Source organism: Pempheris klunzingeri, chromosome 17 (genome assembly GCF_042242105.1).
Source record: "Pempheris klunzingeri isolate RE-2024b chromosome 17, fPemKlu1.hap1, whole genome shotgun sequence".
In the NCBI taxonomy this organism is placed as follows: Eukaryota; Metazoa; Chordata; class Actinopteri; order Acropomatiformes; family Pempheridae; genus Pempheris; species Pempheris klunzingeri.
In genome coordinates this window covers 22,057,569-22,191,920 of record NC_092028.1, presented here as the reverse complement: position 1 = coordinate 22,191,920, position 134,352 = coordinate 22,057,569, and the positions used below count along the sequence as shown (strand labels likewise).

At 45.5% G+C, this 134,352-nt stretch overlaps 10 protein-coding genes across 11 annotated transcripts; 8 read left to right on the top strand and 2 right to left on the bottom strand.

Annotated features, from left to right (window-relative positions):
* Nucleotides 1–7,180: 7,180 nt before the first annotated feature.
* LOC139217065 (neurogenic differentiation factor 2-like) lies at nt 7,181–10,926 on the bottom strand. The gene is made up of 2 exons (XM_070848342.1): nt 10,823–10,926; nt 7,181–8,259 (listed from the first exon to the last, which is right to left on the bottom strand). The coding sequence occupies exon 2, from the start codon at nt 8,252–8,254 to the stop codon at nt 7,181–7,183; it is 1,074 nt and encodes a 357-aa protein (XP_070704443.1). The 5' UTR covers nt 8,255–8,259; nt 10,823–10,926.
* Nucleotides 10,927–20,778: 9,852 nt separating this feature from the next.
* Nucleotides 20,779–37,267, top strand: ppp1r1b (protein phosphatase 1, regulatory (inhibitor) subunit 1B). Its single transcript, XM_070848532.1, has 5 exons — nt 20,779–21,158; nt 32,781–32,870; nt 33,770–33,845; nt 35,202–35,339; nt 37,083–37,267. The coding sequence occupies exons 1-5, from the start codon at nt 21,045–21,047 to the stop codon at nt 37,265–37,267; spliced, it is 603 nt and encodes a 200-aa protein (XP_070704633.1). The 5' UTR covers nt 20,779–21,044.
* A 4,257-nt stretch (nt 37,268–41,524) lies between these two features.
* On the top strand, nt 41,525–50,153 carry stard3 (StAR related lipid transfer domain containing 3). Its single transcript, XM_070848667.1, has 15 exons — nt 41,525–41,562; nt 42,862–43,103; nt 43,192–43,269; nt 43,484–43,561; nt 43,677–43,730; nt 43,889–44,006; nt 44,095–44,196; nt 44,343–44,398; nt 44,491–44,583; nt 45,159–45,221; nt 46,798–46,893; nt 46,976–47,055; nt 47,188–47,292; nt 47,417–47,510; nt 48,477–50,153. The coding sequence occupies exons 2-15, from the start codon at nt 42,891–42,893 to the stop codon at nt 48,597–48,599; spliced, it is 1,353 nt and encodes a 450-aa protein (XP_070704768.1). The 5' UTR covers nt 41,525–41,562; nt 42,862–42,890; the 3' UTR covers nt 48,600–50,153.
* Nucleotides 50,154–51,316: 1,163 nt separating this feature from the next.
* Nucleotides 51,317–53,480, top strand: mreg (melanoregulin). The gene is made up of 5 exons (XM_070848514.1): nt 51,317–51,421; nt 51,656–51,818; nt 52,070–52,160; nt 52,246–52,409; nt 53,001–53,480. The coding sequence occupies exons 1-5, from the start codon at nt 51,324–51,326 to the stop codon at nt 53,226–53,228; spliced, it is 744 nt and encodes a 247-aa protein (XP_070704615.1). The 5' UTR covers nt 51,317–51,323; the 3' UTR covers nt 53,229–53,480.
* A 3,047-nt stretch (nt 53,481–56,527) lies between these two features.
* tcap (titin-cap (telethonin)) lies at nt 56,528–58,326 on the top strand. The gene is made up of 2 exons (XM_070847139.1): nt 56,528–56,807; nt 56,996–58,326. Exons 1-2 carry the CDS (start codon nt 56,656–56,658, stop codon nt 57,384–57,386), a joined length of 543 nt encoding a protein of 180 aa, XP_070703240.1. The 5' UTR covers nt 56,528–56,655; the 3' UTR covers nt 57,387–58,326.
* An 18,587-nt stretch (nt 58,327–76,913) lies between these two features.
* rprml (reprimo-like) lies at nt 76,914–77,249 on the bottom strand. The gene has a single exon (XM_070848660.1). It carries the CDS (start codon nt 77,247–77,249, stop codon nt 76,914–76,916), a length of 336 nt encoding a protein of 111 aa, XP_070704761.1.
* Nucleotides 77,250–83,439: 6,190 nt separating this feature from the next.
* On the top strand, nt 83,440–93,729 carry itgb3a (integrin beta 3a). Its single transcript, XM_070847673.1, has 15 exons — nt 83,440–83,712; nt 84,580–84,665; nt 84,991–85,195; nt 86,095–86,347; nt 86,496–86,658; nt 86,779–86,940; nt 87,059–87,154; nt 87,391–87,480; nt 87,570–87,704; nt 87,786–88,215; nt 91,379–91,601; nt 92,427–92,527; nt 92,750–92,869; nt 93,172–93,338; nt 93,489–93,729. The coding sequence occupies exons 1-15, from the start codon at nt 83,646–83,648 to the stop codon at nt 93,552–93,554; spliced, it is 2,364 nt and encodes a 787-aa protein (XP_070703774.1). The 5' UTR covers nt 83,440–83,645; the 3' UTR covers nt 93,555–93,729.
* A 3,646-nt stretch (nt 93,730–97,375) lies between these two features.
* On the top strand, nt 97,376–100,618 carry mettl2a (methyltransferase 2A, methylcytidine). The gene is made up of 9 exons (XM_070847927.1): nt 97,376–97,518; nt 98,091–98,179; nt 98,471–98,697; nt 99,201–99,250; nt 99,340–99,400; nt 99,502–99,641; nt 99,751–99,857; nt 100,019–100,084; nt 100,181–100,618. Exons 1-9 carry the CDS (start codon nt 97,376–97,378, stop codon nt 100,321–100,323), a joined length of 1,026 nt encoding a protein of 341 aa, XP_070704028.1. The 3' UTR covers nt 100,324–100,618.
* Nucleotides 100,619–101,477: 859 nt separating this feature from the next.
* On the top strand, nt 101,478–112,003 carry tlk2 (tousled-like kinase 2). Of its 2 annotated transcripts, XM_070847285.1 has the most exons (21): nt 101,478–101,560; nt 102,726–102,808; nt 104,343–104,420; nt 104,518–104,587; nt 104,670–104,713; nt 104,876–104,974; nt 105,508–105,609; nt 105,801–105,893; nt 106,094–106,204; nt 106,339–106,475; nt 106,944–107,096; nt 107,200–107,266; nt 107,377–107,474; nt 107,578–107,659; nt 108,147–108,238; nt 108,343–108,432; nt 108,570–108,739; nt 108,849–108,987; nt 110,034–110,145; nt 110,503–110,610; nt 110,749–112,003. In XM_070847285.1, the coding sequence occupies exons 2-21, from the start codon at nt 102,728–102,730 to the stop codon at nt 110,920–110,922; spliced, it is 2,100 nt and encodes a 699-aa protein (XP_070703386.1). In that variant the 5' UTR covers nt 101,478–101,560; nt 102,726–102,727; the 3' UTR covers nt 110,923–112,003. The 2 variants fall into 2 exon arrangements, with proteins under 2 accessions (XP_070703386.1, XP_070703387.1); XM_070847286.1 differs by lacking the exon at nt 104,876–104,974.
* Nucleotides 112,004–114,055: 2,052 nt separating this feature from the next.
* On the top strand, nt 114,056–134,016 carry mrc2 (mannose receptor, C-type 2). The gene is made up of 29 exons (XM_070847284.1): nt 114,056–114,182; nt 119,128–119,532; nt 120,968–121,141; nt 121,251–121,415; nt 122,035–122,148; nt 122,419–122,562; nt 122,668–122,859; nt 123,528–123,682; nt 123,813–123,917; nt 126,458–126,573; nt 126,648–126,796; nt 128,358–128,575; nt 128,834–128,976; nt 129,058–129,154; nt 129,247–129,376; nt 129,602–129,634; nt 129,764–129,930; nt 130,135–130,303; nt 130,391–130,533; nt 130,656–130,764; nt 130,910–131,076; nt 131,162–131,270; nt 131,358–131,596; nt 131,698–131,860; nt 131,979–132,128; nt 132,293–132,406; nt 132,904–133,083; nt 133,392–133,415; nt 133,512–134,016. The coding sequence occupies exons 1-29, from the start codon at nt 114,056–114,058 to the stop codon at nt 133,730–133,732; spliced, it is 4,422 nt and encodes a 1,473-aa protein (XP_070703385.1). The 3' UTR covers nt 133,733–134,016.
* The last annotated feature ends 336 nt before the right edge of the window (nt 134,017–134,352 follow it).

Here is a 134,352-nt window from a genome sequence, read left to right as displayed (position 1 = left end):
CCTTCTCTGTCTCTCTGTCTGCTAGTCTGACAGCAGGCTAACACTGTGGTCATTTTACAGACTATTTTCATGAGGTCGTCCCATTCACTTTGCAGAAGCAGCCTGTCATCCCACAATCCCCCGCGGCATCATCAGAACCCATTTTGGTACTGCGAGGAAAGGATGGGCATAAGTGTGTATTAGAGTGTGTGTGTGTGTGTGTGTGTGTGTGTGTGTGTGTGTGTGTGTCCATCCCCCTTGTCACTCCCGCTCTTTTTCCCACTGAGTGTGTGCCAGCTCTCTGTGTTTGCTGGCTGACAGGACCGAAGGAGAGACGATTGTTCTCTGCGTACCCAGAGACCCTTCCCTGCCAAGTCTGGGATGAAATCCTTTCTATAGCGCTAACTCCTCACAGTCGGGCATCTCACAGTAAAACACACACCATTAGTGCTCTGGGTGGGAGGGTGATACCACGCTAGAAGTCAGTCACACACACACACAAAGGTCTGTTTTACACCAACACTGCAGAGAGAATCTCTTTCAGCAAGTCAAGAAGTCGTCATTTAGACTTCATTTTTCTGTCTGTGCACCGATCGTGTCGGCACATCCTCCTTTTGTAACGTTCCTGTTGGTGATTATTTCAACATCGACATGATTCAAGATGATTATTCTATGGTATCAGTCCAAATCTATCACAATACCTTTTGAACTGTTTCCAGTTTCCATCTAGACACAAAAATCACCTTCATTTTTGAACCTGTCATCAACAATGAGCGTCAGTCAGTTCTTCACCAGCAGCAGGTGCATGGAAATAATTTCTGTCAGGAAATTCTTGAGGACAAACCAAACAACCATCTTTGTTCAAGGTCAAGTTTTGATGTCTTTGTCCGTAAAAACATGGAGATTACAGACGTCCATCCTGATGCACCAAACACATTCAGGTCTTCATCAGGAAGAGAAAGACTCCAGTGGTTTGTTCTGGTCTGAGTCTGAAGTACAGAGTCCCTGCTTTAAGTTTTGGGGGGGGGGGCAGAGCAGGTCAGCCTTGAGATGGCAGGGGAGGCGGGCAGCTCGAGATTAAAGGTGACTGAGAGGAGGCGAGATGAAGGGATGAAGGAGAAGGGAGAGATGAAAGGCAGAGGGGAGAGGTGCGGAGGTCGTCCGGGGGGTGATCAGTGAGCTGGATGCGATGCCATCTGACAGGTCCAGCTGGGAGACTGCCCGCCCCCCAGCGCTGCAAACTGGTCAATATGGAGGCCAATTACTGCTGCCCATGTGACCAGGGCATCATCCAACCCTATCATAACACACGCGCACGCACACACGCCATCTGTGCAGACCAGCAACGACCCCCCCGCTCCGCCCCCCCCCCCCCCTCTCTGATCCAGTTGTGTCCCCGTGCACGCTCCTACTTAACCTCCTAAACAGGGGCCAGCCACGCCCCGCCCCACCGCCGGACCCTCCGGAGCAACCCGGGCCTCCTGCGGAGGACGGAGAGCTGCCGGACGGGTCAAGAAGACTTTCAGCACTCAGACCCTCTGAGCCCCCCCCCGCACCCACCAACATCTGGCACCACCCAAACCCCGACAAAACCTATCTGGCCACCCGCCAAAGGCCTCAAACCTACCTGGCGCTCACCCGGATCTCCACCTCTGTCTTTCCACCCCCCCTACCCGGTTCCTCCCTGCCCCCTTTACCCCCCAGCCTCCTCCCCACTTCCTCCTCCTCCTCCTCCTCCTCCTGAAGCCCCCGTTCCTCCCTTGGCAGGACCTCCAGCGGTAGCACGCTCTCACTTTAGCTTCTGCCTCGTCTTCTGCCCCACTGCCCCGCTGCCTCGCGCCCCATTGTGTGATAACAAACAGATGTTGTGGAATTTCCTCTGCGCGCGCTGCCAGTGCGGGGGCCCTGGCAGCGCGCGCACGGTCTGGCAGAGAGGTCGGCCGAAGTCTGCACGAGTGTTTCCTCAGTGCACGTGCACCGTGTGTGTGTGTGTGTGTGTGTGTGTGTGTGTGTGCAGGTGACAGAGAAGGTAACAATGCACCAACTGCAATTTTTGTGGACATGAATAATGCAAATGTGTGTGTGTGTGTGTGTGTGTGTGTGTTTTAAAATCAAATCTGTGTCCATCTCTACTGCCCCATGATTTGTTTTTTAATCATTGACAGATTGGAAATGCTCACAATCTCCTGACCGGATTACCCCCCCCCCCCCCTAGCTGACTTTATTCCCACATATTTTTTACCCATATCATGATCTCATATCTGCATGTTGCAAAAACACTCTGTTATTATTTTAGCTAGACGTTAATTGGAGTTCACACCATAGTACTTGTGACATTTTGATAATCGCACTATTGACTGTTATGTCGGACAAACACTCTTGATTTTTTTTTTCCCTCCCAAGTTGAGTGAGAAAAAGAGTGGGCATGAACATGATAATTTAAACAGCGAGATTCATTCACTCACTTTCATCCTGACTGGAGCGCAGAGTGTCACTGGAAGTTTTTTTTTTTTCTTCTTCTTCTTCTTCTTCTTCAAACACCGGTCAGAGTTTGATTTGCACAATTAGAGCAAATAAAGCATCAAAGGACGCATTTTCAAAAATAGAAATAAGTAGAAAGTTTGCAGAAACCAACTGATTAACTTAACAGCCCTTCTGATGTTTCAGCAAACACCTGAGAGCTCCTCCAGCTTTGGTTTTATCTCATTTTATCTTTATAGGAGAAAGGTGGAAAAGTAAAGTTTTTAATTTTGCTGATATGAAACTCACACACACACACACACACACACACACACACACGGTGTGTATCCCCCCACAACACACACACACACACACTTAGTGTCCATGCAGAGGCCTACTAAAGGTAACACACAGCATTTAATCCTTATTATTATTCTTCAATAGAGACATTTTACAAACTGTTTTAGTAACAACCGAATTAAACTTAATCAAATGTGTGTGTGTGTGTGTGTGTGTGTGTGTGTGTGTGTGTGTGTGTGTTTGAGCACCATTAGTCTGATTTTGCTACCAAATGTAAAGCCTGGATGCAAGGCAGCCTTCTTTCAGTGCATGAGCTCATGTACAACATGACATTAGAGGGAAATATGCATATTCATGTGCCAACTCTTCACAGAAATGCCTTACTGTTGTGTATCCGTGTGTGTGTGTGTGTGTATGTGTGTGTGTGTGTGTGTGTGTCGAAGGGTTACTCAGGATGAGCGCTCTCGTTTTTAAACGTCCTGGATAATGAACAGATGCTGCAAAAATTAGGAAAGAAACATCGACTCCTCCCAGCAGTGCCACTTTGGCCCGGTGAACTGGCACACTGGCGCACACACTGGGTTGTCCTCTCCGGAGCTCCTGGTGCTGCTGCTGGGGAACATTAAGGGACTTGGCACGGCTCTCCTCCGCCAGCCTGCCAGCCCTTCTCTCCCTCTCACTCTCTCCGGACTGTGGAGGAAGAGGAGGTGGTGGTGGGGGTGGTGGTGTTGGGGGGTCGGGGAGTATTTTGATAGATGCCCTCTCCCACTGCTCGCTGGCTCCTGCAGAAATGCATGCAACTTCCTTCCCTTTGCTGATGAAGCCAAAAAGAATGTGGAGGCCTAAAACTAGGTAGAAAAGTGCACCACCAGTCTTTAGCTAGTCCAGAGCTCCAGTGGCCAGTTTGAGCCTGAACTGCGGGTCCGTGGGTTCGATTCCCACCCGGGACTCTGTCACTGAATCCAAAGAGAGCGTGCTGTATGTGATTCACTGTAGTGGTTCACATGGAGCCTGAAGGACTCAGGCTTTTTAATTAGAAATAAAAAATACACCACTGTGGCTAAATCAGAATTTTTCCCTTAATAAGAATTATTAAACACATTTCACGCACTTTTCCATCCAACGTCCACGACACGTCTGGACTGAGACATTTTGTTTAAATGATGTTTTGATGATATTGTTGCATCACTGACTCTTTTTCCTAAAGCGCAGCGAACCCAGTTTGCAGCAGCATGAACCCACAAGTGTGTGACTGTGGACCCTGCGACCACAATTTCGATTTTTTTTTGCATTAAAAATCGAAGATGTCCTCAAAAAGTAAGTTCATCTTTTAATCTTTTACAAATTGTTTTCTTAAATACTATATTTCCATCGTTATTAAATATCCCTGCAGCAGTAAAACGTGCTCATCTGATGCTTAAATGTTCCCATTATTTATATTTGTTCCATCTTTTGCTCTGAATGTCTGTAAATGCTGCTGATTTTTTTTCTTTTATTACCTGAAACTAATCCAATAATTAAACTATTTTCTATGAGGGTCTCACACACAGGAAATTACTTTTTTCCTAAATATGACAAAGTCCCTCTTGAACCTTTAAAACCTGCTGTGGACAAAGTTAAAATTATTTAGAAAATTGCTCAGAAAAACGCCCCTCGTGTGTTTTTAATTGTGTTTTATTTCCTAGATGATAAGAAAAAAAAAGTGGTTTTAGTTTTATTCTAAATAAAACAGGAAATAATCTGATATATGATTCAGATTATTATATATTACATGTGCAACAATCACATAAAAATGATCAGATACTGCAGGTATCGACACTGATATTAATATTAATATTGGTCACCATCACCCGCCACCCAAAGTGTGTGTGTGTCCTTACAGCAGAGAGCACCCAGGACATTTTGGGGAACATATGGGTCCCGGGGCAGCGCTCCAAACCCAGCCGGGGTGGCAACTGTGTGTGTGTGTGTGTGTGTGTGTGTGTGTGTGTGTGGTCACCATAAAAAGAAAAAATCATATTAAAGATTTCTATATTTAAGAAATATTAAAATTAGTGTGATTTTATATGATGATGATTCCAAATAAATCCAAGTTTAAAATGTGCGACTTGAACATGAGATGTTTACAGTTGCAGGAGGTTCAACCAGAAGAGAGGATGAACTTCATAATTCATATGTGATGTTTGATGCATTATCCAAAGATGGAAATCAAAGTTGGACAGTTTTAAGATAACGAATATTGGTATTTTCTCAGTGGCGATGGAGCTGCTTCATTCTTTTATATACAGAATTAAATAGATTTCCCAACAGTCAGGCCTTTTAGAGTTAAACTATCACAGCAGTGATCCCGGGAATATATGAGGCATCGAAAAAAATCAAAATAAACACTGAATGTGTGTTTCTAAAATTTTCATGCATTGATTTGTCTTTGGTTTGGTTTTTTTCTTTTAGTCATTCAGGTGTGAAAGCAGCAGACCTGCAGCACCAGAGTGTTCTGTTGTAACAGAATCTAAAATAATCTCCTAGAATAGGTTTATCAGCCTCTAAATCATCACCATCACCCATTAATTCTCCTGGTGTTATCTTATTGCCTGAAACAGCTTTAGATTATTTAGATTTTTTGCCAGATTTGGAGCCCAACCCGGCTGAAGCAGACGGCAGCAGCAGGACCTGAAGCCATTTTCCTCCTCACGTCTCGTTTTAGGAGAGCACGAGGCAGACCTCCTTTATTGTCCGGGTGACCTTGAATGCATCACTTAACCAGTCAGTTAGTTAACTGTGTTCGTTAACTCTGCAGCCCCTCACTCTAAATCTGCAGTTTAAACCCCCCCACTCATCTTTTTTAAAGACTGGTTGGTAAATGTGAGCTGGCTGCCAAGTAAAGATGACGCACTGGCACCAGTTTACTTACTGGGGACAGATGACAGCACTGGCCTCCCCCTCCTGTCCCAGTTTCCCAGGGTGAAGGCCCTCAGGCTCCGGGAGCCACTCCTGCAGGTTGTGGCACCAGGAGCCTCATGGTTTCCACTGACAGATTAATGTCTGCTGCTCAGCGTTTTCATATTATGTTTTAAATAATTCCAATATCCTCCAAACACACCTGTCCGAGTCAATTAAACTCAACGATTAAACGAATTATTAATTAATCTGAGTTATGTTCGTGTTGTGTGTTAGGATACCAGATGCTGTTCGATAGGTGGAGATTAGAAAAAAGAAAACAAAATGCACATTACTCATTTATTGTCATTTTATTTTACCACACAGTTGGTTGAATACAAAGTTGAAACACTTGAATTTTATGAAAAAATGCTCAGCAACACATGGGGATCCCTTCATTTTCATAGACTATTAACATTAATTACAAAAAACAACACAATAAATACGTGCAATAATAATAATTAATAATAATAATAATAAGCTATTGAACATAGCATTGCAAATCAATACGAAAATATCGAACCAAAATTGAAATTGAAATCAAAGTACAGGTGCAATGGCTCAATTAGAAGCATACAGGTAGTAAGAATAAATAAGAGCAGGAACAGAAAATGAGAAAAATGTCTGATTTCATTGTATTTCGATGATTGTTTTGGAAGTAAACCCTTTTTGGCCACCAAGCCACAGTCAGTGTGTGTGTGTGTGTGTGAGTGTGTGTGAGAGTGTGTGTGTGTGTGAGTGTGTGTGTGTGTGTGTGTGTGTGTCTTTCTGGGCCTCGCTGCTTCGCTCTGTGGTCTCGTTGGGTTTTGCATAGATGCGACACGATTGATTTGTGCTGGAGAACCGATTCTTCTCCAACAGCCCGAGCTAACACACATAAACATCTATATTTATATATTCTTAACGTTTCTCTCTGCATTTCTTTTCCATTTCACCGTTTCCAAATGACACGACCTTCCCAAATCCCGCACGCACAGGTGGGGTAAATGTGATTTGCATTAGCTTGTTCACTGATTTTATTTCTAATTTCACATTATTAGAAAATCACCGCCAATGTCGAGGTGCAGCTGAGCTGTAGCCAGTGATGTAGTGGTAAATAAGTAGGGAAACCTTTACCTCCAGTCATCAAAACGCAAACAGCCACCGACACAAACACAAGTCACACTTAGAAAAAACATGAATATTTTTGAACTCCCCCTCATCACCTTAAGTGCTGATAAGATTTGCTCCTCAAATTTCCCTTTAGAGCCCGAAAAAGTGGATAAATTCTGCTGCGCACAGTGAAGCTGTGGTCAGGTGGATCACCCCCCCCCCCACCACCACCACCACCACCACACTACACCTCTGACTACAGCAGAGAACAGAATAAATAAGACGGAATAAATTAAAGGAAAACACGAATGACAACGAGTGAAACACTTCTCCAGGCTGCCTAAGTCCTGGAGGGTGAGTGTGCCGTGGAGAGATTGTTGATTGCAAGGGGACGCACGGTAGGCTTCCGGTTTTAATTGTGAAAAAACGCGTTGAGTTCGTCATAGACGGGGGCCCGTTCGTGGTGTAAGTGCATGTCGTGGTAAGGCAGGACGTTTTCAGAGTGAATGCCGCTCCGGGCCCCCGAGGAGCTGAACACCAGGTTGTGGGACCCGGTGGGTCTGGAGCCAGGCAGGCCGGAGTAATGCATAGAGTAGTGGTACCCCTTCTCGTTGTCGGGAGAAGCAGAGCCTTGGTGCTTCAGGGAAAAGTTGCCATTGATGCACAGGGGCGGGCTGACGGGCCCCTCGTACTCGGGGCTGTTGTACTCCGGGGAGCCGCTCCCCCCGTAAAGAGAGTCGTAAGCAGAGCAGTAGCCGTGCGTCCGCAGAGGGTGCGAGGAGTTCGAGCCCGACTGGCAGTGGGGGCTGGAGAGACGCGCGCACGGGTAGGGGTAGGAGTGCATGGAGAAGGAGCCGGAGCCGTACCTCCCCCCGTCCTGACACTGCTGCTCGGTCAGGAAGTTGCGGGAGTTGAGCTGCAGGCATCCCGCCACCAGGTTGGTCGTGGGCTGGGAGAGTCCCTTGCACAGCGTCTGGACGTAGGCCACGAGGTCAGGCCTCTTCCCGGAGCGCAGTATCTCCGACAGGGCCCAGATATAGTTCTTGGCCAGCCGCAGCGTCTCGATTTTGGACAGTTTTTGCGTTTTGGAGTAGCAGGGCACCACTTTACGCAGATTGTCGAGCGCAGAGTTCAGGTCGTGCATGCGGGTCCGCTCCCGTGCGTTGGCCTTTACCCGCCGCAGCTTTGAGCGCTCGACCCGGGCCTGGGTCATCTTGCGCTTCTTGGGCCCCCTTTTCTTGGGCCTGTCCCCTCCCGTCCCCTCTCCGTCGTCCTCTTCCTCCACCTCGTCGTCTTCGTCGTCTTCCCCGGCGTGCTCGGAGTGAGTCCGGCTGCCCGCCCCCAGCTCGGACGTCTCCATGTCGTCCTGCGTGTCCTGGTCCTCTTCCTTGATCTCGCCGTCCTCCTCGTCGCTGTCCTCCGCCCAGCCGGAGTATTTCTGCACATCGGGGAGCAGCGAGGGGTCACTGAAAAGCCTCGTCAACATTGTGGCTCTGGAGAGGAGAGAAAAGCAAAGAGTGAGGCCTCCAAAGCAGAGAAACACTTCAGCTCCACAAACACAACCCGCTGACTGAAGACACACTGACACGAAGCTTCTCGGTGTAAAATATACTGAGTCCTGATTTTAGCTTAAAGGAAAAATAAAGTACATTTCTAGTAAATAAAAAAAGACAGAGATGAGCTCCTAAAGCTCTGCGCTGGGCTCCAGCCAGACGGGTCCACGTTTAATTCCCTGCTGTCAGCCGTGTGCCCTGTCGCGTCCTCTCGCAGCGGGTCCCAGCGGCAGGGGCCACATTACAGGTCCCATGGGGGCCCCCACTTTCACTCCTCCTGACGCCCATATACACTCCTGGCTGCATTCCAGCACTATTCATCCACACCGTACACCTCTCCTCAGAGGAGGCGAGAGGGGATTTCATTTAATTGCTGGACTGTAGCTCCGTTTAAAGTCACGCTGATTATTAAATTAAAGCTTACACACATTTTTTTTTTTTGGCTAAAAGCTGAAAAAAAAAGAAGCTTTGAGAGCAATTTTAATATCACGGCCTTTAAACCAGAACCAAGAGGGAAGATGGCCAACAATTATGGTCTATTAAACTTTTATTTATCTCAGCTAGCCTTAATAATAATAATGCTGCTGATACCACGAACACTTTAAATAATAATAATAATAATAATAACAATAATAATAATAATAATGTTGAATAAAATCCAGAAACATATTTAGAAAAATCCTTGTATTCACTGCTAGAACGAACTACTAGTATTAACTAATTAACGACTAACTATCAAGCAATTATCCTGATTAATAATCTAAAATAACAGATTAATTGATCAGCCTACCACTTGATTAGTGACTGCAGTCCCATCCCAGAGAAAAGGGCCACAGAGAGACGAGGTGATCTCTGACAGCTTCAATAAGCCTCCATTGGCTCTCTCCCTAACATGTTTCACTTCCCATCTATTATTATAGTGCAGGCTTGCAGCCCATGCTAAGGTGGGCTGTGATGGTTGGTTAATTATCTCGGGGGGTGTGCCAGGGGCAAAATCTAGTTTTTAAATCTCAGGCTCAGGAGGTTTGCTCAATTAGAAGAAGAAAAAAAAAAAAAAACCCCAACACAACAACGTTTAATTAACAGACCATGCAGCTTACACGAAATAGATTTCACACATAATTCAGTATGCACGAGTGCGTGATTTCAAAGCACTTTTTAGTTCACAGATGGAAATGCCTTGTATCCTTTTAGCCCTCGTTAAATATAAAAACCACAGTCTTGCAGCCCCCTAAAGCTCCGCTGGAACACGGCGGCTTGTTGAGGACACAAGTGGACAAACAGACGTGAATCAGGCTGCTCTGTCACTGTCGATGGCGCCGTCCCACCCTTTCGTTTGCTCCGAGGCTGAACGTGAAAATCATCGACAACATCACCAATAAATCTCCCATTAGGCTCGAGGACGTCCTTCGCGCAGATATCAAAATCTTCCACACACATTCTCCTCTTTCACGCTCATTGTCTTTTGTCTCTGTGATTCAAACATCCAGTTGCAGGAATCTCTTAATCGAATTAGTGTCCGATATGATCTATTTGGAGCCGCCGTGAGGGAGGGAGGGAGGGAGGGGGGGTGAGGGTCCTCGGGACTGCTCCGGGGAAACGACCCCGAGAGGAGCGGGATCTGGACCGGGAGAGTCTCGCACTGTGGAGCCCGGTGTTTGATCTTAGCTCTTATAATCCAGGTAGATTTGGATGTCAAAAGTTGAAGGGCACGTAGAGGGAGAGCGGGGGGGAGAGAGGGGAGAAGATGTGTGCAGGCGGAAATCTAATAAAGCCACAAACACTGAAACGCCTTGATTTGTGCATTTATGGTATTTTTTTTTTTTTTTTTTTGTTGGGATGGATTTCAAAGTGCGCCAGATTGACAGGCTGCACGCCACGGATCGATAGGTGCATGGCAGAGCAACAGAGAAGGTGACCATACATTAGATTAACGTGGATCAATGGCAGTAGATTAGCTCTTTATCCTCCACACTGAAGCCGTAAAGGTGACAGAAAACACAGCCTGCATCTCTTCATCTGTTTATTACATTAATGTCCTCCTCCATTTTGGAGGGGCACCTCAGCACCCTGCATTTTTTTTTTTTTTTTTTTCTTGCTTCTGTTTTTGTTTATGCTCCAACTTACCTCGTCTCGAGCTCTTCGCAGGGGATGGGACGGAAAAACAAAACCCACGCGCTAGAGTTTCAGACCATCTTCAGGGACCGCAGGAGTGAGCGAACCAACGCTCCCCGTCAGTGGACAGGTGCAGGCAGCGCGCGGATCTCTTCCACTGGCGCTGATGAGTTGTTTAGGGGTGCTCCTCTCCTCTCCTCTCCTCTCCTCAGCGCGCGCGCTCGAATAACCGGAGCCTGTGAGCGAACGTGCGTCTTGGCGCGTCTGTGCGTAAATGTATGTGTGAGTGACTGAGTAAGTGAGCGTGTACGTGTGTGTGTGTGTGTGTGTGTGTCTGTGTGTGTGAGTGCGCGTGTGGCAACCGTGAGCTACCGGGACGGGGTTACATACCAGCTAAGGCTGTGATGCCAGCGCCCATATGGCTGGCACGTCACCGGCAAGAGCCATCACATGAGAGCCCGGTGATTGACATGCGCCCGCATTCGGAGAGATTTGCCCGCGGGGGAAGAGAGACAGAGAGGGAGAGAGAGAGAGAGAGAGAGAAGGAGGAGGAGGAGGTAGGAGGAGGAGGAGGAGGAGGAGGGCTCCGCCATCTGTCACCGCGCTAGAGCTCACACAGCCAGAAAAAAGGAGGAAAAACAGAAGAGAGAGAGAAAGAAAATAAAATGGTGGAACAACAAAACTCATCATTGTTGACCTGCGCTGCTGCTTCAAGGGATGTAGGCTATTTTGTTTTTTTTTTTAAATCAAACCTGAGAATTTCCCCCATGCACTTGCCAAACTAACCAGCCAATGTTTTATACAATTTAGAGCAGAGCTGCACAGATCCGATCCCAGCAGTCACCATTACAGTGACAGTAGAGCAGGTAACTGTGCAACCAAGTATGATAAGGTCACGTAATATGTTGACTCCCACTAGGAATGTCACACTGATCACTCCTCAGGGCGCCCAGGAGCTCTCTAAGCTATAATACTGCAGTGTTAATGCATCAAGAGGCAATACAGTAAATAAGCAATGACCCCATCTCATGTAAATTCTGCTTTAAAATCGTATCCACACAAGCAATTAATCCGTTAACCTCTTCAAGGCCCTATTGTCACCCAGCCTACAGGATAACACAATAATACTGCATGGAGCCCATTACAGAATTACATCAATTAACTCTCCATCTAATGAAAGGTGGGTACACTGGGTTTAGTTGCAGGGTTTAGCCTCCATCACATCTCCGGTTCAGCAGCAGGGTGGGGGTAGGGGGATGGGGCTGCATTATAAGTGCATTAAGGCCGTGGAACAGAAGGCATATTGTTTATTTATTTACCTAATTGGATCAAATTATGCTTCAATGTATTCAGAGGAATGACAACCAAAACCAATTGTGATTTGTTCTGACTCTTGTGGGCAGAACCCACGTGCAGATGACCCACTTACCAAATCTGCAAATGAGTCAGATTAAAAGGTATAATATTACATAGGCCTCTGCTGCATACATGGTGTGTGTGTGTGTGTGTGTGTGTGTGTGTGTGTGTGAGGGGGGGGGGCAGTGCTCATGTGGTTAAGTGTGAAGATCAAATGTTTACTGGTATCTGTGTCTGAATGTGTGAGGTTTGCCAGAGCTGCTGCTGCTGGTGTCTCCAGCCTGCGTTGCTGAGTGAGGGGCGCCTGCAGGGGCGAGCATCAGAGAGGTAGAGACGTATAGACACAGTGAGAGGAAGGGTGAGAGAGAGAGAGAGAGAGAGAGAGAGGGAGTGAGACCCAGGTGTGGGGGCCCACTAGGGATGTATGAAAAATGAGGAGGAAGGGGGGGGGGTAGCTGTAGATGACAGAGAATTGGTGCTGGTAGGAGCTGGCAGAGATGCCCAAGATTTAGGAGAAGGCATGTTGGCACATCGGCGGCATAGATGCAGAAATTCCTCGCCACCAGCATCCTGCTCCCTTCGGTGTGTCTGCTTCACGGCATTGTGTCCATCCCAGATCTGAGATGTCTCTATTTAGCAGACATTAGTGGAGTTAATGTGGGAGAAATGAGCTCTATGACCACCAAGTCCAACTTGGCACAAAGACACCCACCGGACTGAGGGAGCAGGGACCTGGAGGCTGGGAAATAGCTGATAGCCGCTCATCATGTCCTTGGGCCTGGATCACCCCTACATCTCCTCCGTAGTCACAACTGAGCGAGTGCTTGGGGGGTTGTGGGGTCATCCCTGGGGTCACCAGTAGTGTGGCAGCTGTGGCTAGGGAGCCGTGATGCCGCACATTCACTAATGTGTCTCATCCCTTATGGGATGAGGGGATGGTAACCTGGCACTACCCCAAACCATGGTGGGGTGATTGTGTTTGTGTGTGTGTGTGTGTGTGTGTGTGTGTGGAGGGGGAGGAGTGGGGCATCGAGCTCCGCCGCCAAATCGGTGCCCTATCCTACCTCAGCTGCAGTGAGGAAGGGGGAGATGCAAAGGCTGCGGCCATGGGGAGGGCGGGCTGATGCTTCTCAACAAGTACCAAACAACCTTCAGGTCACCTTGCCAAAATAAATGCTAAATGTCAACAGTGTGGCTTTAGCCAGCGCCGGGCTGCAGGCGACTCCAATCAGGGAGGCTTTGATCTGATATTGAACCGCCAGAGGAGAGCTTGTTTGGAATTATGATATTTTCGGATGACTTTGCATCCTGTTTGCATGCGGATTAGTCTTAAGTAGGGGCCACCTGCTGTGCTTCTTCATAGGCTAAATGTATGTAATCAAAATGCTAAATTGGAGCCCTTTCCCTTTAAGATATCAGATTCTCCATCACTCTTTTTCCTCTATGGTCAAATGACCAATAGCCTTTCAAAGTCATCAAGCCACTCCTCCCTACCTTTGTCATCTCCCCCCTCCCTCCCTTCTTTACTCACTGTCAGACATGTGAGGTGATGACCTGCACTTCACTTGTCTTTCTGGAAGAAGTGCAAACTTCTGCTGGCACAAATATGAAATACAGCACACATACAAATAACACCCACACACACCCACACACACACACACACACACACACACACACACACACACACACACACACCCTCCCTCCCCCACCAGACTCCCGGACCCCATCTGCACTCTCCTCTCTCCAGCCCCCTAATTGCATATGCACAAATGCAAATGCCTATTAATTAATTACTTGACTAATTAGTGCAGTGGTATTTTAGAGCGATAAATCAAGTGGAGATGGGGCCGAGGACGGCGGGGTAGGAGGAGGGCTGTGCGGAGCATCGACAATGAACCCACAGCAGAGGGAGTGCTCCTATTGTAGCAGTCCTGTGTGTGTGCTGTGAGGAGGATGTGCACACTGGAGCTTCTGAAGTGAAGCACCGTTTAGAAAATGCTGAAGAGCCCGAAGAGGTGAGTACTCTCTGACTGAGGGAGTGAGAGAGGTGGAGAAATTTAGGTTGCATACGAGATATGACCTCTGCTCCGCCAACTGTGTTGCTTCCTGGCATGTGGCCAAGCTCGGATGCGCGTTGCACCTATTTTCACAAAGGAGGAAGCAGCAGCTACACTCTAGGACTGCTCCTACTGATGCATATTTATACTGATATTGTAAACCTTGTACAATAGTTCAATGAGCATAACAGTTGGCATCGTTTACGCAGTGATACTGATGTGATAATTGTGGCATCTGTGATTGGGAGGTGAATAATTCTGGCAACCGTGGTAAGTTGTGTATCTGTCTTCATGTGTGTGTGTGTGTGTGTGCGCCTGTAGGTGTGCCAGGCCCCCACCATAGGTACCCATGGAGATCTCCGGACTGAAATATTCATTCTTGTTTGCTCGCCCAGACAGTGTGGTCCTAATTGCAGCATCAGAAAGCTCCACCTCTCCCTCTCGTCTGGCTTGGCTGCAGTGGAGACAAACCTCATCTGGGAGCAGGATGCCTGAGCAAGTGTGTGTGTGTGTGTGTGTGTGTCGTCCGTCCTCCTTTCGAGGGAATGGAAGTGGGGTTGGTAGATTTGTGCTTGGCTTGCTCCTCTCTCACTTTCCCACTCATTCACAAACACGATGCACAAAAGCACATTTTCAAGGAGCGTTCATGGCGTCAGTCTGTCAAATTCATTCATTTAATTCGCCGGCGTGTCGCATCTTCCATCTATCTCAGCCTGCCTTCGTGCCTCATTCACTCTGCTCGTGTTGGAGTTGGACTGACTATTGATCTCTCTGTCAACATGTCTGTCTGTCTGTCTGTCTGTCTGTCTGTCTGTCGATCTGTCGGTCCGCAGGGTGTGTGTGAAGCTCTGGAGTTTTTCATCAGTTCCTGTGCCAACCCAACCCGTGCCTGGCCAAGCTGAACCATCTTGTGGGATTTTTGGCTTTTAATTATAGTAAGAGAGGATTAATTATGGCAGTGGAAACAAGGGGCCATGCATTATTGATGCTATGAGTGAAGGGCTGGAGGGGGTAGAGGGTGCTAATTAAATCACTGCCCTACTGCCACGTCCTCCTCTGTCTCTGCCTCCACCATGTCTTCCACCTGCTACATCTCCAGCACCCCACTCCACTTTACTCCTCACACACCCACCCACACACATCTATACATTGTTAACCACACAAACACTCAAGCCTGTCTTTGTTATTCAGCCTGCTGTGCATTCTTTACCCAGGTCTTCCTCACTGAAGGCTTCAAATCAGAGTTTCAGAATCATCAAACCCTCCTTAACTTTTCAGGAATCTCACGTCCGGTCATTGTTTCGGCCGCCTTCTTAGGTCTCGGTCTCGTGTGAGTCTGTGTGTCCTCGTGGTGTCTTGGTTTTCCTGCCGCTACATCCCTCTGATAGTGATTGGTACATGTATTCCACGTCCCTCAGCGGTGACGCATTTTAAATTTGCTTTCATCCTAAATGAGCACCTCAGTTTCAATTTCAACCCCCCACTTGGAAGGCTCCCTCCAGTCAACTTTAGCAGCCAAATGTAACAGAACGCTGCCATCTACTGGAGTGTATCTATAATCATAAATAAGTGTGTCATCTCTTCCCCTCAGCCATCCATCAGGTGTAAACTCAGTGTTCGTACACTTCCTCTTGTTTCTGAGTCGACAGAAACTCTTTTTGACATTTAACTTACCAACATATGTTTTAGAAAAATTACCTAACACCAAGCTGTAAATGTTTTCTTGTGCCCTAAAGAATAAAAACAGGAGCTGTAAAGTTATTTCCCCCCCTTACTGTGAGACCAGAGGAGCAATGAAGTGATTTACTATACGCAGGAGAGAGACACCAAACAGACCACACAAGTCTCTTTTATATCTTAACGATTTGTCACATTCCCACATCTGTGAAACCTTTAAACAGAGCAGTTATACATATTCTCTTTGAGCGTCTTCAACTGGATCCCAACGAGGTCCTCCGGTGGTCTGGTGCACCCCAGTTTGGAAACCACATCTTTTTTCAACCTTCCACGTTGATTCTAAACTACTGTACACTTTGTATTTGCTGCTTTATTGTCTGAGGACGTTTTTTCCTGACGCCCTATCCTAGATAGTCTCTTCTCTCCTCGCTCCTGTGATTCTCTCTCTAAATTATCAGGGGTTGTGTCCCAACTCATTCCAGATGGATTTTGGTTCCCTGGCATCTGACTTTGCAGTGATGACATGCTGAGGAGGTAATCCCCTCTCTGTCCATCTGTTTTTCTGTCATATTTTCATGTTCTGTGCACCATTTTGGGCCTCATCCTCCACAGAGGGGACATAGTGGTTGAGGAAACCCTCCTTCAATCCAGTAACCAGGCTTTTAAAGTCAGACATCCACTTTACCTTTATAGTACTGGCTTACAAAGTTATTCATTATCTGTTTAAATCAAAGACAAGAAAGAGCCGGAGAACAAATAAAAACAGGAAGACCAACAAAATATGATGAGATTTAAGGAACTCACAACATTTCTGTGGTTGTGTCTGACCTTTGACCTCTGGATGGGAGGAAATGTGAACAAAATGATCAATAAAACAGACACAGGCCTGAACGGTAATAACACCAGCAGGGCAGCAGATGGAGCACACGCATCCTTCATCTCCAGCACAGTGCAAGACAAACACAGCTGGTCAGTGGGACCAGGCGGAGCGGCTCTCCCAGGTGTCTGTGGACACGACTGCTTATTGTGTGATGGTATGTTATATAAACGGATGGAGGAGGGATGAGTGACGAGCCGAGCGAGGCGCCGACTGACAGGCTGCGACTCTCTGTGCCCCTCAACAGAATTACCAGGACACCTGGTATGACGGTACAAAGCCTCTCTGTGATCCTGATTAATGGAATATCTCACCTTTTACACTGATGTTTGTCCCTGAAATCCCCTGTGAAGGTATCAGCTTATTACCGCCAGAGCACCTGGCAGGTACAGAGAATTAGCATGAAAGAGAGGGGTTTGGGAGTGGACTATAATAATGATTTAGTCGGTTGTTCCTTTTGTTTTTTAGCCATAATGCACTCAGAGGACATACCCAGAATGCATTTGGTCTTTATAGCAGGTTGGGTATCATCTGTAGGGGGTCTGAGGGGGCCTGCGAATTACTTTCATAACAGGGAGGTATTTGTTACCTCTCGCTCCAGTGACTGTCACATGGTACAAGATGCCCCGTTTAGGAGTAGATAGAATTACACACTTTTTCTAATCTGTCTTTGGAGCTGGCTTGGAGTAACCCCTTAGTGTGTGTGCGTGTGTGTGTGTGTGTACAGTGCACATGTCACACATTTTGTACAGCATGTCCCTGCCTAAGTTATTATCATGCGTGGTGTTGTCGGGCTGCGAGTGTGATCTGACTACCGGAGGTTTTTCCGCTGGTTGTGCCAGCAGAGTGAATTAATGACACGTCTGAATCAAAATACATAAACACAGTGACAAACGGTAAAAATAGAGGAGGACACATGAGCCTACACTGTAGAGCGAGAGACATATCAGACTTAATAAACAGTGCACACTGATGCAGAACCTCCCAGAGACACTGCAGAGAGGAGAGCAGGTGCTACATAACAATACATAAGTGATCAAATCAGAGCAAATCAATGAAAGGATCGGGACAATGAAACATCAGAATCAGCTGAGGCACTCACAGAAATAAAATGGTGAGGGTAAACATGTTGTTCTTTGAGCCGTTTTTGTTTTTTTTGTTCAAACATTTATGCACAAATGAGTTCATGTGCTGAAGAATGTCCATGTGGTTTCCAATTAGAGCAATTTGCTCGACTTGTCAGTGTGTCAGCAGTGTGGAGTAATTTTGTTAATATGACAGACGGCCTGAGGATTTTTACAATGCGCTGCTGCTCTGACACTTCTGCGTTTGTACATTTGAAAGCTTACCTGACAACGTGTCTCTCCAGTAATCCATACAGCAGAGGGGGTGAAACATTTCATACGCTTTCATTCTTCAGTGCTGTGATATAGTGATGTGATGCGTTTGCCTCCTCTATATTAAAAAGAGCCAAACAGATTCACATTTTAATCTAATGTAACCCCAGCTGACCTTGTAGAGCTGTGAATGATGAGCTGACAGGGCAGAGCAACCCCCCAGGAGTAAATATTGTTGGATTTACCCAAGAACAGAATGTATCATCAGAATTTGAAAAAAAAATCTGATTTACAGCTGCCCTAAATCTGATTTTCTGGTGCTCTAATCCAGCCAGTATGTATTTAGTAAAATGCAGTGAATGGTTATTGTCATTAACTGTGTAATGTCTCTCTGTAAATATTCCACCAGTCCTTTTTTCATATTCATCAGACTTTAACTATGTTCTTGCACACAGACTACAAGTTATCTTTGTCTCTGAGGTTTACGCTCCACGTTAGCAGCCTCCGTTCTGATCAGTTCTAACTGGGTCACTCATCTGATTTTCAGGTTCTTCCTTGATTTATCTTCTTTTCTAACTGAAGATCTTAGTGTTTATTTGCAGTTACTCTCCTCACTAAATCCGTAAACCAAAGGCTTAAAGGCACTTTGATTTCTTTTGGAGATTAAATGACTCGTCTTTTACTGGAGTCTCGGATCACAGCTGATCGTCCTATTTAGGTTTACTGTGCCAGCCTTGCACTTGCTTGTTTAGTCTGTGTTTGACTGTTTTCTTGTTCTATCCAGCTCTATCTTGGCTTGTCCTCACAGGTTGGGTTGCACAGCGAGCTTTTTTGATACAAACAAAGTTGAATAGAAAAGAAAAAGTAGAAAACGAACCATCTAAACATGGAAATGTCCTCACACAGAGGGATGTACTGGTCAGCGTATATGCCAATGAAACATATGTGGAAAAAGAGATGTGATAGATAGCACAAATGATTACTTTAAAGAGTTTTAAGAGATAATTGTAAGCTTGACACATGCTGGAAATTGTGTGAAACTTCTCACCTTGTTGTAGAAGGACACTCTGACATCACTGTTACAGGTGCACCACAGTGCGCTTCTCACCGCAGCCATCCGTGATGCTGGGTTCAGTTTTAGCATCACAGACATGATGTTTGCAGCTGCAGCCAGCTGTGTGCTCTGTTATTGGATTTCTTTACGATTGCTGCCAATAATCCCTTGTTTTTAGCCCACTGCCACAGCAGCAAGTTGTGAAAAAGCAGGATGTTTCCCTGTAATCCTTTATGAACCATTTCTTTAATGTTTTTCTAATGGGTGTAGCTGGAAAACAACGTTTAGAGCCTAAACATCTAAAAATCTTCAAACTATTCCTGTTGCAGATTCTCAGTGACTGTGGGGAGACCAGAGACCAAAGGGGGGGCTCTTCAGCATTTTGTCTTGCTGACATTAACGACCACAAAGCTGACCTGACACCAGCTAATCAGCTGTTTCCCATGATGATAATTAGAGCTCTGTATGTGTATTAGCCTTAAATCTTACTTGTTTAGATGGAGAACAAAGACACTGGGCTGCGCCTGTGTTTGCTCAATCCACATGGTTCCATCAAGACCCTATGATTCATTATAAAGGCTGAGCATCACTCTCTGATTGGCCAGGCTTTAAAAAAAAAACTTTTCAGTTTAATAGTTCATTATTTGACAATTACTCAATCACGAGTTTAATTAAATGCTGGAATTCTGCGGCTTGAAGTGAGCCTATTACACATTCCTCATGAAATATTGTGCAATTCTTGCCCAAGTTATGCAACCATGAAATGGCAGCGGGTGACTTAAAAAGGTTAAACTTCCCCCGAAATATTCAGCAACAACTTAGACATTCTGCATTTTGTCTAGCTTGTGCAGCAACCTTTCAGATTCCATGTGCATGAAGAGATGCAGTAATGAGTTGGCACCTGCATGCATGTGGAGGTGGTGCTTTGCTTCAGACAGGAGTGGCTCTGTGGCAGATTCAAACACCCAAACAAACCCTTTACAAAGCAAACCCCCGCCCCCCTCGTCCACCCACACACGGACACAGTGAATAAATAACGTGCTGGCGTGTTCAGCTTGCAGGACAAACTCTGTAGACAACATTTGCACTCCCAGGGCGCCGTATACACCTTGACCCTCCTCTGTGTTCTGCCCACCAAGCCCCTGCAGCCGCCTCAGTTCCTCCTCCACCTCCTCTTCCTCAGCCAATGCCAAAGCTCAACTCTGCCCAGAGGCCAAATCCACTTCTCTTCACTGTCCAAATCCCTCTGCCATGTGAGTGAAATAACAGCTAGGCCCTGAAAATAGCACTGGATCTGCCCTTCTTACTCTATTCCCTTTACGTCGATGATCTGCCTCCTCTCTCCTTCTCCCTCTACATCCACCATCTTTAGTCTGTATTGTTCATTCAAAGATCCTGATGGGATCCGGGGTAGGACTTCTACATGCTGTTTGCTGGTTAAAAACATTTTAATGGGGTTTGTGTCAGTTATTGAAGAAGACAAACGGACAGCCTGAGCATTTCACTGCACGGGGCGTTCATTGAAAATCACTGGCCGTAGCGTCACGTATAACACCACCCAGCCTAATAAATGTGGTGATGCCAGAGGCCTGGGTTTAGCTGCTGGACCCCCCCCTCCCTTACATACTCCATGCATCTCTCTGCTTGTTTATCCCTCCATGCTCTCCCTGCTCCCTCCCTCTCTCGGCATAAATCTCTCATTCACAAATAGAGGCCAAAAGAGGCTCAGCTGATGTGATGAGATTATTATTTTTTTTCTGATTACAAATCAACCTCAGCTTAGATAGATAGAAAAAACATAGCCGCTCCCCCTCCACCCAGTTACATCCTCTCTTCCCTCCTCCCCCGTTTGCTCTGGCTCCTCCCCTCTCTCCTAATATCTCCACCCTCTTTTGGACCTCGGCGCCTCCCCGTCACCCTCTACCCACCCACCTCTCTCCCTCACAGCCACATCTGAGGACTTGCCTCTTTCACTCCACAGTTGCACAGGTTGTGAGGGAGGGGAGAAAAGAGTGGAAGTGAATATCAGCAACAGCTGCTGAGGGAAAGAGGACAGGAGGTGAAAAAAGAGTGAGTCTGTTCAGTTTATCTTTCTCTAAGAGAAGAAAGGGAGCCGGGGTGTGAAGGAGTGAGGCAGGAGAGAGAAGATAAGACTTCAGGAGTGGGACTACCCAGCAGTGGTAGGTTATAGTGATCTTTGGCTGCGACCCCTCCTTCCCACTGGGAGTCAGACCCCCAGGATCCAGAGCCATGGAGCCCTCCGTGTCGACCGAGGTCGAGGGGGAGCCCAAGGAGAGGAAGAAGATCCAGTTTGCTGTGCCGGCCTCTGCGCCCACCAACTTAGACCCCCGGCAAGTGGAGATGGTGAGCAGCCGCTGGACAGATTCTTCTCTGACCCAATTCAGTTTTAGCTTTAGCTGAATTTAGCTGTTTCTGTGTTTGATTTAAATGTGCTGAAAAAGTGTTTCACAGCTGAATTTGTCTTGACTAACTGCCTCTCTGTCACCCAAGGGAGGGGCAGCGTTGTTTAATGTAGCTGTGAAGTGCTGAACCCTTACTGGCCACTTCAGGACATCTTCACTCCGCATTGCCTTTTTCTCTCTGCTTTGTTTAATTTTGACAAGTTCCTCATGCAGCGCTGGGTTAGCTCAGTCTGAGGCGTTTGAGAAATTATGATGACATTTCCCTCTCTCTGTTTCCTTGTGAGATTGGTGCCTCGCTGTCTCTCCTCATCTGGACCTGCTCAGTGTGACACTGACATGAAAGTTATTATCTTGCACATGAAGCCAGTTCCCCCTTTTGTAACTCAGCCACAAACCCCTGACATTTTGCTGGTCACGTAGCTGCACTGTTAATAATTGCATTTTTTTCGCTGCTTGTCACTCTCTCTGCATGTGAGTGCACTCTGTCATCTGAACTTTTGCTGGTAAACTCCTTCTGTCTTGCTTTGCCACAGAAGCGTCTTATGGCTGACTCAGCGTGGCCTGTGCCGTTCTGCGAAATGCTCATTTTTGACAGGGCAACTGTGATCTTTCTTTTTTGGCTCAAACGCTGGTGGCTCTTATTTTAGAGCAGGGGAAAGTGGGCCAAAGCAGGAACCGTTTTGGTGCCGAGGTAGATCGAGGCCAATGGCTCATCTCTCCAGAGAGCGCGAGGACTGAAGATGGGGCGGGACAGCGAGACGGAGATGTGCTATATGAAGGAAAGCGGAGGGAGAAACACACACAACCTAATCTCTGGGTTCACCTGTCTGGGGTCAGCTCCCTCTGTGACTGTCCTTGTTTCACAGCTTGCATAAAAGAGGCTTTTAATGAACTACAGTGACCTGCAATCATGCTCCATCTAGCCCCTGACCCATCCTCATACTCTCTCATAACAACTTTAGAGATATTTCTTGTCACAAAACCCGTTGCCTCACCTCATGGTCACATCTGAAACACTAAATACTGAATTATTGACTAAATGAGTTGCTAAAATGAAAATGTTTTGCAACACTTCAAGAGACTCACACATGCACTTGCTGTTGTCCTCCCCCTCTTATCTTCTCTGTCTCTTACGCCTCGTCACCACACTGATCCCAATCATCTCTTCCAAGAAACCACAGGATATCAATCTACCATATGTGAGCAGCTCCTCCTTTAAAATAAATTCTCTCTTCCGTCTGTTTTGGGGAGGACCTTATTGCTCAATCACCTTATGGTCAAACAGTGATGAACTATATTTAGGCTTGTTGGTTGGCTCTTCTCCAGCAGGCTGGCCTTGGCCTTTACCTTCAGATAGGTTCTGTGTGCTAAAGCTTCTGTGTCAGCTTTGTGCTTCTCTTTATTCAAACATCTATGCCGTTTGGATGTGTTAAGAGTATAAAAAGTGTAAATCCTTCAGTTAGATCCTCTGTTTTGAAGAATTGGTTGTTTGCACGTGTGTGTGTGTGTGTGTGTGTGTGTGTGTGTGTGTGTGTGTGTGTACAGGTAGCTGGACAAAGTAACAAAGGCTGTGACGGGGAGTGTAGGAAGCCAAAGGGCGTTCAGGGGAGGATGTGTTTGTGTGTTTAAAAGCAGATAGCATCTCTCCCGGCTGATGGGAGTCTCCAGGGATGTGTGGGTGGCTTGTTTCATTCCCTCCTCTCCCACAGTAATTATTGTCGCCCAGAAGTCCGTCTTTGCTAATGAGTTGCAATGACTGGACCATTCTTCCAAACTTGTTGCACAACGGGTAACTCCTTACTGTTCTTTCTGGTGGCATTTAACCACAAAACCGCTATCGACTGAACCGCCCGGGCTTTGTTACTATGGAGACGGGCTGCACAACCATGTTGCCCAAAGCTCCCCCACAGCTGCAACGAAAAGGTCAACTTTAATGGACAGCTCTGTCCGTCTGATAGGTTGTTTACATCGGTGCTGGTACTTGTTTGTTGATATCTCTGTGTGAATGCTCCTTGATGGGTTGGGCTTTAATGTGAGAGACGCTTCCATACCTCCCACTCAGAGAAATATTGCACATTGTGAGAGAAAACAGCAGCTATTTATTCATGCCTCAAAGGTGTGAAATAATCCAACTGGACATTTCTCACCTGTGTGTGTGAATGTTTACTCTGAAGAAATATATATTCTACTTCAGCGTCTGCAAGGTCCACCATAAAAAGTGATTAATGCCCTTTCTGATTTACCTCCTGCACGTTGTCCTGGTTTAAGTTTTGAGACATTCGTTGTTTGCATTATCTCCAGTACATTTAAGGAAAAAAAAGAACATCTCTGTCAATTAACAATGTCCAGGTCCAGAGCTGAACTGAAAACTGTCCTCCAAGTGAAGATACCAGAATACATCACTGAGTAATCTCTTCCAGTTAAAGCTCTTCTTAAGCCCTCAAGTGAGCAGACCATCATTTTTTAAGAACACATTTGTCATCATAATATTTCCTGTCTTGTTTTCCAGCGCCGCCCCTGAATATATCTGCCGTAATGTTCAGCCTCCCCTCGAATCTCCCTGAAATCCTCCTAGAATAAAACTTTTTTAAGATGATTATTCTTCACATTGGGAGATCATGAGTTGTCTGTAACAACACAGAGAAAGCACATGGCTGTGTTTACCATCTCTGCACCCCACCACCCTCCACACACACCCACACACACACCAATCCTTCGTGCTTTGCAAATGATGTAGGGTAATGTGCATAATGGACAGAGATTAGGGTCACGGTGCAGACACTGCATCCCTGATTCCCTCCAAGTTTGCCTCCCTGTGGACTCAACAAGCAGACATCTCTCCACATTTCTCCCCTCTCGTCTCAACCTGATCTGGTCAGCTCATGTTGATGCTTTGAATTGACAGGAATACAAAATGAAAAGGAATATCACATCTATATATCTCTATATTACGGGGTTATGGTGGGTATGATTCAGGTTCCCCTGCCCTGCCCACTCTCCTCACCCTGTGGTTCAACCTCCCTCACCCCCAGTCCTCCCGGTCATCCTCCACAGTCCAGTCTCTGGGTTAAACGTCAAACAGCGACCTTTGATGCAGTGTGTGTTTGTGGGTAAACATTAGCGGTCTGGGGGACTGTCAACATGCGCTCCCAGAAAGAACATCTTGTTGAATGGCACAAATCATGCTGGGACTGGGCGAGAGGGTGCAGTGATCTTTCCTTTGCATGTGAACAGTCGGGAATGTCACTTTGGTTGTGTGACTCAGTTTGCCCCATGACACGATCTGTTGGTTTTATGAAAATTCGTTTTTACGATCCTTTCTAAGTTGCTTGCCCGAAGCAGTGTTTGTAGTGGCAAAAACTAATTTGGAAAGAAATTATTTAAAAAAATAAAAGACATGAAGTGCCTTGCTGGAAGCCACAGATTGTAATTATAGTTTGGCTGCAATCAATGGGTCTCTGTCTTGCGTAGGTTGTGAATTTGTTTGTTCCTCCCAGTTTTTGACAGTCCAGGCGTTTTGATGAGCTAATGACTCCACAGTAACATTTTCATGGAGTCTATCTGTCCACAGCAGCTTAGCACAAACTTTCCTTTCCTACTTTGTTGTGGCACAAAACCCTGTTTATTCCATTTAATAACGTATATTTTATTCTGAAAGTCAAGTTTAAATGAACAATCGACCATCCTCTATTGGCTCCTGTGCTCACGGATGTGTGTAATGTGTAAACAGTTAAAAAACATAAATATTGAGCATGGGTAGAGTGATTTGTCACCTGATGACACTGTACACAGTGAGCTGAAAATGTGCCATAATGTCCCCTGCACAGATATGCACACACGCGGTACTGGAGCTGATGGAGGACCTGATGATGTGCCCTCTTTCACTTTCACGTTGTGGTCAACACATTCTCTGTTGTCAGTTGGCGTCACTATCACCGTCACTCACTTGTCACTTCAGGGATCATTGTTAATCAAACCAAGTCAGGCTGCCATCAGAGAAACTGCCCCCCCGATGTGCATCCATTCATCTCTGGCTGCACATCCACAAATGTTGTTTTCCATCTGTGACACTGCAGAGAAATCACGCTGCATCTGAAGCACTTCATCTTTTAACCCTGGTTATAGCAGCGACAGCAGCAATCATATCTGTGATGAGGAGGAGGAGAGGGAGAGGATTAGAAAAGCAGCAGGGAGAGAAATGGGGTCGGGGAATAAGGGCTGGACAGGATCTGGAGCTGACTTGTCACCAAATGTCGTCCGACATCACTTGTTGTTGCCACTGTGTCAGTACTTGAACCCTGAACTGCACCATTGAGCTGCCTTCCTCCCTCCTGACTTCACTGTGAGGGTCAGGAGCCGGAGTCCCCTCCACGTCGGGGTGAGCGCTGAGGCATGCTTCCCAACAAATGGGATTGATCACGATCCTCGTTTCGTCAACACAGAGAGGATGTGGCATGATGGTATTGCTGCTGTGCCTGTTGTAATCTCTGGTGAAGATTTTCACCGCAGCAATGTTTATCTTCCAGTAACTTAATGAGCTTGCACTGGGGCGCACCAGGTCATTTTTTAACATGGAGTGGCCCCAAGCAGAAACAAGGCACAGATATCACAGTACCAAATGGTCTTCCTGACACACAAAACTAATATTTATTTAATATTTAATTTAATTTTGATGCTAACAAATCCTCGTCACAATCCTCAGTGATATTGGTATTTTACACTCAGGCGAGTTTATACATGCCTTTTGCATCTAAGCAATGACCTGTAAGCTGCATAGCAACCATCAACAGAACCCTTTTTTCATTCATCACCTGTGGGTGCATATGACGTTGCAGATGAGTAACTATAGCTACTCTGTCCTTTGTTTGTACTTGCCTGTTGACCTCTTGAATTGGTCTTTGTCAGCAGCACAATGTGAAGCCACTGAATTTGAGTGCACGTACAAGAAAACCACAATAATCCTGGTGTTTGCAGGCTGTTAGCCGTGCCATCGTCTCTGTGAAAGCTTTGATTGGCACCTCCCCTGTTGTTGCCTCGCCCTGACTGAGCTTCGGCCTGGCAGGTGGCTTCCTGTCACTCATCAGCCACTGGCGCTGTGATAGTAAACCTTTCCTCCAACAGTCTCTGGAACAACAGGCCAAACAGCTACCAGCAGCTAATTACGTAAATGCTGGGGGGTACTGTGTGAGGAGAAGGGGGTGGGTTGTCTGAGTATGATATCATTCTGCCAGTGGGTGCAGTGTAATTACATTTCCTATTTTGGGGTCATTGGAGAGCCCCTCCAGATGCTATCTCCAGCCCATCTGTTTATTCAGTTAGCCACTGGTGGGGCCAAGGGTCACCGCAAAAGTGTTATGTGAGTGTTGGGAAGCAACATGCAGCAGCCTCTCAGACTTATGGGAATTCAATGATGCAGTTCATTTGAATAGGGATGAGGGCACCGTGCCTATCTGACAGACCTTGGTCCTCGCTGAGCTGCAGTTGGAGTTGTAATTTGCGTAGCCACGTCCTTGACCCTCTTTGAAACAGCTGGAAACTCGACGAGCGGGTGTAACTCAATGAAGCCTCTTTCAGGCTGCCTGGCAGCACCGTCTGCTAGTGATGACGGGGTGTTACCTCTGTGTTAGCTCTTTTGTCACTTGATAGTTCTGATCACTGGCCGTTGGTGGTGTACGCAAAGGGAAACCGTTTGCCAGGAAGCGGCAGGATGGCCTGGTATTTAGATTTAGCTTTAATCCAACAGCCAATTCTTTGACAAAACACGACACCTTTATCTTTAGCATTTGTGTCCTTTGTCTTCGCTAAACACACTTGATTTACCAATTAACCACCACATGTTGGACTCTTGTGTTATTAGCAAAAACACATGTATGTTTTAGAGTCAATCTATTCTTGCAGTGGTCAAACCTGTGAGGTTGATTTGAATTTTGCTCCACTAGTTAAAATTAGACTCACAAAACATATTCAACAAAGAAAACACGTTTTACTTGTCTGAAATGTATCTGCACCAACATACAAACTCTCAGCTCATACTGAGCGCGATCATTTCTACCTTATTGTGCTATTGAATTCGTTGCTAGATTGCACTTAGGACACCACATGGGGTTCTGCCACTTATTTTTGAAAGGCTGACTGGGGGGCCTCAGACAAAAAAAACATCAACTTTGTTTAATTGAGTTGCTCTTCAGAGTTTAAACCGGCTAAAGCTCACGACAGCATGTAGCCCGGGAACGCAACTGCAGCAGAGGACCTCTCGCCCAGATGAGTGGCCTTCAGTAGACGTACAAAGACAGAAAAACTGAGATAGTTAGTGAAGATGATAGTTACCATCTTCACTGGGAGCAGCAGAGCCAAACCTCCGAAAGATCACTCAGAGGGGAAACAGACACAAGACCTATTTTATTTGCATCGCATTGCAAATTATATAATACAAATACACAAGTGCTTATTTCTGAGTGATTTGGTGGCATGTGCCTGTGGGCTGATGCCATCACTTCAAATCAATCTTGTATAAATCCATATCAGTGCATGCGGAGCTGGGTTAGCTGAGCCATGAGGGAGAGAGAGCGAGAGTCAGAAAAGCTTCATATAGACTGAGTGATGCTCCATCCTCTGTCAGAGGGGGCCGACACACACTGCTCACCACGATGGCCCGATGTAATGCAGTGTTATTGGACGAGAGAGATGTAAGCTCACAGGGAAGCAGATCTGAGGTGTGTTTCTCTCTGAGTTGTCTTTGTGTTGAGGCCAGATCTGCACAGCTGACTCCCCTCGAGATGCCTGACTGTCAGTGCTGGTGCGGGGCAGAGTTTTAGAGCCTTTCAGTCTCATCCCACAGAGTCCTCAGAGACACCAACGATCTAGTTTATGCTGTCCTATTGCTGCTGCTTTTTATAGGCTCGGCCGCGAGAGCAGCAGCTTAGAGGACAGGCTCTGGGGAGCAGACCCATATCAGCCGATCTGCACCCAGGCTGCTGCGCAACACTGTGCTGAGCCAACACACGCATACCTGTGCACATATACACACCTGCAAAGTCAACATTTACCAGTGACTCCCCACACAGCACAGCGTGAGGTACTGGAGTCATTTCTTAGAGTCATTCCTGGCTAATTTGCCTCTAATGACTCCTATAAAGATGCGTCTGGTTTGTATTTCTCACGTCTCGAAACATACCTCCAAAGGGCTTTGTGGAGGTTTAAAGAAATCATCAATGAATCACTGAACGTTACACATATAAAAGCACGATCCTTTCAATAAATCCCTCTCACGCTTCTTCTTCTATCTGTCACACAATGCAGAGTCAGCGCATACTAACTCATCAGCTTTAGATGAATTCATCCATCTCCTTTCTGTATCACGATTCATCAGCCAGTGTTTTTACTGAGACCAAAGCTCAGCGTGAAACCTATTGAGGTGCGGCTGCCTCTCAGGGAAGCCTGCAGGCATACACCTGTGGAGCTGCTGAAAGGCCACCGCACCAGCCTGCTCAGAGCCCCTCAGTGTTAGTCCACAACAGCTCCACTGATCTTAGTACAAAAACAGTGGCTGCCAGCGGAGGAGAGGGTTTGGGAGATTGGGGGCAGGGGGGTTTAGAGAAGTAGAGGTGGGCGGGGTGGAGGGATAAAGCGTAGCAGGAGTAATCTCACACACTGTGCCCCAGTGTTGGCGTAAATGAGGAAGTCACATACATATTATGTAACTCGGGGAGAGTGGGGTGGTTTTAAGGCTGGAAAATTACTAGAGTTACTATGTGTGTTTATGTCATCTGGCTTTGCCAATGTCATACTGAGGCACAGCGGCACAGCCAGCAGCATCACCTCCATCCTCCACTCTGTGCGTGCAAATGTGCATTAAAGAGAGAAAGATGCATTCACATCCATGGTTTCATTGTTTTAGTGCCAGTTCATTTTCTGTGCAGCCTGTTTAACAGTTTACCAGAGAGGTGGACTGTTGTGGTTCCTGGTTTAGGAGGCTGGTATTTCACAAGACCACCATGATGGTTATTTAACGGCATCAGGACAGTCATCTACACACACACACACACACACACACACACTCAGCATGTGAGACCATGTTCAGGTGAATAGATCATCAGATTATGCTTCTCAGTGACCTCAATTATCCCACACAATCATTTTACCTTCCATTTATCTCACTGTTGCTATTTTTACCTCCATCTGAATAAATGAAACTGGACTTTTAATCTTTTCCTGTTTTCATTCTGCAGCTGTCTCTTTCACCTTATTAGAAAAGAAAAGCATTGACCACTTTCATGTTTCTGCTTTTCTTTCTCTCTCATGTGAGCAGGGACCCAAACTTTACCATCACTTCACATGTACAGGGCCAAACCTCAAACAACTGAAGTGACAGTGAACACAGAAGTGTGACAGATGTTTTGTAGTAAATTATTATTAAAAATGGGGAAGTGACATTTTGTAGGCCATGAATCTGAAGATTATTATCGTAATTGTATTATTATAGAGTTTATGAAATGTAACTTCTTCTTTGTTCTGACCAGCAGTCCAAAACTATATATTCAAATTACATAGAGAAAAGGGGAAGATACAACAATGACCAACTTACTGATTAATTTACAAATTCTTTGAGGTGTAAAGTTAATGTAGACGTGTGAGAACTCAACCAGACTGTCATACCTTCCTCACCATAATGCAGAGTCGAGTGGTTTTCCCAGATTAATGGTGTTAATGCCACACGACTCGGGCATAGGCTCGGTCATGGCAGCATCTGGTGTCTGCTCTCTCTTGTGGGGCTCTATGTGAGCCTCCTCGGGCAGCCCTGCAAGGCTGGTAGCAGGTGTCAGGGAGGCAGAGGCAGCAGGGTTCACAGCAGCGTGGAGCCCCAGGCCTCCACACCTCGCCAGGGGGAGAGGTGGGGGAGACAGAGGGGGGTCAAAGGACGCCGCGTGGATGCTCCCTGCCGATAAAGACAGGAGGAGAGGAAAGCAAAGGACGAGACGGCAAACAAACAGATAATAATATGACTTCAGTGATGTTGGAGAAGGGGAGAGAGGAGAGGATAACATCAGTCTGAAGGAATGAATGATGGATAATATGGAAGTAAACGGGACAGAGGAAGCAGAGGATCAAGTGAGATGGATATGAAAGATGAATAAGAGAGAGAGAGACAGATAGTGTGAGAGATCCAGAGGAGACAGGAAAGCTGCTGGAAGTTGCGTGATGAGATTAAAATGTGTGTCCGGTGTCATAAATAAGGGTGAAATCCACGCTCGATTACTCTGTGTTGTCGTGTTTGACAGCAGCAGCTTTCCACCACACGGCCCGGCAAGCCTCTGCTTTGGCAACATGTGCCTCGCTGCGATGACGCACTCCTCGCTTAACAAGACGGCGGAGAACCGAACACAAACACATCTCTCCTTATGGAGCAGGTTTACGCAAAATAGAGCCTGGCTACTTAACTCTCTTCCTGTGATGTGATGTGGTGCCGTAAACAGCCGTGCCAAGGTTCATGCCATGGCCAAGGTTGGCTTTCTCCACAGAGGACACTTTTCAGTGGGCCACCATGTTTGTCTGACCTGCCAAGTCAACCCAGCTGCAGTGCTTTTATTCTCTGTGCACTTCGTTTAATCCAACATTTTTCCAAAAGGTCATTTTACAGCTATTAATCCTGCAGAACTGTGGGGAAGTAAGTCAAAGTATTGAGCTCTGCATGTGATCTTTCTCTGTGAAGCAAAGGCCCCTCGCTCTCTGTTTCAGGGCTTTCAGCAAGATTATTGTCCACAGCTCGTCTTTTTAGGATCAAACTAACAGGTGACTTGTAAAATGTGCCTTTTCATTTCTGTCAGTTACAATGGAGTCCACTTATTCCTGGTTTTCACTGTGGAAAAATGCAGTGTTGGAAAAAGCTTTACTGTGAAAATACACCACTAGCAGTAAAAGTGCTGCATTCAAAACCTTATAGAGGTAAAAGTCAGTGTTTAACTATTATGTAAGATGTTTTTGGATTAATTCTAGTGCTGCATTAATTTGTATGATGTTATTTTAACTGCTTTATATACAGCAATGCATCATGGTCTATAAAATCCTCATGGTTTCTGTCCTGTGAGAACCATGCATCTCTAAAACGTCTCTCAAAGTTTTCACGAGTTCAGAAATACAGCCGTGTTTCCAGTATTTTCCAGCTAATCCAGGAGGGGGGATGTGTGTGGGGGGGTGTTAAATAGTTTATTTAGCTTAAGAAGTAGGAGACTTTTTCTAAATCCAAACAGAACACTAAATCCTCCAGTTTATCACAAACATTCACATCAAAATCGCCAAATTTGGAGACACATGGACAGGAAGGGTGTGAAAAACTGTGACCCGTGCATTTTGTTTACTTGTTGAGGAAAGTAGTGGTTTAGTGGAGCAGAAGATAAAGTTATATAAAATAGACTACTTCAGTAAAGTAACATCTTTTACTGAAGTGCACAGTACAAGTACTTAGTTACTTTCCACCCACAGACACCTCTCAAACCTCTCCTGCAGCATAATCAGCTTCTCTGCTGCAAACCTGTTTAGGTTGGCAACTAACAATTGTTTTCACTAATTAATGCGCAGATTATTTTTCTGATTCATCAGCATGTCAGAAAACAATCATCAAATGCCCACCAGTATTCCCAAAGCCTGGTCCAAGGGTCCAAAACACATTTCAAACTTAGACTTTAAATACGTCTAATCCAGAGCTCATGCACAACACAGTGACACAACAGGTTAGTGAGCTGTGAGGAAAAAGAGTTTTGGTGGAGTTTGACTTTTAAAAGGACTAAACTGAGTATCAGTATCAACAGTGTTGTTGTCGAACTGTAAGAGCTCAGTCCAGTAGAGAGAGCTGGACGGCCACAGCCGGATATTTGTCCCCATAAGAACAGAGAGCTCACTGTTTACGGTGACTTCTACTGGAGGTGAGGTGCAGACCTGCAGCCTGTCTGGCCGCCTGCTCTCAGACCGACAGCGACCTGGCTTGAGCCCGCAGGGAACAGCGTGTGAGGCTGAAGAGGTCCGTGGAGGGGAGTGTCTGGACTGAGAGCTGCAGCTCATTTAGTCTAAAATCCTCTTTTCCATGGTTCCTCTGTTTGTGAGGGTGTGTATGACCGGTCATGGTGCTCTCAGGTGATCAAACACACTCATTAGAAGAGCTCATTCAGTTCAAATAAATCCTCTGTCAAAAGCTTTAACACGTCCTAAATGCTGCATAGTTTGAATGTTGAGCAGCAGCCATCAGCTGGGCCTCTGTTCCCTGTGTCTGTCTGTGAAACGTCTGTTGCATAATGAGTCTTCTGCTGCTCTACTGACCTGCTCTGCTCTGACCTGACCAGTATTGAGCGCTGAAATTTGCTGTTGGCTGTCGACCCATCAGCCAACTGGGCAGCAGCACTAATGAAGTTAGCGAGGCCACAGCTCGTCCTTCACCACCATCAACTGTCAACATTTTCCATCTGATTGATACGGCTTCCTGCTGAGCATTATTAATAATACAGTGCTGGCCAGCTTCATTATTCATTTATTTATAGCCGTGCTTTATGTGTGTGTGTGTGTTCGATTATAGATCCGACGCAGGAGGCCCACACCTGCCACGCTGTTTAGAGTAGCCGACCAATCATCTCCTGAGGATGATCAGTCCACCCATCAGGTAAAGGTGAAGTCAAAACACTTTTCTTTAATACTTGTCTGTGTGTTCTCATCCGTCCTCCTCCACTCTCTCCACCCTGTCCCCAAGAACACTGTTAAATAACGTAATGATGCGTTCTGTGTGCCTCGTAAATATCAGCTCCCGGCTGGTGTTTACTTGGTCACGTTAAAACTTTTCACTCCTGCTGGATCCTCCAGTGTGTCCATCGTCTGTTGTGTGGTCCACCAGTGTTCAAAACCAAAGACTTTAAGACATTTTAAATGTTCTGAGCGTGAAGGTTCATTCTTGACCTTAGAAATAGCAGTTTGACAAAAACAAATGTGTCCACTGAGAAAAGTAAGTAAACCCAAATGTTTAGTCACAGTTTAAACTCCCAGTGTGTCAAAAGATTAAACATGACACACTGCAAACACAAAACTCTCTCTCACATAGTGACGACACCATATAACTAAATCTGAGTAACACATACAGAACGTTCTCAGTTGATTTAAAGGTGCTGATTTAAAGGAAAAACATGTTTTCTTGGGGTTTGAATAATGTCTAATGTCTGTTATATAACGTCCACATCACTTTTTTCCATTGAGTGTATAATGTGGTATATCAATCATGTTGTCTTCCTCTGTGCAGCTTCGGAGCAAAGAGAAATTTCATTTTGAATATAACTAAAAATTGCTTAAAGGTTTTGCATATTGTTGGACACTTTCTTCTCACCTTCGACCAGAAATGTGCACCTACAAGCAGGATATCATGACATCATAAATCATTTAGAGCCAATCAGGGTCCAGTTTGGATTTTAGTCATGATATTTTCAATCCCAGCAGAATTTTTTTATGTCTTAAACCACGACTGGAGACAAATGCATGAGGAAAAAAAAGGGGGTAACGTTCCTCTCTGTTTGTTTGCAGTGGGTCGTAGGAGAGAACGGAGTGCTCAAACCAAAACGTGTCAATCCAAACGTGTACCAGCCTCCATCACTCAAAGGTAGGTGTGAGCACTTCTACAGGTGGAGGTTGTGTGTCGTGATTCATCCTTGTGTTTAAGTCCTTTTTGTTCTACCGGGCTTCGCTGCAGTCAATTTCCTCCTTGCTTTCCATGCTTCATGATAGCAGACAAGGAAAAAAATGCATGTGACAGATGGGTAGATATGCATTAAAAGCCTTTATTTCTTTTTTATCCTGTGCATGTGCATGTATGATATGCACAGGCGTGTTTCTGTGTGCTTCTGATCTTATCACCACACTACAACAGGGTCTGTAGATTTGTTTGTGATGGAATTAGAGAAAGAGAGAAAGAGAGAGATTAAAGTGTGACAGCTGTGAGACACTGAGTGTGAGTCTAGGAAAGTCTGGATCATCCAGGATTACAGTCAGCTGTGGCACACACACACACACACACACACACACACACACAGACATGAACACACACATATAGGCAAGATAGACACACATACATAAACACAGACACGTACTTTTGTATCTTTATGCATGTGGCTTCTTGTGTCGCATGTGGTTGTTAAAGGAGCAGAAGTCGACCTTTCAGAGCCTGACAGCAGAGCTGGAACCCTTAATGGGGATTTCTGGGAGCGTGTTGCATGTCGAGCGATGATATAATGAGCCAGGAAGCCTCGGTGCTGCATCAGAAATCTGCCCTTCATCAGCTCAGACGCAGAGAGTCAAAGAGAGAGCTACCTCGGAATAATTTCTAATTGCATAACCTACCTCAGACCAGAATAAGTGACCTGCCTCACTGCCGCAACAGTGTGAGAGAGAGAGAGGGAGAGAGAGAGGGAGAGAGAGAGGGAGGGAGGGAGGCCAAGGTGACCAGAGGAAGTGAGAGGGGAGGTTGATGTAACATCACAAAAGAGAGGAGAGAGAAGAGGGTGAGTCAGCACTGCAAAACGAGAGCTCCGTGGAGGGAGGGAGGGAGGGAGGGCGGGCAGTCGAGGAAAGACGAGGGTACAAACAAACAGATGGGACAACAGGGTGAGAGGAAGCACGAAAAACAACAGCAGAGGCTCTACTGTAAAAAGCAGTGTGGGATACTGTGTTGCCTGCCTGTCTGCCTGCCTGTCTGCCTGCCTGCCTGTCTGTCTGTCTGCCTGCCTGTCTGTCAGTGCACGTGCTTGATTGGCTTCCTGCCTAACTGGCATGTATAAAAAAAAAAAAACCCTGCAAGGCCTGATAACAACTGACAGTGATGAAGCGTGGTAAAACCAAAACAACATATCCCTCTATCCCCGTGTCCGTGTGTCCGTGTGTCCGTGTGTCCGTGTGGTCGTGTGTCCGTGTGTCCGTGTGGTCGTCTCCCCGTGTTTGTGTTGTGTTCACCTGTGTGTAGCTGTGCAGAAGATGGCTGAAGCACATATGCAGCACCTAGGTGTCTACCCCCCTTTGGAAGACCCTTGTGAGGGGGAGGAAGATGAGGACCACTGGCAGGGAGAGGAGGGAGAGGACACGTCTCCCGCCAAAGCTGCTGGTGAGAGGGAGGCTCTGGGATCATAACGGCAGCAGAAACCACACTTTGACACAGAGCCGCTGGCACCGAGCCACTTTAAGAAACACATTTCCTGCACATACAAGATCTTGAAAATAAAGGAAGTGGCTATACTATTGAAAATGAACATCAGTTTATCAGAAGTGATGCAGAAGACATCCAGACTGGCCACATTTGCAGTGTACGAGTATCTAAAGGTGTATTTTTCCTTCAGGTTTGTGTGAACGGTCCAGTTTTCAGTTCTTCCTTTGTCTTTATCCTCATTGATCCCACATTTCCTCACTTAAGTTGAGATCTCAGGACAAATTACTCTCAAATTCCAAGAAGTTATCATTGATAGTCGTCCTTAAAAAGTGAGAAGAACTTGTTTTACAGACCCAAGATAGAACCTTAAACCTGAATGTGCTCAGTCAAAGCTTCTGTCTTATTATTGTTTGGCTGTTCCCAGGGTTAATGTTTCCATTTAGGAAGATGTGTTACATTACTTGGTTTCCCCCTGACCGTCACCTGAGAAACTCTCTGCCGAACTAGAAACTTTATCATCTCATGTGAAGCAGCAACAAGTCTCAGTTCCCAGATGTTTAATAAAGAAAGTAAAGACAAAACAAGAAAAGTCGGCACCGACAGATAAAAGATGGAGAAATGACAGCAGCAGTCTGTATGGCGACGCTTTTTATTCACAGCTCGACCATTTCTGCTCTTTGGAACAAATGTGGTTTAAACCTGGAGAACACAAAGATCCTGTTTGTTCCCAGCAGAGCGGAGCTGTCTGCTGCAGTTTAAAAGCTCCTCAGGTGAAGCTCTGTGCACCGAGAGACCGCCTCAGTGTCATATTAGCTCTTTGTTTCTCGCCCCAAATCTGTCAGAGGGTACTGCTGCACCGAGCAGAGGCCGGGACCGACACCTAGAGTCCGCCAGCCAGCCGGGGGGGGAGGCCAGACAGGATTAATAAGCACAGAGAGCAGGCTGTCTGAGCTGATCCCGCTCCGTGTTCTACTCTGCTTCAACTCTTCTTCTATTATTTTAGTCTCCCTTATTATTTTGTCTTATGCTGCGAAATTATTGGTTTTTAATCTCCATTATGTCAAATGAGAACAGAGGCATTTCATTCAGAATTATTGCTCTGTCGGCCCGGATGACCGGCTCTCTCTATAAATCCCTTTGTGAAACACAAAGTACCCGAGCAGGATGTTAAAAGAGCCCGACTGGGTCCTTTGGAGGATAAACGCTTCAAGAATAAGCTCAGTCTCCTTCTCGGCCTCATCCAGCGTGATTCTGGAGGAGGTTTCAAACACAAAATTCACCTAAAGTCACCTGAAATATTACTTTTTTACATTTCTCTATAATGTGTGTGTGAATCAGTCTGCTTCTTAATAAGAAACAATAAGAAGAAATATGTTTTCTGAGTGTTAAATAACCTTTGTCTTCAAGAACAGAGAGAAAATCTGTCATTTAAGGCTGCAACTAATGATTATTTTCAGTTATTCTGCCAATTGTTGTCTCTAATTAAGCGATTAATCAGTGATTAGTGTCAGTGTCTGACCCCTAGTCCAGACCTGAAAGATGCAAATTTACAGATTCGACAGGCGGCCGAGCGATCAATCGTTTAAATCGACTACTTGTTTCGACGTCACGTCACGTTAGTCCAAACCAGACGAGTCATGAAATCTAAAGCTGGTGTCTGATTTGTTTCTGCTTCGTCTGACTTTGGTGTTTTCTCTCCAGATCACCACGAGAAGGCGACCGCTGAGCACTCAGACAAGCTCTCCAGCGTGAGAGAGACGGCCAAGCAGATCCAAGCAGCACAGGAGGAGGAAGAGGAGGAGGTGGAGGAGGAGGAGGAGGAGGAGAAGGAGGAAGGGGCCAAAACTGAGAAAACAACAGAGGAGAACAGTCGGGGGAGTAACTAAGAGAGTGAGGGAGGGAGAGGGAGAGAGGGAGAGAGGGGGGCAAACATTTGGAGGGAAGGATTCTGGAGAATGAAGGTGTTTTGTGAAAATGGTTAAAATCTGAGGAGGAGGAGGAGGAAGAGGAAGAATTGTGTTTGCTGTTTAGTGGATGTGTGGAGGCTGAATGAGGAGGTTCTTCTGAACCAGCTCACCTCTGAGGGGTGAGGTGGAGGAGAGAGAGGACAGAGGGGGGAGTCTGTGTGTTAGGAGTCGGCCTTTATGAGCAGGTGAGGAGGGATGTACTGAGGGAGCAGACTGCAGACGCCACTCTGGCCCTAATGTCCCTTTGTTTATAATGAGAGTGGGGGGGGGGCAAGGTCGACATGACCAAATACCCTGTAAGACCAGTCCTCCCTCTACCTTTAAGCTTCTGCACACAGCGAAATGTTCCTTTAAAGAGGGTAACAACCACCACAGTAGTTACACACAGCTAAACTTTCTAGGGCACATTTTTAACGCTGCCTCTCAAAGCGACCCTTTGAAACGCACTTGAAAGTCTTTGTGTGTTAAATGTCCCACTTTGTTTGGACGCCTCCATCACAGTCCTGCTCTGCAGCCCTGCGATCAAACGTGCATGTACTGTCATCTAGAGGTGGACGGAAGGAACCACAGCTTTAAAGTGATGCTCCAACCCAACAGCAGCTACTTAAAGTTAAAATCCTTCATGTTTTCCAAGCATTTAATCCACTTTTATTGGTATTTATAGTCGATATTATCCATTCAGTGTTTTCACCTTCTGTAATCCTGCCCCTGTACAGTAGCTTTCATTGTTAGTGGCGGAGTCCGCCATTCCAGTTGCCTTCCTAAGCATGAGGGATTCATGGGAGACGATGCGTCTTGTGATCCAGGATCACTGTTTTTAGTTTCCTTTCACTCCCTCACACCCAGTCAGAGCTGTGCTAAGTTACCAAACGCCACCAAAACTAAAGGTTAGTGCGAGTATTTTTAAACCTGCGTCCTGTATTTACATATTGATTATAGGGTCCAGGGCCAAATGATTGGTAGGTGCAAGAATTTTTGCCATTGGTCCAGTAGATCACCTCAACCAGCAGCCTGATCAAAGTAGGTCCACTAAAAGTGTTTGTTTTAGCCACTGACACACACCAGACTCCATTCACAAAAATAGTGATTTTACACACGAGTTGTTTTTCTACTGTTGCTTCAATTAATTAGATTGTTTACATCATTGTGTGACTTCAGTGTTTTAAAGGGTTAGTTTGGATCCAACACAATATCTGTGTAGCACACAATAACACAAACAAACTAACCGATTGAAGCAGCAGTAGACCAGCAACTCCTGTGTCCTGTGAGGTAAAATAACTAGTTTTGTGAATGGAGTCTGGTGTGTGTGCAGAGAGCGATATAACGGCTGTTTGTGGTTAAACCAAAAGGATCTTCCAGGTCTCTCTCTGTAGGGATCCCAAAGCTTAGTAATAAGTCTATCCAGAGCCAGTGAGTCTGTAATGAAGGATAGAAATATTTGGTGTGGAGCATCACTTTATGTTCAGCTCAACAATAAGCACCAAAATGTCTGTTTATAACTGTGTTAAATCCACGAGCAGCTGCCTGTGTGTGTGTGTGTGTGTGTGTGTGTGTGTGTGAGGTCACCTCCTACCTTCATATCTGATGATTCTTCAAATTAATCTCTAAGGAGCGAAGCTACCTCTGATTTGTTTGGACTACAGCTCCCAACCATCTAAACTGACATCATGATGAGGAATCTAAAGAGATTTTAAATCTGTTCCATCACTGGTGATCTGTTTGGGATCTCTCAGTGCTCCCAGATTCCCCTTTTTGTATGTTAACTCTTTTCTATCATCATCTTTGTAATCGTTCACTCATCATTTCTACGCCGTGGATCTGTTTTTCTAATCGAACGCCTGCTGTTTGAGTAGCTCAGCTCCTGTTGACTGACATCTGAGCTGAAAGGTCAAACGTTCTGTCGTCTTTCTACCACCAATATTCACGTAGTCTCTCTTCTCTGTTTCTAAATGTTATTAGTCAGCGTCTGTCTGGTTTCATGTGCAGCTGAAGGCTGAGGGTTCCCAGCGGTGCCTCAGGAGGAGCTCATCTGTACATACAAACTGTGTGAAGCTGTTTTAACCTCTGACCTGCCCAAACTGAGGGATGTCTGGATGAGCAGGTCGTGTGTGTTGAGGCTCTGCGGCCGACGGCGTCCTCCCCCCTCGGCTCTCCGTCCACCTCCCCTCCCTCCCTCCCTCCCTCCCTCCCTCCCCCCGGGTCAGAAGAAGAACAACCATGGAAAGACATGTACGAACTCTTTATGCTTATTCTGTCTTTATTTTTATTTTATTTTATTTTTTTTCCATTCTCTTGTTTCTCAATGTGATGTGGTTGTTTTAAAGTGAGCAACAATATGATATCAAAATAAACAGTTTTTCCTTTTCTCCTTTAAGCTGATCTGTACGTTTTGTGTGTGTGTGTGTGTGTGTGTGTGTGTGTGTGTGTGTGTAACTTAACATTTAGAAGAAAGTAGTTTATAAAGAAGAATGATTCATAAAATTATCAGTTTTATCACTTGGTTTTTATCTTAATTCTATTTTCATGTAAAATTAGAAAAAAATAAAGTACCTTCTTATTTTAACAGATGTAGATACTGAGGAATATATAATTATATAATATTTTCACCACCAAAATATTCTTCTTCTTCCTTTATCACTGCAGAAATACAGACATTATTACTTTCTGTTAAATAAACTGGATCCCTGTTAAAGTTTGTGCTCTTTTAAAAACTTAAAATCAGCTAAAAAGGTTAAATTGCTCTGATGTGACACAAGCCAAACTTATTTCTAAATAATTTGCTCAGAAATAATAAGCTGGTGTTTTAAAGTGACCTTCATGTTTTTCACACAGATGTTTAAACTGTTGTTTATGACTTTAAGATAGTGAATGTATTTTTAATGCTAATAGCTCAGAGAAAAAGTGACTAACAAACAGATAAAGGTGTTATTATCACATAAAATTAACATCTTTATTCAGTTATATTTGACCTTTATGACTAAATCACTTTTAGAGTGCATGTGCAGGACTTTTTAAATGTCATGTTCTGTTTTCTAACGAAACCGGAAGTACAAAGCTGGTGACTCTCTTGCAATTTTTTGACTTTTGAGCTGACGATGTTGTGTATTGATGATTGATCGATGAGGCACATCAGTCCTAAAACGATGTCAGTGTTTTGAGAAGACTTTTCTGCTCCGAGCTTAACATTTATTTCCCTGTAAAATGGCGCTTTTGTACATTTTCTGACAAGTTTGAAAGCTTTATTTTGAAGGTCTGCACCGGAAATCACATGTGAGGCTGACTTTTTTGTACAGTCTATGGAGTTACTATGACCGCACTGCTCTCTGGTGGTCACAATGAGGAACTGCAACACAATACATTTAACAAGTTCACGTTAAAACGGAAATATTGATACTTCCAGGACGTATCTGATCGATAATCTCCTCACAGTAACGTTATTCTAGCGGATCTCTACAGGCTAGCTGATGCTAAATGAATTAGCAGCCAGTTTTCACAGCAGGAGCTTTTCTGCCCTCTGGTGGCCACATCGAGTGACTACACCCAATTAGCATCAAGCTAGAAATAATAACGATATACAACTTCCGGTTATAACTTCAAAAATAAAACGTACAACCGATGTGATGCAGTTATGCCTTGTGTCCACTAGAGGGCAGTGTGTTCCTATAATTTACATTTAAACGTCAAAATGCTTCTAAAATGTTTTCTTTATTCGAGTAACTACAGGTAAATAATAATAATGATAATAATATTGATAATAATAGTATAATGTGATAATGATAAAAATTTTAACATTAAATTCATCACACAGACTGTCAAATAATTTAAAGAAACACCAAATGAACTAATGAGCATGATAAGAGACCCACTGATTTAATCAATAATTTTGAGGGGAACTTCGTGTGTCGTTCTGATTATTTCTCCTCAGCTTCTTCAGTTTTCCTCAGGTAAACTGTGATCTTTGCTTCAGTCTGAGATTGTGCTGAGTCAGACATGAAAGAATAAAATACTTTATGGTTATTTTTCTAAACTGTCCGGTATAATAAGTTTAAAATAAATCTTCTGAATTGGGTGCTGAGGGCAGAAGTGAAAGCCGTCACGTGATTTGTCGGCAGGCGTGTTGGCGTGAGGCGGGGAAGCATCTCGCCGCGGTATTTACTCTTTGAACGGTCAGCCCGGAAGTGCTGTCAGGCTGTGCGGATGGTGCCGTAAACACAGTGAGTTTGATGCTTTACATTTGGGTTTTTCCACAATAATTGAATGCGGGGTTGGCTTTACTTTATTGCGTCTTGGCGTTGCTTCCCGCTGCTGTTCACATGGCGTGTTTGTAGGGGTTTTCTTGGTGGTGTAACAGCTACGGAGGTAAAGTTAGCCGGCATATGCTAACCGAGGTAGCTAACACCAGCAGCTAGCTTGCTAGCTTGTCTCCTTTCGGTTGGTGTTTGTTTACAAGAGTTTGTCTATAAGACCGTGACAGCGATTGTTTTCTGTCTGGTGTGATTCCTAACCCCGGTAGTTAGCCTGCTAGCTCCCCTCACACATACTGAAGTGTTTTTTTAACCAGAAGTAAGGAGCGGAGGAACCATCGGGTCCTTAAACACTGAAACATCAATTAAATCCGAGTTTTAAAGATGTTTTCAGAGATGTCTTCTCCAAACACTGAAGGATGGAACATTAGCATTAAGTTTATTGTCTTCCAATAGTTCAAAACACGTGTGAAAGTCACCGAGCATCGATTCTGAGGTCCAATGATCAAACCTTTAGAAACAGACTCTCCTCCTGTTGACAGCAGTCTCATAAAAGATGGACTTTAATAAAGGTAAATCAGTTTTTCTAGGAGTGGAGACTCTGAGTCCTGAAAACACCAAAACACACCAGCAGCCACAGTCAGTGGAGCTGAAGCATCTTCAGCTCAACAACAACAGTCTTCATGTACAGAGACAATAAAGCTGAGAATAACCCCCCTGGGATCAGCTGTTCTGTCCAGAGGAGGGATGCAAACCAGAAAACAAACCTTACATCAAAAAAAAGCACCAACATGTTAGAACTGAACATTATAATATTAGAATAATAGAAATGTTTTTGTCTCTTAAAGCCAGAGAAGTGGCCTGCAGGGAGGTGAAGACAGTCATGAGACTGCATGCAGAGCAGAGAGAGTCGTCACGGATATTTTTCCTCCTCTTGGTTTCACTGCTGGTTTTATTTTATTTGTTCTGTGCAAACACACACACACACACACACACACACACACACACACACACACACAGTTTGTGTGTTTCAGGAAACACTGAGGGACATTTTTCATTTCCCGTTATCTCATTAACAAACAGCTTGTTAACAGAATAACGGAGGGACTGACCGGCAGCTCCTCTCTAGTACAACATGGTTTCTTCTCTTTGTCGATCTCAGATCTTCAGAATATGAATGCTCATTGTTTGTAGCTCACCACATCGCTCGTGGAAAAAGCATAAACTGCTTTCATACTTGACTTTTGATGGTTCTTGCCTCCCCTGTAGCAGAGGGAGTCTCCTGTCTCACTGCAGGAATGCCGGGTGGAGACTACGGGGAGTTCGGGGGCAGCCTCCCCGCCATCGCCTCCTTGAACGCCTCCTACTCCACGTCGCTGTCGCTCCCTTCGCCGTACATGTTCGTGCCTCCTGCAGAGCGGACGACCATCTCCGACGTCCGGCGCACCTTCTGCCTCTTCGTCACATTCGACCTGCTCTTCATCTCCCTTCTGTGGATCATTGAGCTCAACGTGAGTGTCCAGCTGGAGGGGTGACGCTTCGGAGACGTGGTTTTTAAATTTCTGGCCACAGTCTGATGTGGACTCTGTTCTCCTGCAGATCTCCAGCACCATCTGGAACAGCTTAGAGGCCGAGGTCGTCCGTTATAACTTCAGGTCTTCGTTCTTTGACATCTTTGTAAGTGTGTTAATCATTTGAGCTCTGACCTCTCGGTGACCTCTCAGTCAGCAGGTACTCTCTCATTAAACCTCATAGTTCACACTTCCCTTTAGACCAGGATGACGTTGTTATTAAGTCTGATTCACAGAGTCACACGTCAGCGTTTATTGACACACGAGAGGAGAAAACATGATAACAGCAGACTTCAGGGCATCTTTCTTCTCTGTCTCAGCTCCTCGCAGTGTTTCGCTTCCTGTGTCTGCAAACGGGTTACGCTGTTTTTCGGTTGAAGCACTGGTGGGTTATCGCGGTAAGAGAGCTCAGTCACAGTCACACACACACACACACACACACACACACACACACACACACACACACACACACTCTGATGTGGAACACAAATCTAAATCCTACTTCCTCTTCAGGTTACCACTCTGGTTACCAGCGTCTTCCTCGTTGTAAAGGTCATCATATCTAATGTGAGTGCCCCCCCGTGACTGTTTAATACTAACTTCTTCATCTGGGACGCTTCTGCAGCTCTGACTTTTTTTATTCCATTCTGGGAAAGTAGACACCAGCTCTGTTATGGAGGTTGGAGTAGCTCCAGGTTCAGGATGTGCTTTCTGTCCATGCACAGCTCCTGTCCCAGAATGCTTTTGGCTACGTGCTGCCCATCACGTCATTCGTGGTGGCCTGGCTGGAGACGTGGTTCCTCGACTTTAAAGTGCTCACTCAGGAGGCTGACGATGAGCGAGGTGAGAGACGCATTGCTGAGGAGTCCGAACATGAGTCGACGAGAGTCTCTTTTTTCTTTTTTGAACCGTTTTCCTCCTTTGAACGCAGCCTACCTGGCAGCGGTGAACGCAGCCTGTGAACGAGCCCCCATGATCTACCCCCGGGCCGTGTCAGACGGACAGTTCTACTCTCCGCCTGAATCCATTGCAGGTGATGTCTGCTTGTCACTATACGTCTGTTCTTGTCTAATCTGCCTCAGTGTGGGCGCCTTAGTGTATTAATGCTCTCCAGTATGTTCATACATTCTTCATTTTGACCAAAACGTCGGGTTTTGAGCTGTGAACTCGTGCGTGCAGGCTCTGAAGAGGACCTGGATGAGGAGGGTCTCGGACGCAGAGCCGTCACTGCACAGGTAGTCACGTCAGTCCGAGGCGTTTGTTCTGTCTGCTCTGCTCCTCATCTGGTCCTGACGATGATTCTGTCCTCCTCTCGCCCTCCTTCCAGGAGAAGGAGTATGTCAGACAGGGGCGTGAGGCCATGTCAGTGGTGGAACAGATCCTCTCCCAGGAGGACAACTGGAAGTTTGAAAAGAACAATGTGAGTGTTGTTGTTGTTTTTATCAGCTTGCACGTTAAACTACTGAGTGTTAAAACTATAACTTACAGCCACATGTCACATGTTTGGTATGTAGTTAATTAAATGCTTTGTTCAGAGTTAATGAGGAGACAGAAGATCCAGTGAGATTTTCATTAGACTGCAGCAGGATGGGTTCATTTGATTTGTAGTAAAACTAATTTTGGGTGTGCAGGAGCTTTTCCATGACGTCCGTCCGTCTGAACACGACGTCTTGGGCTCAAACGTCCACTTGGACTCAAGGATGAACTGATTTTTGGTGTTTTGACTTAAGATCACACACTAATTATGTCAGACTTCAAAATGAACGTCTAATAGGAAGAAGTGATGAAGCAGAGACTGTTTATGTCCCCAAAGGACTGTTAGACTAAAACCATACTTCACATTTGGTTGGAAACTGAACTGGTGACACTGAGGTGACTCATGTGTTACCATGCCAACAGTAGTTCAGAGCTCAGGTGGATGTTACTTGAATATTCCTTCACACTGTGATAAAAGTGGAAGCACGGCGGTACTGACGGTGTTTTGCTTGGTGTCAGGACATGGGAGACTCCGTCTACACTCTGGAGATTCCCTTCCACGGAAAAACGTTCATTCTCAAGGTACAGCAACCCTTTGTGTATTCACTGTGAAACCAGAACACGTGCTTTGGTAGTGATCCACAGGAATCACACTCACATCCATAATACTGTGTTTATTCATCATGTTTAAACGTGTCACCTGGTCGTCGACGTTTCAGCCACTTTACACGAACATTTCCAGACTAGTAAACTAATAATAAATCAGCATTAACGTTAACAAATTGGCACAGATTTCACTCTGTACTACATTATTAGAGCTGTAACAGTGAAGTGTGGCGCCGGCTGTATATCAGCGCAGCTTTCACACTCTGCCAGAACCGAATTAACACACGTGTGTGTTTGGAACAACCTCCAAAGGACGTAGTAATAAAATAATGGAGACTAATGGGCTGTTAAATTAAATCGGATATTAAAGAGACTTCCTGTGCTGCTCCGTTAGCTTTAGAAAAAACTGGAGTCACGGTGAGAAGTTAGGTTCTGTTAGGTTCTGCTGTGCTGATTAGTTGTTCTGCAGGTTTTTTCCTTCTCTGGTAGGAACCTTAACAAACATTATAAAAACTACACTTTTCTTGAATGAGTCCTCCTTCAGCCTCTCACCTGTTCTTATAACTGACACAACGACACTCAACTATTCTTTTCTGTAACACAATGAGCGTAACAGCGGCCCAAACTCTGCTGGTTCTTTGAAAGACGATACAGACTCAGATGCAGGAACACAGATTATTAAAGGTCTCCTGTGGAGTTTCGATAAAAAAACAGTAGTTATATTCATATTTTCAGTGTTTAAACTATGACTTCTGTGCATCCAGGTCCAAAGTGACAACATGGAGGTAAAATCACATTATGAAATAAAAGTTTAATGAGCAGAACTTTGAAATGAAATGTCCTATATTAAAGTAAAAGACATTAATAGTGTTATATAATAATGACCCATGTGTTAATTAGAGGACGTAGTTTAACTCTGAGACCTGGTAGTCTCACTTTGCCGTTTCTGCATGAAATAGGCCAACTTACAGTGTTACAGTGTTACAGTAAGAGAGATGCAGTTTGAGTAAAACACAGAGTTACGCAAGTCAGGAATGCAGCTTACTGTTACCATTAGTGTGAAAACTGTTTTCCCAGCACACACACACTTGTCCAGTACGTTCTGTGATGCAGAAGAAATGGTTTTTAAATGCTTGTTACGGCTTTAATCAGGCGTTTTGAATTTCCAAAGCACCGGCTGGACCGTGCAGCTGTGAGATCACGTGAACGTCCGAGAAAGTACAAGAAAGCCGACACCTCTGGTTTGATTTGTTTCCAGCTCTGTCAGACATGATGAAAGTGTGACCTGATTCTGGGTGTAAACTTTTGTAATGAGGGAATTTTTCCTGCCGTGTCGTTTTCAGGCTTTTTCACTTCCTCATATATGTTTGTCAAATTTCCCATTTTTTGATTTCTCACTGGTCTCTGTCCTGTGCATGCAGTACTGGATTTTACAGCCTTACCATAATGGCAAGTACATTTCTTGTAGCTGTGACTCAAAGCTGTTGACATATCTGTGTTTTATGTGTGTGTGTGTGTGTGTGTGTGTGTGTGTGTGTGTGTGTGTGTGCAGGCCTTTATGCAGTGTCCAGCCGAGCTCGTGTATCAGGAGGTGATTCTTCAGCCGGAGAAGATGGTCCAGTGGAACAAAACTGTTTCCGCCTGCCAGGTTAAAATCTCTTTCTTTCTTTTCTTCCATTCTTTAGTCGTGTTGTGCTGAAGTGTAACGAAGCTCTCTGCCGTCTCCACAGATTCTCCAGAGGGTTGACGACAACACTCTCGTATCATATGACGTCTCCTCTGGAGCAGCAGGGGGAGTCGTGTCTGCGAGGTAGAGCGTACAGCACACTTCAATACTTCTTATCTCTTTTATTTTCCTTTCCGTTTTCTCTCTCATTATCTCGTTCTCCTGCCGGTCTGAAATACAGTAAATTGATCGACTGATTGATTTTTCCTCCTGTAGGGACTTTGTTAATGTTCGGCGGGTGGAGCGTAAACGAGACTGCTACCTGTCTGCTGGCATGGCAACCGACCACGACGCCAAACCCCCGAGCGGTCGCTACGTCAGGTGAGACCGTCCCTCCGGCCGGGCGGCTTGTCTCTGCACCAGTACATTAGGACATTGCATCGATTTGATAAAAGCGTAGAGTTCTCATCTAACTTTTTAAAACTTTGTGTCACTTCTTCCTCAGGGGAGAGAACGGTCCAGGAGGGTTTGTGGTCCTCAAATCCAGCAGTAACCCGTCCGTCTGCACCTTCATCTGGATCCTCAACACGGACCTGAAGGTGACGAGACACCGCTGAGAGTAGAAACGATGTGGGCTTTAAACAGGACTTATTCTGTGATCATACTAGAGTCTATTAACAGAAATAACAAGTATAAACATTTGAATTGAGACAAAGAACATTTTGAAATATGAAGAATATCTGAGATGGTAGAATTTTATCTAAATAGCATGTTTCAAAAAAGTGTTTTGCAAAAGCATAGAAGGTCAGAAGAACAAGAAAGAAACAAGAAACCAACAAACAACAACAGTTAAAGTTAGCGGAGCATTAAAGGCCTTATTGAGGAGGAGGAGGAGGAGGAGGAGGAGGAGGAGGAGGAGGAGGAGGAGGAGGAGGACTTAAGAGTAGCGACATAAGAACCAGAGTGATGTGAGGGAGTCACACTGCAGAGTGAAACCAGGTAGCAGCATCTCAGCTTAGGCAGGTGTTGAAGAGCATCACAGTCATCCAGGCAGGAGGACACAAAGGCTGGGGAGCCGTCTTCAGCTGCTAAGAGGATAACTGTGGCCTTATTTTGCTCCTCAGGTGGAATTAGACTTCAAATGTTCATCAAAAAGATTTTTGGAAGATTTTTCAGTTTGTCAGCAACGTGCAGAACACCAGAACTTCAGGTTCACTGTGATTTAAATGAAGAAAAATCCATGTGAGACACTCAGTTATCATTCTCAGACAGATATTTGGACAGGATGACTAAGTTTTTACTGCTGCGTGTCACATTTTGACACATCAGGACCCCTGAAGGGGAGTCTGAGGAGGTGTTAAGGCACAGCAGTGCTTTGAGCTAAATGCTAACATGTTAATGCGGTCACGATGACAAAGCTGATCAACAGACGCTCACATGGCGGAAAATGAAACATGCATGTGGAAATAAGCAAAAATGCATTAAAGAAAATGTATTACAGGTGAGCAAAAGAGTGTGATATGAAAGCAGAACACTATTAACAGTCCTCTTCTGTGTGCCTTCAGGGCCGGCTGCCCCGCTACCTCATCCACCAGAGTCTGGCCGCCACCATGTTTGAATTCATGGCCCATTTACGCCAACGTATCACTGAGCTGCGGCCGTCTCTCCGCTCCCACCACCACGTTTAAAACCAGGAGAGACGTCTAACTGTGCCACATAGGTGAATCCCCAACAAAAAAAAAAAAAAGGGGGGCGTTGCAGCACTCTTGTGATGCTGAAAGGACGTGCGACTGTAACTGAGAAGGCAGCTCTTCTCAGCGTAGCAGACGGGACGACACATTAACCAGACTTCAGTCGCAGGAGAAGAGGAAGCGTGATCACAAACGTCTTTTTATGTGGACCTGTCGTTGATTTGCCGTGTCCTTCACCGTGCAGCGAGAACTGTTTCCTCAGCCTGCCGAGTGATCTTGTGGCAGCGTGGACATGATGAGGATGAGGATAAGAAGTGATTCTCACATCTGTCTCACTGGTGCGATGACATGAAGCAGATGTCTCTCTGAGCCTGATCTTCCTGCACGTATTGTTACCCTGCTTTTGCTGCTTTTTAACTTCCACTGCAGTAAATATCTTAAATATGTTTCTCTGGTGCACTCACCCTAAAACAACTCCACATTTTACTGCCATATTTTCAACAAACACTTCATTTGAAAAGCTGTTTCCACACAGTGTATCCCCCCCCCCCCACCACTGATCACCACTAGAGGGCGACACCACTGATCTGCATGGTGAAGCACGGTGGGTTTACATCCTCTCCCTTTCCAGGGTGCAAAAATCTATCAGCTAACAGTTAATCAACTCCTCCTCAAAGTTTTTAGTGCTGCTTTTGTTTTTGCACGTTTGGGGTCAAACAGGAGGCCGTCAGTCTGTCGGCTGAGACTGATGAAGATGATGCTCTTAAATTAGGATGCTGTACGCTTACTAAACATATCTTTTTGTGCCAGTAACCTCAAGTGGCCTTTTGGTAAAATAGCTGAACTCGTGATTCGTTCTCGGACATTATTACTGTACTGATGTGATTTTCATTGGCCTCCCCGGCGCGTGTCACTGACTGACTAACATCATGGAGCATTATGTTGTTTTTAATCATTTAGAAATGTCAATTCTAGCTTGTCAAGTTTTAGTTTTGTTTCTGGACCTCAGTGTTATGATGCTCCTCAGAAACACGGTGATTTATCTGGCAGAAGGCTGAGGTCTCAAATTACTGTGAAGCTGAACCAAAGACAGCGACTTGTTCTTCCTTGTGCTTTTCAATCACAAGGCGATCAACGAGGCACCAAACTAGTTAGCTGAACTGTTCACACTTGGAACAGTTGGATCATGTTTATGGGGGTGACTGATGTGGTCATTCACCACATCAGACTCACAACGGGGCCTCCTGACCGTAAGGCGTTTTAAGGCGCTGCTCAGGATGGATTTTAGAGGGAATTAAAGATATCAACAATTTGGTGCCTTTATCACAGTAACATTACATATCAGCCTTTTGCTTTGCATTTATTTTACAAATCAACATTTAATACTTTCAGCAGAGGTGTAGTGAATGCATATGAAGTACTTTGTGTAATGATAGTTTCTGAATGTACGCGTCTGTAGATCTTGTTCATTTAAAGCCATCACAGAAATACTGACCAACAGTTTTTGAGTCTTAACCAGTGTCTTATGTCTAATAAAATATATGAACTTGTCACAGTGTTCCAGCTTCAAAAACTCATTTAACTCAAAGACAAAACCAGTTAATATAATATAAACCTCCTGTTTGTATGTGTGTGGATCAGTCTGCTAATGATCCATGTAATCTTCTATCCACTGTGACTGCATTGCTGCAGCTGATACTAAATGACTCATGACAATTAAATCAGTTACAGCGGTATTTCATTACATCCTGGGGATGTTTATGTTGTGAACCTTTGTCCCACGTGACACAGGTCACAGTTGTAAAGCTACAAAAAAAGGCCCCAACTGAATTAGGCTGGCTTGTGGAGGCCGAGCCCCCCCCACCTCCCCCCCACCAACATCGTGGTTAACGTTATATCATAGCATCACATTGTTCACAGAGCTTCTTCTTCATATGTAAAAAGATTCATATTTAAACAGGTTTATACAGATTTGTGGCTGCATTAAGATAAACTAATGCTTAAATCAATACAGCCGTGGTAGATCGGATCCAGAACGTGTAATCAGACCTACTGTGTCGGAGGGATGTGTTGTCCCCAGGGCAAAACACAATGGTAAGGCCAAGACATGGAGCAGCTCACATGATTGTGCTGTGACTGTCTTCTGAGGCTATGGGTGTATGAATGTGTGTGTTTTTCCTTTTTTTTTTTTTTGAATTGATGAGAGGGAGCGCGTCTCACTGCTCTCATTATCCTCCATGTAAGGCTGAGGAGAAGCACCAGTCCTTGGGCTGCGATCTGCCTGAGCTTCTCTGCCCGGACAGGCTCTGGAGGACGAACCTCTGCTGGATGTGGAGCCGCTGTGGGATCCCAAAAGATGGGAAGCTGAAGATGAGGTGAGTTTTGGGATCAGTGACGTTTGTTTTGTAGCTTTTTATTTATTTATTTATTTTTTTAAGCTCTTTGTGATAATTGTGAGGCTGAAACATGATGACTGGGACTCTGACAGCTGCCTTTTCTCACTTTACCAATCTGTTGTTGTTCTTTTAAGGAATCTCTTCAGAGCATCTACAGGAACAGCATTGTGGAGTTGAAGCAAACCAACTGAGTTCATACAGATCAGACCAGAGCCACTGAGGAACCAAGGAAATTATTCTGTTCTTCAGAGAACTGAAACACAGCTTCCGTCTGGATTATCTGCCACTTTTAACCACCACTACCCACTGACTCTGTTCCTAACAGATGGGTTCGGCCTTTAATAGGTTCTGCATGCAGTTCTGCTGCTGCTGCTGCTGTGGTGCTGATGATGACGATGACGATGAAAAGCAGCCTTTAGTACCGTGAGTAGACATTAGCCAGGCTAGAACCAGGAAAGTTCTTCACGACATACACCACTTTAACACCCCAGTAATGCTGTTATCATCCACATATCAGTCCCACTCGGTGCCTAGAGGAGAACATTATCCACTGAAAATGTCTTGTAGTGTCGGATTGAGTGTTCGTGTGATTGTGTGTTCGTGTGATTGTGTGTTCGGTCCCGGTGTGAACGTGCTCACTCTGCTCTGACCACACAGTCAGGATCCATTAGAGTATATTAACCGTGAAGTCCAGAAGCGTCGTGATGAGGAGACCAACCTGTGGAGCGAGCCGGGAGACCCCAGCCACTCGGAGAGGGATGACGACCGAGTCCTTTACAGCCTGCTGCAGGCCAGGACCAAGACCCGCATGGGATCCACGGTATGTGAGGGAGTCTCGAGGCCTCGTTCTGTCCTGTTACCCAGTGGCAAAGACCTGCAGGCATGAAAAGAGCTGGAATGTTTCAGAGGCAAATGACAGAAAACATTACTGATGAATGTTTATGATCAGTTAGTGACTCAGCAGGACACTGGTGAAACTATCCAGTTCCAAGAGAATAACCCAGCAGGGAGAAATCCCCCCCCAGGCTGAAAGAAGATGCTTCTTAACAGTGTTGTCCTTTCCCTGTTCAGGGCTATCGGCGTCTGAGTGTTGACATTGAGGCCATGAGAGACACCCGTCGAGAAGTCAGAGAAAAATGGAAGACAATCCTGGAGAACTTAGGTAATGGTGCTGGACAGAGGAGACGTGGGACATGTCGTCACCTCTTCCAGCAGAGTAACCTGAAGTGTTCTGCCGTCTTTTGTAGGTTTCATGGCGGAGGCAGACTCGCTGCTGACAGTGTCTGCTGGATGCTCACAAGACCGCATGCGTAACGCCCCGGCAGCACGCGCCATGCTTCACATGCTCCATACTGAGACCTCTGTCTTCTCCTCCAGAGAGCCCCCGCCAGAAAGATATCTATTCATCCTGGTGAGAGCAGGGCTAATGTACTTCACACGCACACTAATCCCTCCAGTGAGTGCGTCCCTGCTGTTTAGGCTTAGAAAAACACCCTTGGGTGGTGTGGGACGTGTCACTCGTCCTTATCTGAACCGTTTTCCCTCCATGCTGTGCTCCACGACGACGGCTACTTTCCTTAAACCTTTTCTTTTGTCAAGCACGTCAAAGTTCAGAATCAAAAACCCACTGCTGGCAGACACTTGGATCTATAAGTAGTCCTCTGTAGATGTTTGGAGCTGCAAATGCTAAAAGTTTAGGGTGAATGTGTGGGACAGAACATTGGTTTAGGGTGTAGGGTTACAGTAAAGGCCGTCTACATCCTGAGGGTGCAGGAACGGGTCAAATAATATAAAGCTCCTCAAAATATAAAGAAATCATCATTTAAATATGAAAAAAGATGCCGGTTATGGTTAGGGTTGATATGATTCTGATCATCGTTGTGTTTTTAGTTCTGATTTTCAATTGGTGAAAATCAAAGTAAATGTAGATTCTTCCACTGGTTCAGATCACAGACACTTTAACACTCATGTTCTGACAGTGACCACTCTTTCTTCTTCATAGGATCGCCTCCTGTACCTAGACATAGCTGAAGATTTCATGGCAAAGGCGAAGCGCTTCTATCCTCCCAGAGATGACTCCGACGAGGAGCCGACGGGCCTCGGCATCAATCTGCCGCTGCTGCTGGCGAGGGCCATGAACGGAGCGGGCAACGAGGAGGAGGACGAGGACGAGGAGGAGGATGAGGAGGAGAGCGGGAGAGAAGATGGAAACTTGAGCGACAGATCTTAAGATCTACTGGCTGCAATAACAACAGACATAAGGCAGGGGGCAGTGTTCATCAACCCTGGAGGCCTAGGTGACAGGAGTGTGTAGCTCTTACCTTTAAGTGTCTGTGGCCTCATTCAGTCCTGCTGCTGCTGCTTCTTGGAAGTTTTAAGCTGAGCGTTTCCTCTTTTCTCCCCCGGCTGCACAGCTTGAGTCTTGTTCTGTTTTCTCCGGTCAAAACCTAAAGGGGCTTTTAGCAGAGTTTCAGGTAAATGTTAGAGGTGTAAACCGTCTGAGGCTTTGTTTCTGTCTCCCACTGAGCTCTGTCTAGATTTCACCCTGTTCATTGTTCAGCTGTTGTGATCCTTCAGGGTAGTGATGTTCCTTTGAGCAAAGCCTCTTTATATTTTGTTCTATGATTATCAGCACTCATTTCATTCCATCACATGATGGGTAACAACACTGAATAAATAACCCAGTAATCTGCAGACTTTTCTTCAAGTTTCACAGGAATGTGTGCTTGTATAGTTAATACTTTTAACTCCTTAAAGTCTGCATTTGGCTTCAAGCATTTTGGAAAACAACAGATGGAAATACCATGTGGTTAGTACTGTATGTTGAACATTTAAATTGGTTGTGTGTGTGACTGAGATGACTTTGAGGTGATGCATGATGGGGTTTTTTTTTTTCCCTCCAGGAATTTACTGAAAATGTGAAAGATTTCCGATCTCATGTGGTAGTTTGTGTATGAGCTCTGGTGTCTGGTTCATGATGAAATAAAGCTCCGGCCTGTTATGTGTACAGAGTCACATGTTTGTGTGCTCCCTTCCCCGGGGCTGCCTCCTGTGAAGTAATATGAGTTTCCAGTTACTCAAAATTCACACAAAGAACGACAAAGAATAAAAGGAGAATTTGCGTGGTTGTCTCAGTTAAGTAGAATTTGCTGTGAGGAACACAAGTGAGTATTGAGCAGTGACTCCACGGACGCTGTGGCACGAGAGCGACATTCCTTTGGTGTTCATGTCTTCTGTCGTCAGTTCCCATGCAGTCATGTGAGCAGGCGGCTGTGCTGACGTGGCCGGCGTACACTGTGATCTGCAGACGCACCACACGCCCGGTGCAGGCTCGGTGCGGCCTGCCTGGCGTCTGATCATCCTGCTGGGACCACACTGGGTTCCAAGATGGATGGTGATGATGGTGTTTTAGTGGTCAGCTGCTTGTTGTTGCTGTTATTGTTACATAACAGAGACACTCTGCTGAGGGCACATGTCTGAGCACGGCACCAGCCTGCTGGCACACACACACACACACACACACACACACACACACAGCGCTGGTAACACTTGACTCTGTTTTGTCGGTGTGAAGCAGAGTCAAGCTGAAGATTGAGTGCAAGAATCAATAGAAAGTTAACTTTCCCTCAGATTCTTCCTTCTGCCAAACAGGCACTTTGTGTCAGGATGACCTGTGGAGGAGGAGGAGGAGGAGGAGGAGGAGGCGTCTCTCTGCCCTCCCAAACTCATTCTTCTGCCACAAAAAAATAAAAAATCTGACTCACTCAAACTTTCACTGTCACAATATTTGGCCGTATTTACCATCTCCTGACAGGCCTGGGCTTCATCCTGCGGTTGCCCTTCTCCTCCTCTCACACTTCCACTCCCACTCCCCGTCTCTCTCCTGGTGACAGCTCATTTAAATGTCACTTCCCAGCAGCTGTGCCGGTGTTGTTATGCAACACAAAGTTCTTCCCGGCTGGGCCTGGCTCGGTGCAGGTGGAGGGATTCATCACTGTTCACATTTGCAGACCCCCACACACACACACACCCCTGGCTTCATTAGCATAGCATGAGTCACTTATAAACAGCAAGAGGTGAAAGTGGTCTGATGCCCTCTCACAGTTTTATCAGCTGAAAACCTGAATTATAACAAAAGCTCCAGATTAAAAACACCCCTCTGTGTATCTACTCTAGTTTACAAAACTCACAGTCACCTCGATTCTAAAAAGATATGATCTCAACACGGATGGACTTTGCATAGACACTTACCAGGTTTCTGAAATGGCATTTCGTGGTTGTCATGGTGTCACAACATGACTGAACGCGTGACCCCAGGGATGCCTACGGTGCTCCGGCTCTGTTCTGTCCCTCTGACACCGAGCAGGACATACAAATGAAATGTCACCCTGCTGGGAAGCCACAGAAAGGACATCGATATATTCCAGTACGTGAATGGCAGAAGGAAAATACCACATAATTGAGTTGTTGCATTAGATATACAGGACATGACTAGTGGAAGTCATTTGGGTTTAAACATAAATATCTGCGGTGAAACAGTTGTAGATTTAATGTGATAATTTGGCACAGATTTATTTACTACATGATTACTTCATTAATTCATGTGAAACTAATGAGAAAAACATGTAATGACAGAGTGTTTGATCAGACTTCTCGTCATCAGGATCATGAAACTTCATGCTGTCGGTGTGATATCTGATATTTGATGATGATATCAGTGCCTGATGTGGCTGAATGAGTCAGGGGGACAGGGACTGGTCGTAACATCACACCAGCAGACAACTGTCAGAGGTGACTGTGTGTGTGTGTGTGTGTGTGTGTGGGTAACCTGAGCTGATTATGGCTTGCAGGGTGCTCTGTCACTGAGGTAATGAATCACTGGGGATGGAGCTCTCACTGCTACTGTGAGGCAGCGCACTGTAATGGCATCTAATGAGGAGGCTTGATGTTATCACAAGGCACAGCTGTCGTATAAACTCCACCTGAACTGTATTATGATTTCAAATTCAGTCATAAGGTTCTGCAGATCTCCAAGTGACAGATGTGTTATTCCTGATCCGTTCAGATTTAACCCAACCACAGATATTGTTTGTGTTTGAGAAACAGCTGCATCATTGTTATCCTTCCACATTTGCGCTGCATCTTATCATGTACATCAAGACCAAGACCTTATTAAGATTCCTCTCTGCAGACTGAACCTGTTGTGTGCGTCTGTCTACATGTTTCTACCGTCTCCGTGACACTTTCCTCTCTAAGTAGCTGTGATCCCAGCTGAAGTGGAAAGTGTTGGGCTGAGGGATTAAAGAGGTGAGTAGGTGTACAATTTCAGAATCAGGGGATTTTCAGTCCCAATTACCCATAACCCCTCCTCACAGCGGCTTCCAGTTCTGGGGGAAAGAGACACGGAGCACTTGGTGTCGGATGTCAGCGCACGCTGATTGTAGAGTGACAACGTGGATCAGAAATAGCCACAGAACGTCTATAAAAACCGTCAACAGACCCGAGCCCAGCACAAAGAGAGAGAGTGGCAGCCAGGAGACACAGCCAGCTGGAGCATCACTGTTTCCCTGTACAAACAGCCTCATCACAGAACCTTAAGACTGATCAACAAGACCCATCGGAAACAATAAACCTGAGACAGATCCTCCACAGCAGAGATGATGCCAATCTGTACCGCCCTGGAGAAGCGTAACGGCGTGGTGGTGGGAGCTGAGCTGACCTGCAGCGTACGGGAGGAGAACAAGAGGCAGAGGGAGAGCTACAGCGCTGACTGGCAAAGTGTCAGACTCAAGACTCAACCTCAGGACAGGTGAGAGCTCACAGACCAACCAGAGAACACTGCAGACCCCTTTGTGTGGTTTGGGTCACCACTGAAACCTGCTGCTAATAACATGAAGCTGTCCTCATGCTGAAAGGCAGTTATTGTCTAATTAAGGTGGTAAATCACAGTGAGAGCTCCCCCAGTTTCTAACTTCAACTTTTCTGTGATGCCCGCAGGCAGACGGTGAACATGAATGACACCTCTCGGAGGGAGACTCTGTCCCGGCAGTGGCAGGCCCGTTCGCTGATGCAGACCTGCCCCTCCGGTGTCTTCAGAGTGGGCACCGTGGAAAGAGGGGTGAGGGAGCACCAGCTGCTGCCAAAGAGAAAAACCCTCCCCCTGCCCATCTTTACCCCTGCGGAGCTGGGTGTCAGGTTTGGACGTGGAGCCCCACACACCGAGGAGGACCTGCGGCCCTTCCCCATCCCAGACGGAGCCTGTCCCAGCAAGAGGTCCGTGGACGATATCACGAGAGACCTCCCTCCGGTCAAGCCAACACTCATGGAGTTCGCCAACGCACCCAAAGCCCTGGGGCGCTCCATGTCCCAGGAGGTGCAGAGAGGGTGAAAAACCAAAGGACGCAAAGAGAAAGAGGAGATGTTCGGGAGAGACGAGAGGGGTGACGGTTGGGAGAGGGTAGTCGTTGAGCATGACATGGTGTATGTAGATTTATCTCTAGTGACATTCATCAACAACCCTAAGTACTGTAGATCTTTAGCACTACCTGTGTTTCTAGTGAGCACAGCACCACGTCGGTGTCACGCTTTGTCTTTCTATCAGTGGAATTAAGAGTGGCTATGTGAAGCCGTTCCCACTGTGACGGAGAGGCAGAGTGTGTGCTCTCTGCTGTGCCATGGGCTGATCTCTGCCTGTGCTGGCCAGCCGGCCTCACGGTGGATCACGGTGACGTGCACTGGTGCACCTTAACCGTGCTGCATGATGCATTTCTTTAGCCGTTATCTTGTATTGAAAAGTGCAAACGTCCTCTTAGGATAAATGAAAGTGTTCTTGAGGTTAATCTCGGATTATACCCGCGATATGCATGAAACGACGCCGAAAGTGGCAGATGGAAACGACGGGGAAAAGGAAGGAGGCTTTAGACTGTAAAGAGGGATGGAAAGAAAGAGGGAGAGTCAGAGGGGAACAGGAGGGGTGAGGGATTGGGGGACATACCTTGGAGCTGGTCAGCTTCCAGGCCTCCACAAGCCCTTGACAGTCTCTGATCTCTGTGAAGAAGATCACAGAGTGCTCTGGCATGATCACACACTGCTGTACATACATGTGTGAGTGTGTGTGTGTGTGTGTGTGTGTGTGTGTGTGTGTGTGTCGGCTGACACCTCTAATCAAGACGACTTAGGGAAACTAATAAGCTGTTCTTTACTGTGTATTAACTGATCTGCCTTGTTAGTTGAGTGGCAGCTCATATATGTAGCTGATATAGGAACAGACACTGTAAATGAATTTAAAATGTGTGCAATGATCTTGAAATATTTCTCCTGTATTTCTTATTTTTGTTAATAAAATGTGAGCTGCTCCTCACTCCTCCGTCACCGTGTTTTCTCTCCTGCATCAACACGTCCTGATTGCATTCAGCGGCCACAGAGAGGGTTTATAAACTGGAGTGATCAATAAAATCAAAGTTTAATGTCATCTTGTTTGCAGAGATTCGGAGCAGCAGCCACAGCCGAGCTAAGCTGCAGACACGGTGTTATAACTCTAACTCTAATAACGCCCACAGCCTTAGGCAGCCTTTTATAACGTTGTGTAATAGATTGGATTAGACTTTATTGATCCCTGGGGATATGGGGGTAGGGGAGAGAGATAAACATCACTTTAGCAAAAAGCAGTTATAACCTAAGTGATGATGTGATGTGGACATGAGCAACAGCAGCAGTAAAACATACTGAGAGAGAAAAAACAATAGAATACCAGCTGAAGGAGCTCATCGATAGGGAAGATAATGCATTATAAGAGGTATAATTATAAAGAAAAGCTGCCAGACAGACTGAAATAAATTGTCACCCATAATTTGGGTCCTGCGATGGTGTCCCCCACCCACTGGACAACCCCCTTGTCACCATTTTACAGCCTTCATTTACCTTTCATGTTCCACCTGCTGTGTCACCGTGCAGAGCTTTAATGATGCACTGCATCACCTCCTCTTGTTCATTACTCTCTGGGTCCACAATTTACTCAACCTAACTTATCAATTATTACGTCTGCCATCAACTCGCCTTGTCTAATCTCATTCCTCTCCTGAGTGTATTCGTCTCTTTAACCCATTCTGACCTGCTGTCCCTCTCTCTCACTCCCACTTGTGTTGTGACAGGCACTGTGTGGTGGTTTGATATTAATAGCTGGGTAAACATTGGCATTGCCCCGGAGACAGTGGAGAGACAGCCGTATCTGCACGTTCTCCCCATTTGAGCTCTTAATCCTTGTGTTTTATCAGAGATTTGGGTGTGCTGCCTTCACTCTCTATCTTTAAAATTACCCTCCCACACTGCTGCTGAAATCCTGAGCTCCCCACCCGCACTGTCACAGTACAATCCACTTTTTCAAACTCCAAGTGAACCTCCAAACCCTGAAACTATTTTCAGTGGATGCCAAAGAATGTGGGAATTGAGATGGCGCGTGCTGTCACAGACAAACCCAGTAAATTGACATTGAAATTCTTTCCTATGCCTCAGCTGTCTCGGCTACATGGCGCTTTACTGTCCCATTTGGCAAACTCAGCCTCCCTGCTACTGCAGCCACACTGTACTGTAGTGAGGAAAACACACACGAAGCTAAACGCACCATTCTTTGAATTACACTGTTTTCACGCACTCCTCTTTTATTGACTTTTATTGTCATCACCTTTGGGGATGGAGTAGAGAGACTCCTCTTATCCGTCTCAGTACTCATCACACTGTATTTAAAGACGAGGTCACACCGTGTTACACAGCAATAGATCTCATGTGGCGTCACACTCTTGCTATGTTGCTCGCAGCGGTATGCAGCGGCCTGCATCAGCACTCAGTGTGAGTGCTTGTCAATAGGAGTACATCTTGTATTGCTGTTGATGCTGCACAGACATTCTCTATTTGCCTTCTCACTTAACATGTGTTGCTGCTCCCTGATGGATAGTTTAGGTAATGCAGGTTGAAAACCGGCGTCGACGTGGCACATATATTCATTTGCCTGTTCAAATCAATATAAAAGAATTTAATTGTAATAAGCGAGAAAATGTCAAACACGGATGTGAAATCATGATCTCTCAGAGAATTAATAAACTCAAGACTGATTTATTCCACACTAATGCCCATTAGAATGATCTTGTGAGTGAATTAATTATCTGTGCTTGTGCAGAGCAGCACTGTTGCCCCCTAAAAAACAAAAGCTTAAAAGCATTACACATATCTAAAGCATGTGATGAGCTCATCTCATCAGTCATTCACAATCAGCAGCACCATAATCACCGGCGGCATCTACAATCAGCACTCTTCTTCTCATCATAATTACAGTGAGGCTTGATCTCACCTCTCCTGTCGCCCGCTTTGGAGGCACCTATGGCATCACAGGAGCAGACCGTGGTGCTCGGCTGTCGGCAGGGTGTTGCTGTGTGGTTGGTTTTACCTGCAGCAGGAGTGACGTTGGCCCCCACAGTCCCAGTGGTGCTGGGTGGAGGAGGAGGGACGGCAGGCCTGGTCAGGGGCTCAGATGGTTTTATCTACCTGGTGTGAATGAGAGATGATTAAAAAATGAGTAATCACATACACTACTGACAAAAAGTTAGGGATATTCGGCTTTCAGGTGAAATATATGGAAAATGTAAAAAGTGAATGCTCCAGTGATATTATATCATGAAAGTAGGGCATTTAAGTAGAAGCATGCAATGGTGATTTCTTCATTTTAAACAATTTATTTGAAGAAAATCTACCAACAGTGGTAGGTATACCACAACAAAACATGTTCAGTGTCTCAATAAATTGGGACGTGGCCAAAGGACGTCCACTCCTCTCCTTTCTGTGACTCTTCCAGTCTCTGTATCACTGTTCCAACCTCCTGATGACACTCTGTGACCCTCTAAGCTCAGTGAACACCTCCGTCTGAGGACTTCCTGTTTGAAGCCTCCAGTGTTGAGGTGCTGCTGATCAACTGTTAGGTGTCGTCTTGGTCTCATGATGTCAGAATGTGAACAGCAGGATGAGGAGGACTGTTTAAATACCAATTCTACCTGAAGCAGGAAATGTATTGGTGGATTCATGGATCAAACCTGTTGTGAATGTTGCTGTTAAGCTTCTTGTTAGAGAACAGCAGCTGTGTATGTTCATACAACCTAAAACACAGCTGCCGTTTGTCGTGGCCCAGGTCATGATGTGTTTTTGGATGTTTGTTGTGTCTCCTTCCCGCCTCCGGGGGCTGCTGTGCTCTGTTTGTCCAGTGCTCTGAGTTGCAGGTGGAGGCTGCTGATTGGCTGAGGCCCTGATGGCACCTGATTCAAAATGGCACCTGCTGAGACCAACTCCACTCCTTCTCCTTCTCCTTCTCCTTCTCCTTCTCCTTCTCCTTCTCCTTCTCCTTCTCCTTCTCCTTCTCCTTCTCCTTCTCCTTCTCCTTCTCCTTCTCCTTCTCGGCTCCTGACTGGATCTTGCTGTGCCATCTTGTGTCTTTTCAGTTGACTTGGAATGAACTCCTCTCTAGTGATGATTGTGGATGTAAACTAAAGCAGCTCCTCTGAATGTCGAGGTGAGACGCCTTTTTCTTCTGATCCTTTTTCCTCTTGTGTTTTTGTTGGGTGAGACAGGTAAGAGACTGTATTTTCTTTCATTTCTTTCCTTCAGTTAGGACGTTTAGTAGATGTTTTGGCTGATCTCACCCTGAAGCTGAAAGCTACCTGATAATGAATCCGTTCTGTTTGGGTCATCCTGGGGAGCGTTGTGCTCAGCGTCTCATTTAAAGTAAGGACTTAATAAATGGATGCTTTAATCTTTTGTAAACCTACTGCAGAGCTCTGGAATAGTTTAGGGAGAGCGAATGGAAAGTCTTTCTGTGTGAAAGAAAGGAGGTTGGCTGCAGTGAGTTTCAGGCCTGTATGCACAATCCTTCCCACCTACTTTTTCTACTTTTCTAGTAATAGTTTTGACAGTTACCACAGAGGTTCTTCAAGCAGAGCGCAGTAGGTTTGACACATCTCCTCCATTACTCCCCTAAACTTCCTGAAATGTCTCATAAAATGTTTTCTTTGGCTAACCACACTGACAGTTCATGTATTGTTGAGTTTCGTGAGTTGCAGCGTCCACTTACAGTGCTGCGAGGCTAAAATCTGTTCTCTGGCTATCGAGATATAATTTAATTCAACTGTTACTCTGGAGGCTCATTTGATGTAAACTTTACATAGAAATGTCCTGAAAATAGACTTCTAGCAGGTTTCTTGTAATCTTTGCACTCTAAATAACAAATCTCTGCCATCACACACAGGTTCACTCAGATTAAGGCTTCGCTGCTTCTGCAGGAATTAACACCAGTTGTCTCAAAACCGATCAGCAAGTTTGAGCTATTTATCATGTTAATTTCAAGGAAGAATGGACCGTTGAATCTGCCTCACGCAGTGAAGTCTCTGTACAGAAAATGCCCCTTTCCCTTTTTAATTGAAATCTCATAGATTTGCTCTGTCGGGACAAATTAAACTCTGGTGCCTGCTATAAAAATGTCTCAGCCTGCCAGCAGGCGATGATTAGACACAAACTGCTTCCTACAGAAAGACTCTTCTGAATAGTTTTGTTTCAAAGTGAGAATATGCATTTTTTTTTTACTTAATTTGACAGTTAATTCACTGCACCACCAGTAATGAGTAATCACATGAAGTATCACCCGTCTCTGAGGGTTTGTTGGGGTCTGGATGGACCGGCCAGGCAGGACGCAGGAGCCCTGCAGGGCAGAACAGGTGTGGGGAAGGCTGGTAATGGTGGTGGTGCATCTCTGGGTCAGCCTCATTCTCTTGAATTATAACCAGCTCTCTGGGAGCCTGACATAATGAAGGAGAGAGTCCAGCTTCATTTCCTAGTGCAAGTCTAAGATCATTACCAAGTTTCCTCTGCTGCTAAAGTTTTTAGTTCAGACACGCTGTGAGCAGAAAAGGAAAAAAAACGTGCTTTTGTTTACATATTTATAATAATGTGGATTCTTCACTCACAATGTCAGCAGAAATAAATAGATGTGATATGTTCTACATGACAAAAGACTCCCTGAAACTCACTACTGATGTCTAAAAACATGACGCATATCACTTGAGCTGGGAAGAAACTTTGGCATTTGGGAAACCATAATTGGATAAAACATTGCTGAACATGGAGTGGAAGCTAAATAGATTTAGATTAACCAAGATGAGGGCGATGCACTCAAACTCAGTTTCAGTCATTTTCTGTTTAATTTCTTTTTCCAATTCAAAACTCATTTTAATCAAATCCGACTGTCTATGAACTGAACTGGCTTTGATTCTTGTCTGGTTCCCTCCGCAGGGCTCCGGTGTCCAAACAATCCCAGAGCTGATGGGGTCGTGTTGTTCATGATGACCTGGTGTGGACCTCCTGGATCATCTTCACTTCTGGTCTGCATATTGAGGCTATTACACCCACACACACACACACACACACACACACACACAACACTATCTGAGGGCCCTCTGATTGTATTTTATCAGCCTCTTCCTGCGGGTGACTGGGTGATTAACCCACATTGTGTCGAACAGAGGTGGTGAATGTGAGCTGCCAAATCCAATTTTTTTTTTTCATCTCCTTGTCACTCAACATTTCCTCAGCAGTGATTCACCTCAATGACTTTTTTAACTCCTTCCCAGCAATATCAATTTGGTCAGGAAAATTAACAATAAGCTGCTATAATCCCTCTGTCATCGAACAACTTATTTCACATATGTGGCTGACTGGAGCTCTAGGAAATATTTGTTATCCTGATTAATTATTAAATGCTTTCCAGGCAATATAAATGATATCTCAGGGCAGCAGCTGTTTGTCAGCGTGGTGATGCAACCCTCAGTAATAAACTTTGTGATTTCATCCTCCTGACGGGGTTAAGTCACTTTCATAAATAATATAGCAATAATGTCAGCTAATTTAAGTTTGAGGTCTGTTCGTGCAAAGACCGTTCACTGAGCCATGCGGTGCCTGGTTGGGCTGCAGTCGCCTGGTCCTGATCAAGCTCATGCAGTGCTGCTGTTTTCTCAGTATTGTCACCCTCTAAGATTTTCTCCACATCTTTTGGAAATTGAAAAGCGTGTGCAGTGTCAAATTCAATGTTCTCTTTCTTTTGTCTCGCATAGACACAACTTCAGACTGACGGCTCCACATCGACAAACCCAGAATAGTGACTGAACAAATTAAACGCAAATGAAATAAACAAATCTATACACCTGTCAGCATGGCAACTTATGTGCAGGTAACATTGGCAGTCAATTAATGTTAGAATAGAAATGATTATAGCTGCCGACATTAAATAAATGAGACCCTGTAGATCGATACAAGACAGTAGAGAGAACATATAAAACTCCCTCAGCAGTAAAAACCTTTAGTTTAACAACCTTTCCCAGTTATTGAGAGGACCAGATTTAAGTCTGAGATAAGAAACCTGGAAACAAATCATCAGATTACATGATTGTGTTGTTGTGATATTCTTCCCATTAAACTTTCATTTAAACTTTTTAATTTTGCCCAACAATGCAGAGCTGCTTCGTGCAGTTTGTCTTTAAATGAGCTCACTTTAAACTGGAGCACAGGGTTGTGTAATAACTGGGGTAAACTCACAGTAGCTGGTCTAAAGTAGCTGTTCTAACTGTTTCCCATTACACAGAAACATCTGTTTGACACTTTTAACCTTTGAATCTCTGAACTAAATGTCACTGACTCACAAAACTTTATTTTCATAAACTCAGTGATAGTGTTAGAAGAACTCAAACCTGCAGCAGCACTTGGCCATGAACTTCACACACACTCTGACACGCACACACACATTTTATACAACTGTTCAAGCCCAAGAGTAGTCCATAAATAATATATCTGAGTGCTTGCTAGCGAGCCGGTAATGTGGCAGGCAGGTGAGAACAGCTGCGAGTGTGAAACCCTGAGATTTAGTTTGTGTGTGTGTGTGTGGTGACAGTCTGCCTTGACGTGACCACCGGCCCTGATGGAAGGAGCAGAGCCAGGAGGCATCATGGTCGCTGGGAGCTGCTGGGGGATAGTGGTGGGCTGCTGAGGAGCCTGGGGAGGAGAGATGTGACTGTAATGAGGCTCTCTACCTGGAGGCGCTGTGGCTGAGAATAAACTGCAATATACCTATACATGAGGTGAATCTCCAGACGGGGATAAATGGAAGAGTTATCTTCACAAACAACTTTAAAAACATCCCTTCTTCTTACGTTAGAGATGATTATATCATAACAGGCAGCTTAATCACCACAGAGGATAATGAAGCTGCAGGAAATGTCTGCGAAGCGTGTGGATAAACATCTTCTGTCCACGACATATGTAAGAGCTTCAGCTGATAGTGTTTACAAGACGCTTAGTGTGTAATTCTAACCTGTTTGCTGAAATGCAGGGGCACACAGTAGCACGTTGCCAAGGTGCCAAAACACAAGCGGTCTGCACACACATATGCACGCAAACTCACCCACACAACACACACACACACACACACTCCATCTGTGATCACTACACTGACCTACAGTATGCAGGCTTTGTGTAATTAAGCTCACTTTGGAAGCCAAAAGCAGAGCAGCTGGTAACTCAAAGAGCTAAAACTATAATACATTGCCTATAAAAATATCCACCCGCTCTGGACTCTGTTTTACAGCAGCGAGTCACAGTGGATGTAATTAGTTTTTTATGACAGTGATCAAATGAAGGAAAAAAAATAAAAAATGAAATCTCATTAATGTTAAAGTAGAAAAAAAACCTACAGTTTCGTTTATAAAATCTAGGAAGGCGTTCCAAATGTGACTATTTGTAATTTCAGTACTGAGCTCAAAACGCTTCATTGCTTTGAAGACTACAACTGTTTTCTCCCTCAAACACACCCACCATGTGAGCTCACACGCCTTCCTGCACCATTACACGCCATCATAACAACTAACTTTATGTTCAAAACCAAAGAGCATAAAATCCCTGTAAATTAGCCTGTGGTGTTCTTCATCATCTTAAAAGAAATTCTAAAAAAAATCATCCCAATTGGGCATAAAAGTTGTCAGGATGGTGTCACTTTTCCCTCCCCTTCACTCTCCGGTCGTCAGGAGTCCTCTTCCTCATGCAGGTGGAAAATTTATGACCACCGTCCACATGATCAGATGTCCCTCTTGGACACGATGACGGCTGGATGTCTGGACGTACCTGCAGGAATCAGGTGTGTAGAAAGTTCCTTTCCTGTCTTGAATTACAAGAATGAAGTCGACGAGAAGTTGTGGCCAAATGCAGATGACAGTTCTGTATCTGTAGCTCTCCCATACGAGCAGGTGTAGCTTTGTGTAGCTTTGTGTTGCATAACCACATTTACACAAATATGAGTCAACACTCAACAACAGATTAAAAAATATTGGCGCTCATGTGACGTTTATCCGGATCGATGCAGAGAAAGTTAAACTGTTTTCATTTAAAACAAACCTGAAGACACATTCATGTCTGTGCATCATGTTAAATCACAGTACTGACGTGTTTTAATGAGCTGCAGTGTGTCTGGATTCCCCTCTAGTACACTGATCAGTCAGTCGATCAGTGATTGATCAAACTGGGATTTCAGCTGTTTAGGAAACAACAACTAAACAAGCTAAAATAGAAGAAGGTTTGTTTCTTTGTTTTGTGTCACCGGAGCTGTTTTCCCACTGAGCAGTACAGTTTTCATCATTACAGTAGATTTGTGGGTTGAGCAATACACACACACACACACCTGTAATATCTTAATGTGGCTGATATGCAGTTTGAAACTGGGATGCTGTTCATTTAATATGAACCTGAAACTGAAAACTTGTCTGTTTTGTTGGAGAAGGTGCTGCTTACATGTGGCTCAGTGACTTAATGAAATATTTACAGGCTTCTTAATGACTCCAATATGACAACAGGTGATACTTTACACACCCTTAATAAACAACCCAGAGGTTTAACAGATGTATTTAGATTGTACGTTACCTCAGTCTGGACATTATAAACAGTTAAAACTCCTGATGGAGCAGCAATTAACATTTAACAATACAGCCGCAGTCTTGTGTCTTGTAGTGTTATAAACCATCTGTGTGGGGGGGGTTAAGGTAAAGGGTTACTGTAAAACGTTCACGCTTCAGAATCAGTAAAATATATCAAGATGAAGTCTCTTTCTCCGGCTGGCAGAGGACACCAATGAGCACATGCAGAATAAGTGTCGTCACTCCAGCTGCCATGTTTTGCCCCCAGTGTCCCACAGGTGATTTCCTGACATTAATATTTAAACTGACTGTGATGTGGCCACAGGTGTGCGCAGAATGCCAACAATACACCTGTAATAGACAGTTAGAGTGCTTCATTATGACAGACAACACTAATTAGCACACAGTTTACATTCACCGTACCAATCTGCCTTCCAACGCTCGTCCCTCCTCGTCCCTCCTCCTCCTCCTCCCTGTCAGAGGAAGGGACCTCCACACCCCCATCGCGTCTCCAGCTCTGTAATTAAAACACTTTAATCTGGGTGGATTGTCTCTATTTTTAAAAGCCCCCTGTCATTGTGTGGGTTAAGTGACACAAAGGAAGGCATGAAGCGCTGAGAGAGGGAGGAGAAGGAGGAAGAGGAGGAGAAGGAGGAAGAGGGGGACGTAGGAACAACCACAGCAGCAGGTGATGACCAACTATGTGAGGGACGAAGAAACTAACAAACTATGTTTAATCGGCAGCGGCCTAAAGATAATTCTCTTCCTGTTGTGCAGTGGAGCCCACGCACGTCAACCAGCCTCCTTCAGAATAACAAAAAGAGTTAAAAACTTCATAAACCCATTAACAACTTTAACAACATGAAGTGAGGCTGCTCAGTACTTCAATATTGTGATTCCACAGCAGTCACATCGTGATTAAATCATCATATCGTGCTGTCATTTTGCAGAATTCTTGAAATTGCAGTTAAAAACTACTAAAATGTGTCGTTCAAATAGTGTTTCCTACAGTTACAGAGTTTAGTCTCATGTAATTTATAAAAGTCAAACAAAGTTTGTTGCATTTAACACCAGTTTGATTATTCTATGTGTGATATTTGCAGAAAGAACTAAAAAAAAAAAGAACTATTCAAATAATTTACTTAAATAATAGAATGAGTGTCAGTGTTATATTATTATTGGATTGTTGAAGTACCACTATATAAGAAGCACTTTAATGCTGTATTCGCTCAAGGGGAAGCTAACTTTTATGACTTATATATAAGTTATATATTATTGAGTAGTTTCATCTATATCAGTGATTCATACTAAATATTTATTACTGTTTATTTGTTATGGAGGAAATAAAAAAAAAAAAAAGTAATAAGAAATAAAAGTAAAGAAAGAATAAAGTAGCATAAAATGAAAATACTGTGCTTGAATAAATGTACTTGCATACCACCACTGTCATAATGTGACACATGCATCATTATCTTTTATTGATATCATGCTATTAAAGTAGATTATATCATCCAGCTCTTCATGGTGCAGTGAGGCTGCATGAAGTCTTGATACTAACTCACTTTGAGTATGTACTCGTCCTTATTAGAGCATCTCAGGAGCCATATGCAGGTATATGATATATGTCAAATACAGATGAGACCCTGCAGCTCTCTGACACTTAAGCAGCTTTCTATAGAGGCTGGGGGGCATGATTCAATTATTGGCACTGCTCAGTAATATTTAATCACACTCATGCACACACACACACACACACACACACACACACACAGAGAAATGGTCATCAGTGATGTTTAAAGGGTTAGCTCATAGCATTAGGGATCATTTATTCATACCCCAGGGGTGGAGGGGGAGGCCGTGCATGGAGGTGGCCAGCAGTTCTCTTAGCATCAAAGTTAACAGCATTAACCACATTAGCTGGATGTTCCTCTGAACGCGCTAGAAGCAAATATCATGGCATGTTGTATTTCTTCCAGTGTTATCCTGTTACCACGCGGGTGTTCTCTGGAGTCGTCGCTGCCGCTGGTCGGCGGACGGTGACAGCAAGAAGGCAGATTTGAATTAAAGCTCTTATCATTAGTCCATAAGTCTGACTCACTTTCACCCCCCACCCCTCCTCCACACACACACACACACACACACACACACCCCTTTTTTGCCCCTCACCCCCTGCGGCATCAGCTCAAGAACATGGCCATTACCTTTCTCCGTTCCTATGGCAACACCACCCTGCAGCCCTTATGTGGTGGCAGCAGTGTGTGTGTGTGTGTGTGTTCACAGTCCCATGAGGGTGTGTGTGCGTGTGCATTGCACGCTGAGGTTTGTTTAGATGATGTCAGTGAAGAGTATGATCAATTTTATTTTTTTACGGTTTAATGTCGTCTTTCTCTGTCACTGATAAACGTAGACGAAGAAAAGATAGTCAAAGTTTTGGTCCCCACATGCTGCAGCCCAGTGCACGTCAGCGGCTTCGCTATAAGTTTCTTGCTGCGTCGTGATTACTTCAGACTGTGGCAGGTGATTTGTACATCTCTGATTAGAACAACTGGACAGTCTTAAAGGCTCAGTGCTTTCTCATCAGGGGCCAGCCGGTGTCACCCAGACCCCCTCTGGGAGGCAGAAGTTTGGAGCCCTCGCAGTGGCAATGCTTTGTAATGGTGAATAGAAAAAGAGGAGATGAAAAGAGATGATATCTAGAGAGGACGAGAGCACCAGACTGACATGACTTTGGTGAGGAAGAGTGAGGACGGGGCAGAGAGGCTGGATGTTTTTCTGTCTGGCATGTAGGGAAGAGGCAGAAATGTGAGATAAGGCTTTGAATATATCTCATCTCACACTCTTCTTTTTCTCTTTTCCCGAAGGAGGAGCGCTGACTGACAGACGCCCCCCCCCCCCCCCCCACCTCCTCCCCTCGCTGTAGGGAAGCTTTGCATAGTGCCTACCACCAACTCGAGCCAATTAACACGTCTCCGTGCACACTCTGAGTTTATTAATACATAATAAACTAGTTAACCACAGACACCAATTATCTTGCATTCAGCCATTTAAATGTGAGTGGGTGGGGGTGGGGGGTTGTAGTAGGAGGTGGGAATGGTTTGTAAAGATGCTGCAGAACACTTTGCGGTCAATACATGTGATTTTCGGTGGAAATCAATGGGATGAGACACCAACTATCCCCTTGTGACGATACAGTCATTAGAGAAAAGCATATTAATGCCATTTTCCTCGGACAGGATGAGCTCCCATTCTGTTGGATGTTTGCTTTTTGTTTATTGCTGGCTTGATTAGCCCCATGGTGATTGTCTCCATCCAAGGCAGCCAAGCTAGTGGCACGGTGTCTCCCGCTCCCTCTCCCCAGCACTCCTCCCTGAATGCTGACCTAATCAGACACAACCTGTGCCGAGCTCCAGTCTCCTGCTCGGATCTGACGTCCCCGGTACCGAGCTGCCTCCTCCTCGTGCTCCAGATGCAGGATTGACCTGGACGTGATCCTCAGTTAGATACAGAAAGAGAGATGAAAGATAGCTTAGTGCGACGTATGACTCGCCATCCCTCATGAGAATTAGATTTAACCCCACTGCCAAAGGCCTGCACAGACAATGAGCCTTTGTGGTATTACGCTCCATCTAAAACTTTCCTTCGGGTTGGAGGCTCATTAGATAATTTAATTTTGAATAGTTTATGATTTCCTCAATGAGAGGTTGGGCACAGGGGAAAGAACACATCATTCTCAATAACAGTGCGTCACAGACTGATGTACCTGTGCTGCTTCTTTTTCTCTCAGAGCATCAAAGCTGCAGTGCAGAATGTGATCTCTGGGCCACCCGTGCTGCTAAAGATCACACCACCGCTGCCTTTTTACCGATTTGTTTCACTTTACTGCAGGCATCTGCTCCTTCTGAATATGATCGGGCTAATATGTGAGTGCTAAACCTGTGAGTGCTAAGTATTCATTTGCATATTTTTTTTGCAATGACTCCTACAAAACAAGGAGAGAGGTTTGGATTTAAGTCCCACTTTTTAAAATGCTAAACCACCACGTTCTTGAGATTATGGTTGCAATTAATATTGTGCTTTTAAAAAGCGCACCAATAGAATAAGTGTCCCTGTCTGTTGAGAAGTGAACGAGATGGAGGTTAATTAATTTAACTGGAAGGCTTTTGTTGTTTTTACTGGCAAATTCTTTTTCCTTTTATGTCCCTGGGCCACATTTCCATTTTCCAAACCAAACATTGAGGTATTAATTATCATCACTTTTCTGCTGCTCCTTATTAGCTCTTGTTTCATCCATTTTTACCTGACAACGTGTTTTTTTTTTTATGAATTCAGTCTGAGAAAGAGAATTTTTTCTTTTTTAGAGATAGAAAGCATCAGGGGAGGACAGGACAAAGCTGCTGGAGTGAAAACACACTGACAGGTGAAGTTCAGGACTGGGCAGGTAAAAAAGCACGGTGACACATCACATCACCCAAAAAGTGAAAATGCCTTGGGGTTGTAGCTGACAGCACGGCGTTATTACCAAATCAACAACAGTCACATTGGCAAATGATGCTCACATTCACGCTGAGAATATGTGCAGCACAGAAACACATTTGTGAGTGTGAAATGATTTCGGGGTATCCCTTTGTGGATGGTTCAAAATACGTTAATTGAGTTAAGTGTGTGTGTGTGTGTGTGTACGTGTGTGTGTGTGTGAACGTAATCACCAACTTTTCAATCTCGTGGTGTTGTGGGTAATGGAAAGAATGAGGCAATTTTGTTGTTTGTTGTTCATTTGCATGCACATAATAGATTTATTTAAAATTTCATGAGTTTGAATACAAGGACTATTGGCACCCTGCTGAATTGGATGCGGCACAATTTGCCCGGGGTGATGTGAAAGAGCGGTGTGTGTGTGTGTGTGTGTGTGTGTGTTTGTCTGTGTGTGTGTGTGTGTGTGTGTGTGCAAAGCTTCCTGTATATTTACGGAGCTTTTAGTGTTTGTGGAAATTCCACCAGTTTCAACAAGTTTAAGCCGGCGAGGATTCTCACAACAACTCCAGAGATTAATAGAACTGCTTCAAGATAATAATGCATTTTGGCAAACATTGTTCTTCAGTGAGAGAATTTCTAACAGGCTGCTATGATTTACATGTAGATACCAGTGATGGTGATACCTGATGAAATGATTGCCAAGTCATACCACTTCGCACACACACACACACACACACACACACACAAAATGTGTGTGTGTATGTGTGTTCTTGTTCTTTCTGCAATGTGCGGACCAGAACACACATTTTACCAGTAGAGTGAGGACATTTTGGGGAAGTGAGGATATTTTGGCTTCTTCACAGGGCTGTTTTAAGGTTGTTTTACAGACTTAGTTTTAAAGTTAAAGGTGTGTGTGTGTGTGTGTGTGTGTATTGGAGGGTTGGGGGGGTTAATGTCTCTGTATAGTTGTATAGTTATGAAAAGGCAATTAGTAATTAAATTAGGCATTTAGCTTTGATGGTTAAAGTTAGGGTAAGTGGCTAGTGAATGCATTAAGTCAATAATTGTCCTCGCAACTATAGAAAGACAAGAATGTGTGTGTGTGTGTGTGTGTGTGTGTGTGTGTGTGTGTGTGTGTGTGTGTGTGTGTGTGTGTGTGTGTGTGTGTGTGTGTGTGTGTGTGTGTGTGTGTGTGTGTGTGTGTGTGTGTGTGTGTGTGTGTGTGTGTGTGTGTGTGGACCACAGGGAGAGAAAGAAAAGCGAGTGTTTACATCCACTCACCTGTGTGCGATATGAGATACCGCGTCCATTCTTCAGCTTCATTGCATGTACTGTTATTGCTTCCTCCTTTGAATACAACACATCCCATTAGAAGCAGACTGAATGGGGCTGAGAAAGGCCACTTCATCCTTGTGGGACCTGCCTCGGCATAGGAAACAGATCTTTTGTGTATTTTGCCCTCTAATCAAAAATACTGAGGGAATTAAAAATGCCGTTCTCTGATAAGTCTGCATTGTGTCAAACTTTTCCATTGAACAGACCCTCATAACAATATATTAGGTGTTTCCACTCAGAGCCGAGCTTCCAGGGAGAGCTATCTTTGTTACAGTTAAGTGCTGAATGCCACCGCCGGTTTAATCACCATTATTTCTGTCATGATTTCACGGCCAGTACGCAGTTCATTATTTTCTGTGAGGTCTCGGTTGTAAAAGGTCAGTGTTGACACTTCCTGAGAAGAAAATGTACAGTAGCTATATGGAGAGAGAGCGTGAAGCACAGCAAACCTGCGCAACTGCACACATGTTGATTGGGGTGAAGGGTTAACGTGTTAACGTGTTGCTCCTGCACTGCCACCGCAACATTAGCCTATTAATATCCCCTTCATGTGCTTATTATAATTAACTACATCTCAGCCTTTGCTGGTGGAATCTGACTCATCCTAACAACGGCTCCTCGTCCATAACAGAACAGCACTTGTCTTCCTTTTTAAAAAGGTTATTGCAGATCATTCAATCTCTAAAGAGAGGCACCGTAATTATCAATGTGTTTTTGATGTATTTTAACAGCACAAACAATATGAATCTAATAAACCAGGTCCTGTTTCGGGGCCTCTGTCAGTGTGGGCCCTCCGAATCATTCAGCCCCCCCATAACTGCACCCTTGCTTCCCCGTCTAACCTCACCTGACTGCAGGAGGCCATGTCTCACTCACTCTACAATATCTGTTTAAAATGAGTTTCAGGGTAAGAAGTTAATAACTGAACAATTAACCATCTTCTCTCCAAAGAAGAGCATCCATGGACACATGCGTGGCACTACATGCTGATTCTTTAGCATATGCTCAGCGGTGGCGGGCGAGAAACTAATAAGAACTTTATCTTCGGCGAGATGGTGAGTAATTTTAATTGACTTTCGGCCAAGTCAAGAGAAGAGGCTTTTGTGTAGGAACGTGTCAGAGGATTTTAAACTGCTCGTGCATCATGTTGGTCATGATATCCTGTTTTTAGAGTTTTTTTCAAATCCTGTTTCCTGAATGCTTTAAAGCAGAGATTTAGCAGCGCTCAGTGCTGATAGTAGCTGTGTGATGTTTGTTTAGTGCAGAATGAAGTGAAAGTTGGATGGTTTTGCTCATCCGAGTTCTGGTTCTGGTTCAGGGTCTGTTTCATTTGTTAATGCTAAACAAGTTGTTGTTCATGTAATGCTAATTCCTAGTGACCTATTAGTTCCACGATGACCAGTCCACAGTCAAAATACTAAGAAACATGCTGCACTTTAGCTGCTGCACACTAACAACCACTTTCCAGAGACTCCATAGGTTTAGTTTGAGCAGTTAATGAGTGCTTGTTAACATCTTAATATCAATCTAACCAGCTTTGTTTACACTGATCACAGATCTGCCAGCGAAGGATGCAGCCTTGCTGATACACTAGTGGGTGACACATCCATCCTGCCGCTGATGTTTTCAGGTTTGAGCAGCACCCCTGATAACAGCGCTCACTGTACACATCTATAAACCTCGCCATGACCCAGGGTCTCTGTCAGTGGCCCCCCCCAGGAATCATTCAGCCACCCCCATAACTGCACCCCTGCGCTCTAAACTCTGTGTCTAAATAGCTTTTCAAAATGAGTTTCAGAGTAAGAAGTTAATAACTGAACGATTAACTATCTTCTCTCCAAAAATAGCATGCGTGCTTCCAATTAGCTTTTTACTGGTGTGTGAGAGCAACACCAGAACAGTCTTATTTCTTTCTTTATTTCTCTGGCAGAAGAGGTGAGGCTTACAGAGCTCTCTTATAAATTGTCTTAATAACAGTTGCTCACAAAAATGATCGCATTCACTGCAGTGGCAAAAACTTAGCCTGACCTTTTAACCTCTTCTCTGCATGGATTCTGGTATACACAGTTTCTGTTTGAGTGAAATCACAGACCTGCTGTTCATCCAGATGCTTATAGTGTTCTGCTTCTAAACGGTAATATGATATTCAGGCTTTAGACATTAACAAGAATGAATAATCATTTCTGCTTTCATATCAACTGCTTTCTAATTAAAAGCAACAAGAACGCACTTCACATATGGGTTGTAATAGTTACCATATCCGCATGTTTAAAGTTCTCATTCGTTAGATATAATCATCTCACAGTTTTTACTGATCTGTGTTATTTTCCTGAGATGCTTTTGGCTGAGGCCAGAGCTTTCTGGTCTGTTGCTCCGCAGTGTCCTATGTGTGCACGTTGAATGGGAACATGTGTGGATGCATGGGTGTGTTTGTAAGGATTCATCTACCCCAGCTCTCCTAACAAGTACTGAAATAATAATGAGAACATTGGTTGCTTCTGTGTGGGGCACATGAGATAGTAAGGAGGAGGGGGTGCTGATCGAAATAGAGGTGAAATTGAACCAAAATGCTGAGCTGGATACAATGAAAACGTAATATCAGACACTTTCTGTGGGTTTTTTGTCTGTCTGAAATAGAAATAGTTGGGAACAGGTTTTATTTCTTGAGAAAGGGAAGAGGTGTGCAGACACTAAGGGGCAGCAGGACTAATGATGTCTTAAGACACAAAGACAGTTCATGCATGTCCCTGTACGTCCTCTTTGTGTGACATCCCTCTAAAGATCTTTTCCACACTCTGATGGCACAAAGGAAGAACATGAACCTCTTTGGTTGCCATACTCACACTCCTAAGGTGCAGTGGGGGCTGCTGGGACATTAAGGGTGAGTCTGAATGTTTCTTGATTGCAGCTGGTCTCTGCCTCTATATAAAGCTGCAATAAATGCCAGGCTGTTTTTACCGAGTGCTTAACTATTAAGTGTGGTTGTGCCATGTGACCTTACCACCATTTAAAACATCCTTTTCTGTGTAATTTCTGTTGCGTTTATAAGAAATGATCCTATTATATTTAGCGGTGCACTTACTATAGTGTTAATGTGATCACCTAATGCTTTCAGCACAAGTAAAAATCAGATCTGATTGGATGAGAAAGGAGAGATGGATCAGAGAACATCTCACAAAGTCTAATTGATTTGAGTTTAAAAGGCCTAGTGCATGAATCAATAAATATTCACCTCTAAGTTGAAAGTCTTAAATCCAATATTGGAATAAAAGATATCTCTGCAAACATAATTTCCTGAAACCTAATCTACCTATATATATATATATATATATATATATATATATATATATACGTTAATGTGTGAAACAACAGATGACAAAGATTAATTTGGCCATTTCAATCATTTAATTGCATGCTGCAATTTCAAGTTTTTGGTACAAAATAATTCATGCAGCATCAGTTCTGTCAAAAGTGCAAAACAGGTCCAAAAATCACTTTACAGAGCAGCGAGCATGCCAAACAGGACCAGAATCACTCCATAAAGCTGTTCATTTAAAAACGTGCAAGATTTCAGTATTTAGATTTCAGTGTTTTGTTTTTTTTTTTTACCAAACGAGACAAGAAAATACTTTGTATAGAGAATACCCACGCACAAATCCACCACGTCCACATAGTACACAGGCAGACGTGGCACTATAAGAATTCACAATCATGCTTTTTGACAGTTTTAAAAATCTTCACTTACAATCATTTCAGGTTTTTACAAAGAATAGAATTACTGAACAAAAAATGAGGTAACAGCTTGTAAACATTTTCGTTACTTTGTTCAAGTTGGCAATATTAAATTCACTCAAAAGATTCAACAGATCGGCTCACGTGTAAACAATAGCCTGTGTTTTACGCACAAACTTTACGCACAAACATTGGTCGCTGGACTACTTTCCTGTAGTCGTTTTCGGAAGGAAATGTGAATTTTTTGCATATCTTTCCTCACTAGGACACAGAGAGAGATCTTTGAGAAGTACATGCAGGTGTAGATCTGGACCTGCGCTGGGAAACGCGCACCACATCCTCACACAGGATCTCCGCTCCAGTTCTCCACAGTACCTGCTCTGCGTGCTCTAGCTGAGCCCGATCATGACCGTCTCCACGTCTTTGGAGGGTCTCCGGTCCTTCACCAGGAAGTTAATCATGCTCTCCGACTTGATCATCAAGTTGCACCCGAGGAAAAATATACCGAACACGACGGTGAGCGACAACACGCACAGCACCGCGATCTGCACCACACGCATGACGAAGAGTTTGCGCTCGTCTTGCACCAGAACCAGGGACCCCCCTCCGTCGCCGGTCACCACGTTCTCGGTGCCATTGCCGGAGTACGTCGCCAGAGTGCCGGCGAGGGTCTGGCTCCCGTTAAAGAGCGCGTCCTGGGTCACGTCGAAGAAGGAGACGTTCATGTTTCCTTGCGGGTTGTCAGCAAATAGACACGCGACTCCACTTGGTAGGCACACAGTCTCACCACAAAATCTGGACCACGATCAACAGTTTGCGTCATGTGACTTTTCAGACAATAATAAAGAGGGAGAAAGCGAGAATATGACGAGTTTTATGGTCCAAGTCTACTGGCAAACATCGAGTTCTGCCACAGCCTCAGTGCGTAATGACCACATCCACACCACCGGACCGTCGCTGCAGCCAAACAGTGTCGCATCAGGTGCAGCCAAAAGTAAGTTTCTTCAACTCAAAGTCCATGTTTTCATGACTTTTCGGGAGTCTTCTTCTTCTTCTTCTTCTGTAATACGAGGCAGTCCCTTTGCGCCCGTGGTCGCCTGCGAGCGCTTCTTTTGTGCCAAGTCTCTGGTGCGTTTTAAAGTGATGATGAGTTCCCCGTGGACCACACCACCACTCCTCACCAGGGGAGGTAGTCAGATGGCCTCAGATAATGCGCTGCTCCTCTGATGAACAAAAGGAGAAATGAATACATCTCAATTTGGTCTTAATCTGGCATCCTTCTACTAATTATTTTAGTTTTACAACTGCACTCAGATGGTGGCGTGAATAACTGCCCCAGGAGTCAAATTAAATCTATCGGATGAGAATTTCACACTAGATGCACGTTTTACTCCCTCAGATTTATTTTGCCAAAAAACATCCTCACCAAGTGAATGTATTCAGACAAGTGGTGCTTCCTGTTGGTCTCCTAATGGAAGCAGACTGGTTTTAGAGAATGAGTGAGGCTAAATGACTCATAAACATGAACATCTTGAGGTGTGCTGAAACTGAAACTCTCATTTACGCACATCAATACTGCCTGAAAGCCTCACCAATATTGATTCAGACATACATTAACTTTGAGCGCTTCTCATGAAGGTGTTGAAAAATCATTTTAAAACATGAAAACATTCAGTTCAATTAGAATCAGAATGAGCAGCAGATCTTTGTGTACTTTGAGAGGTATTTATAGAGTTTAATGTCCTTTGCTGAGGAGGCTGTCAGAGAGGGAGACCCAAGGGGACAGCGAGCTATGACTTAGAAATGAAGACATGAATTAATAAACTACGACTGAAGCATGGCAAATATTTATCAGACATATTGGCCTGCCTCCACTGTGCCTGCTGTTACCTTATGGGCAGCAGCTGAGATGAAACCCCTGGAAAGCCGACGTTTTTCTGCTTTTATTGGAACGTGTTATTCATAAACATCACTTAGTGTTTCAGGTGTTGTGTGTAACTGTTGCAGCTGCCTGGGACACCATCTTACTGAGGTGCAGGTGAAGCTGCGGCAACCTGAGCCGTGAAGGAACAGGAAAGCATGTCTGCAGCTAAATATCACATTTCATGAATTGAAAATTGAAGTTTGAAATCATTATTGATTCTTCTTCTATCTATAATGTAATTCTCCCTCATCGCACACCTCTCTCTGCATCCATAATGTGGGGTTTCATTTTATCAGCTCCGTGCCGTATTGACAGGCTGCATTTATATTAGTAAGTACACACGATGTGGTGTTTGGCCTGAGTTACCTTTTGTTACTGGTCCACATTGCCCAATAACACACCATTATTTGACTCTAAGTAGTCATAATGTCATTCAGCCTGTAATGTAAGATAACCAGTGACTTTATCATTAGATTACTGTTAAATATTTCAGATCATTTCCATCCATACATGAGAGTAGTTTGTAAATGATGCCTCCTCCCCTTGTTCTGATGACTGTGAGCAGGTTTCTACTGGACTTCACACAGATTATTACCTGATTAATGGATAACACTTCCATGAGAGTCCAGTTTGTGCTGCAGGAAAATAATCCGACATCTAATCTGATGTGATTTTCTAATGTCATTCGTGGCTTGAAATTTCAAACACTTAAAATTCATGAAAATATCCGAGCAGGTTTTTATAGAAATGTAACTGCTGTGAGGACAAAAGAACCTTAAAATCACTGAGATGAGGTGATATAACCAAATTAGAAGCTACATCAGCTGGCTGGGCACCACTTTAACATTTATTATCTAATTACATTGCCAAAGGATTACAGCTGCTGTAACTCCCCCCAAAATGCTGATATAATGTAATTATACTGTAAAGAAACACACTCAAATGCTCCTTTGAAGACAGAGAAACCGTCTTTTTCCCATTTTATCATAATATATCACCACCGTGTGACGTGACATTGAACAGTTGCAGGGATCAGTTTCCACAGGTTAATAAAAAAAACTGCCCAAGACGCGTCTGCAGAGTCTGTCAAATTAATCTGCTGTTTGTCTAAAAACAAAGGCCGTGAAATTCAATTTGGGATGCTCCTGATGTCTGGGTAAGCAGCTTTCAGCCACCAGCTGACAAGCGTGTGTACAAACAATGATTAGCTCCATCCACAAATACCCCTCATAAGCCTGGAGGTGGTTTAAGCTCACATGATGTATTAGTGGCTGTTAACGGGAGGACAAGGAATGTTTTCATTTAGCATATGCATGTACAATAAGATCAATTAATCTCATTAGCCTTCGTATTTGGTTGCTGCAAATTAATTGGCGGCATGTAAATCAATGCTGCGCAAATTAGATCCTGTTCTTTTACTGGTTGCGGTGTGAGTGTGGAAAGTAGCTACACTTCATCTCTCTGTCAATATACAAATCCTCTGCTACAGTTACAACCTACCAACTACAAAACTTCAAAGAATTTACAAATGAGGAGTAAAGTCGAGGACTTCGCAGAACATGTTGCTCTTTTGAACCAATAATCAGAATTTATCACGTCACTGTGAAGTTTTTTCTTTCAGAGCTTCATGAACGGAGGAACTTGTTGCTGTTTTCTGACTTTAAAACTCTTCCTGGATCATCAGACTGAGGATTTGCTGCACATTTCACCGGTGTACTTGGTCACATATGTTTCTAACTAGTGCTTATTGTTAGTATAACTGGATATGACGATATATTCATATGAGGACGCATATAGACATGAATGTGAGTGTCTGACTTGTTCCTAAGCAACAGTAGACCTGTGAGCCCAGTGACAGATGGTTGGTGAAGTTATTTTGGTTTAGAGGAGGAGGAAAGGGAGGGAGCGATGAGGTGCCTGGACGGAGGAGAGGGGGGGAAACATTTCCACTTAACATGAGGGAATTGGCAGCCTAGCAACACAAACTAAGTGAAGACATCCTTAGCAACAAGGAGGTGGCGTGTGACCCCACCCTCCTCCCCTCCCGCTCCTCACCCCTACATCCTCTTTGTTTGTGGCGCTGCCTCAAAATGGACACACCCTTTGAAGCCCCCCCCCGGGGGGGAGCACACCTTCCTCACGACTTCCCTCTTTTCAATTAACAGACTCCTCCCTCCTGTGACGGCCTTCTAGAGGACGCCGCTGGGAGCCGGAGGGAGAGCACGTGTGCAATTAAATGCCACCAAGGTGAGTAAAGTGAGCATTAAAACAGTGCGTTTGGCATTTTGAACGTAGATAAACCAAGTGTCACGAGACGCAGCAGAGGGCCATGCTTCCATCTCGAGGGGTTTGCCACCTTTGGGAGTCATAATCACGTAGAGGTAAACACAGTCATCATAATGACACACTGATACAGAGTGCAGGGGAGCAGCACCATAGTGGAGCGCTGCCCCACATCAACCCCACACGAAGAAACCATCAGCCATTAAAGTTATTTTGAGGAGATAATGACTTCATTGCTTTGATTTACAGGGAGATATCTGACTGTGTGTGTGTGTGTGTGTGTTCCTAGTGCATCTACTGCAGCCTGTCTGTCTGCCTGTCTGTCTGTCTGTCTGTTTGATTGGCTGCAGAAAATCAGTTTGTTTCAGAGCCGTTTTCATGGATCTAACTGAAGGGATTCCTGCCGTCTCTCCAGTGCAGACATGTCATGTACTCCACCAGCCGCTACCCATTAACCTAATTTCCATTTAGACACATCTCCACACCTCCGTAACACAGGCTACCTTTGTTCTTCCAACTTCTCTCTCCCCAACTGTCTCTTATATCTAACAGCGGGGTGCGTTAGTCTTCCAACTGTTCTCAAGTCTGGAAACAAAAACACAAGAGCAGAGGTGCCCTCGTGCACCCGCTTCTCTTTCTCCATCCTCCATATGCCCCCAGTTGTGCTGTCATTCCCTTGAGAGGGAAATGTAAGCTGCATATCCAGAGGAGGAGGAGGAGGAGGAGGAGGAGGAGGCAGATCAGATAGCAAAGCATCACAACACAAACACACATTGTCCCTTGTCAGCGAGTGTGGGGCACATTTCAGCCTGCCAAGCGTTCACATGAGAAAAACTCATATCCCCCCCACTTGACCCTCCCACTCGCCAGTTAACCCGGCGAAGCGGGAGAGGGTAAGCTGGTTGTGGTTATCCAAACACTGATTTTGTCTGAGAGCGATTGCGTTTTGATATTGGCTCTGTGCGACGGCGCTCTCAGACTCAGTGAAAAGCTTAAAGGGCTCCAGATAGATCTGTAACTCAGGTCAGGACCCCTCCATCCCCCGCTCCTCCTCCGGCCCCCCCGCTCACGTCTTGTTCAGTCTTAATTGGCTGCCATCTGACCCATTCTCTGGCTTTTTACTCAGGACAACTGGGGCTACGCTCTTCCCGAAGTACCCTTCATCTGTGGGGGTGGTCGCCACACAAGGCTTTGGTGCCAATAGATCCAAATCAGTCAATACTGAATAGGGGGTTTGATTAGCCAGTGTATTACCTGCTCCATCCACCCACTCTGAGAGCTTAATGCCAGCAGAACAGTTGCCTATTATAGCTTTTCTACTTATTTCTCCATTTCTGTCATTTCTTATGGCGGTAATTCTTGGACACGGGTGGCAGTAACTTAGCAACCAGCCTGAGAATAAGAGCAGGACACAGGGATAAAGATTCAATAAATGGACAAGTGCAGAGATAAGAAGCATTGTCTGCTTCGACAAGCCCCACCACACACACACACACACACACACACACACACACACACACACACACACACACACACACACACACACACACACACACACACACACACACACCCTTCCAAAAGTTCATTTCTCGTTTCATCACATTTTCTGCCTCATTTTATTTATTTTTATTTTTTTCCCTCCCTTGTTTTCGAAGCTGGCACATTTCCGTGTGCTCCATCGTTCAGCAGAATAGGAGGAGGTTTAATGTGGAGGCACTTATCAGATTCATGAATTTAGCGAGGAGAGCTCGGCTAGACTGTTTTCAGGGAATGCATAATACGCAGCAATAGCTTTTGGCAAAGTCGGCCTCGAAACAGGAGAATGAAGAGACGACTGCTGATCACAGTGTGTGGACTCCATGCCTGTTCACTCGGGTGCTGTGTTTTCCCACTAGGGGTCCTTCTACCACCACTCCTCAACCAGTTGGCCACTTCACATGTTAAAGGTGATTCCTCACTCTGAGCCCAGAGTCCAAAGTGTATAATCAGAGTTTCATGGCAGATTTTCCAGTTTTGTTTTACACCACATGCACATTTTGTGCAGCTTATGTGTTAACTGTAACATGCTGGACTCGTTTCAGTCCAGTAGAGGGCAGGGGGAACATTTTAGATTTAACAGGATCCAGCTCACTTTAAAGAGATGTATAACTGTAGTATGAACTTTATGCAGAGCAACAACTCACCACCTGCACACTTATTATCCCCTGCACTTCTATATTTCTAATCGATTCAAGCTTATAGATGAAAGAATAACAGTTCAGCTCAGTGAGGAGGGAGGTGTTAGCCTGAAAAGGTGATCATGTGTGGATGCAAATGGCTTCGTGACACATAATCTATTAATTCATCTGTGTTTATATAATAGATCTTTTTCACTGTGACACAGCCTTCACAACTTTATATCATGTAATGAAACAAATAAACTTCAGCTGATGAAAGAGGCTTCTTTCAGTGTTTTAAACTGATGTGATGATAGCTGTCCACATGCTGGTGAGACAACAGTCACAGGCTTCTCACCTGGGCTGATTTCAAAAGTCAGATGAAGCCTGCTCAGGTGTGTTCAGTGAAGAAGTGATGTTCCCAGGCTGAGAGCAGCTCTGTCCCCTCTACATGGCGAACTTTATCCGAGAGACGAGTGTGAGCTTGTAGCAGAGAGGCTGCTCTCAGCTGGGGGGGGGCAGGGGGGGGGAGCTGTGACCCGACGGGCTGTGAGTCAAGACAAGAATGAGGAAAGGAGTGAACCAGAGAACACGGAGAACACAGAGGACACGGACAAGCCAGAGGACCCAGAGAACATAGAGAACCAGGAGAACATAGAGAACCAGGAGAATATAGACAAGCCAGAGGACCCAGAGAACCAGGAGAACCAGGAGAACCCAGAGAACCCAGAGCAGTCAGCCTCCGGTGCCCTGCAGCCATGGGAGCCCCCGCAGACCGTCTGCTGACTCTGTTTCTCTGTTTGTCGTCGCTTTCACACGTTTTCGGTAAGTTTTTTTTTTTTTTCATCACTTGTGCAACTTCTAAAAGTCCCACCTGCCCCCCTGCTCCTCCTGCCCCCCCCTGCTCCACCTGTCCTCCTGTCCTCCTGACGGTGCTCCTTGTAAAGCATCTCTCGGTCGGTTCCTCACTGCTGGCTGTGTTTGAGCTGCTCCGCTGCAGCTGGAGCCTCTTTTCCTTATAAGGGAGTAAAAACTGTGATGTGTTTCCCACAGTGAGGGACCAGGGGTCCTCCACAGCCCCCCCGGCCCCCCCAGCACCAACGCTCATTGTTTCACCTTCCTTAATTAACTCCTAAACCAACAGATGGATGCATCATCTATGAAAGACCACAGCTTCAGACTTATCTAGGAGAAAAACCAGTCTGTGCTGCTGTCCTATCAATCCATCAGTGTTACTTCATCAGTCCCTTCAGTCACTCAGGAGTCATATTAAATCTGTTTCTTGCATTTTGTCTGAAAGCTATTGTCATGCACATTTATCCTTATAACTGTTAACAGAGGTGGACTTGTGTGTGTGTGTGTGTGTGTGTTTAACTCCAGCGAGCCACACCCGTGAGCAGGGCTTGATAAGGAACAGAAAAGGGTTTGGAATTAATGTATTTGTTGAGAATGAGACCTTCGCAGCGATTCAGATGAGACTGATAACACAGAAAAAGGATTAGCGTCATTAATCTCCTGTGTGAACTGCACTGAGGCTTCATGAGGATCTGCTGTGAAACACTGGGGTCTGAACTGTGTGCTGTGTGTTTCAGACATGTGCTCAGTGTTTTCCACTTACTGTGTGTGTGTGTCATCTTAACTCAAAGTGTAAAGAAGGGTAGTTTTATCCCTCTGTCGGTGTGATTATCACAGGTTCCAACATCTGCACATCACGAGGAGTCACTACTTGTCAGCAGTGCCTGGCTGTCCACCCTAGCTGTGCATGGTGCTCCCAGGAGGTAAAAACACCAGCTGCACACATGCACACAGTGTGTACTCTCCCTCCCATTCACCACTCAGCGCAGCAAGTTAGAACAGATACCCTGTTTCCCAACAGCATTCTTCTTGTTGTCGTCCTCTGATGTTTCTTCAACATGTTGATACACTGAAGCTTCTGGACTGATGAAACTAACAATAAGAGGAAAACGGCTGCTGGGCGTCTGAACCTGAATCTATCGATAAATGAGCATCATCTCATTAACGCAAACCTAAAAAGCTCTTTCTTTACTTGATTTCCTTTCATGTAATGCTACTTTATGAACCAGTCAGATGTGGTTGTTTCAGGAGTTTGGGAGAGGGGGATCCAGCGTGTCCCGCTGCGACCTGAAGCAGAACCTGCTGGATGAAGGGTGCAGCGCGGCGGCTCTGGAGTTTCCCTCCAGCTCCCTGACTACTCAGGAGGACAAACCGCTTAGTGACAAGGCCTCAGGGACGTCTGACGATGTCACTCAGATAAGGCCACAGAAAATCCATATGACGCTAAGACCAGGTACTTTAACGCCCTATGAAGATGTAAGACCAGATGCTAAAAACCCTACAAGACTAGATGCACACATCTTTAACAGAGTAATGTCTTTAATATTTTACTATTGTTTGATATTTAAAGGATTAAACCTGGGCCCTATTTCTACATTTAGGATTTAAAATGAGTGGTACTTTTGGAAGTCTCAGCTGAGAATGTAACCCTTCAGGGTTTGAAGTGTCTGACAACACTGTGGAAAGGATCCACAGATAGACCTGTAAGATCCTTTTTGTTTAATCAGAAACAGCGGTTACATTGCTTGGTTCAAAGTCACCAGACTCCATTGACAAAAGCAGTCATTTTACCTCACAGAACTTGGGAGTTGCTTGTCTACCACTGCCTTGATCATTTCGATTGTTTGCCACATAAGTCTTGTGTTGGATCCAAACTAACCCTTTAAAAGACCAAAGTGGCACAACACCACAAACAAACTAACCGATTGAGACAGTGTTCGACCAGCAATTACCATGTAAGATTAATGGTTTTATCAATGGAGTTCAACCAAGAGGTAGAACAGTTATTTCTGGTTAAGTAATAATCTTACTGGACTATCTCTGCAGGGATCATTTCCATAATGTTTTAGCGGACGCACTTTGAGTCGGCGCTACTGCCTTGAAAGATTGCATAACAGCCATTGCAGCTTGTTCTTTGCCCGCTCTCAGCTGCTGGCAGAAGTGAAAGTTTTTGTACCTACTTTCATTTCAATGGTAAATATATAGAAATGGGGCCCAGGGTTAAAAGTACCAAGATTATCTTTTAATCTTTTTCACTTGAAAGACAAAAATAGGTTTTAGGACACCAGCTGATGTCGTTCAGTTTATCGCTGACTCCTCCGTCTCTGAGGCCCTCTGCTCTTTCCCTCCGAGGTGAAACCAAGCGGTTCTCTGTGTCAGTGAAACAAGTGGAGGATTACCCAGTGGACCTCTACTATCTGATGGATCTTTCGTTTTCAATGAAGGATGACTTGGCTCGTCTTCGCACCTTGGGCAGTGAGCTGGCCGTGACCATGGGTCACACCACGAGCAACCTACGCATGGGGTTTGGAGCCTTTGTGGACAAGACTATGTCCCCTTACATGTACATCTATCCTCCAAAGGCAGTGGAAAACCCTTGCTTTGGGTAGGTTACTGTTGGCATCACATCTGAGGAGGAGAAGGAGCTGAGGTGAAGATATTCTGAGAAGTCGGCTTGTGTGTAACTACTTCAAATTCATTGTTCTCCCTCAGTGATTTCTTCTCCCCTTTTTTCACCTTGTCAATATATACAGAATTGGTGAGACGTGCCAGGCTCAGTTCGGGTTCAAGCATGTGCTGTCACTGACGGAGAAGGTAGCTCGCTTCACTGAGGAGGTGGAGAAACAGCAGGTGTCTAGAAATAGAGATGCTCCAGAGGGTGGATTTGATGCTGTCATGCAGGCTGTGGTGTGTAAGGTATGGAAGTGTTGTCACACACAGATCCACACACTCGTGCTCTCTGAACAGTGTGTATGCATACTGCGTACTAGTTTGTCCTTTACTTGTCATATTCATTTCTGCGACCATCATCACTAGGACAAGATTGGCTGGCGTCCAGACGCCTCTCACCTTTTGGTATTCACCACTGATGCCAAAACTCACATCGCTCTGGATGGACGTATAGCTGGAATTGTCCAGCCCAACGATGGACTATGTCACCTCGATGATGACAACATTTACAACAAATCAACTGTGCTGGTAAAGGCAGAAATTCAAAGCAATCAGTAAATAGTGTACTTTATTTTTAATAGTATTTGCGGAGCTGTTGGACAGAACCTGCTGCCACTGAAAACCATTTTCTCCCCGTGTCTTCCAGGACTACCCCTCCTTGGCGCTCCTGACGGACAGAATGTCTGAAAACAACATAAATTTAATTTTTGCTGTGACCAGCTATGTGGTGCCGCTCTACCAGGTAAAAAAAAAAAGAGTGGAAGAAAGAGTGTCTTTATCTGCAGAGGCCCTGCTGCCCCCTCCCTGTATTTTCTTATTCTGCTGTGTTCAGGACATTTCTAGGTATCAGCCTTTGTGCAGTGTGTTGTTGTGCTGTGCTGTGTTTCCAAACTGCAACTGAGATCATTCTATCTTTAAGTTATTCCCTCAAGATTCTGTGAAAAGCACAAAATCTCACTGCCATGTCTGTCTTCCCAGGAGTACAGTCAGCTGATCCCAGGCACAACTGTGGGAACTCTGTCCGACGACTCTGGGAATGTTATTCAGCTAATTGTGGATGCTTATAAGGTCAGAATTTCCTAAACTCAGCACAATAAGTGGAGCACGAATATTGATGTACTAATGTAACGTCTGATAAATAACTTCATGTTGAACAGAAAATCCGCTCTAAAGTGGAGCTGGAGCTACTGGGAGTCCCGAAGGAGCTGAATCTCCAGTTCAATGCCACTTGCCTAAATGGAGAGGTCATCCGTGGAGTCCAGTCCTGCTCTGGCCTCAAAATTGGTGACACAGTACGTATCATTTGAGATGCTGACATTCACATGTGGTGTCTCCACACACAGATTGTCACAGAGATGTTTCCTCCTCTTTAGGTGTCATTCAGCGTGGACGCTCAGCTGCGAGGTTGCCCCAAAGAGAAGAGCGGCACTTTTACCATCAAACCCCGGGGCTTCAGGGACTCCCTGGAGGTGACGGTGGATTTTGCCTGCAGCTGCGACTGTGAGGGAAAGGCCGAAGCAAACAGCTCCCTCTGTAGCAACGGCAACGGGACCTACGAGTGCGGCGTGTGCCAGTGTCACCAGGGTCGTCTGGGCCCGCGGTGTGAGTGTTCAGTGGAGGACTACAGTCCGTCTGATGATGTCAACTGCATCTTGAAGCCGGGGAGCCCAATCTGCAGCGGGAGAGGCGACTGTTTGTGCGGACTGTGCTCCTGCCATGCAAATGAGTTTGGTCTGGTGTGGGGCAAATACTGCCAATGTGACGACTTCAACTGCTTACGCTTCAAAGGGGAGCTGTGCTCTGGTGAGTAGGAACACTTCCAGGTGTCACCATCAGTGTTGGCGTTGGTCAATCAGCATCATTGTGCCACAAAGGAAACGAGGAAGTGACGGGGTGGAGGTGTTAAACACATGATACTGAGCAAAATTGAAAAAGCTGTTGTTGAAAATAAGGCCAACGTGTGTAGACTGCATACCATCCCTCCGATCTTTGCAGTGGCTCCTGGTCTTTGAGACATTTAGAGCAACAGCTGTGATGTAAGAGGGTTTATTCACCCAAATGACAAACCTCTCTAGCATCTAGCCGTGCAGATAGCTCTGTGAGCATGTCGCCATGCTGGTGCTCAAAGCACACCATGTATGGGCAGAAGAATGTCATTCACACAACATCATGATACTAAGGAAGTTTGTGCTCAGGGGCCCATCGTCTCATAATCCACCCGACGTGGTGCATGGTTGTATTCTTGTTTAAATGTAATTTTTCATTACTATGAGAGCACCACAAACTAAAGGCCATTTACCTCCATTGAATCAGGTGGATGAAAATGTCATAACGTGGGCACATCCAACCAAAACCATCTGCATGGCTAGATGTCACTAAAGTAAGTGAGAAAACATGTTTATCTGGGTGAGTCTGGATGAAGGAACCCTTTATGTCAGTGTTAGCAGGAAAGATGACGCTGCCGTTCCCTTCTTCTTCCCTGCTCTGAGGCCTCATCTCACTCTACTGGAACGTACTCTGCTTGTTTCCAGTCACTCCGTCTGTAAACACACCTCTGTCAGTTTACATAGTTCTCTGTTACTAAGCTTGACAAATCAAAAATCTGCAGCCTTTTTAAAGCCGGCGTGCAATTATTCTGACAGTCTGTGCTCGCTTGTAAAGGACATGTAAATAACTGCATAATTTAGCTGCCAAGCACGAACAGTACTGCTTACAAGTGACTGACCCTGTAAACTGTGTGTGTTAGTTCTTACCACTCGCAGCAGCAGTGTGGCATGATGGTCACTCCCTATTACAAGTCTGCACTGCTCAGTGCAGTTACTCAATCACAGTGATAAAACTTTAATAGGCTTTGTCATTGCGTAATTTAATGTAATAGCACTTTGAGTGTGTGATTGTAAGGAGGGGGATGAGCAGTAGCAGAGTAGGGAAATGCTCTTTTATCTTTCAGTCCAGATATATCAGCCACTGCGACGGATATCAATAGTTCTTTTTTTAAATCGGTCTCTAATCTTATGCTACCAAAGGTATGGGAGTGCAGAAAGAAACTGCTGGTTGCACTTTTAATATAAAATGATGTACCTACTAGTCATTTCAACCATGATGAAGTTACATTCAGCTCCACAGGATTGGATTCTGGTCTCTAGTGAACAGAAATGAAAAGTTCAAAGTCAAGAAATAAATGGAAAAATATACTTGATACAGCCTCAGAGTGCTTCAAGTTCAAATGTCACCATCCAAAACTCCAAAATTGGGTGTGTTGGCAAGATGAAATCTTCCTGGAATATATATATATGGTATATAGGGAGGGAGGTTGTTTTTCTGAGGAGCAGGTATTGAGGCATTTAGGGATGGCACTCAGGGCTTGGATGCAGACACCCACCCAATCCGCCTACACACAGACAAAGCCATAAACGGTGTAAGACAGTCCACACGGCTCAGTTTGCGACCGCTAAGTTGCTGCGTCTCAGTAGAGTCGTGATGTAACTGTCTTTAAAGAGCGAGCGTCCCTCTGCCCCAGCTCAATTGGAGCTACTGCGACCCACGGATCCAGAGCGCTCCCTCTCTGCGGTGTTCCCTGTGGCTGTGTGTTTCTGCCTGTGCAGGGTCAGGGAGCAGGAGTCAGCAAGCATAGCCTCTGGGCCAATAAATACTAGTGAGGAGAGAACAGGAAAGTTTGCATTCTTCTGCTGGCAATTTGCCCGACGTTTTTTTTTCTCTCTCCAGTACATCTCTGCTCCCCCTGCACTTGATTCTGTTCTCTCTCTTCTGTAATGTTCTGTTATAGTGTTCTGTCTGAATCCCTGGTTTTGCTCTTTTATCATGGCCGTCATGTAAACCTCCTCTAAAGCCCAGGCATGTGATTAATGGGCAGGATTCCTGTGCAGCCTCACAGAGAGAGTAGGATGATGTCGACCTAAAAACTCCCTTTTATGTGTGTGAATCAACTTAACAACTAACTCCAGACTCTGAAAAGCATCCTCTGTTACTATGACAAAGTGAGCTTTAAATGTTTTTACTGGCCACACCAGCTTTGTCTTGTCTCGCCTGTTATCTTGTGGGCAGACTGAGAAAGATTACACAACGATTGCTTTGCTAAACATTGTATGTGAGGCTGTTAACCGTTAACCAGCTTTGAACACAATCCCGAAGAGAAGCTGTCGTTGAAAGAGACGACACTGGGGGATTGTTTCGTCACGTTTACAACAGTGGATGATTTGTTTTAAGCTCTGGATTTAGGAACCCTTGGACCCTCTGTGATATTTCATGACCAGTCACTCCCCCAGTCTGATCCAGCTGGGCCGTGACTCATTCACTCTTCGCTCTGAGTCATCGAGTGCCAAATCCTGTTTGCCTTCCTGCTAAGAACGCTGTGGTCTCTGGGGCTCAGTGTCAGTCTAACCTAGTTAAACGTGCTGATGTGGGGCGTCTCTCCGTAATCCAGGGAGAAAGACTCGCCTGCAGATCCTGTCAGCAAATGGCTGCGTCACTGTTACACTGATCCTGGAATGACCTGGCTTTTGTGTTTTTTCCTCTTCAGTACAGGGTGTGTGTGTGTGCCTGCCTGAGATGGGCAGTCATTAGTGTGTACTTTCACAATAGCACATTTCCTGCCTTTGTCAGATTAAGAGCGTAATGTATGCGCAATGTCTCTTGCTGAGAGAGGTTAGATTTAAGAAGAGTTTGTCACCACGTTATTGTGTTACTGGTGTAGTTTTAAAGAAAAGTGTTGTGTAAAGACGTAACAGAGCTTCAGACAAAGTGCACTAGTGCTCGTAATTAAAAGTAACCCTTAAAAGTAATTCTGCGTTTCCCACTTGGAGTACGACACAGTGTAGATTCACAGCCACGGCCTTAGCTTTAGCTTGGAATGAATATGATTCAACATATATGATTCAGTTTTAAAGAATAAATACTCTGAAGCAGTATGGTAGCATTGATACTTCCTCCTTTTTGATTCTCTCAGATCATGGGAAGTGTAACTGTGGGTTCTGCCAGTGTGAAGCTGGCTGGAAAGGAGAAAACTGTAACTGCACCACGCGCACGGACACCTGCATGTCCACCAACGACCTGCAGTGCAGCGGCCGCGGGAACTGTGAGTGTGGGGTTTGTCACTGCACTCAGCCCGGCGCCTACGGAGATACCTGTGAGAAATGCCCCACCTGTCCTGATTCCTGCACCATAAAAGAGTAAGTGTAAGATCAGATAAACCTCTATTCGTCCCACGTTGGGGACATTTGCAGCAGCAAAGAACAGGAACAACAGTGTAAAGATAAGTTAAACAACAGGTACAGGTATAACAAAGAGATGATGAATTATTGCACCAGTCAGAAAAACAGTGTTGCACAGACTTGATTGAGGAGAACATGTTGTATAAATGATACATCATTTTATGTAGTTATTGTTTGAACTGACAAAAAAACCACATCAAGACCTTAGACTACACCAGTTAATGAGAATGAACGTTGAAAGCTTGTCCTCATAGGTGCAGCTACATTTATGTTCTAGACAGAACAACCAAACTAAAGCCCTCACAGCTGTGGGACTAAAATCATTCCGTTTGTCCTGTGTGGAAAGGCCTTTGGGTTTTATTCCCTTCTGAATATTTCATGCATATACTGTGATATTAGTTTATGAGCCACCTCGTATTCATAGTTGACATCTTGGGCTGTGGGCTGTGCTAGAGTAAAGCTCAGAGAGAGTCTTCAGCAGGGAATTAGACTTGGACTGAGTTGGCTGGTTGCAGTCTGCAGTGCAAACCAGCACGATGGTCCCACATTCCAGGATAATAACTAACAAACTTCTCCCACTCACATTTCAAACAAGCTCAGGTGGTTTCATGTACAGCAGAGAAAGGCCAAACAGATTTCAACACTTCACAGTCTCACCTTGGTGTAGCTTTACTCACGAGTGTCTCTTTTAGTTTATCCACCGCTTGCATGTCAAACTGTGTGAGCATCAGCAGTGTGCACTGTGTACTGCACAGAGGTAACCATGTGGGACTCTGCTTGCAGGCATTGCATTGAGTGTAAGCACTTCAAAAGAGGACAGTACACCAAAGACAACAGCTGCAGTAGAATCTGCAAGGATGACATTGAGCTCGTGGATGAACTGGGTGAGAGCTCTTCCATCTTGATCTTAACCCTGATCTTAATGCTCACTGTTGTTATCCTGCTGCTGATCATATGAGCAGAGTGTTACTGAAAGCAGCTGGAGCCTTGATACATGCATTGTGATTAAAAGAAATAATGTGCACATATATATATATATACATAGGGATGATGTCATGTTCTGTCTGTAACCCTGTTTCTTCTTCTTCTTCTTCTTTATCCCACAGTTTTCCATGAAAGAAATGCGGTGAATTGCTCCTACAAAGATGAGAATGACTGTGTGGTGCGCTTCCAGTATTTTGAAGATAGAAGTGGCAAATCCATTCTGTTCATGATAAAAGAGCCAGGTACTGTGAGAGTGTGTGTGTGTGTGTGTGTATTAGACATTCGACCTGCCAGAGAACTGATCATCATAATTTAGGGAGACTATTAGGACAGAATAGTGTGTTCAGAGTCTGGCAGGCTCCGGCCGCAGGGGAACAGCGTGTGCATGCAGTAATATGTTATTTTCATCGACATGCTGTCACACCACAGAAACCCAGATAACAAGTGATGAAGCAGTGAATCATTCACACTCGGAGGGCTTCACTAGTGTGCTCCATTGCTTGTTAAACATCATGTGCTCTTATTGTGTCCCTGACCCCCTCAGAGTGTCCTCAGGGTCCAGACATCCTGGTGGCGCTCTTGTCGGTGGCCGGAGCTATTCTGCTACTGGGCCTTGTTGGCCTGCTCATCTGGAAGCTGCTGGTCACCATCCACGACCGCCGGGAGTTTGCCAAGTTTGAGGAGGAGAGGGCCAAAGCCAGATGGGATACGGTGAGAAATAATCCAGACACTAACTACACACATTAACAGCTTCTCTGCAAATACTAGAACTGAATATGGCTGAAGTCTAAACGTCTCCAGAAAGGTGGACGTCAGTGTGGGACTGAATTAAACAGCATTACCTCTGTTTTTACTTCCCAGGCTAACAATCCTTTGTATAAAGGAGCCACATCCACCTTCACCAATGTAGCATACCGAGGCAACTAACGACTAAATGCACTGAGGAAAAACTCAGGGGTCAACGACAGAAAAGGAATGTAGCAGCAGAGAAATGAGCAGGAAGAAGATCCTTTACACTGTCACATCACCGGCGACGGTATTGCTGTCAACAACACGGTGTAATAAATGTACATATTGTAAAAATAAGTCAAACTACTGTCCTCGATTTGGAAGTACTGTACATGCAATCCGACGGGAACTCACTACCAACTGCTGTACGCTGTCAGTTTACAGTAAAGGGAGCTGCTGCTGACGCTCTGTCACATTTAGGAGGCTCCTCTGCCGCCACAATATTTGTTTTTCTTTTTAAATTTCATGCCACAGGCATCATCATGATGTAACAGTAATCAGTCAGTTTAGAAAATAAGTGAATGAATGAGGTCCTCTTCAGTGTGTTTGATTTATTCTTCACATGTCATGTTTCTCAGAATGCAGCTGCAGCCTTTTTTTTAAAGTTTCCTTTTAACCAAATTGAAAAATGCGTGCAGGGTTTTCATGTCCACGACCAATTTGCTTTTTTGTAACAATGATTTAGAGCAGAATGCAGAACTCTGAGGGGTTACGTTTAAGTGTAAAAAGGTGTAAAAAGAGTAAAAGCCCTTAATACAGCCTCTAGGCTGGCTTGGTTTACAGTGATTGTTGTGGTCCGTATTGTTTTTCACTTTCCAGATGCTTCCACATGTGTCTTTCTCTCTGTATCACCTGCTTTTGTGTTTGTTTGGCTTTTTTATGGTTGAGTTTATTTGTAAAACTGTATGAAAACATGTTCATCTGTCCTGCCAATGCTGAACTGTTAATTGTTTGCCTTATTTCACCATCATTCTTTATTTGTGTACATAAGCAGATTTTTATTGGCCATACTGCCCTGTAACTGTCAGTACTGGTCTCTATATGGGAGAAAGGAGCACCGTGTGGGGGGGGGCACCATGGTGGAGCAGCTCCTGTCCTCTCTCAGGACATGGTCTGCAAGCTCATTGCATAGATGTCTGTTTTTTTGCACATGGCCGGGGCTTTGCTTTATTTTGTTGGACAGAGGGAAGCATAAAGATTCATCACACCTGACTTCACCTACTTTTGTGTGAGCACCTTTAAAGCTGCTCTCACCGTTTATTAAGAGCAGACTTATAAACGCCTGCAAGACAAAGTATTTGACATTCATATTTGAGATCCGAGGCCAAAAGTTGTTTGATATTTGTGCGTCCTATGTCACTGAAACAATCAAAGATTTGTTCTTCTTTAACCCTGGAGAACCCACGGGGTCAAATTTGGCCGCTGTTAATTGCTGCCACCCAAAATGAACAAACATAAAAAAAATTGTCAAATTTAACTTCAAAAACCCAGAGTGCCACTTCTGACCTCTGCATAGAGACACTTAGTGGATGAATATTGAACTGACATGAGCCAGAGTGGTAGTGACAAGATGACTGACCACATGCTGTTTCGTTGAGCTGGAAACCTTCCCAAACAAAATCGTCTTCTCAGCAAACCAGTGGTTGGTAAAATTGTGTATTTTTTGTTAATCTATTTAGTATTAGCTTGCAGAATGCCTAGAAGTACGTTTTATATTCTTTTTGGATAAATTAGCAACTCTGAGCTAGTTCAAAAAACAATGGGCCAAAAATGACCCTCTGGTTCTTTGAGTGACTTTGTAGATGGAGAATGGTGACAGTCCTGTATTTGGCTAAAGCCTTGAAATAAATTAATTTGTATAATATATTTTACTAAGTTACCTCGGTAGTACAGGGCCAGAGACTAATACTTATAATAACTATAATAATATAATAACTTATTACTTATTTTATATATAAATATATATAATAAGTAAATCGCCGTCGATGTGCTGTGTGCAAGGACCTCAAAACTGAAATGCACTGTGAAAAATGTGCAGTTCCTCTCTGCATCAACAAAAAAAGAAATTGTTTCAAAGATTACCACAATGTCTAGTGTGAGTTCCTCTCTCTAGCAGAACAGATTTTTTGATAAGAAAAGACCCATGGTGTTAGTTTTTTGGCCTTGTGTTCTTGTTTCCATTGGCCAAAGTGTGTTTGTACATTTGAAATCCAGTTCTAACATGCAAAAAAAAACATTGTTAAATGTAGCTGTGTGGTTAACTGATTATTTTCCTAAGTTTAAAATAGTTTGCATTGACAGTGTTTGTTATTGTGATTCTTTGAAATGATACACCTAAAGCCCAGTGGGTCAAATTTGACCCTAATCCTAAATTAGGGAATAAAGGGTTAAAATTGAAAAAGTGGATATGTTGGTGTTCAGTGAACTTATAGCAGTCATTTAATGCATAGTTCATAATTTTCCAAAGAAGAAAAGGGTTCTTGGGTTCTCCAGGGTTAATTCAGTCCACTAAGGTGTGGGTATCACTGCTTTTGCAAAATTGTTGTCAGCATGCAGGTGCAAGTATTTCCATTAACCACATTCTGTCTACATCAGGTCAGAATATTTCCTGTTTCATGCCAATGTGATCAAACCACAGCTGTTTTTGCACGTCTCTCACAGTCTAATCTGCTGCAGACAACAAACTTTGCACTGTCCCCCACATCCCACACCAGCCTGATGGTTCACCCACCGTGCGCTGTGTCAAGTTGTTTTTTATATTGTTTGTTGGGTCTTCAATTCATTGTGGAAATAAATTCAATTCAATTCAATTCAATTTATTTTGTATAGCCCAATATCACAACAGAGTGTCTCACAGTGCTTTACAAAGTTCACTGAAATAAACAAGTGTAAGTGAACAAACAGTCTAATAAAGAGTCCAGCAGTCGATGAGAGGTGTGTTCATCACAATGTCATCAGTTCACATGAAGTTACAAGAGATAAAACTACAACAACCACACAGAATCTCACCGTTAGCTTTCACTGTTCCATAATGTGACATGTTTCATCTTTGGTCTGTGGCCTCTCCGCTGTCCTCTCGTGCATCATCGCTCTAAATGAGTGTCTCTATTGGTGGTCCTGTTTACTACCAGCAAATCTAACCGCTCAGTTCAGATGTTGACTACCTCAAGATCATCATGACTTCCAGGTCAACTAATCACTGATCTCAGTCTCATTAATAACGTTTCGCAGTACAGGACAGTGCATAGTGTAGAAAAATGTCCTCACAATAGAGCTAAATGTAGCAGTGACTTTTTAACACTGCATTTCAACAGTCACACTTAGCACTTGGATGTGACCTCTGACTGAGGTATGATCTCTGTGTCATTATCAGGATGCAGGCTCAAGATAAGAAGTAGTCAAGTAGTCGCTGCACACATCAGTAGTGTGTTCACAGACTTCCTGTGCATTCTGATGGCCAGTTTAACGTCCAGCACAGGTTACACGTGAGAAACCTGGTTAAGCATGAGGACTGCTGAGCACTGAGCTGAGAGATCCTCTGGGCACGTGTCGCCCTCTAGTGGAGAAACACAGCGACGATCAGATGCTGCAGGCACGTGAACACCTGGACACCTGGACACCTGGACAGATCCTTTTATCATCAGCCCGTCTTATCAGTGCTGCATTATGATGCCTCGAGCATCCATCCATGTCTTGACTCCTGCAGCGCCATTAATAACATCACTAATGTGCAGACTGCAGCTCATCATGCCTGCAGTAATATACTATATAAAGTATAGTATACTGTGCATGTGGTGCAGCCTAAAATACAACATGACTGCATAATCAGTCAGTCCTGCACGCTTTAGGGCTTATACTACCAGACGATTCCCTATTTCTGAGCTGTTAGTCTTGTCCGACCGTCCGTGAACGCAGCACGGATACATGCACGGTCCTTCCTTCGTGGCGTCAGTGCGAACATGGCGGCGCCCCACGCCGTGGATGGTGTGGAGGGAGGCAGCGGAGGACCGGGGCTGGATCCGGCTCACTCAGACGGGAAGAGACCTCAGTTCGGGACCCGTTTCCTCACAGACCCGCGGCAGGTCTTCCAGCACAACGCGTGGTGGGTAACTTTGAGCCTCCCGTCCAGGAGGGGGGGGGGGGTCCTGCCTGGGACAGTGTCAGTCCTCTGGTAGGACTTCACTGCATGGATGGCCAGTAATAAGCTGCTTTAACAGCTGTTTGTTGGACTCACAGGAGTTTACCTGCAGGTCTCTGTACTGTCAGGTTCAGGTGTGATGTTTTTGGACAGTTTACGGGCAAATACAGAGTCACCTAATGTGTATGTGTGAGCAAACTGACCACTGGATACAAACACTGAGTTTTAAAGAACCATTTTTGATCATATGATGATAATTAGCACACATTAACAGCATCCTGCAGGTTTCTTCCTGTTTTCTGTTTGGTCCATTTTACATTATTTTGTTCTCACATAATTAAGACCAGCTTGACATTTTGAGTTAAAGTTAAACATCTGCATCCATCACTCATGTCATGAGACTTTCAGTAGGTTGAAAAACTGCTCGTCTGCTGAGGGTTAGTGCGCTCGTGTCTGCAGATGTTGATGTTCTGTGAGAACCATCCTGAGATGCGTCCCCTGTCCCACACTGGATAACGCTGCTCTGTTGTGCACAGGGACAATGTGGAGTGGACCGAGGAGCAAGAGGAGTGTGCGAGGAAGAAGGTCCTAGAAAACAGCCAGCCAGTCCCTTCAGAGAAACAAGGTTGTATTATTGATGTGAAGACTCGGAACAGATCAGGAACCAATGTTGTATCACTCATCACTCATTCTCATCTGATCAGAGAGTGAAACGACGTCATTATTGAAGAATATTCATATTTGTATTGTGTAGAAACTGGCTCATAAACCTACTTTCTGAGATGAGACGACTCCCACTGCAGTTAATTTCCTGTACTCTGTTATGTGTGTTAAGCTTCTCAGAGGTAATCTGTAATCACCACATCAAGATTAAGACTTGAACCCTGACTTTGCTGCCTGACCTTCTTTGTTGCAGAGGAGTACGACAGCCGGGCAAATGAGTTCTGGAACGACTTTTACACGATCCACGAGAATCGTTTCTTCAAAGACCGTCACTGGCTCTTCACGGAGTTCCCAGAGTTGGCTCCGCAGTGCAGCCTTAACCACGGGTCCCATCCCGAGGGCCCCGGACCCACAGAGGACGGGCAGCGAGGGGAAGCGGTGGACGTCCCCGGCTCCTCTGCCACATATCGCATTCTGGAGGTGAGACTTCAGTCTGAAAGCCAGTTATCTAAACTGTAACTGTACACATTTAACATTTAACATAAAACTAAACGTCTGCTGTTCTGTGAACCTGAATGTTAAAGAGAATCTCTAATGAATGAACAATCTGACACATGATCGTTTACGTCTGTGTTTATTGATACATCATGATACATCATCAATACATCATGTTAAGCTGTTTACTAAAGAGCAGAAACTGAAATACTTGCAGCCATCCTTCCTTCACCGTCTCACTGAATGGACGGCCACAAACATGTGGTGCTGATTTGTTTTGTGTTGTGCAGCCTCCCACTTTTCTGCTGAATCCACGAGTCACGTTGTGGTATCTGTTGTTATTTAAACACTTTTAAACATTTTCTATGGAAATAAATGAGAGATTTTTGCACCCATGTTGTTTTCTAGTCCTTTTAGCCGCCTGTGCTCTTGTCAGGAAACAAACGTTGCTACTTAAAACACTAACTGAATGAATGTCTGTTGGACAGGTCGGCTGCGGTGTCGGAAATACAGTTTTTCCAATACTGAAAACCAACAAGTAAGTACAGCGGAGACATTTCCATGTTGTTCTGCTCTTGTTATCTGCTCGTTAACACTTAACACTAACTGGAGCCTTGCTTCTTGCAGCGACCGGGGACTCTTTGTTTACTGCTGTGACTTCTCCAGCACTGCTGTGGAGCTGGTCAAGGTGAGATGATGGGAGAGGTAGAGGGATGACGTGCCGATAGATGTGATCCTCTCCGGGGTTGTGGGCTGACTGAAGAATTAACATTGCCTTCTCGTCACCAGACTAATCCAGAGTACGACCCTGAGCGCTGCTTCGCCTTTGTTCATGACTTGAGTGATGTGGAAGCCAATTACCCCGTCCCCGATGGAAGCCTCGATGTTATAGTGCTAATCTTTGTCTTATCAGCCCTGCATCCCAACAAGTAAGAGCTTCTTCTCCCCCGTTCTTCTTCTTCTCTTCGGGTTTCACTTCAGAGTGCGGGTCATTGAACGCAGCACCAGTGGTCCTAAAGTTTCCCCCCTTTGTCTCAGGATGCAGGCGTCAATCAGCAGATTAGCGCGGCTGCTGAAGCCTGGGGGAGCGATGCTGCTCAGGGACTACGGGCGCTACGACATGGCACAGCTTCGCTTCAAGAAAGGTCAGTGAGGCTGATCCACAGTTCACTGCTGCATTATGTCACACCAAAGGTTCTGTGTTTGGACATTTGAATCGACGGTATCATGGACCACCTATGACAGTGAGTCTGGCTGCAGTGGTACACTACATTTACAGGTGATTTCCGTCCCTTTGCTTCTTCAGGAAGATGTCTGTCAGAAAACTTTTACGCCCGAGGTGATGGGACGAGAGTTTACTTCTTTACTCAAGGTAAAAACAGAGACATATTAGTTGGAGATTTGTCAGTATTATTTGGCAGAATTGTTCTTTAATCATATAAATGTTTCTGTGTTTGTGTTATTCCAGATGAGCTCCATGACATGTTCACTGAGGCAGGGCTGGAGAAAGTGCAGAACCTTGTGGACAGACGGCTGCAGGTGAACAGAGGCAAACAGCTCACTATGTACAGGGTGTGGATCCAGTGCAAGTACCGCAAGGCTCTGGGGTGAGACGGAGGACCGGGCCCACCTGGACGGACCGGAAACTGGGAGCTCAAATCAAGGCGGAGCTGGCTGGTCTTCTGGGAACGTGGTTGTGATAAAGGGGGCCTCACGTTATCTCCGCTGCCATGGACTCATTTTATAGCCCAGACGGAGCTGCGAGTGAGGATTCCTCATTTTATACTGATGGGAGACGTGAGGAAGGGCCGGTTACTCCTGTTTGATGCTGATTTTAATGAGCTGATGCTGACGTGGTTTTTAAGATTTAACTTCATGATCACTTCTTTTTGTACATGCAAACTCAATAAACTGTAAACTACACATGTGTGTTTTACTTTCTGAATCTCTAAGCTGCATCCAAAGGTGTTCAGTCCTGTTATCACCTGATGGTTAAACTGTGTGAGCTGGGATGAAAAAAACCTGCACACAGCAGCTTACTGGTATCATATGAGGACAGTGTGTGGGTGTGAACATGACGGTGATGGCAACTTTTCTGATCAGAGATCATTTGGGAGCTGGAGCTGGAGCTGCTGTGGGTGGGCGCTGCTAAGTGGTATTGTGCACAGAGGGATTTGCCATTGGTCCAGACTGGAGATTTGGGGCAGGCGTGGACTGAACGAAGGTGAAAATACTTGAACAATCTCACGAGAAAATATGAGATTTTACTGATTATTGTTTACATTGCAAAAACATGAGAACCGAACCGAATCGATCCGGATTCAGCTGAAACGCTCACAACTTCCGAAACAGATCGGGTTGTCCCCCCGCGGCGAGGAGGGCGACTGGAGCCGAACTTTGTTTTGATCGAGCTGAGAGCCAGGACCCGAAATTCACCTCAACCACCGGGGGAGAGGAGATAGGGGCAACCACCGCTGGCCGAAACACATCATTTGTACCTGGCGGAAAACGCAGAATCTCGAGGTCGCCATTGTGTGGAGCGAGATCCCCGACACGGGCACCGTATGGTCCTTGGAGAGAGGGATGCGATGGGGATCCCCGCTTAAGGAGTGCAGCCAGGCGGGTTTGGGATACCCGGAGTAGTCGAGGCCTCCGAGGGAATCCTCCGTCGTCCACCGTGAGCCACACCGCGCGCTCCCGTGTCTTGGTCGTTAACAATCAACACGCGAGGGACGCGGCTGTTGATGCGGCCTAGCCTGGGAGGGTCTGCCGAGCACCGGGGAAACAACGGGGACGGTTTCAGGGTTAACAACAGGCCCCCCGGAGGACCGAAAAATAGTGAACTGCAGTAAGTATGTTGTCGGATTGTCGAAGTAACGCGGATGTGTTCGCGGGTGTGTGGCTGCGGTGGGTCCGGACACCTGACAGCACAGAACCGAGGAGATGCTTCTTTTTGACAGACGAGTCAGCGTTAGCATGTTAGCATGTTAGCTAGCCGCACAGCGCTAACGCTAGCTGTCTTACGTGTGTCTGTAAAATCATTTACTGCGGCGGTCACTGGCTGTGGTGGGGTTCTGGGGTCGGTGTCTAATCGTCCACCAGTGAGTGGGCTAACACGAATGATCATTTTGTCTTGTTTCGGTACGTTAGTGGACAAAAAAGAAAAATCAGATCTACCGTTGCTAGCTAACGTTAACCGTTAGCTCCTGGATGGCAATGCTAGCTAAGTGATGGCCAACATCGGGAGGCTTGTTAGCTCATTTATCCAGTGTTAGCTGGCTGATCATCCACTGGTGGTGTCTCAGATTGTTATGCTGGACATGATGATGATAGCTGGGCCAGCAAACCCAAACCTGATGACAGTTACACCGGGATTGAAGGACTTGGTTGGACCCTAAAACGTGCAGGAGTGCTGCAGGTTACACTCTTCATTTATCGTCCACAAGCAGAGGAGATAACAGGCAGACGTAGCAGTCAGTGCTGGGCGTGTAACTTAAACGTTAACCTTTGCACAAGCTAACAAGCTGGGCACTTATTGTCTGTGGTGGCCTTTTCCAGTGCTGTGAGTACACTTGGCAGCACCCCCATTAGTGACCTTTCATAACTCCAGCGCCATGCAGTTAAGGCCTATAATGCCAGGGTGTTATCACATGATGCTATAATTTTCTAGACAATGACTCCACACATCTGGCCTTCGTCTTTGGTACATATTTAATATCAGTTATCTGCTGTTGTTTTTTTGTTTTGTTTTGTCATGTCCACATTGTGCATCTTGGTGCTGGGAGTGTGAGCACTCAAGTTGGATGGCCGGTGCTTGCTGAACACACATGATAGTGGAAAACATTATTGTCAGGCTTATTGATGACTCAGAACAGGAATTTTCCACATCCATATAGCTAAAAACAGCCATGACTCATCACAACCGATGCCTTTTGAAACAGCGATCCGTCACTCCCACTTGAATATACCAGACCCCACAACGCCTTCTTTAATTTGTGCTCTTGTCTCTGCAGCCATGATGGAAGAACTGCATAGCCTGGACCCCCGGCGGCAGGAACTGTTGGAGGCTCGCTTCACCGGGGTCGGCGTGGCTAAGGTTTGTGTTACAGCCGATGTCGCTGAGGTGGAGCATGAGAACTCTCTCCTGTCACAGTGCTTATAATCACAGATTTTCTTGATTACACATTTTTGTGAATCTCTTTCTCTCTTTGTCTCACTCCGCCTCAGTATCATTCTGCTGTTTGGCCTGGACAAGCTTGGCCCCACTCCTTTTCTTTGTCTGTCTCTGGAGAAGGTTGAGCTGTGTCTGTGTTTTTTGGCCGGTGTGATATGGCATCTCTCCCTGGCTCGTGATGTAGTGGCTGTATATGCAAGTGGCGAAGCCTGCCAAAAAGGCCACAGACAGGACAGGGGTGGTAGGGGGAGGAGTGATGGCAGAGGAGGAATGCAGAAATGGTTCTTGACCAGGTGTGAGTGTGGAGGCAGCATTAGCCCTCCACCCTCTTGCTTGCTACATGGATGGAGCTGTCTATGTGGAAGGTGATCTTGGAACAGTTAGAGAGTGAGAGTCAGCGCCAGGAGTGGGCCCTGTGCCAGCCATAGGCAGAGCTGAGCCCAGAGCATGGCATGGCTGCTGCCGCAGAGAAAATGGCGGCTCTTGCTAAGGCATTATGCCACAGCCACCCAGTATGACGAGAGATGCAATGTGTGTAGGGGGGAAGTGAGAGAGAAGTGTGTCAACAAATGGCTGTGAAGAAATATGGGTTGGTGGTCTAAAAGCCCTTCAATGTCACAGAGCAGCTGAGAGTTTTTTTTCTTGACCTTGAACAGCCCCGTGGCACTGCTGTTCTCCCTGTCATCACTGAGGTGGTGTACGAGAAAAGAAAATTGTTATCCTTTCGAGGACAAAGAGCCTGGACACTTTTGTAGTAATGGAACAGAGAGGGCCTACCGAAATTGTTGGAGGGAGCATTTCCTTTTGAACAAGTCTGATCAAACAACCAAGATCTTGGGGAGGAGAGGAGGAGGAGGAGGAGAGAGGGAGGGGGGTAAAAACAAGCTGTCATTTCTAGATGAAGCAAAGCATCTTTTGCTGGCTTTCTCCAGAGCGAGAAGAAAGAACGGCTCAGACCATGGTGAGAAGGAGAAAAATGGGTGACATTATCTAAAGGTGACAGACAGAGGGAGGAAAACATCCTCAGCAGCATGCCTAATGTTCAGCCATTTTAGGAGGGTTCAGTGAGAGAGCTCTAGTGTGCTCTGAATGACTAAGTATCTCCCCCTGATTGGACAGTGCCTGCTGAATTCTGATGTGATTCATTTGACTGACAGGCATCACCTAGGGAACTGGCATTAGGCCTGATGCAGGTCTAGTTTTAGTGGGAAGTTAATGGTGCCGTTATTTAGCCAAACCTCTGCATCCTTTCCCCGAGCTTCCCACCCAATTTACTCTGTTTTCCAACTCTGTGTGTGCGCTCTCTCTCACAAGTGCATGCATACACAACAAGTCCGTGTGCACGTCTTTGAGGATATCCTTTTCCATGTACACATCCCCTGCATCTTTTGTGCCTGGTTTCTATTTAATTGCCTCACGTGCTTTATAGTTATGCATTTTTACTTTGTTCTAACAGGGCTCGGGTCAGAACCAAAATGAGTCGTCCAATCAGAGTCTATGCAGTGTGGGCTCGCTCAGCGACAAAGAGCTAGAGGTCAGTCTGTCACATATGAACAGGATTTCTTAAAGCCAGCCATCTCTCTGTGTTACATTATTATTCATGTGGTTCATTCTTACTTCTTTCCTGACAGACTCCTGAGAAAAAAGCGAATGACCAGAGAGTGAGAAAAAGGAAAGCAGACCATTTTGACAGCAGCCAAGGTAGGATGGTCTCACTGTCACGGCCCTCATCATCTATCCCACACATCAGCCTCTCTCTGAACTGCCTGCCTCTCTTTTCTAGGCAAAGCAGGAGCAAGGGGACATAAAATTAGTGATTATTTTGAGGTGAGTGCCACAAATGTGTTGTGTTTCTCTGTTGAACTGAGTGTGTATCCAGCTGAGCTCATGTTCACTGCTGGGTAACTTTTCTTACTTGCCTTCTAACCCCTTTTGGACCCTTCTTGGTCTTTCCATTGAACTGCTTTCCTCTCTTGACGTCTCTGTCAGTTCGCGGGAGGTAGCGGTCCTGGTACCAGCCCTGCCAGGGGAATTCCACCAGTGGTCCGCTCTTCCCCACAACACTCCCTGTCCAACCCCCCTGTCACGGTGAGCATGCTTGCTCTGTGCTCTGTTTCATGCTTTAAAAAAAAAATCTCTTAACACTCTCTCCTGCCATTCTCTCTTCCACGCTTGTTATTAACATCAGTAGGTCAAGTTTGTTCACAGTTGGGCAGAATGTTGGCGTAGAATCAGTGTGAAGTATGTTTACTCATAATGTGTGTAGAAATCGATCGTTATCGGTTCCTACAGAAGCCAAATGCAAAAATGTAGAGGAACATATTCTAGAAATGAATGTACTGATGTAGATACAGACGGACCTGCACATGCGCACACACACTGGCAGGCAGATGATAACAGCAAAGACTTTAATGAACCTGTTGCACACACCTTTTGGTGTGGAGGACTTGCACCTCAGGTAAAGACTGTTCATTAGATTTTCTTTCGTCTGATCAGTGTGATGTCTTGTCATGACTGGCGGCAGCAGGTCTCCATAAATTCTCTAACTTGCTGAAGTTCACACACCAAGACGCCCTCTGTTCTGTGTAAGGTTTTCATTGGACGGTTGTCTCTGCCTCCAGGTGCAGCAGGGAAGTCCCTCCTCCGTAAGCTCGGCCAACACAGAGCACTCATCGTGTTCACTGAAGCCTGCTTCTCTTCACATCTTTCACAAAGCCACACAGGTACTTGATATGCTGTCAGGGCTGGCTGACCGTTTTCATTTGATAATGTAAATGTATACCAATAAATTGCAAGAAGTCAGCAGCTAGAAGACTTTGTTAGCTTGGACTAGTTGTTGTGCCACATTTTTCACTGATACAGAATGAGCCGCCATTAACATGAACACTGTTTTTGTGCTCACTGTACCCTGTAGTCTGACCTTACTATAGAGAAACTAACAGCAATGGAGAACAACAAGAACTCTGACCTGGAGAAGAAGGAGGGCCGAATAGACGATTTACTGCGGGTACTAATCTCATTACATTTCATCCCTGCTACCCTGCTTGCCATTTCCAATGGTTTTGAGAATACTATATTCTCTGTCTTGGTTCTTCACTGAAGGCATGTTACAGATGACACATTCCTTCTGTCTGTGCATGTATAAACAAGTTAAAAGTTAATTATTTTACCTGCCCTTTTCCTGCTTGTCTGAATGTTGTGCTCCAGGCAAACTGTGATCTGAGGAGGCAGATTGATGAACAGCAGAGGATGCTGGAACGATACAAGGAACGCTTAAACAAATGTGTGACCATGTCCAAGAAGCTGCTGATCGAAAAAGTATGTTTAGAAACTAAAAGCTGAAAATAAGTGTCAGTGCTATTAGATGAAGTGATTGGTCATTGGGATTTTGACATGAGCTACTTTTAGAAGCTTAAACCAGCTGGTTTGATGCCTCCTTGCTCTTGCTCCAGTCCAAACAGGAGAAGATGGCGTGCCGGGACAAAAGCATGCAGGACAGGCTTCGGCTGGGTCACTTCACCACAGTGAGACATGGAGCATCTTTCACTGAGCAGTGGACAGATGGATATGCCTTCCAAAACCTTATCAAGTGAGGACGTTTGAAGTTTCTCCTTTCACACTTTTCTCCTCAAGTAATAGTCAGTTCAAGAGGCAAAGTCAAACTGACCAGAAAGAAAAACACACGTCGCTATCTGTGATGGCAGCATGAACCTACTGACCCAAGTCTGTTTCAACAGAGCTTAGACAACACGGCGCACCAACAGCATAAACAAACACATTTTCACATTTTAGCAGCAGTTTTATGTATATAGAGTCTTACAGACAACACATACTGTGGCATTGTATAACGAATCAGTTGCATTTTACACAAATGGACTGACTACATAAAAGGTGGTGGTGAGTGTTAAACCCTGTGTGTGCCGATGATTTAACATGAGTACGACCTCACTAGAAGAGGTGAAAGCAGCATTTCAGCTCGGTTGCCAGTTTGCTCACTGCAGTTCACACACAAACTGACAAATACATCAGGTCATTTCAACACGTCGTCTGTTTTCAGACAACAAGAAAGGATCAATTCCCAGCGAGAGGACATTGAAAGACAGAGGAAGTTGCTGGCCAAGCGCAAGCCGCCCTCCATGGCCCAGACGCCACCGCCGAGCCTGGAGCAAAATAAGCGCAAAAGCAAGACCAATGGGACAGAAAGTGAAGCGTATGATGCATTTGTTTGTTCTTCATCCTCTTTTTTTACATCAGCTGTTTTCCCCTGTGTGTGTATTTGAAGTTGCACTGAGGTTGGTTCTGTGTCCTTGCAGGTTATCTCAGGCAGAGTACCACGAGCAAGAGGAAATCTTTAAACTAAGACTAGGCCATCTTAAGAAGGTAACGTCTGATGGACTTGTGACAACTCTTAACTGACAGCATGCTTCTTGGTGTCTTTAGTTGTTTAGTTAATTTCACAGGTTGTGGCATTATTTTGTGGTCCTTTGCAGGAGGAGGCAGAGATCCAAGCAGAGCTGGAGAGGTTGGAGCGAGTGCGGAATCTGCACATCCGTGAGCTGAAAAGGATCCACAACGAGGATAACTCTCAGTAGGACTTCTTCTCATATGGCCCTTTGCTAGTTGGTCTGAACCGATGTGTTCCTGTGCTTTGTTGAATCACACAACTTGAATTGTTTCTCCCTCCCGTGCAGATTCAAAGATCACCCTACGCTAAATGACCGATACCTGCTACTCCATTTACTTGGAAGAGGAGGTTTTAGTGAAGTTTACAAGGTGAGAGAAACACTTCCCTTTGCTGGCAGCTTATACACCACACAGACATCCCAGTTCCCAAAACTCAGAATTAAAGCATATTGTCAAACACGTATAATGTGATGCACTCCTATACAGCAGCCTTGTAGTTAATACCAGTTAAAAGGGTGTTTGGGACTTTGATTTAAATGTGTGGTGACTTCTGAGGTCTCAGATTGTGGCGCTGCACTTATATTTCTAAAGTGACTGCAGTGGCTGTGCTGCGCATACTTTGGAAAATATTTGAGGATGCATGTTTCATTACATTACACTAAGCTGACATCATCAGCATTTCGAAGTAAATGATTGTGCCAGAATGTGAGAGTTGCTCCAAGAATCTGCTGTCATCACTGTGAAAATGATAAATGAACACAACCTTTTAATCTGACGCAAGAGTCTCACTGCAGCTCGAGCAAAGTAACACCAAAGTATCACAGTTCCCAACTAATAGGAGACATTTGTTTTCCAGGCCTTTGACTTAACGGAGCAAAGGTACGTTGCGGTCAAAATCCACCAGTTAAACAAGAACTGGAGGGACGAGAAGAAGGAAAATTATCACAAGTGAGTGTTTTACTAGAGTATATTATGGCTGTGGATGATTGTTTGTGTGTAATATCCACATTTAAAATGAATGGTGTAAATGTTGAACATGCTCTGTGTCTCAGACATGCGTGCAGAGAATATAGAATCCATAAAGAGCTGGACCACCCACGAATAGTTAAACTCTACGACTACTTTTCACTCGACACTGACTCGTAAGTCATTTCCTTTTTAAGCAGAAGTATTCCCTCCAACATATGTGCTCTGTCTTCAAACGGACACTGTGTGCAGCGCCTTACCTTTACCAAATCCTGCTGAGGTGGTTTAGTACCTCTCCCTTGTGTTGGAGCAGGTTCTGCACGGTCCTGGAGTACTGCGAGGGCAATGACCTGGACTTCTACCTGAAGCAGCACAAGCTTATGTCAGAGAAAGAGGGCCGCTCCATCATCATGCAGATCGTTAACGCCCTGAAGTACCTCAACGAGATCAGACCGCCCATTATCCACTACGACCTCAAACCTGGTGGGTCTCCTCGCCACAGATGTCATTTTTGACTCAAATTGTGAAGTTGGTTCTTAATTATTCAGACGCTGCGTTTGATGCCGGTAAATCCTCTCCCGTCCCTGCTCAGGTAACATCCTCCTGGTGAACGGCACTGCCTGCGGGGAGATCAAGATCACAGACTTTGGCCTGTCGAAGATCATGGACGATGACAGCTACAACTCGGTGGACGGGATGGAGCTGACGTCTCAGGGAGCAGGGACATACTGGTAAGATTTACACTGGGAGAAATCACACTGATCATCTGTGATTTCAGACGTGGTGCTGTTTATTTTTCCCACTGAGCCTTGATCCTCGAGGGTTAAACCTGTGTCAGGTAGTCAGTGCTGTATTATGTCTCTATACCCCAGTGCTTTGCCACACCAGTGCAGTGAAGTAAGAGTGATCATTTTGTAGTGGAGGATTTTATGAGTTTGAGGCTAAAACACCTCAGACTTTTGTCGAAGCATCATGATAAGAAATCTGAGCAATAAACCTTGTTGGATGCAATAAAGAAGTTTTGAGAAAATTCCATCAGAGACAATGAAGCTTTAATCATATGAAGTGTGTTGAATGATCAACTCCATTTTGTGGTGTTTCAGTGCCTTCCTAGTGGAACACTGACCCTCACTACACTCTGCCAGGCTAACATTTAATCCCTGAAATGGCCGTCTTAGATCTGCACACAGAAGTTGGTGAATTCCCTTCGAATCACTTGCAAAAGGCTGCAGCAGCTAGTTTTACACTTGGCTCACAGAGCAGTGTCCTATATGGTTACGAGGTCTGACAGCACGCTGGATTGACTGCAGTTTGCCTGAAGCAGCACTCCAGGCTAAACACTTTCATGGCTCCAACACGGAGGATTTATTACAGCAGCGATGGGAGAGGTGATAAATGGCCAGAGTGTGGGTCTTTTCACGGGGTCATTCAAGAAGATGGAGGCTGCAAACCTGACTTAGTAACACAGATATTATTTAACAGAAAAGAGGAGTGCAAATGTTATTAGAATCTGCAGATAATCAGTGTGTTTGATATGAAACTAAACAGTAACTAAACAATCCATTATTACGATACACCACATACTTGGAGAGTTTGACTGTATGAACATTGTGTAATAGGTCCATATGTTAACTTGTACCATGCTGCCTGGTGTGTACGTGCTCCCTGTAGAGTGTTGACTCAAAGCACTGCTGTGTTTGGGGTCAGAGAGCACCGATAAATATTCTGATGTCATGACTATGAAACACACCTATGAAACCATTTGTTTCTCCTTTAGGTACCTGCCTCCCGAGTGCTTTGTGGTTGGGAAGGAACCGCCCAAAATCTCCAACAAGGTGGATGTGTGGTCTGTGGGGGTCATTTTCTACCAGTGTTTGTATGGCCGCAAGGTAGGAGACACTCTGAACACATGTTGTAACAGGAAACATCAGCTGTTTTCCACTTCTGAAGTTCTGTTTTTATTCCATATAAGTCAAAAAGTGCATACGTTTAATTTTAATTAAATTTGTTAGTGTAATATGAAGAATTCCTGCTCCACACAATAAGATTTGTCAGGAGAAACTTGTGTATCATGAAGGAATTAGTCAGCGCTGCTACACTGACACGTTTTTCAATCTTTTAAGAAAATGTGACAGAGCAGTGGCTGTGTGAAGACACTGACAACAAACAATCATTGTTCATTTATTTATTAATTTAATGATTTGTTTGTTTCATGAACACTTGTTCACCTTCTCTTTGCTCTCTAGCCGTTCGGCCACAACCAGTCGCAGCAGGACATCCTGCAGGAGAACACCATCCTGAAGGCAACAGATGTGCAGTTCCCCCCTAAACCAGTAGTCACACCTGAAGCTAAGGTCCCTGCTGTTCTTCTCATGTTTGAACCTCATCTTTGCACAATGCCCTCCATCTATCCTTTTTTTTTAAACTACCCACTGGTGATCACATACTTGAGGCTGATCTCTATGCTTCACTCTCCCTGTGTCTCCCTCCAGGCCTTTATAAGGCGCTGTCTAGTCTATCGTAAGGAGGACCGCATCGATGTGCACCAGTTGGCCAGCGACCCTTTCCTCATGCCCCACATCCGCAAGTCGGTGGCCTCCTCGGGCACCTCGGGCATGGCCGTGGCCTCCACATCCAGCTCTTCCAACAGCAGCGCCTCAAACTGAGCCCACAGCCCTTAACTGACTGACTGAACCATTGGAAAGATAGGTGTGGGGGCGACGCTATACGGTGCGCCCCCTCCTAACAGCATCCCACATTGCCATGAAGAACCTAAGAGAAACTGGTCAGACGGCAGCAAGGGGTGGGTGAGAAGTCATGGACGGGTTGGGAAGGGAGACCCACGTCACCCTTCATCCCTCTCATGTCCACCCACCCCAGCCTACCTGTCCTCCTTTCTCAGAAGGGTGGCATTGCTCTGGGGGTCAAAGCCCTGGACGACTAATACAGCGAGGGGCGAGGTTTGGCACTGTGTTGGTGAAAAGTGGGGTTCAGTGTTTGGGATTTTTCTTTTCTGCTTAAAAAAGAGAAACTAAAAAGAAGTCTAGAACAGTTTCAGCTTGGCCAGATGGAAGGACTGTGGAAGGCCTCATACCCATTCGCACTCACTCGTACACCCATGCATGAGCCATTCTGGTGTGAGGTAGTCTGAACTCCCCAAGCTCAAACATTTAGTTTGTTCTCATCCCCCTGAACCCTCCTGAGAGAGAACCAGTCTGGCCTGTTATTGTATCGAATCCTAAATATCTATGGCACTATGTCATCCGATCCTGCCCCGCTTAACTTCCAGACCCAGATAGTTTGAGACGAGGAGGGACAGAAGCTACACCCCCACCCCCACCCCCACATCCCTCCCATCTCCTCGTCAAACTCCTGTGACCAAAGCTTATAACCTCCAGCTGGTGGCAGTGTTCCACCTCCGTTTTTATAATGAATGGTTTTAGAGTCGTGCTACTTGATATGGAGTGGAAGCTGAAGAGAAACGACCCCTTTTACATTTTTTTAAAAAACTTTTCAATTTAACCAGTTTTATGGAGAAAACTGTTGTGTTTTTCAAGTTGCCTTTAATTAGAACTGTTATTGTTTTGATTGACCCCCTACCATAAACACATATTTATTTAGGTATGTTTGAATTTATTTTTGGCCAATAAAATGCAAGGGACTGGTCTACCTAATAGTACTGTTGGGGGGAGATTGGGCCTTAGCAGAGAGTTGCATAAACCATTAAATACTATTGGTTAAAATGTGTTTGTTGTTCAGAGCTTCTGTCTTCATGAGCGTCGTATCATTCCTACAGACTAAATATCTCCACCTGACTACTGATGCTTTGTCTAGTTCATATTCACAATACATTTAAGGAACCAAATGGAACAAGCGGCTCATTTGCTGTTAATGAGCCGTCCTCCTGGCGTGAATGTGGAGCTCTTTAACAGCCCTTAAATTGAATATAATTTCCTCCAGGCACAAACATTGATTGTTCCTCTGTGTGGAGGCCCAGTGCTCTTACTTGATAAATACTATTCATGTTTCTGGGATGAGATGCATCAGATTTTCTTCAGTTTATCCATCCCTGCATTCTCTGCTGGTTTTGCGGGTCACGTGGCAGCATGGCGTCCGGTCCAACACTGATTTCCAGCTCCTTCCGTTCTACCTGCGTCCACCCTGAGGTGTCCCACCACTTTGACGGGCCTGAAAACCTTCACAGGAGGGCGCCCACGTGGCGTCTTCATCAGATGACTCACCAGAATTTCCTTGAAGCCAACCGAAGCCTCTGCTCCTGAACATCTCCAAACTCCTCCCACGGCCCCTCCGGCCCCTCAGTACCTGTCTGCTGCTCCAGAGACCTGACGCTAACCATGTCAGAAGGCCTCCACCTTCACCCTGACGGCCTCCTTCCCCGCTGGGGGACACCGGGGGGGGTTCTCTGGTTGCTGCTCTGACACACCGATGACTTTCTGACGCCAGCTTTGAGCAGCCAGCTCCACTATGGAGGTTTAGAACGTGGCCCACTCTTGGTCCATGTCCACAACCTCCGCAAGGATGCAGGAGACTTTATCCCAGGTCTGTCCTGCTGTTTCCCCCCCCTGCTATCTGACTGAAGTCACCACCAGGTGGGGGTCAGTTGAAAGCCCCACTCCTCTCCTCACCGACTGTCCGACATGCGGCCACAGATCAGATGATGTGACCACAGAGTCACTCGGTGGTCTTTGGTTAAAGGGGTTCTGGTTCCTTTGAGCCGCCTGCTGCTTCTTCATGGTGTTTGTTAGGGCCAATAACAGCCCCCCCCCCCAATCACCCCCCTCCAGGTTCCTCCATTGTCTGTCCTTTCCAAGACCTCACCTAAAGACACTAAAGACGTTCGCTGCGTCGGCACAAACAGGCAGAACCTTCCTCTGATGAGACTCACAGAGGCGACTGACCCTCTGATTGTTGGGGGAGAACTCCAACACAGCTCTCAGCTGGGGGCCGGTGAGCTTCCCCCCACCGGCCTGGAGCCTCTTACCCCCCTGGTCAGAGTCCAGGCTCTGTGCTACATGAAGAGGTCAGAGTATAGAAACAGCCTGCGATGCCCGGAGCCATGACAGTGTGGGAAGAGTTTATTAATCTGAAGCTTTGGGAGGTTTGTACAGGACTGTTACAGGAAACTCTTCAGAAAGGATGATGATTACTGTGAAATCACAAGTCTACTGAAACATTACAGACATGATGGATACTGATGATCTTTACCATGTCAGGACTGTGGTGGCTCAGAGGAACACACCTGAGGCTTCCTGACATTAAACACTGAGCAGGTGTTTGCATATTAAAACCATGATCACCATAAAACATGACTGATGCCTGATGACAGACACACTGGGGGTCTCTTACTGCTCATTAGTCTGTCCAAAAAGAGCAAAATACAGCAAAAAAGAAAATAACTGAAAATGCAAAAACCTTTTCTCACATTTCTGAATAATTGTACTTCTTTAATTCTTTAGTGGCACTGCTCCTTTACTTGATCGCTATTGGGCGTCCTCAGGCGCCGGGAGGTCCCCGGACCTCATGTTGGGAACCATACAAACACACACACACACACACACACACACTGTTGACGCTGCTCCATTCATTGCAGGCTCCTCTGACGGAGCAGACGGAGCTCTAGCGGCCAAACTCACCAAACCTGCACCGTCCGTCCTCGGAGAGAAACTCTGGAGCCTCCGCCGCTCCGGACACACTTTTCCCCCGTTTGCTGTTTTTTTTTTGCAGCGTGTGTGTGTGTGTATATGTGTGTGTATATGTGTGTGTGTTGAAGTTGAGAGCATGCAAGGCAACGGCCGTCTCCGCACCAAGGAACCAAGGAGAACATGGACAAAGTGGCAACTTGTGTTTTCCAGATGCACTTTCTATTTGTTCATCTTCGGTCTGGAGCTGAAGAGGAGCAGCACGGGTGAGAAAAAGCTCCACTTTGGCTCAGTTTCACTCGTGTAGAAGTGGGGGAGCGGGCAGACGGCGCTGTGCTTGTGTTTTGGTGGGGAGACGCAGAGACAGGAGACGCTTTTGTGCGTAATGTGGATTTGGTGCCACGAACCAAAAGTCCGAGCCGTGAGTGGAACCAGATGTGGAGCCGGAGGGAGGCAGGGGGGCCGCGGGCCGACTTTCTCTCTTCTGATTCTCTATTTGTGTGTGAAGTTGATTTAAAGCTGAACCTTTTCTCCTGTTTGTGCACCGGGGGTCTTCTCTGTGTGGCGCCCTGCGGCCAGATGTGACCTTTACATCCTGTTACAAGCTGCAATTAACACAGTGAGCCCGGTCCGGACAGCCACCTCACCATTACATGTTCCTGTGGGTATTTATAGCATCTCTGTCCTCTAGCCACAACATTAACTACTTCTTCTGGGACCGTAGCATTGTCTCTTCCTGTGTTCTCCAACAGTGAGTGACTGAGCTGACACAGAGAAGATCTACTGTCAGCATCAAGTCTTCTAGTTGTACATACTGTAAGCTGATCTCTGGCCACCAGATCACAAGCTTGTGTGATCATTCTCACTGAATCAGCCCCATGTTAGAAAAAAGGCCAGACTCAGATTAAAATACGGAGATCATGTGTTTTTTTTTTACACATCCTGAGTAATCTGGAGCTCTTTTTGCTGAGGCTTAGTTTCTTCATTTTAAAATGACTTGCACCCATCTGCTGTCAAATTCCCCCGTCGCCAAAGTTGAGAATCCCTTTTTCAATCCCTCTTGGACCAAAGGGATGAGCTGCAGGAGGATCTCTGGGGGAAATGATCCGTGCTGATCTGTTTTATGAAATGTGGCCTCTTTGGATTCGTTAACACCGGTCATATCTGTGACCGGCAGCAGCTCAGCGTGTGTTCATGAACTTTAAGGTCAGAAGAAATGAGAGGTTTGTGCTGACAGTGATGATTTAGAGGAAGTTAGATGTTAATTCTCTGATTTGTGATTGGAGTTTGTTTATTTACAGTGTGTTCTTGGAGGCTAACATGGTGTGGGAAGCTTCCTGTTCATCACCGATGGACACAGCTCCACCTGTGGGGGGTCCTCTGGTGCCGAGCTGTAGAGCAGTGATGTTTGGGTTCTCTTGAACTCTTATCTAACTGATTTAAAGCTGCAGTCTGCAGTTTAGTTTTGGTGTCGATGGGCAAAAACTCCATAATCACCTTTCAGCATGTTGTAACTCAAGTGGTCTGAGAGAAAACCAGACTTCTGCACCTCCTCTTGACTCCGTTTTCAGGCTTTAGGAGATTTTGTGCGTGATGGAGGCTTCGTCCAATCACAGGGTTAGGACCTTCAGATGAGGCTGAAAGTCTGATTTAATGGAGGAAAAGTTTGTGTTCCAGTGTTTTGGAACAAGTGTGTTCAGTGCAGAGCGACCTGAAGAGAGGAGGAGGACTCCTCAGACAGTCTGACAGAGAGGAGACAGTGAAACAGAGTCAGAGTCCACCAGGAGGCTCAGAGAGGAGGAGAAGTTCACCATGAAGCTGCTGGAACATCTGGATGTGCTGACGGCTTCATTAGGGAGCGTTGTTATCAGACTCTTATCGGCTGCTAACTTCCTTTTCCTGTAATAACCAAACGTGCTGCAGTGGTTCATGAGTTCAGAGAATCACAGATATGATCAGATGAAGCTGCTAACTTAATTATCCCACACGTTTAAGGTTCAGATGCTCGGCTGGTGGGAGGGGCTTAGGACAGAGGTGGGGGGGCTGTATTTTTCAAATTCAGACTTTTTTGCCTTTTCCAGAGAGCTGCTCCCTCCGTTTGAACAGTCAGACCCAAGCTGTGAGAAGTCATTATCCCCATTGTGCATACGTGTAGGAATGACTTCACTCTCCAAAGCACTGGTGTCTGATGTGCCCCCCCGCCCTCACGTGGCTCAGATGAGATAAAACATCCCCAGTTGTGGTCTCCTCAGAGGCCAGGCTACCATAAAACACCAAAGAAACAAACACAGAAGGCTGGAATTTCCTGCCTATTTGTTGGTTGCCGTTTTGTCACACTGACCAGTTAAAGGCCTGTTTCTGTGATCTCAGACATCTGTCAAAATAAGGGAAGGTTCCCGGAGAAGCCTCCTACTCAAACTCAGTCCAGATCCTTAGATTAGATAGAAGCATTCAAATAAACCAACTAAAACTAAACAGGCCACTTTCATTATCTGGCTCCAGCAATTAGTCTGACTCACACCAACAATAGTGATCTCAGGACGTTTGTTGAAGTCTCAAGCCAAGACTTGTTGCTGGTTAGTCCTCAGACCTGGTCCAACAGATGACTGCACTGAGGAGGTGGAGGTTCGGGGAATATGTGCCTCTCTTGGTGAGAGCTGCTGGTTGTTCTTGGCCGAGGGTTCGGCCTCTCGCTCCAGCAGCAAACTGAAAAAAAGGGGCGACGGGGCAAAGAAGAGGATGAGATCACAGCAGGAGAGTTGTTGTGGCTTAGCTTTCACAGGGCTCGCTGGCTTAAAGTTAATCTGCACTTCTGCACTCTCTCTGATTGCCCGCGAGTTTTCTCACATCAAACATCCAGTTGTGTCCCCTCCAGACTGGGATTAAAACCTCCTCTTTCTGTCTGGAGCTTCGGCTTCAGGTTGTCTGGTGGTTCAAAAGCTTTTTGCCAGAACGTCTCATGTTGTCACCGAGTCACACCGAGCTTATATTCACATGCTGAAGGGAAGTTAACACACAGTGTGGTGCTGACTTCTACGGAGCCTGTTCTGGTGCGAACACCTTCCCACGGGCACCGACTCTGTGGTGTATTTTTAAAAATGGCTTAATGTGAAAATGACCAAATGGCATCAGGCTGGTTTACTGGCAGGTGTGCTTCACCTGGTTAGTAGTTGGTATTGTGCAGGTCCAGCTAAGGTGATAGTTTGTCCACAGTATGTGTCTTACACTGTAAGAGATGGTTTCACATGAACTGCCCTCTTGACAAATGTTCTGTAGGATTTTAGAGCTGAAACACTTGATCCACTGATCAATTAGTCCATCAACAGGAACATTTTGCTGATTGGTTAATCCAAATCATTTGAAAGCAGTTCTATCTTCCTCTGTGATATTAAACTAAATATGTGACAAAACAAGCCCTTTAAAACTTCTTCGCTAGTTCAAACGACGAATCAGTTCATCAAGGAAAAAAATCAGCGGATGAAGTCTGATAGAAGTTTTTGGCTCCTGAGACGAGACTCAATGGATCCACCAGTGATTTTCCACTGAAGCAGGTCTTTGCTGCCTTTTCTCTTCACTTCTCTTTACTTGTGATCCAGCTCTGGGTTGTGTTGCCTGTTGACTGTCTATTCAGGCCAGTGTTTGCATTCAGCATATGCTCTTCCTTTTTCTCTCCCTGAGAAGATTTGAGGGGTTTTGTGTGCGAACACAGTCGCTCTGATGTGAATCTCTAATGATTAAAACAATGAACTGACGGAAAACAAGTCCAGCAGCTGTAAAAAGGAGCGGCGAGGTGATAACATCTGCTTACACTGTGAAGAGCCCTTTCAGACCTCGGTTAGATGAGCTAACACGGCTTCTGAGAAACTCAACCGCAGGGCTGAGCGCACGAAGAGGGGCGTGTCGGCCGTCTCCTCCAGATTACAGGGGTTTTTATGGAGCCTGTGATGAGACTCCATTGTCTGTGTGTCTATAAAAGCAGCACAGGAGGTTTGGAGAGTTTTAGCTGAGAGGTGGGAAGCGAGGGATTACCGCAGACTGAAGTGTCCACGTAGGAGAGCTGTGTTTTTCAGCCAAATGCCCGGTGATCTTTTCCCACCTACCCCACTTCCTGGCCTCTCACAGGAGCCTGCCGAGTAGGAATGCTGAGGCTCTCACTTTTTCTCTGCTGAACCTCAGGTCTGAGAGAAAAGGGTTTTGGAGATATTTCTCCTTGGAGCAATTTTACCAGGAGCTTAATTTAGAGTCGCTCCTACACTCCTGCGGTGCATCGCTTTGTCTTTCTTTCTCCCACCTTCACACAGACTCACTCACACCATCCTGTCCACAGTCCTGGCTCCTGTGTTACCAATCTAAATAAAATACAGATAAAAAAAACAGAAAAGAATGAAAGAGTGAACCACAGACTTTTTTTTGGGAAAGGATGTTGGGTTCTGCTCCTGATATTCCAGTCACTGAGGCTGGCGTCCAGCCACTGCTCTCAATGTGTGAAGTTTGACACTTTTTCCAGTAAGTCTTAGTTTTCTATTTGTTTTTGGTATATTTCTGTGTTGTAGAAGTGAGTATTAGAGTTCTGAAAAGCTTCCTCGGGGAGTCATACTGAGGTAATGCCAACAAAGGCACCAGTGGACAGCAGGGAAGTCTAAAAACAGCAACCCATCTCACCCCTGAGGATCATTACAGGTTCATCAAATTAATCAGATTCAGACCTGTTAAAACATTCATTCCTTCCAGTCGGATGCATCAGAGTCGCCCTACAGATAAAGATCCTCATATATTTATCCTCCGAAACCACCAAGCAGCTCTCTCCACAGTCACCTCACACTGTAGTGAACAAGGCCAGAGGTAATTCCAGGTCAGCCTTTGGGAACGGGGTGAATTCTTTCATTAAAAACATGTGCAACTACTTTTCACAGTTTATTGCACGACATTGTTGTAACTGCTTCCTGCTGAGAGCTCTGTCATGTAATGTGCATGCAGGATTCTTGGGATATAACAGGATATTTGAAGGATTAATAATGCTGGAGTGTATGATTATTATTATTATTACGCAGGGACATTAGAGGCCACAGCTCAAACTAGTTCTCCCCCCCCCCCTGCTGTCATTAATGGAGGTATTGATCCAGCCCTCGACCCGTTCTCTTACTGCTAACATGGAATCCAGCTTTCATCAGCGTTATCGACTGATGCTGTTCAATCTCTCTCTCTGCACAGCGCCGCTGGACGCTGACGACTTTGCTTTCTTCCACGAGGGCACCCAGGGGTGCCTCGGGGTGCTGGATCACTCCCTCGTTCTGCCAGCCCCCTGTGAGGAAGACAACCAGCGCTGGAAGTGGGTGACCAGGGGTCGTCTGTTCAACCTGGGCTCCTCGCTGTGCCTGGGCATCACCACCGGTAACCTCACCTCCAAAGCAGACAAGTCTCCCCTGGGCGTGTACACCTGTGACCGCGAGCCCCCCATAGTGCGCTGGACCTGGAACTGTGGCCAGGTGTTGGACAACCTCAACAGCTACCTTCCCTCACCTCCGTCTGGGAACTCGTCCTCAGCCTCCTCTTCTTCCAAGCTCCAGTGGACGCTGCATGGTGGCGTGCAGGACCTGTGCTCTAAAACATATCGCGGTGAGCACGAGCGGCAGTGATCCTTCAGACGGGCGGTCAGTCTGTGGCCGACCCAGTTTTACTAGATGACCACAGATCCCCGTTAAAATACCCTCACTTTAAAACCCAGTAATCCTGAGCAGCATTTCAAAGACGACACAATAGACGAAGACACACAGACTTTATCTAACCAGGCTAATTAAGTCTGTAAATCATTCGTTGCGATAATCTTTTATTGAATTTTTAACAGAAGAAAATAATCGAAAGACCGAAGAAACAATCAAGTGTTGTGCTGCGGATAGACTCACTGCTGTGAGTGCCACAGCTGTATCTGATCAAAAGGATATAGCAAAACGTTGCTTTCAGGGAATCTTTGAGGACAAGTGGCCGTCTGCCAGTCGGAGAGCCAAAGAAAACACTGCTGGTGTTTGTAAGCTCCAGTAAACACACTGAGTTGTCTTTGCCCTCAAGTATATTTGTATTTATATATAGTTTTCAGTCCAGATTAAATCTAACTGTGGTGGTTACCAGCTAAGCCTCATTTCCGCTGTCAGTGTCATTCTTACCAATATCAGATGCTCATTGACAAACTTTCCTGAGAGGCACTTTACAGGCTCTGCTTGACTGCAATTAAAACCAGATCTGCCACAAAAGTAAGAAAATCTCCCTTTGCTCTCTTCTTAATCTTCCCTCTCCTAAGTCTCCTTTACTCTTTTGTGGCAGGGGAGTCGGGTGTATTGGCATTTTTAACTTTCATGTGCTGATCTTCACAAGTTTCTTTGTGAAGTCACTGCGCCGCTGCAGAGGAATGCCTCCGACATTAGTCAGCGAGGATCAACTGTGCTGCAGCCAGCCACCCAGCCAGCGGTGGAGCACAGAGGGAAGTCAGGGAGGGAGCGGCAGAAATCTCTCCTCCCTCAGTTAACATGTCTGCCCTACTTTCCATTGGCCTAACTTGTTTTGGTAACACCACAGATCCAGCCTCTCTGCTGCCCTTTTCTTCACACCATACTACTGTGCACTGGTGGAATGTCGAGTCTAGAGCAGCGACCTCGGGGGATTTTATCAAACTGCAGAAATCAGATGCAGGATGTTAAACTTAAACTAGCCAAAGACAAAATGTGTAAAATGTTAAAGCTCCTGCTTTAGAATATAAATATTTAGGTTGAATCTTTTTTCTGAACTCCTAGTTTATGATTCTGTTCTTGGTTTTCCCAACAACCTGCCAGTTTTTATGAGTTTACTCTTCCTTCTGCTGACCACTGTTTGACTCGACTGTTTTGACTGTAACATCATCCTCTGTTTTCTCCGTGTGTTTGATTGTACAAGTCTCTGAGAAAACAGAGAAGGTATTTCAGGTCGGCACAGTTCACAGCCGTGACTTTATGCACCACAAGCACGGCTGCTTCTCCTGCAGCATGAAGGGTTCAAACTCTCTGCTCTCTCTGCTACCCAGAGATCTACACAATCCAGGGGAACTCTCATGGCCGCCCGTGCTACCTGCCCTTCCTGTACGATGGCCAGTGGTTCCACAACTGCACTAGTATCGGCCGTGAGGACGGTCACCTCTGGTGTGCCACCACCTACAACTACGGCAAGGACGAGCGCTGGGGCTTCTGCCCCGTCAAGAGTGAGTTTAAATCTTCAGTGTCTCTGGAGACTGGAGAGAGGACCAGTTTACTGTTATTTCCCTCTTCCCCTGGTCTAACAAGTGTCGTATCTCCTTCCCTCGCTGTCAGGCAGTGGCTGTGAGACATTCTGGGACACCGACCCGCTGACAGACAGCTGTTACCAGTTTAACTTCCAGGCGACGCTGTCATGGAGCGAGGCTCGGATCAGCTGCCAGCAGCAGGGGGCAGACCTGCTGAGCATCACCAAGCTGCACGAGCAGACATACATCAATGGTAGAGTCAGCGTGCGCACATGCAGTTTATGCTTGTTTACAGAAGAGAAAACATTTCATGAGATCACCAGGAGCGACTGTACGTGTGAACCACTTCTCATTGTTGGTCGACACAAAGCTGCTATGGTGAAGCAGCAGTTTAGCAACAACTGAGCAAATAGCAAGACAGTTAATCTCTGATTTCCATCCAAGCATTCAAAAAACTGACGTCAAGCCTAATGTTATTTGGAATTTCACCTTTTGAACCTCTGTTCAAATCAGCAGGAGGCTGCGTTATCATGTCTGTCCATCACATCAAGCCTTTGTTTCTTTGCTTGTCTGTGACAAACATTTAAATCATCTCTGTGTGCTGTGCAGCGTCATGTGTTCCCTGTTTGCCGAACACATTCACCCTCCAAAGGGAATAATTGATTATTTGGATGTTGTGACCCTGTTGCCAATATTAGGCCTCGCTTTACGTAACAGCTGTGTGATCTGTTTAATCCAAAGCTGAGAGGTAAGATCGTGTGCGGTTTGTGGAAGAGGAAGCTCACTGCTGAGTGTTTGCTTACGAGCCGTCTTCCTTCTGCTCCTGTAAGAATCTACAACACTGGTAAAAAGCTGTTGTCCTGCTGTTTTAGGTTTACTGACGGGCTACAGTGCTGCTTTGTGGATCGGCCTCAATGACCTGGACATCAGTGGAGGCTGGCAGTGGGCCGACTCCTCACCACTCAAATATCTCAACTGGGAGCCAGGTTAGACTGTAAAAATAACTCAACCTCTCCTGTCTTTTTTTAACTTGGAAGATCTGTGATCTTTTTTTTTTTTAGGCATTACATCCCACAGAGGGCTGAATGAACACGCTTGCTCATTTTTAGTTCAAATACATCCTTTGGTGACTTTGCAGTGCGCCCACAGTGTTTCACTGTTGACCGCCGGAGTATTTGAGTATTAAGTGTGTTGAACAAGGGCACCTTGGCATCAGTCATGTACTGAAGAGTTTTTCTCGTGCTCTCATCCCCCAGAGCAGCCAGAACATGCCGAGGAGGAGAACTGCGTTGTGATCAGAACTGAGTCATCGGGTCGTTGGCAAAACCGCGACTGTTCTGTTGCTCTGCCGTACGTCTGTAAGAAGAGGCCCAATGCCACCCTGGAGCCCTTCACCACAGGCCAGTGCAGAGATGTTTGAACTGGTCCTTTAAAGTCAAATACAGCCGCTACAGTCCTGCCGCGGGGGCCAAAGTTTGAGGGGTATTATCTTTTTGCTCCCACAGACTCGTGGACGGATGATGAGAAGTATGAGTGTGATGTGGGCTGGCAGGCCTTCCAGGCTGGCTGCTACAAGCTGACCTCAGAGAAGACCGACTGGGATACAGCTCAGAAGACCTGTCAGAAGATGGAGGCCAACCTGATCAGCATCCACACCCTTCCTGAGCTGGAGTTCATAATGAGCAACCTGAAGAAAGGTGAGCTGTCCTTTCTTATTGTACTTTACCTTTTCCTTTGAACTGAGAGCCAGTTCAGAAATGAAATTCTCTCAAATTAGAGTTCTCTGTCTACAGCTGACTTTACGGGCTATAATAAGACACTTTGAACGGCGCACTGTATTCAACAGAGGAGAAATCAGGGATTTTGAAAGCAGGAGTGCGTGTAAGTGATGTTGAAGTGCAGTGGGTTCACAAAGAGTTCACTCAGATCTATCAGAAAGCCCTTTAAAGTCTATTCTCCAGTTTCTATTTTAAGTGCAGGGGAGCAAAGTGCACCAGTGTTTCCGCTATGCCTTCCTCAGCGTGCAGTCTGAAAGAAGAAACACCGTAGTGAGAATCAAAAAAGCTCAAATATGAATTCCATTCAGTGGTATATGTCCAGCTGTTTTCCTACATTTTAAACCCACACCTTCTAAAAAAGCTTGAATGTAGAGGAGAGCAGGCGGTTCATCCTTTTCCCTGAGCTGAAAAACAGCACATGACAAACGGAATCACATTTTTGGGTCATGGAGTTGCTCCAGAGCAGTTAATGGGCCTCATGGAAAAGTTTGGCAGTTTCATATTAAGGTCATACTTGGAACCCAAATCTTCAGTGCTGCCTGACTGCCGTCCTAACCCGTCTGTCTGCCTGCCTGTCTGTCTGTCAGACATTGACCAGCTATGGATCGGACTCCATGACACTAACATGCAAATGGACTTCCAGTGGACCGACCACACGCCGGTCATCTTCACCTACTGGCACCCCTTTGAGCCCAACAACTTCCGCAACACCCCAGAAGATTGCGTCTCCATCTGGGGACACGTGAGTGACCCTCTGGGGCTTTAATCACCTCAAAGGAATGGCCTGTCGGTGTGCCAGTGAGTCTCCTGCCTTTGTATATTCTTAACAGCTGCGCTCCCTCTCTCTGTTTGTGTCTTGCTTACGTGTGCAGGAAGGCCGCTGGGATGACAGCCCCTGTAATCTGACTCTGCCCTCCATCTGCAAGAAGCTGGGAACAAAGAGTGATGGGAAGCCACAGCACCAAGACTGCAAACAAGTAGGATTCTTTGTCTCTCTCTGCAGCCTGTCCCTCACACTTCAGTTTCCCCTTGACATTTACTGTTTGTTCTGTAGGTCATTGGGGATTTTTGTTGTTGTCTACCAGATTTCTTTTTTTTTTAATATCTGTATATCTTAGTTTTCCTCCATAAAGACTCCATTCAGATCTCCTGCAGCACTTCAGGGCTCTTCTTCCAGCTGCTGACAGGCTGGAGTGTTACTGGGAGCATAATTGTTATTGTGACTATTTCAGCTGTTCTTTCACTTTTGACCCTTTTTCCCAGAGCTCTCCTCCATCTCTCACCCTTCCTCTGGTCCACTAGTCCGCCCCCGTCTCTTACTATAATATAAATCACTCCCTGAAGACTGGGAATGTTACCAGGCACCCGGGACAAACTAAAACCTCTGGACACACACGCTTCCCTTGGCTTAACACGCGCGGTACTTTTCCATGCTCCACAAAACAAAGCAAAACATTTTATTTTGAAGGCTTTCAGTTGGAGGATGTTGTTGTTCAACAAGTATGTAGAGTACATACAAGAGGTGGTGGATCAGATCCCATCTGGAGGATCCACGTATATCTGTTTGTGTTTCAGTCCATAATTCTCTCCAGATAAGCCTCTCATACCTGACATGTCCCCACCTGACCAGCGCTCCAAAGGGTAACCATGAGGAAAGAGATCAGTGTGTTTGTGGATCTTTGTGCCCTTCAGAAATGTGATATCTGTGCTAAGTGCTGATTTATGGTGGAAACGATCTGAAGCTGAGAGTCGTGCTGATTCTCAGCTGTTATGTCCGACAAAGATCTTTCTGCGGATGGACCATGTGTGTGGTGTAATGCATCTTCAGCCTTCTCCTCGGGGAGTGGGACATCATGGGTGGTAATGTGACGGGGGTCAGTGCAGGGCCCTGTGCCGTGCGCCTCGTCTCCGGCAGATGAGCTCATTTAATGCAGCATGTGAACTAACAATGACAGAAAGCCTGCTGACCGCCTCGGCCACATCACACCACGTGATCCCGGGATCATTACTCACTAAGTGTGATGGATTTCTCAGGTCTCTGATGCTGTCGTTCTTCTGCCTCGCCGGGTTTCTGCAGCATTTTGGTTCGTTTCTGCTGATTGTACTTCCAAAGATTTAGATTTTGTTACCAGGATAACTCAGCTGCTTCATGTGTGAATAACAACACTGATCTCTGATGTCTGAGGCGGCCTGGGGTGGAAGCAGCTGCCTAGGGCCTCTCTGTCAGTGGGGGGGCCTATAATAACTGAAAATGTGATGTCTTTCTCTTCATTTTTTGTGATAATTTAGCAGTTTGTCCAATATTGCAACAGATGTCCTCAAACATTTGAAATATCGCCGCTGGTGCATCTGAAAGTGTCTCTAACAGACGTCAGAGAATGAAGCTCCTCTGCTGAATGTAAAGCTTGTTTTCAGTGTGAACTTTCCAAAAGAAAGACGGTGCTGCTTTGCTTCTTAGAGCCCCAAAAGCTCAGGTTTTGTCTTGTAATCAATAATTGAGGAGATGTGGTTGCATATAAAGCTCTGGAGGTTCAGCTTTAGTGGGATCTGTGGGGGAAATAAGAAGAAAACTAACTGGATAACGGCCACGTTTTTCATAACGTTGCTTGTTGATTCCACCTGAAACACGTCTCAGTGTTGTTACATGTTACCGGGAACAATAATTATGTGAGTGCAGACGGGGAGCGGAAGGAGAGGACGGATGGTTGAGGAGATCCAGGAGTTTCAGCAGATTAAGCCTCTCCAGCGGCTGTAATCTTTGAGGTTTCTGTCATGATGCCAAACGCGGTTGTGTAAAAAGCCTGAGGTTGGGCTTATTCACACAAAGCTGTATAGGAGCTGTCTCTCACTATCATCCTCGCACAAATCTCACCTCCGTTGACCTTCTGCGTGTTGGCTGCGCTCTGCATCTGTACACGTCTGCAGCTACAGCGCACGAGCTGGCAGGACGGATTGAGGCCAGAGAAAAGTTATTTCTGCATGCTTAGACTTGTTCTTCTGATTTTGCATTTGGGATACAGTCGACTGGTACTTCTGCGTTTAATTTGTCTTCTGAGAGAAACCATTTAAGTCTTTTACCTCCACAAAGGAGGATGTTTTTAGGTCTTGTCTGTGTTATTTAATGCTGCAAGTCCCTTAACTGCTCCAGTTTGGTGTTGGCCTTTAAATTGTGCGTTCAGAATTTTGCCAAAGTAGGCGGCGCTGTTGAAACAGTATAGATGTGGAGTCAGACTCACTTGAAATTTTGCACTAATCTTCCTTATATAAAGCTCCAACATTGCAGGGATTTAGCTGTTATCCAAAAATCAGCATGATTCTCTGTCTGCATGTTAAATGATTGAATGAGCAAATTTAAAGAGCTGCACAGGCTTTGCAGATGTTTGAATGGTGTAATATGTGTTTTTTAAATCTTATTTTCCATATCCTGCTAATCTCCTCTCCTCTCCTCTCCTCTCCTCTCCTCTCCTCTCCTCTCCTCTCCTCTCCTCTCCTCTCCTCTCCTCTCCTCTCCTCTCAGGGCTGGAAGTGGCACAGTCCAGCTTGTTACTGGGTGGGAGAAGATCTGCTTAGCTTCGAGGAGGCCAGGAAGTCCTGTGAGGACCACGGCGCTGCGCTCGTCACCATCACCAACAGGTGTGTACAGAAACACACCCTGACGCCGCTGCGGGGATTAAACGACATCTAACAGTCCCTTTAAATCTTTAAAGGTTCGAGCAGGCCTTCGCCAACAGCCTGGTGTTCGGTCGCTCTGGTGACTCCTTCTGGATCGGCCTCCACGACCAGGGCAGCCCCGGCTCCTTCCACTGGCTCAGCGGGGACGAGGTGTCCTACACCAACTGGAACCGAGACCAGCCAGGCAGGTCACATCTGGAGGAGCGTGTGAATGATTTACAGAAGGAACGACGAACGTGATCTGAGGAGGTTTTAGAGGAGGCAGACTGTTGAGTCAGTTCAGGTGTTCAAGACAGAAATAGATTGTTATCCTTCCTGTGGAGCAGCACAGACTTAAATAATTCACGATGAGGTTGCTAAAAGATGTATGAACGCCATATAGATGTATTTTACCTGTTAACGGCTCATGGTGCATCCTAGCATGTTTTCATGTGTGAACTCTATGAACTCTGGTTTACACTGTTCTGATCCTTATTCTAACTTTATTTATCCACGTGTAACCTGTAAAAGTAGTTTAAACTTCTTTTATAAGCAGCAACTAATGATTATTATAAAGTAACCTGCCAGTTCTTTTCTCGATTAAATGAATCATTTAGTTTAGAAACCCAAAGATATTCACTTCACCATGTTCTGAAACTTGGACCGTTTGAACAATGACTGGGGTGATTATACAGTTATCAAACGTGATGCAGATTAAGTTTCTTTTTATCCACTAATTGATTAATTGCTTCAGCTGAAGGTCTTTATATCTGATGTTCATATCTGATGTGGCAGCAGCCCCTTTTGGGTTTAATCTACAAAGAAGAAACTGGGTTGGTCCCAGGTTCAGAACTTCCTCCTGGTTTGGCTCTTTGGCAGCTTTGATTAGTTGATTATCAGCAGCAGCCAAACTGAGCCATAAAACAAATGTATTAAAACTGGATTCACTATAACCATCATTAATACACCAGTCACAGATAGAGCCGGAGGAATGAGCTGTCTGACCTCTGCACACATCATAGCCACAGCTTCTACTATAAACACATATGTATTGTACATATACTGTGTAGTCCCATGGCTATATTATTAGCAGAGAGACTCAGTCAGTTTAACCCCAAGGTCTCTATTTGTTCCCTTTAAAGCTCCGAAGCCTGTGATTGTGTCAGTTTTGTACAATAGTATAGTATAGTACTATAGTATAGTATATAATAGTATAGTATAGTATATAGTATAGTACTATAGTATAGTATATAATAGTATATTATAGTATATAGTATAGTACTATAGTATAGTATATAATAGTATAGTATAGTATATAGTATAGTACTATAGTATAGTATATAGTATATAATAGTATAGTATAGTATATAGTATAGTACTATAGTATAGTATATAATAGTATAGTATAGTATATAGTATAGTACTATAGTATAGTATATAATAGTATAGTATAGCATCTGATACGGACAAAAATAAAACCGAGCCTTATCACATCATCAGGAAATACTTTCTTGTATATTACTAAAATGAAATAAAACACAACATGTACAAACAGAACATTATTATTTAGAGATCAGAGGAATGCAGCCCGGCTTCACAGGGAAGCTTGATGCAAGATCCAACGCTCATAATTGCAAGAAATGTGTAATCACATTTTCCACACAGTTTTTTCCTCCACGTCGTTGCCCTGTTGCCACACGTTTCATCAGCGTATCCTCTTTCTCTGTCTCTGCACTCACCTACATTTCATCCCGCATCTATTTCAGTCAACATCCGTGGCGGCTGCGTTTCCATGGTGACGGGCTTCGCAACAGGTCTGTGGGAGGTGAGGGACTGCGCGTCATCCAAGGCGAAATTCATCTGCCGTCAGAACCAGGACACGTCTCTGAGCCCCGAGCCCCCGGCCCCTCAGCCCACCCCGAGCCTCAGCGGCTCCTGTCCCGGCGGCTGGAAGAGCAACAGCAACCTGCACTACTGCTACAAGGTTCACCTGAGCTCCGCCCCAGGGGTCTTTTAATTTCAGCCACACTTTGGTTTGTTCGTTCAGTCTTTCTCCAAACTGGCCCAGGTTAACATTTGAATAGTTAATTCCTGTGTTCTTGTGTTGGTGTGCACAAACATTACCCAAATAAATTAACAATATTATAATTAAAATTAGTTTAGGTTTCAACAAAAAGTTTCTAAAGTTATAATACCGCTGCTAATAACTGACTGTAGCTCCACCTTCATCTCCTGCCTGCAGGTGTTTCACTCCTCCCACCTGGAGCAGAGGCTCAGCTGGCTGCAGGCTCACCTGTTCTGCCGGAAACACGGAGCCAACCTGCTGAGTATCAGCAGCCCCGAGGAGGAGCAGTTCGTTCTGCAGGTCCTCCACGAGACCTTCGGGTGGGTGTGCACCTCTGACCAGAGACGTGTCAGGTGATATGATGGTGATGATGATGATGATGATGATGATGTGGCCCACAGGGAGTCAGAGGACCATGAGCAGCACTGGTTTTGGATCGGACTGAACCGCAGAAACCCCATGGACAACGGCAGCTGGAAGTGGAGTGACGGCCTGGCTGTGAGTAACGAGAGAAGCATCGTACCGGTGTTCAGGGTGAAATGAGCGTGAAAGGCTCTGTTTAGCATTTTGTCTCTCTGTCTGTGTTTCAGTTCACGTACCAGAACTTTGGCCGCTACTCCTACAACGTCCGGCAGTGTGCTGCCACAGACCTGGGCTCTATGACCTGGCTGCCCATGCACTGTGACACTGACTTAGACTACATCTGCAAGATCCCCAGAGGTACAAAAGCACTGCTCCTTATGTATTCTGCTTCATGCTGCAGATTTCTTCTTCATCTTCTGGAACACCTTTTTCCACCCACAGCTCCTGTTGTGGGGACATCACTCTCTGATTTCACTCTCTAAAGATGTCTTCCCTTTTTTATTCAGTGCATTTTCACACTTTGTCTGTCATGAACACACTTTTCCCCTGTGTGTGTGTGTGTGTGTGTGTGTGTGTTTTTAGGTAGTGTTGAGAAGGAACCAGAAGTCTCTGAAGGTCAGTCTTATTTTCCAAGCTTTGAACTTCTCTCGGCACACAGCAGTGATCTCCGAAGGGCTTATTTCAAAAGCTTCCTATTCTGTCTCATGACTGTCTTCCCTTCGTCTCTCTTCCCTCGTCTGTCAGGCACCAGTTCACCGGAGTGGATTGGTTTCCAGGAGGCGGAGTATAAATTTTTTGACCACCGCACCACTTGGGAGCAGGCCCAGAGGATTTGCTCCTGGTTTGATTCCTCGCTGGCGTCTGTCCACTCAGCTGAGGAAGAAGCTTTCCTGGCCTACACTTTACGCAAGGCACTGCCCACTTTATCAAAAAGTTCATCAGTGTTTGCACGAGTTGATTTAGTCCAAAATGTTTTAGCCGGCAGAGTGTAACCCTCAGACATACCTAACAAGTACCAGCCTGTGCAGCTATGATGTCTCTGCAGGCACGAGCTGCATGTTTAAAAGTCTCTGCGGCCGTGAGATGCCTTCTCACAGTCTCTCTCTCACACGCAGATGGTGAAGGTGGAGGGCGATAACTGGTGGCTCGGCCTTCACACCTACGAAAATGACGGCCGTTTCCGCTGGTCTGATTACTCTGTACTCAATTATGTGTCCTGGGCCCTCGGGAGGCCACACCCACTCAGCCGTGATAGCAAATGTGTCTACCTGTCTGCCGGCAAAGGTAGGAACTGCCTGAACAAGACCCCTCGAGAGACCAGCTCACACGCAGTACATGTACCTCAGCTTGTTTCTGTCACCCTCCAAACAGCGGACTGGGCCGATCAGAAGTGCCACTCTGACCTGCCCTACATCTGTAAGAGAGTAAATGTCACAGGCACCGTTCCTCCAACGCCGTCATACCCCCACCCGCCGCTGGGCTGTCCCGATGGATGGTCCTCCTATCAGCACAAGGTAGAGCTACAACAACCAGGAGTTCATCGTAATGCAAAGTGTCTAGAATGCAGCATGTTTAGTGTTTTCATGCAGCTGCTTAACAAACCTAAGCTGCTGTCTTTAATCTGGTGTCTCTGAAGTGTTTCAGAGTATTTGATCAGTCGCACCGAGTCACATGGTCTGCAGCCAAGCTGAAGTGTGAAACGCAGGGAGGTGCACTGGCAGTGGTGTCCAATCATTTGGAGGAAGGTAATCACAGCAGAATACAGCCAGTATAAAGATCCCGGACTAACCGTGTAGATGACTTACTTTTTCACGTATAATCGTCCTTTGTAAGGTTGGATTTATGTTCATAAGTGTGGTGCACTGATGCCATCGATTCTCCTCCTCACAGCCTTCGTCACCACCCTGCTTTACAATGCCACTGCTGACCTTTGGGTGGGTCTGACTTCAGACTCTAAAGGTCATTTCCAGTGGTCCAAGTCCGGCCTGCTCAGCTACACCAACTGGGCCCCCGGAGAGCCGCTCGACAACAGTGGACCGCACCACAACAAGACCCCTGTAGGCACAACACTCCCCCTCACTCGTCTGTCACGGTGGGTCCTCAGTGGGCTCCTGTCCTGATGATTTCTCTGTCACCTCTCAGGGAAACTGTGTGGTGATGATTCACGGGAACCCCCAGGAGAACGCTGGCATGTGGGCCTCCCGGGCCTGTGAGATGGAAAGAAATGGCTTCATCTGTCAAAGGCAACAAGGTGTGTTATTGAGTAAGAACCACAGCGTCAGTGTTTGCAGAGGTGAGTCAGCTGAAGTCGCCTTGTGTTCCTTTGTTGTTTCTTCAGAGTCAGGGTTTCCTCCGGCCCCGCCTCTTATTCCCGCCTCCCTGTCAAAGCCTGTGGAGCTGGGTGGAGTGACCTACCGGGTGGTGGAGAAGCTTCTGGACTGGACTGGTGCTCTGCACCTGTGTGAATCTTTGAATGGGACGCTGGCCACGGTGAAGGATCCCTACCAGCAGGCTTACCTCACGCTGCTGATCAACAGCCTGCGGCGGCCGGCCTGGATCGCTGCCTACAACTATGGAGTGAGCCTTTTCTTCTCATGGCCTCTCGATAGTCACACCAGTACAACCGTGTCTCCGAGGGAAAACTGCAGTGAATTGCAACTTAATTCTTTGTGTTCTAGGGTCGGAGCTTCACCTGGTTGGGTGAAGAGGAAATGTCATATTCAAACTGGAAAGATGGGGAGACCAATCGGATGGCTGGATGCGGTCACATGACCACCACAGGGCAGTGGACTATGACTCCCTGTGATGCTAAGCTGGAGGCTGCTATCTGTCAGATTAGTGGTGTGTGTGTGTGTGTGTGTGTGTGTGTGTGTGTTTAACGCCAACACTGTGTACAGAACAGCTGTATGAAGCTGTAATTTCTAACATGTGGATAAAATGTGTTCACCTCTGCTGCCAGATGAGCCTGTGAGTCACCAGTGGGTCTACCCCGGCCAGTGCCCCCACTCTCTGGGAGAGTGGGCGTGGGTGCCGTTCAGAAACCACTGTTACGCCTTCAACCTGCAGAATCTGAAACTGCTGCAGGATGCACGCGTGTCCTGTAAAAAAGGTAGGGAGGGGAAGTGAAGTGCGACACCTCTGACCTTCTCTGCTGCAAACACGATCGACAAAACGTCATCAATACGTCTAAATTTAGAAGTGTTGTTCATTGACTAGACTAGACTGACGCACGATCAATTCCCATTTCTCTTTGGTTCTATCTCTCTTTTCTAGTGGGAGCAGAGCTTCTCTCCATCTTGGATGAGACAGAGAATGGATTTGTATGGGAACATATCCAGAGCTATGAGGAGCAGGCACACGGCGCTTGGCTGGGCATCACCGTGAGAGGTCCAGCACCGCGCTCTCAGATAGTCCTGCCCATCTCTCTGTGCAGACCTGCTCACCTTCACACCGGCAAAACTTTCATTTTAGGCTGCTTTCAGTCAAAGTAGCTCACTCTGCTCGCAGATCATTTTCCTAATTTAATTAGTGAATTCGATTAATGAATCACAATTAATTAAGTAGAGGAAACCTGATTTATTTGACTCGTGTCAAATAAATGTGATAAAGCAAGGTTCATTATCTCGGAAAAGTAATTTATTAAAACTGTATTATTATCTGTCAGTGCAATTAGATAATTTGAGTGAAACGCCCTGAAATATGCTTGGTAAGCTAATGGGAAGAACTGAATCCAACAAGTGAAACCTAATGACTGAACAGAGATATCAGGCAGATGAATGTGATGAATTAGCTTTCCTCAAGATAAGATTAAAGAAGCGTTTCTGCCAAGTGTGTCTGAAGCTCCTCTGAGTGTGTGTGTGTGTGTGTGTGTGTGTGTGCTGCAGGCAGAGGTCTGGTGTGGAGCGAGGACACAGAGATGACGTACACCAACTGGGAGACGCATGATGTCGCCTTCTCCGTTCTGTCTCCAAACTCCTGCTTCTGGATCCAGAGCAACAGCGGCCTGTGGAAGCCGGGCTCCTGCAGAAATCGCACACATGGGGTCATCTGCAAGCAGCCCCGTAGTAAGTGCACACAAGACCACCTCAGAACCTGTCAGAACCAGGTCCAGGGCAGGCGGTTTAGTCAGCAATGAGACCAGAGCAGAGAAGTAAATTGTTTTCAAAAGGGTCCTTTAACATCAGACCCATCAATAGATCAAATATTTGTAGTTCACAGGCCATACTTTAGAGGGAACCTTGAACTGATGGTAGTGCTGTAGGAGAGGACGTTTGTAGACACAGTGGAGCTGCCAGAGTCAGACAGAAGAGATGAAGTGGAACTAAAATGACTGATAAACACTAACGCCATCACTTTGCTCTTCCAGCTGCAGACACTGAAGCCTCGGCTGTGACCTGTAAGTGTGATCATCTGCTGCTGCCACAAGCTCAACAGAAATATCTGTGCTGTAACTTGCTGTGATTCCTGACGTCCGTCTTCCTCCTCCCCCCAGTGGACAGCGACCACCTGCCCACGCTGATTGTCGTCATGGTGACCGGGCTGGCGCTGGTGGTGCTGATCGTCGGCGTGATCTACTTGTACCGTCGGCGAACTGTTGGGTCCCGGGGGTCCTACGAAGGGGCCCGTTACAGCCGCACCAACTCCAACCTGGCAGAGCAGACTGAGAAGAACATCCTGGTGTCAGACATGGAGCTGAACGAGCAGCCGGAGTAGCAGAGCCGTCCCGGACCGACCAGGACCAGGACCGGGACCGGGACCAGGACTGGACCCCGCCTGACGCAGGAGAGGCTGATTTCAGCGCGCTCACTCCGATACATGTGGTGGCATTTATGTTTTCGTTGTCTCTTTTGAAACCCAACAAGATTTTCAAAGTGCTGAAGGGCTGTGTAGAGCGCAGCAGATGTTTAGTTTGTAAATTGAATCCCAGTCGCCCTCAGTCCTCTCTCGCAGAGACTTTACGGTTCTAGCAAATTTTCTCCAGACAAATCAGATCCTTCCACTTGTACAGCTTTTCCCCAAAAAAGTGTTCATGAAGGCCGTAAGTGGATCTACTGGGACTTTTACTGCAGCTGAAAAAGTTCAGCATAAAAAGGGTTTTATGAATCGACTCCTCGCTGTCTTCCTTGGTGCCAAAGTAACATTTAGCTCGGTGTATATTTCCTGTCGTCTTCCCATTTTGATTGAAAGACTCACAAAGCAAAAAGGCGCTGTCACAGCCACAGACCTGAATCCTCTAAATCTGCAGTCACAGACTTCTTCGGGGCCAAATTCATTTTTTAATTTACTTTTTTTGTTTTCCTTTTTTTTTTGTCATGACAGTATTTACCTGAACT

Coding starts and splice junctions, on each gene's coding strand:
- LOC139217065 (XM_070848342.1), bottom strand. CDS start 8,254: ATGTTGACGAGGCTTTTCAGTGACCCCTCGCTGCTCCCCGATGTGCAG.
- ppp1r1b (XM_070848532.1), top strand. CDS start 21,045: ATGGAGCCCTCCGTGTCGACCGAGGTCGAGGGGGAGCCCAAGGAGAGG. Junction 21,159..32,780: donor ACCCCCGGCAAGTGGAGATG/GTGAGCAGCCGC, acceptor GTTCGATTATAG/ATCCGACGCAGGAGGCCCAC. Junction 35,340..37,082: donor GTCTCCCGCCAAAGCTGCTG/GTGAGAGGGAGG, acceptor TTTTCTCTCCAG/ATCACCACGAGAAGGCGACC.
- stard3 (XM_070848667.1), top strand. CDS start 42,891: ATGCCGGGTGGAGACTACGGGGAGTTCGGGGGCAGCCTCCCCGCCATC. Junction 43,731..43,888: donor TAAAGGTCATCATATCTAAT/GTGAGTGCCCCC, acceptor GTCCATGCACAG/CTCCTGTCCCAGAATGCTTT. Junction 44,584..45,158: donor GGAAGTTTGAAAAGAACAAT/GTGAGTGTTGTT, acceptor GCTTGGTGTCAG/GACATGGGAGACTCCGTCTA.
- mreg (XM_070848514.1), top strand. CDS start 51,324: ATGGGTTCGGCCTTTAATAGGTTCTGCATGCAGTTCTGCTGCTGCTGC. Junction 52,161..52,245: donor GACAATCCTGGAGAACTTAG/GTAATGGTGCTG, acceptor CGTCTTTTGTAG/GTTTCATGGCGGAGGCAGAC. Junction 52,410..53,000: donor AAAGATATCTATTCATCCTG/GTGAGAGCAGGG, acceptor TCTTCTTCATAG/GATCGCCTCCTGTACCTAGA.
- tcap (XM_070847139.1), top strand. CDS start 56,656: ATGATGCCAATCTGTACCGCCCTGGAGAAGCGTAACGGCGTGGTGGTG. Junction 56,808..56,995: donor AAGACTCAACCTCAGGACAG/GTGAGAGCTCAC, acceptor TGATGCCCGCAG/GCAGACGGTGAACATGAATG.
- rprml (XM_070848660.1), bottom strand. CDS start 77,249: ATGAACGTCTCCTTCTTCGACGTGACCCAGGACGCGCTCTTTAACGGG.
- itgb3a (XM_070847673.1), top strand. CDS start 83,646: ATGGGAGCCCCCGCAGACCGTCTGCTGACTCTGTTTCTCTGTTTGTCG. Junction 87,481..87,569: donor TAATTGTGGATGCTTATAAG/GTCAGAATTTCC, acceptor CATGTTGAACAG/AAAATCCGCTCTAAAGTGGA. Junction 87,705..87,785: donor GCCTCAAAATTGGTGACACA/GTACGTATCATT, acceptor CCTCCTCTTTAG/GTGTCATTCAGCGTGGACGC.
- mettl2a (XM_070847927.1), top strand. CDS start 97,376: ATGGCGGCGCCCCACGCCGTGGATGGTGTGGAGGGAGGCAGCGGAGGA. Junction 98,698..99,200: donor CCACATATCGCATTCTGGAG/GTGAGACTTCAG, acceptor TCTGTTGGACAG/GTCGGCTGCGGTGTCGGAAA. Junction 99,401..99,501: donor CTGCTGTGGAGCTGGTCAAG/GTGAGATGATGG, acceptor TCTCGTCACCAG/ACTAATCCAGAGTACGACCC.
- tlk2 (XM_070847285.1), top strand. CDS start 102,728: ATGATGGAAGAACTGCATAGCCTGGACCCCCGGCGGCAGGAACTGTTG. Junction 102,809..104,342: donor CCGGGGTCGGCGTGGCTAAG/GTTTGTGTTACA, acceptor TTGTTCTAACAG/GGCTCGGGTCAGAACCAAAA. Junction 107,267..107,376: donor GACTAGGCCATCTTAAGAAG/GTAACGTCTGAT, acceptor GGTCCTTTGCAG/GAGGAGGCAGAGATCCAAGC.
- mrc2 (XM_070847284.1), top strand. CDS start 114,056: ATGCAAGGCAACGGCCGTCTCCGCACCAAGGAACCAAGGAGAACATGG. Junction 128,576..128,833: donor ACCTGCACTACTGCTACAAG/GTTCACCTGAGC, acceptor TCCTGCCTGCAG/GTGTTTCACTCCTCCCACCT. Junction 132,129..132,292: donor ACGCGTGTCCTGTAAAAAAG/GTAGGGAGGGGA, acceptor TCTCTTTTCTAG/TGGGAGCAGAGCTTCTCTCC.